Source organism: Doryrhamphus excisus, chromosome 7, assembly GCF_030265055.1.
Source record: "Doryrhamphus excisus isolate RoL2022-K1 chromosome 7, RoL_Dexc_1.0, whole genome shotgun sequence".
NCBI classification, from domain to species: domain Eukaryota; kingdom Metazoa; phylum Chordata; class Actinopteri; order Syngnathiformes; family Syngnathidae; genus Doryrhamphus; species Doryrhamphus excisus.
The window spans coordinates 12,646,193-12,756,127 of record NC_080472.1 but is presented as its reverse complement, the minus strand read 5'-3'; the positions used below and the strand labels follow the sequence as shown (position 1 = coordinate 12,756,127).

At 44.0% G+C, this 109,935-nt stretch overlaps 3 protein-coding genes across 13 annotated transcripts in view; 1 reads left to right on the top strand and 2 right to left on the bottom strand.

The window, feature by feature from the left end:
• The window catches only part of nsd2 (nuclear receptor binding SET domain protein 2), an 11,922-nt gene extending 9,053 nt beyond the window's left edge, over window positions 1–2,869 (bottom strand). Inside the window, exons 1-6 of one of the 3 annotated variants that reach the window (XM_058077811.1) lie at window positions 2,850–2,869; window positions 2,710–2,759; window positions 978–1,595; window positions 730–880; window positions 445–608; window positions 1–250 (exon numbers count right to left, since the gene is read on the bottom strand). The exon at window positions 1–250 is cut by the window's left edge and continues 65 nt beyond it. In XM_058077811.1, coding sequence (XP_057933794.1) covers window positions 1–250; window positions 445–608; window positions 730–880; window positions 978–1,571 — 1,159 coding nt within the window. In that variant the 5' untranslated portion in view covers window positions 1,572–1,595; window positions 2,710–2,759; window positions 2,850–2,869. The other 2 variants (XM_058077813.1, XM_058077812.1) reach the window with 2 other exon arrangements.
• A 987-nt stretch (window positions 2,870–3,856) lies between these two features.
• Window positions 3,857–17,753, top strand: letm1 (leucine zipper-EF-hand containing transmembrane protein 1). 4 transcript variants are annotated; one of them, XM_058077815.1, is made up of 15 exons: window positions 3,857–4,193; window positions 6,280–6,337; window positions 6,495–6,969; window positions 9,202–9,345; window positions 9,775–9,912; window positions 10,094–10,297; window positions 10,382–10,501; window positions 10,582–10,713; window positions 10,831–10,989; window positions 11,423–11,530; window positions 12,950–12,982; window positions 14,411–14,545; window positions 14,615–14,808; window positions 15,496–15,634; window positions 16,003–17,753. In XM_058077815.1, exons 1-15 carry the CDS (start codon window positions 4,109–4,111, stop codon window positions 16,153–16,155), a joined length of 2,277 nt encoding a protein of 758 aa, XP_057933798.1. In that variant the 5' UTR covers window positions 3,857–4,108; the 3' UTR covers window positions 16,156–17,753. The 4 variants fall into 4 exon arrangements, with proteins under 4 accessions (XP_057933798.1, XP_057933797.1, XP_057933800.1 ...); XM_058077814.1 differs by having other exon boundaries at window positions 15,478–15,634; XM_058077817.1 differs by lacking the exon at window positions 12,950–12,982 and having other exon boundaries at window positions 3,858–4,193.
• Window positions 17,754–31,641: 13,888 nt separating this feature from the next.
• On the bottom strand, window positions 31,642–83,670 carry fgfr3 (fibroblast growth factor receptor 3). Of its 6 annotated transcripts, none has more exons than XM_058076985.1 (18): window positions 83,294–83,670; window positions 78,760–78,966; window positions 64,505–64,780; window positions 63,034–63,099; window positions 54,117–54,286; window positions 47,848–47,971; window positions 47,568–47,758; window positions 44,554–44,698; window positions 42,451–42,623; window positions 38,829–38,977; window positions 38,597–38,718; window positions 38,267–38,377; window positions 37,985–38,175; window positions 37,682–37,804; window positions 37,401–37,471; window positions 35,830–35,967; window positions 34,959–35,064; window positions 31,642–34,882 (listed from the first exon to the last, which is right to left on the bottom strand). In XM_058076985.1, exons 2-18 carry the CDS (start codon window positions 78,899–78,901, stop codon window positions 34,718–34,720), a joined length of 2,463 nt encoding a protein of 820 aa, XP_057932968.1. In that variant the 5' UTR covers window positions 78,902–78,966; window positions 83,294–83,670; the 3' UTR covers window positions 31,642–34,717. The 6 variants fall into 6 exon arrangements, with proteins under 6 accessions (XP_057932968.1, XP_057932967.1, XP_057932969.1 ...); XM_058076984.1 differs by lacking the exon at window positions 44,554–44,698 and adding an exon at window positions 43,146–43,290; XM_058076986.1 differs by lacking the exon at window positions 44,554–44,698 and adding an exon at window positions 43,146–43,290 and having other exon boundaries at window positions 38,829–38,974.
• Between the last annotated feature and the right edge of the window lie 26,265 nt (window positions 83,671–109,935).

The window sequence follows — 109,935 nt, the reverse complement described above, 5'->3', positions numbered from 1 at the left end:
CTAAAGTGTTGTCTCTGGAGGCTGCTGTGAGCCGAGCCAGCGAGCCCAACAGCAGTCGGGTCTCTGCCTCCATGCTTGGTTCTGGCTTCAACTTGTCCAGGATGCAGGGGTTCAGGTGAGGACCGTTGTCATCGTACACAAAGGTAAAGTTGGCCAGACGATCATCCAGCGTCATCACAAGGGCCTCCGTCGCCTGGATCACGCCCATCTTCCACTGAGGCCTCAGCTTACGGGGCACCGACTGAAGAGTCTGGACACATAGGTCAACTGCTATCTCACATATTACGCAACAAGAGGCACATTACTGTAGCAACTGAAGTTATGTATTCACGTAAAAGTACAAACAAGCGGCAGCATTCAAATGTGCAACCCAAAGGAACCTTATTTAACACATTTTAAGGAAGTTGATGTGGTAAGACAGCACATCCTCTACAAAGCTAGTACCTTTTTGTGGATGATGCGGGAGACTGGCTGCTTGTTGCGCAGGCTGAGCTCTTGGTACTGGTCTTCCCCAGCGAAGGACACCATGTTCTTCTCAAAGATATAACCCCTCTCTGGAGCATCTCCAAAATACTGCACATGGTAAAGCAGGCCTGACCTACTTTTAGCTATAAACGATAACAGACAGATGCTTCAATGAGGGATGAGTAAGTTGCAACTGCTTGAAGCCCGAGTCTTGTTTTAAAGTCACTGCTTTGCACTGTGAGACAGTCAGGAGGGCGGACTCACCATTGAGTTTGTGTTTGAAGTGATGGTTGAATTCAGGGTCTATGGTCACAATGCAGGGCCACCAGGGGTACCCTGACACCTTGGTCCAAACCACATCACCAACAGAAAAGCTTCTCTGCTTGTGAGAGGCTTCCGGAGAGACGACAGCAGGCTAGAACAAGAAAGAAACATTTTCCTCACATCCAAAGGAAAGCGGCAACTAGTGTGAGCATCATCTATGCTAAAATGCTACAAGAATATAAACAAACCTCATCTGCTGCCGCCAAAACAGGATCAGAGCCGAGTGTCTCCTCAAATATGTTGGAGGAACCAAGTCTGGGTTGAGGTTTAGGTTTGTGAGGTCTCCCCCTGCGCCTCTTTACTTCCTGGCTTTGTTGTGGTGCAGACGCCGTACCTTCAACGCTTGTGGACAAACTAGTCCCACCGGCCGAGCACGGCTCAAAGAGAGGCACCCCGACCACCTGGGGTATGGTTACCTTCAATTCTGACTCGCTGTGCGGACTGCACGTGTGCGGATGGGTGCCATTGGAAGGCGGGGCTTCGGCACCTTTAAGGATGGGTGCTTCTGCAGCACACAGCTTGGGAATGTCGTCCTGCTCCCCGTTCAGGACACGGGAGGTGAGGTCCTTGAGAGTCTCGTGGCTGTGGTTGGATATTTTCTGGAGCACGCCATCCTGCAAGGTGGTGGCCAGCTGGGCGGCGGCTTGGTTCATTAACAGGGAAGGGTCACCGCTCATGTCCCCCCGAGCTTTGTGCATGGCGAGGGACTCAGGTGGCTGCTTCATGCTGATGGGGTTGGCTGGTTCGGGCATTGAAGGCAGAGAGCTCCCTTTGCTGTCCATTCCATCCAGCAGCTTTCACACTCTCTGACAAATTACACAATTAAACCCTTTTAAACTTGTAAAATTATGTTAAAATGGCTCTCACTCCAGTGCAGCACATGAAGAAAGCTTGCATAATCTGTCACATAATGTTCCAACAGCATTGTTTGTTGTGTGCTTGGTATTGTTTAGATAATCAGCGACTAAATCAACAAAAGCGCCAAGTAAAAATACTTTTCCGCAAAAACAACATATCCACAATGCATCATTCTGACCGACTAGCATGCATGCATGGGAACAAAAAGGCCAGCACTTTGCCTCTTACCGCGGACACTTCCAAGTTCCACCTGGAGAAAGGACGAGCTAGCAGCTAGCTGCAGGCTGCGGTGGGGGCATGGAGGAGGCAGGCGCCGTGTGCCGCGATGCCCAATGAGGACGAAGAGAAGCAGCGCATCACCGGCTGGAAAAGCCGCGGAAACGGGAGCAGATGACAAGTCCGCTAGCTCCTTTTGGGACACGGTCACAAATGTATACCCCTAGTATACACGGATTGCATTCTCTACTACATCGATAACATTCAATGGCGAAAAAACACTCTAATCGTTAACAGAGTGATCTTGGCTGGCTAACAAGCGCCCTTACTTAAAGGTTCCTCCCCTCGACTGTCTACTTTTAATTCACCAAGTTTACCTTAGCGAATAACGCCACGTCATACTGCTATTATACGGAAGAGATAGAGTATTGACAAGCGGTCATCTATTATCTTCAACCACACTTCGCTCGCCACCGTCAGCCATTACGAACCAGCAAATAGACAAAGCCGCAGTACAATGTGACTGAATGTGAATAACTGAGCTCCTGGGTCTTTATGAACTACACTATGAATATGGCCCAATAGCTACAGATTTGGTTGAACGATTTCGGTTGTGTGGATTAAGTGTTGGGCCGTGGCTTGGTTGAAATACTCACTTTTGTCGGCGCCATGACAGCTAGCCACTGAAGCCCATTCAAAAGCAGCGCACAGCGTTAGCATCAGCTAGCTGCTAGCTAGCTCGCCAAAATGGATGGTCGGCCCGAACAAGTGTACTCTTAAAAAGTCTTAAAAGGCCGACATCAGCAGCATTGACAACAACACAAAATGCGGCGTCTCGATGTTTACCTGTCGGACGTCCACTCAGTCGTTAAATGGAAACGCTGCTCTTATACATCCTGTAAATCGAAGGATTTCATTGAAGTGGAATCAATAGGCTTTTGCGGGTAACTCAAACTGTGAGGCCGACCAGCGCGAAAAATACTCACTTCTGATTGGTCGACAGCTCACAGTACACGACCGGTCCTTTCAAAAAAACCAACCGTAAGAAGTGGCTGACCTCGGGGGCTCATTACCCCCCCCTTTCACTTGATTTAGAGGCATCCATTACATAACACATTGTTATATTTATTGTCATTATATGTTTTTGTAACTACAAAAACAGAGAAAGTTGCAATCATGGAGATAGATTTAAGACTGTTTTATTCTGTTTTGCTAATCATTTGTGCTTATTCTTCAATTATAAACACGTAAAATACACCATAAACACTTATAGATATAAATAATGATGTTTTTTGCCCAGCATTTGGGGAAATGTATGATAGGCCTTTGGCAATGATATGCAAATATTGTCTGCTCATCAACTTCAGGTTTTTACAAATGTAAAAAATGTAAATGCAACTATTGTCTCTTTTTCTGTTTTAAATCCCCCATAAGATGTACAAGCCGCCTGGTTCTGGAAGAAAAGAAACAATTAAGATAAAAAACACACAATTAAGATAATAGATAAATCAACAGAAGTAAATATATTATAATAAAACTTTCATAATTCAATGCAATCGTATCATTAAAAACCAGCAGAAGACAAAGTGAAGTGTACAATGTACAATGTGTGCAAAAGTGCTATTTACTTAACCATCGCTTATTTAATTAAAGAATAAATAATGAATTTAATACACGTTTAAAATAAATACGATGAAAATATAACTGAACATTTACGAAATAATGTTAATGTTGAGAATGGCTTTTATTTGTTAAAGCAGAACGGAAACTTCCTTCATCTCACTTTAAAAAAAACAACTTTATTAGAACTAAGCGCATTTTAGTCAGACTATGACATCGGGGTTGTGTAAAATAAGAAAATAAGTTGTTAAAATAAATACATACACACACATAGTATATACAGTATGTACAAAATACAATGTAATACGTATTGTATACATTATCAAGCAGGATTGGTCCGCCGTCCACACCCACGTGACTGCGAACGCGCTAACGGTCGAATGACGTCAGAGGAGGCACAACACCGGGCTAGCTGTCAGGCAGTGCTAGAGACGGGAAGGGCATGAACACGGAGCTGGCTCCTCCGATGTTGTACACTTATTTAAAAGCGTTGTATTTCGTCTTAATGTGTCCACTCGAAGTCTCTTTTTGTTTCGACAAACACACTAGCTAGCCCGTCTCGCTAGCTTGCATGCGAAGGTAACGTTCAGAGATAAGATAGCTAGACAGACAGAAAAGCCCCAGCATGGCGTTAATCCTGTTTACGAGGTCCAGGGCACCTTTAATGACAACTTCCAGATCTTTAAACAACGATCTACGAAAAGCTAAAGGTAAGGACCCGTCCTTTGTTCCTGTGCCCGTTTGTGGGGGATGGAAAGGTGTGTCGCAATGTAGCTAATAACTAGCTAGTTTACGTTAGCATTTCTAGTACTTTTCCGCTTGGACTTGCCAGTGAGGGGGAGGATGAGTCATTGCTACCACAATAATACCACAAGTCATCTCATAAGCAGTTAGCCGGTGAATTGGTGCCTTTCATGTTGCTACTGGTTGACAAAGTTGGAGTGAGAAGAGAATTTGAAATTGAGGTCATCTCAGGACAGCAGCCCAGTTCCCATGTGATGATGCCTGTTACCATGGCAGCACATAAGGAGGGTGTGCTTATGAAGTACACTATCAAATTGTTGGGAGTTCAGTCATCATGTGTACATTTTTGGAATGTGTTAAGCATACAATCAGTAGTCACTTCATTAGGTACACATTAGGCATGTCCCAAGCGATACTTAAAAGTTTAGTTTGTATTTGAAATCCTCTTTTTTGGTCGTCTTCGTAAAAAATAGTATGCATGTTCAGTAGGTACATGTATAGAATACAAATGCAAAGCAGGAGTTTTAGTACCAGCATTCTTTGTTGAAGCTGCTCCCTCTTTTGTGTCTCTGATAAGCAAAACAAGTACGATTTTAAATCTCTGAATTTCTCACAATAAATCCCATAAATGTTCACTTTAGCACAATAACACTTGAGAGAGAAGGGAGAGAGAGAGAGAGCTGAATGTACATTGATCACTCTTACAAATGATTAAGGTCAGCAGCAGTAAAGATTAGGCCATTATGTAACAATGTGCAAAAAAGTTTCTTTGGTTGTGCTCTGATGTGGAGGTTTGTTGTCATTCGGCTGTCTGTTTGATTAGAACTTGTGCTGGTGTTTTTTGAAGTGTGTGCCATTCATTCACTCTTGTATGTAGTTGACGTGCCTGACATTTGAGTGCCAATAAAAACACGAAGACAGACAGGATACAGGTCTTGAATCACTGTTGTTGTAGTCTGATTTGGTGTTTCCAATATTTTTTTACTGTCATATCTACATGAATGATTCATTTTTATATGCATATTTATATAATAAGTCTGTATTGAAATGAAATGCGGGAGTGTTAATATGTCAAGAGAATAATTGTTTACATGTTGCTACTTGCTCTCATATAATATGAAGGCAAACACTTGTGCAAGAGCAGGTTCCGGTCTTTACCAAAGTTAAAAGCACTACTGTAAGTGTTGTCCTTCCAGTAAACTCTGTGTGTCCATCATGTCCTGCCAGGCCTTGCTGGATCCATTCCAGCCTGCCATGTGAGGGTCAGAATGGGGGTGTGGCCTGGCCATCTGTTCTCTAATGATTGGTGAAAAGTGTGTACAGGCTCCTCCCACTCCCTGCAGCTAACTAGCTTCTGTGCAGTCCCTCAGTGGGCCTCCTGGGGTTTTGTCCTCAATGATATAGACTACATACGCTCACAGCACACGTCATTAGGGCTATAATGTACAGTGGATCTGTGTACTTTGGAGATTTGCCATTCACAGCTCTGCAAATTCCCAGTTTTTAGTAAAAACAAACACATCTCATTCACCCCAAGTCAGTAATAAATATGTGATAATACAGGTAAAATGTACAGCATACATGTACTGCTGTTAAAAGCCCACATTGTTTACATGTTCATGTCAAATGTACGTATGTTTAATACGTGTGTATGAGGCATTTTGAAGTGTGAAGGGGAGGGATCCGGAGCGGAATCTAACCAAATAATTACAGAAGTTACAAAATCTGAGGAGAACATCTACATCAAGTTAGCCGTGTGTCAAAAATTAAGGTCAACATAATATAACTACAACAATTATAATGAACAATTTAAATTCAATGCTCCTCTTATAGTGTTGGTTGAAACTAATCAACATGATCTTTGTACTGGATGAATTTCTTGTATTGATGTTATTAAATTTAATTTGTAAACATGTAAATGAAATTGGTTAATTCAAAAAGAAGAGCCAATGCGACCACAACTGATATTTTGTCTGTCAATGCCATAACATATCTTTTGCCTGATGGATGCGGCCTTTGTCTCCATTTAAACAATATTCCGCCTCTTTGCAGGGAAAGTAAAAGATGCTTCCTGTTTTAACTGCACTGCGTTAAGACTCTCCAGTCAAAGGTGAGCCGACGAGGTAAAAAAACAATAAAACAAAGTCTGAAAATGTTTGACATTCATGAAACTATTTAATGTGTTTTGTATGCATCAGCTTTGAACAACCAAAGAAAGCAAAATCCAGCTTTTGCTGTTTCTGAAAGTGTAGTTTTTGTCTTCATAGACTCATTGAGTTCCAACAAGTCAGCTCGACCCAGCTGTCTCAATTTGGCCCATCCCTCTTCTTCGATGGACACGTTGGCCCCTTTTGGACCTCGGATTCACAGCGTCTCTTCTGCGATTTTGCACTCCGGGCCTCTCCTTCGCCGTACCCTGCCATTGCTACGAGATCATGGCGGCAGGACGTCCCTGGGAGCGTCAGGTGGATACACACCTCGTCAAGAAGGTGGGATGACTCGAAGGTGGAGAAGTCGCTGCGGTCGCTAAAGGATAAGAAGAAGCTAGAGGAAGGGGGTCCGGTCTACAGCCCAACCTTGGACATGGAGCCTGTCAGGCGGACACTGCGACAGAGAGTGGTGGATGAAATCAAACACTACTATCACGGCTTCAGGCTGCTATTTGTTGACACCACGATCGCTGGCCGTATGCTGTGGCAAGTACTGAACGGACATGGCTTGTCCCGCCGAGAGAGGAGACAGGTGAGGCCTGCAGGAAGTTACTGTTTACTTTGTTAACAGGGTGGTTCTTCCTTTTTTTGATGAATTCATAGACACCTTACACTGTCGCCATGCTGTGATGTCACACTATTTACTTAGCTGAACCCACCTACACACAAGACACAAACTGTTCCACGGTGAACAAAATAGAGCTGGACTCCTTCGTCTGGTGATGAAAGGAGGGTCAAAGTTCACTGACTTCTTAATAACACGTTACAAGATGAGGCAGCGCAGGATTGCGTCTGTCCAGACATCGTGTCCTGTCCAGCTCAATCTGCTGCTTACCTAATGGGATCACCGGTGCAGATCGAATGCATGCTGAGCATGTTTACTCACGAGGTGTTCAGCACAGATTAAAAGAAGCATCAACCGTCGCTTCTCAGATGGCAAAACCTGAACTCGTTGTCATTGCTTCATGAAATGTGCTAAAAAGGTTACGTACATATGTTACATCACAAAGGTAATTCTACCTACATATTAACTGATGATGTAACATGGTTCAGTGGTATGTGGATGACAAGGTGTTACAATTCAGTAATTCACACCAAGTCCACTTTGCAACACGTTTGCCAGGACACACTCACAGTCTTCTTAAAAGTGCACACGTCCCTGCTCAGTAAGTGCTAGTGATCTGATTTTCACTTGAGCCTGTCTGTGTTGGGTGAGGTGCGCTGATATAGGTTGTGATACACGGGCGTCATGTGAAATAAGGAAGGAAGGACGGAGGAGGTCGGGTGGGGTCACACCATTAGCGGATTAAACTGAGTGGATGTGATTGGCAAGATGTGAGCCCTCCTTTCAGAAGTGTGGAGCTGTCACTGTGGCTCTGTCCACACTGGAAAGCTACTGGGTTTTGTTTTTCGCAGGTTGAAAATGAAAATGCATCCACATAGTGTCAGATCAGTAAATAGTCACATCCAGACGGTAACGTTTTCAGGTCGGATCACTGGGTGAAAACAATGTTGTACATAAGACACACTAGGTCTGTCGTCTTCTGCTGCACACAAACCAAAACGACAATCAGATGATAGCGATTGTCTGTCAAAAAACCCACGTCTTCTGTCTGGACTGATGACAAAGTGTCATTTCTTTTTGCGAATCACTTTGGTGTACAAGACAAAAACACCAGGAGAATGCATGCACTGGAGCATAAACAAAGTTCTGTAGTCCACTATTGTTGTTTTTATGCATTCGGGGCTCACTCTTGTTCTTCTGGTCATGGTACGGTATACACCTTTGCCACAGTAAGCCAGTTAAATCTCTGAACACATCTTTCCTTTTGATAGCCTCTCTATTTTAGTCTGGAAAAGTCGAAGATTTGTTGCTAGTTGCTTTTTGGAAGAAGAATATCTAGAGGGGTCTGATTAGTCACTAAATATAGCGACAAAGTTGCTAAGTTGGCAAGACTGAGCCCTCATGCTACATCTTCTTATGCTCAAACCAGAGTGTGAGGTGTGTAAACAAGTTAGACAGACAGTTCCATGATGTGTTCATGAGCAGGGACCGGTAGCACCAAAGGTAGCACCAAATCTATTTGTGGCAGAGTGCCACATTTAAATGAATATACCATTCCATCAGTGTAGTACACTAATGGAATGGAATAGGAATGTGCAGCTAATAGCCGCTGGTTACTGTTGACGATGCCCCCGTCACCGGCCCCAACACACACGCACACACATTATGCCTCAACCATCTGCACCTTTTCAAATGCGACTGACTCCCCCTGAGTACGTGTCCCAAATCCATCTACACCCCATTCATCTAACATGCACTCACTTTTGCCTCCTTAAGCTCCTCCTTTCATATTCACTCTCAAGTCTCAAGTCCTATTTGCATGCCCCCTGCACCCACCTCCACACTTTGATGTGTTGATATACATGTCAATAGGCTTGCTAACAAAGGCCTTTTCAATATCCTTCAGCCTTCTGGCCTGCTGACTTGCAGGTGGACTAAGCAGAGTGAGTGGACTAAGAAGACTGGTGTTGTGGCCTCCTCCACCGGTGGAGGGTCCACTCAGTAAGCCACGTTTGCAACTCTAGGCTGAGCCTAACTCATACAGAGATACATACAACACGATGTTACAGTGATGAAGTGTGTGATTGTTGATGAAGTGTGTGATTGTTGGAATGTACCCTGTGACATACAATGGCGACCATAGAACAGTTGTCACTATGTATTCATAAGTACTAATTTCATCCAAAATGTCCTCCGCAGTTCCTACGAACCTGTGCAGACGTCTTCAGACTTCTCCCCTTTCTGGTGTTCATCATTGTCCCGTTCATGGAGTTCCTGCTCCCTGTCGTTCTCAAGCTCTTCCCCAACATGCTGCCGTCCACCTTCGAGACACAGTCAAAGAAGGTACCGTGGATAAAAGTAGCAGTTTACAGAGTTGGATCTACCTTAGAAGGTCTTAAGATCACTTTGCTCAATTTTCATGACATTTACAGACTGTTGACAGGCTTTAGTCCAATTAGTTGTTTAATCTTTGGTGAACCCCATGACCTTTTGGTTTATGTTCGGGATATTAAACACTGCCTGAACTCATGTATAGAAGACGGCCATCACAGCATGCTAAATGTTACTCAGCGGGCTGACTGCTTGTAAGTGGATCAACACCAAATTGTGCATCCACAATGCCACCTTATTACTGGCCTGCAATTTGTCATGAAGATTCCTGCATCCCTCAATATGTAGCCACATAACGATAATTATGACATTATTATGAGTATTAATCAGATAAGTGAGTCTAGTGATGATTCTAAATTGTAAACTTTTAAACTGTTCCAGGAGGAGAGGTTGAAAAAGGAGCTGCGGGTCAAACTGGAGATGGCCAAGTTCTTACAGGACACAATCGAGGAGATCGCGCTGAGGAACAAGGCAGCCCAAGGCAACGTGACTGAAGAGTTCTCCACCTTTTTCCAGAAGGTCAGAAATGTTCAGACTGCTGCCCTCTGGTGGCGTTTAATATATCAATATACTTAATATGAAATAATACATCTATACAAAAAAAATGTTAATTGTTGAATTGTGCATTGTTTGGGTGATGTTTGGGCAGGCTGGATGTGGCCTCCAAAGATTGTCTTTCTAAATCTCTTCACTCCTCCAGATCCGAAGCTCCGGAGAACGTCCCAGCAATGAGCAGATCTTGCGTTTCTCCAAACTCTTTGAGGATGAGCTGACTCTGGACAACCTGACCCGACCCCAGCTGGTGGCGCTCTGCCGCCTTCTGGAGCTGCAGTCCATCGGGACCAACAACTTCCTCCGCTTCCAGCTCATCATGAAGCTGAGGAACATCCGTGCCGACGACAAGGTGGACAACATTGTGCATTTAAGTGTTAATTGTCTGTTTAATGAAGTGAGTTTGTTGGACTAAACCTGGTGTTCCTTCTTCCAGATGATAGCGGAGGAGGGCGTGGACAGCCTCAATGTGAACGAGGTGCAGGCTGCATGTCGTGTTCGAGGGATGAGAGCTCTCGGCGTCACAGAAGAGAGACTCAGAGAGCAGCTCAGCCAGGTAAGAGCAGACTGTATTTATTGATATTCCACAGTGATACACTGGATTTGTGGTGGCTCATGGTCTGTTGTGTTTTATAGTGGCTGGAGCTGCATTTAACCCAGCAGATTCCCACCTCCCTGCTGCTGCTGTCTCGAGCCATGTACCTCCCTGACACTCTGTCCCCTGCCGACCAGCTGAAGACCACCTTGCAGACACTTCCTGAGATGGCGGTATGAACAGTATGACCTCAAAACATTGAGGTCATACAACAAGCAGTAATGTTCCATGTTAAAGCCAAAAGAACGGCTTCGGGGTTCAGTCTTGACTTTGCTGCTGTTTGTCACCAGACCAAGGAGGCTCAGTTAATGGTGGCCGAGATGGAGCTGTCTAAGGTGGACAACAAGACCAAAGTGGAGACCACGCTGCAGGAGGAGGCGGCCATACGTCAGGACAACAAGGACAGAGAGATGGAGAGGCTGGCTGATGCTGCCGAGAAGGCTGCCAGGGTACGCATACTTCACTTCAACCTGCTTGCTAGTTCTTGACACACAAAAGAACAGATGTAGTGATAGTAGTGATATATGTGTAAAATAAAGTCAGGCTGCAGCGATTCATAGGTTAAATCAATTCATTTGATTAGAAAAAAGTTCAAATTAAATCTGGACTGCACAGCTTGACTGTAACTTAAAATACTCTGGTATTCATTCCGCACCGCAGTGTGTGGCAGAGAGAGGTGATGGAGAGAGGCGGCAGAAAAGGAAACAGCAATGAGCAGCAAGAGAGGAAAAGGCCCAAAGGAAATGGCAGAAGCTGTCAAAATTTGGGATCATTTCAAACTCAAAAAGACAGACAACGCAATTCAGTGTTTGAACTGGCATTCCACAGCAGCACTCCACGGATACATGTGGGATGATTGCTAACCTTCCGTGTTCCCTTCAGGACGATGAGTTGGAGCAGGACGAGCGAAGCAGACACATCCAAGCAAAACCTCAGGCTGCGCATTCCGACATGCTCAGGGACACAGCGCCGGTCGTTGAAGGAGTTAAAGTGAGTACACATGGGAATCATCTTTTCTAATAATAATAATCTTTATCTGTCCCTCTATTAGTAGGGATGGGTATTAATGAGTTTTAATCTGTGCTTTTGAAACCCCTAACTTTTATAAAGAAAAAAAAGACATATTTTGGCTGAAAATAGTCAATTTTAATTTAGTTTGTGACATGCAAGTTGAACAGAATAATAATTTAAATACTTCAAAATAAAATAAGTAAGTAAAACTTTACCAACTCCGGGCCCAAAATCTAAAAAATGTCCGGCCCACCTTTGTCCTATAAACAGTACATAGACGAAATGCTGCGTTTTCAGAGCACTTATTATTATTAATAATATTATTATAAAGATTCAGGATTGAAATGAAAGCAGGGGGATAAAGGAATCCCAAACGTTTAATCTGTGGACAGAATTAATTCTCATATGTTTCATAACTGCATTCAAGACTGGCATGATGACCAGAGAGCAGCGTTCCAATCATAAATAGGTTATTACGTAGGCCTATAAATAATAATCATGCAATAATTGTTTTACAATAAAAATACTTTTAAAAATAATATTTGCAAAAATGAATATTTTTAATGGCCTCATGGCACACCTGCAGTACCACCACGGTCCACCAGGGGGGCGCGGCTCACACTTTGGAAATCACTGCAGTCGTCAGTAAATTGTCATAATGACTTCAGCAAAACCAGTACCAATACAGAACATAAGGAATGGGCCAAAAAGGTTTCTGCTTGTGATGTACGTGAACGCACCGTGCTCGCCGTGACCCAGACTGGCTGATATTGTAGCCACCCAGAGCTTATGTCTCACGTTTAGAGTTCTATCTTGTCCGACAGTCTGACTGGCCGTGAACGAGTCAGGGCCGAGCGGTGTGTTGACACGATTGGACGAGCACGGCTAGTCGGGAACAACTCAAGCTTTTGGTGATGTTGTTTTGGTGTGGTTATGTCCATATGTCTGACCTTTACCAGTTTAGCTCAATGAAGAAATGGTTGATCATCCACCTCCTTGTTGTCCTTATTATTAGCATTTATTTAACAATACGAGGTATGTCAGTAAGGTTCCATGACTTCTTGCCACAAGGGTAGATGATCAACCAGCATGTCTACAAAAACAATCCTGTAGCATTTGCATGGTTCAGAGCCCGTGATGACGTGAGAGTTGTGGCTGCTTCACCTTGACAACACGCCTGCTCGTGAGCTTCCGACGGTTCCTGTGCTGGAGCAACCTCCTTATTCGCCCGACCTTACTTTAATGTGATTTTGAAATGCAGAATTTTTTTACACCAGTCCTGGAACTTCTCTGACGTACCTCTTTACATAGTATGTTAGCATGTCAGCTATCTTGTCTGCTTCACTGACTCGCCTGTCACTTTTTCTACGCTGTTACTACTTCTTCTGCACCACGCAGTATGAACAGTGGCAGACATTCCTGCGCTATCAGGTTAGCCTTAACAATGTTTTCTCCTCCTCCTCCCAAGTTGTCCTCAAGGCCATTCCCAGATGATTCCCACACTCCTCCTTTTCTGTTGCAGGGTTTCCCCTGCGATTTTTTTGAAGCTGTGGAGGTGTATTAACGTAACATTTTTAATTTTATGTAGTTATTTATGAATAATTTAACATATATGAGTCATTTATCATCATTTTATGTAGTTATTATTTATGAACTACTCGACATCAACTGGGCAGCCAATGAGCTCCACCTGTTGGGAATGTGATAGCATCACTGACTTAACGCCGGATACACTACGTGTTTGTTTAACAACATCTAGTGTTTTGAAGACAAGCCATCGGCATTATGATGATTACAAGAGACCAAGATTGCTAAGTGACACTTTAAAAAGCACATTAGCATTGACGTGATAGCCACTTCTAGCTCGCCCGTGACCCAGCTATCTACCGCCAGAGAGGCTATGCTAATGGTTAAAAGATGCCAGAAAGTCGAATGAGATTGAAACATGAGCGATCACATACTCTGGCATATTTGGTCTTCTCGTGTGACAGGCTGTCGTCAATTGATAAACATTTTACAGACTATTTTTATTTGCACGATAATATAGAACGCTAGACGTTAGCGACTCCCGTGACAAGGTACCGACACCGCAGACAGGCGGTTCCTGTGAATGTTTTTCAAAATAATGCACAGTGAAACATTTCCATGATATTCTAACTAATTGTGGTCAATAGGTGCGTAAATAATAAGCTATTTAGCATTTTTAGTGTATACATCTATATAATGTATCACTCAACTTTGTTGAGTGTTAAGCTTTAGTTTGTGGCGACTTTTATTTTGTAGTGCCGGGCCGCCACGATCCACCTGTTGCAGAAATGCGTCCGGTACGACCTTCTGAGATACACAGTGGCGATTCAGGCTTCATGTCCCTGTAAATTAGCGGATTTTTATTGTTTTTATGTATTTATTTGAAAATAATTGTTGTTGCTTTTCTCTGAAAACGGGCATTTTCCTTAAAAAAAGTCAGTAAAAATCAGTAATATTTTATGAATACACAATAATACATGTAAAATGTACAGCATATGCGGTGCTCTGAGAAGCTTCTAAATTGTGATGCTAGCTATGACTTAGTACTTCCAAGTTCATACTAAAATTCCTTTCCTTTCCAGTCCTTGTGAACCTTTATCTTCCCTCGTTCCTTCTCTTCTGTTCTGTTACGATGTGTTGTTTGACCCCACCCACACAATGTCATCCGTGGATGTTTGATCATAGTGGCAGTGGTAGGAAGGTTAGAGAGAACCTTCTGATGCGACCTTTGCCCCCAGAGGCACAATGGATGGCACATTATTCAGGACAGGCTAAGAATTTTAGAATGTTTCTGCTTTTCCATTATTTATGTTGCCTTTTCTTCTGCTACAGGAAGAGGAGATCACCAAAGAGGAGATCGACATGATTAGCGACGCCTGCTCCAAGCTGAAGGAGCAGAAGAAGCTTCTGACTCTGGAGAAGGAGGAGCTGGAGGAGCTCAAGGACGACGTCCAGGAATACAACGAGGTCTCACATGTTCTCTTTATTGTCAAAAACCTCTGGTGCTCACCCGCCCGTCCTACCTTCTTCCTGCAGGACCTGGAGGAGATCAAGAAGGAGCTCACCAAGACCGGCCAAGAGAAGGCGGTGCAGGAGTCCAAGGCCAGCCAGCGTCTGTCCAAGAGAGTCAACCGCATGATAGGACGCATAGACAAGATCATCCTGGAGCTGGAGAAGGACAAGGTGATCCTGGATGGCCAGATGGACGGTGGAACCACGCCGCCTGTTGGGTAAGAGCCAGTCTAGCATTCATCAGTCGGATGTCGCCATTAAACGTGGCTTGCAGAGTTCTTTTTCATCATCATCATCATCATCATCATCATCATGCTTGCATGGTAAAATGCTGGTGGAGATTAACAGAACCAAAACCCAATCACATTTCAAATTGTTCATCTACCGCTTAGATAAAATCCCTACCCGATCCCTAATTGATTGATGATTCAAATAATCTTTCCAGATTATTCTTGACTAAGTATAGAGACGCTGCCAGGTAAGCTAACCTGCAATAAAGGACCGTTGTGCTGCTTGTGCTAACATGGCATTATGGTTGTCTGCTGTGATTGTGCTGGAGAACTTGATTCACATTCAGCTTCCATCTTGCTTTCAAAATGCCACGCTGTCGGAAAACCTTCCATTTATTTAATGAAGCGACATCCCATGCATCGGACATCGGAGATTGGTAGGAAAGCACCAATCATGTGATGCCGCTAATGATCTTCCGCATGAATTAGCACGAAGGAAGCTTCTAGAAGCTTTCCGGAGAGCATATCTTTGGTGTGGTCGGGGGAGTCCGAACGCAGCATGCAGACCCCCCCCCCCCCCCCCCCCCCCAGACAAAAACAAACTCTCCACCACCTTTTACACCCCGCCAAAGCCGGTAACCCGTTTCCTGTATACAGTCTCTTCTACACCTTCAGGGAGAACCTCATTAGCATCGACGAGCTCATCGGCGTCATGCGGCAGATCCAGAACATTCCAGAGCACAAGCTGCAGAGCATCGCAGAGGCGCTCGACGACAACAAGGACGGCAAGATCGACATCGACGACGTCATTAAAGTACGTCCACAGATGTAACGGTAACACAAAAACATGTACAGGAGGTCCTCGGTCTACGTTCTGTTCCTATGACGGTGATGTAAGTACAGCGTTAGCGTTAACTGGGAAATAAGTTAACTAAAAAGAAGGAAAGTCAGATTGTGCTTCAAAGTGGCGACTATTAAAAGCTAACACGAGGACTACCTGCTGCTTGTGCCAAGCAAGAAAGATTTGATTGTGAATCCAGGGTGAAAACCCCAATCTACTGAAAATGACAGCCATGTTTTCTTCTCCTATCGTCTGACTGAATGAACTTTACCGCCACCTACAGGACAGGAAGGGAAAAGCACATTCAACCTTTGCTAACTCAGGTGTGTTTGGTCCAACAGGTGGTGGAGCTGATCGACAAGGAGGACATCGACATCTCCACCTCTCAGGTGGCCGACATCATGGTGATGCTGCAGAAGGAGGAGAAGCTGATCGAGAAGGAGAAGGCCAAAGAGAAGGCGGAGAAGGAGCAGGCGGCCAAGCTGAACGGCTAGCGGCCTGACGCTGCCAGGAAGCAGTTGAACTGACAAAAAAAAATCAAAAGGTAACAAAAAAATGTTATTTCACCGCAAACGGAGTAAATTGAACTAGAAAAAGAGCCTATTGCCTTTAAAAGGCAGCAAATCATGGACGTGATCACGTTAGATACACTTCAGTCTGCTGTGATTCTATTATTTATTAGAGCGGGGGGCACTCCCTCCCCAGCATGAAAACCAAGCAGGAACAAGAACAAAATAAATGAATGAATGATGATGCACTTAAAAAAAATCATTCAACTGTCTTGTTTGTAATTCCGAAGAGTATCACAGGATGTAGACTTCCAGCGTATGACTGTTGCTTCCTCGGAAACCACCCGGAGACGTCATTAACATCATTTCCGTTCCATACGTGTCATATCCATTTCTTTGCTGATTTTAGCCGCCCTCATCATGTGATTGTCACGCAAACTACTATGACGAGCAGCCAGACAGCTGTCAATCAAGGTATTGGCTCATGGGATGGATTCAGTGGCCTTAATGGGGGACATCGTCTTTTAGTTGATTTGGACGACCGCTACAGAGCAATCCAGGGGTCTGGTACCAACATCGCGTCATATATTAAACGTAGGATGTTAAGTTTTTAGGCCGGGTTGACTGTCCTATACATACAACAGTGGTGCGTTCAAGGGACCGCCGAGCAAAGTGCTAAATCTTGTGTCTGCCCTGTTACACTTGGCAGGGGGTGCCGGTGTTTACATCCCAAAGGCTTAGGGCTGCATCCTGCACAGTAACAGCACCAAGGGGTCAAAGGTCAGATGAAGGAAGATACCATTTTCTTTGATTTCCAGTATTGGTTTGAGCAAATTGTGATACTTTATGAGGTAATCAAGTAAATGCTTTGATTCCTGGGATGTGGGATAGGAGCAACGCATAAATACATATTTTGGGGGTGGGGTGGGGGGGTTGGCTTTCATTGCTTTCTTTCTCAGTGCCGTCAGAGGTGCTTTTTTTTTGGGAGGCACATACTTATTGTGAAATATCGTGTGGGCACACGTGACCTACAGCAGCAGCTCGTCTCGCCACCAGAGAAGCAGATGATTTGATATATTTATTTCTGGTAGTTATGGACGATAGAAAAAGCAGCTGGAGGAAAAACGAGCTGCTCAGGCCACACGGAAGATATTCCAATCATAGTGCGAGCGTCAGGAGCCAAGAACCTGTGTAGCAGACACGCATATATAGCTTTGTCATTTAAAAACGGATCACAATGAGTAGTGATAGTTGATAGAGGAATATTTGACAGCTGGTTGATTGTCACCACATTGATTGTTATGCCACCAAACTGCTAAAAATATACAAAGAGCATTAGAATAATCTAAAGAAATACATATATACTAGCCATGGTTTTACAGCACAATATAGACTGTTTACTTTTCAATTATTATTTATTGTTTTCTCATGCAAATGTGTTGATTTGTATTTTTATTTTGAAGAATTGAGCAGTTACGACTTTTACTTGAGAATGTATGAAAAGCTTCAGTTTTGCCCCCAATCAGATTCATGTCACTGCACAGTGGGACACAAACAAAAGTGGAATAAACAACTAAAGATGCTGGGGTGCTTTGTGTCTTTCTTTGTTTCCTCATCTCATCGCCATCTTTCTGTTGGAAAGTTATGGTCAAACCTCTTGACTTGAGGACCACATGGGGTTAAAAATATTTGCAGGGGGTCTAGGTTATATATGTATAAAATGGAATTCTATCATTCCACCTGGAATTATTTATTTTTTAGCTGTAAATATCGAATTGAACCCAGAATGTACATGAATAAAGGATGTGGGATTTACAGTGCATCCGGAAAGTATTCACAGCGCTTCACTTTTTCCACATTTTGTCATGTTACAGCCTCATTCCAAATTGTATTAAATTAATCTCTTACCTCAAAATTCTACACAAAATACTCCATTATGACAATGTGAAAACGTTTTTTTTGGACTTTTTTTGAATTAATTAAAAATAGAAATCACATTTACATAAGTATTCACAGCCTTTGCCATGAAGCTCAAAATTGAGCTCTGGTGCATCTTTTTTCCACTGATCATCCTTGAGATCTTTCTACAGCTTAATTGGAGTCCACCTGCAGTAAATTCAGTTGATTGGACATGATTTGGAAAGGTCCGACAGTTGACTGTTGAAGGATTTCATATATGTTTGTCTCCTATTCTTTGTGTTTCATATGTTTGTCTCCTATTCTTTGTGTCTCATGTATGTTTGTCTCCTATTTTTTTTGTCTCATGTATGTATGCGTGTCTCACTCATATAACTATGCACTACATTTAATCAAGTAGAACCAAGCAGCCTTGGGCAAATCACAGGACACATAATCGCTTTCAGGCACATACAGTTCCGGAGCTCTCCTACACATCCGCAATTTTGACTAACAACAGATAACGGGGGGCATGAGGTCGGCAGCCATGGCCTGTCGATAACGGCTGGCTCCACTGCTCCACCCCGCCCGCCCTGCGTTGGTGAGAAGACGTCGGCCGAGGAGAGGAGCGGGGCCACCTGTGATGCGCCAGAGATCTACCGACATTTCTTAGCATAATAAAAGCCGGGCAGGGACAGTTAGCTGTACTCATTTGTTCTGACCTGTAAGTAAAGCCTACGTCTCTGCAGGTGTTAGGGGAAGACTATGAGCCCGGAGCTCCGTGTACTCTGACTGGTCTGAGAGTAAACCATATAACTGACAAGTTCGTTGTCATGTCTTGCCTCCAACACGACACCCACAGGAATCACTGACCTAAGAACAGGAGGTCAAATTCCAACACTGTGCATGTCAGAGCACAAACACCAAGCATGAAGTCAAAAGAACTGTCTGTAGACCTGCGAGACAGGATTGTCTTGAGGCACAAATCTGGGGAAGGATACAGAAAAATTTCTGCTGCTTTGAAGGTCCCAATGAGCACAGTGGCCTCCATTATTGGTAAATGGAAGACGTTTGGAACCACCAGGACTCTTCCTAGAGCTGGCCGGCCTTCTAAACTGAGCGATGAATGCAGCAATATATAGAGATATCCTGGATGAAAACCTGCTCCAGAGCGCTCTTGTCCTGCTGAAAAATGAACCTTCGCCCCAGCCTGAGGTCAACGACCTGAAGCACACAGCCAAGATATCAAAAGATTGGCTTCAGAACCACTCCGTGAATGTCCTGGAGTGGCCCAGCCAGAGTCCAGACTTGAATCCGATGGAACATCTCTGGAGAGATCTGAAAATGGCTGTGCACAGACGTCTCCCATCCAACCTGATGGAGCTTGAGACTTATTGCAAAGAAGAATGGGCAAAACTGCCTAAAGATAGGTGTGCTAAACTTGTGGGATCATATTCAAATGACTTGAGGCTGTAATTGCTGCCAAAGGTGGATCAACAAAGTATTAAGCAAAGGCTGTGAATACTTATGTAAATGTGTTTTTTGTTTTCTATTTTTAATAAATTCAAAACATGTCAAAAAAACCTTTTTTCACATTGTCATAATGGAGTATTTTGTGTAGAATTTTGAGGTAAGAGATTAATTTAATACAGTTTGGAATGAGGCTGTAACATGACAAAATGTAGAAAAAGTGAAGCGCTGTGAATACTTTCCGGATGCACTGTACAATGGGAAGTATAAAACATTCCAAGTATGTAAACGTCCGTCCTAGTTTATTTCCCAGATGACATTCTCCACATGTTTTGCCGTCCAGCAAAAAAGTGACAATGCGGCAAAACACACCAAAAAACAGCCATAAATATCACTTTTCTGTATAAAGGAAGATTACAAAAAGACGGGAAAAACAACCAAAAAATGCTGAAAGTAGTTCATCATCTTCTTCTAATGTCCAATGTGCAAAGTGGTAGCAGCGTGGTAGCAGGGTGGCCAGGAAGAGGATCCCAGTAGGAATGATCCAGTCGTCAACATGGACCACCAACGGCTACGGAGAAGTGTGAACTTTGCTGCGAGCCACAGCCTGTAATTGGCAGCCACTTTGCTCCCACCTCCCTCCTTCATCGCTGACAATCAAAAGACGTCTACAGCTCACCTCGCTGGAGGAGGGGCTTGTCCGGCGCTTCCTGTCTGAGGCCTCTTGGCTGAACCCATTTGATGTCAGGAAGCGGCTCCTTGAGGGTCTTTGTGGTTGGAAGGTGATGTGATGATGAGGAGGTGCTGACTGAGGATGAGGGGGAACAAAGAGGTGAGGTTGAAACTTTCGGCATCCTTCTTATCTCTGAGGAAGAAAACGGCACCTTCATTGCCTGCAGGCTCTTCCCCACTGTTAATTATGCAGTAATTAAAGTTATTTGACAAATATTTCACCTAGTATCAGATGGGTAGTTCTGGTTTATTTACTTCCAGTGTTATATAATTGTATCTTTATCCAATAAAGTTACCGTAAAGTAAGGTAATATGTGTTTTAATATATGTTGTACCTTTAGTTACACTTAAACACATTTGCGATATCTATAGAAAACATCTATTTTATTCTTTTAATGACATTAAACAATGCCGAAATATGCCATATGGTTATTTTCAGTGTGTTTGTGTTAATATTGTTAGGTTGTTCAAGGAATTTTATGTAATTTTTTGTGTCCAAATGGGATAAATAGGGATGGAATTAGATTTTTGACAGTACACATTCCAAACCAGCAGGTGGCAGCCTCTCGGCTATAACGTTTTATAACTACAGTCTTACAAGCTACGGATATATGAGCTACAAAGAAATGCTAACTTCCTTAGCTAGATTTGTAGGGCGAAACTGACACTTTATGGGGTCAAATTTCTCATTTATGGCGACAAATTTAATACATTTTGTGCGGTAAAAAGGCCACATAGTGTTTATTAATTACATTATTGTACCGAACAGACGGTTTTCATCACAGTGACTCGCTATGAATTATACGGTGCAGAAAACAGTATATTGTTGATTACTGTAAGTTACTTTACTTGTGAAGACAAAAACGGTGTCAATAAATGTTGATAATTACAAAGATAATTAACAAAATTACGGCATTACATTCAAGTCTTTTGATAGACTGTATTTTTCTCGCATTCCGGATTTCCAACGTATTGAATACATTGTACCGGCATATCTATAATACCAGACAATGTCTATGACGTGTAAGATAAAAATCAAACAACTTTTTTTAACCGAGTGACTAATACTCAATTTTGAGACCAGTTACTATTTTGGAATGGCTAAATTATAACTGTACATGCTACTTTGAGAAGAATTAAATGAGCAAGTTCGATCATAACACATAGAATTGAACGTTGAGGTTTGACCACAAGAGGGCAGCACAGGACCGCTTTCAAATGACGTATCTCTTATCACTGTTTATCCAAACAACAAATGGTATTAAAAACTCCTTCCTCCTTCCTGGTGGCGTTTCAAACACTCACATGAGGTCACAAGAAAGGAAAAGAATGGCAATATGATGTAATACGTCTTAATTCATTGAAATCAGGAAACACTATAGAGTTTGTTAAAACAACACATGCAGTCATCTGTGTTTGATGCCAATAAAAACAAGGCTCGTCTTATTTTGTGAGGAATTTGCTGCTCCTCAAGAGTCCCAACTGTAATGTTGGTACACTTGAGCGGCTGGCATCCTCGGCTGGCGTCAGTGAGCGGCCTGGCTCGGCACCAGAGGCCACCCAGCTTCTGTAGGCCCTCAGAAGACTCAGCGTGAAGGGGAGAAGGGGCGGGGTTGAGGTTAGGATGATGAATGTGCTGCTGAAGCGAGCCGCCAACACGGCTGCAGCCACTGAGTGTACATTTTTAAGAGGTAATAAAACTCCCCGAGGGCCCGATGGGGGCGTCTGTGCTCCGCTCAGTGTACTTTCCATTCACACTTTGTTGAAATGTTGTCCGACCGCAGCCACTGGAGCCTGCAGGTCATTGAAGGCAGCACTGTGCTCGCCGCCGTGTTGCCTTGGAGGCACTGTGAAAGATGCTCTGTGGATTTGAACTCTTCATGAAGAGGTCATTCCACCCACTTTGGTACTAGTGGTGAAGTGGGGGTACCAAAATGAGACGTCTGTGCAGCACTACTTCCAAGGTGGTACCAACCCCAGTGGGTGGGGACCAAATGAACACACTCCACTTTGCCGCTCAATCTACTGAAGGGTGCCAAAAAGTGGCACTAAACAGCTCATAGTGCCGAACTGAGATGTTCCTGAGCATCCTCTGGCAGGCATTAGATGCTCCTGGAGGATGCCGGTCTCTGCTGGACTTAACACCAAAAGCACCAGATCCCCAAAAGGCAGTAAAATATTTATTGTCATGTTTTCAGTTAAGAATGTTGACATGTATACTGGCCTTCTGCTGCTACAATGTCTCCTTCAGGTCTTTGCCACCGGGTCAGGACGTTCTAACAGGAAACAGTCAAAGCAACACGACTGTTGATTGGTCAGAGACGTCCAACTGGGCCAGCATTGATTGGAACACTTCCTAGGAGACATGAGGACGTGAAGACGAGAGGAGGCAAGGAAGGCGACAAAGTCATCCAAATAAGTCCATGACGACACACTGGTGATGCTAGAAAGCTTTGGTGTTGTGACGCTGCCCACTTCCTGCTAACGAGCCTTGCCGAAAGGTTGCAAGCCTGTTAGTTTTCCTGGCTCCGTTCTTTCACGGCTGGATTGCTTTTTGAATAATTCCATGGATGATTTCCCACGGCTGTTAGTGGACTGCAAGGAGTCAGACGGGGGGCAATCCAGCAAAGGAAACGGTCCAAAGTGCAGCTCGGGAGCCGTAAAAAATACAATGAATTGATCCTATTATTACATATGACTTGATCATAAAGCTAAGATATTTAGTTCATATAGCCTAGCATGTATTCACGTGCTTTTGTCATGCCTGCCATTGCCTACCCCGCCTTCGCCTTGGAGACCACGCCTCCTGCCTGATTGTGCTCAGGTGTCCCTCATCACCTCATTTCCTGCTGGCTATATATTGCCTCTGATCCCTCCTGTCTGGTGCAAGTTCGTTGTACTCCCATGTCTCGTTTTAGCATTCCTTGTAATCGCCTCGCCTGGTTCTCGACCCTCGCCTGCCTTTCGACCTCTCCTTCTGCCTGCCGCTCTTGGATACCTTTGCCTTATTGGACTGACTTCCCGTGTACCGACCCTCACCAACGTGTAGAACCTTACTTCGTGTCGTGCCTGCCAATTCTGCCTTTGGGTCCTCCTCCCCACGTCCTGCCCCTGACAGCTTTGGATTGCCTTTAGCTTCTTTCATGGACAAAATGTATCAAAGTTTGATTCAAGCTTCAAACGCGTGTACAAGAAGAGGGGAAAAACCTCCCAACTGTGAAGTGATGGCGAGGGCTGCTGTTGCTTAGCAACCGGGTGCCACTGATGTTGGCGGGATGACAACACAGCTGCATTTTTCAAACATGTTAACGACTTTACTTTGTCTTTACTTCAGTTCAGGTAAAATAACAAAGAAGAATGTATCAAATGTCGGCCTTAATTCATGTTTTGTTTTTTTGGGTGCTACAAAGATGAACTATTATTTGAATCTTTAAAAAACTCCCTGTTTTGGCCTGTGTTATTGTGCTATTATTTTTGGTGCACAGCTGGACAGTTGTGGGGGGGGGGGATCAGTCCCTCGGGTCCACCGTTAGGAGGACAGGTGTCCTCCTAACAGGTACTTGAAGTCCTTGGGGCCAAAGTGGACCAACGCTGCAGTCGTTTAGTTGAAGTGTAAACCAGTAAGTGCTTCCTGCTTCAAACTGGCAGGGGTCCGGTTTGACAGCATTGTTCACAGAGTGTCCATCAGGTGAAAAAGAGTCCACTCACAACTTGAATTGACAGCTGTGTTAGCGCAGCTGTGGGAGCCCAAATTCACAATGTGAATTATGTGCAAGTCACCAGGGGGTCGAGCATGGAGTCCGACGTGTGAGAATGTGAGGAGGTGAAGAGGAAGTGGAGATTACGTCCGTGAAGCAGTCTCATTATGTCATCTTCAACAACAGTCGCTGGTCCACAACCATTCCCGGAATCTTACACGTGACAATTTGGCATCCATCCTTGCACCCGCCCGCCAGCTGTTGCCTGGGTTTGACCCGCCAACTCGCTGGTGAGGTGCTGCATTTTCGGGGCCCCAAAATGTAACATGCCAGCCTGAGCACAAAAGCCAAGCTGGGTTTGTTTAGTTCTTACAACCCTCCTGGACTCAAAAGTGGACTTTCAGTGTATTTATTTATCCCCCACCCCCTCTAAAAAAAACAACAAAACAGGGATGTCATGCTGGAGGTGTGAAAAATGGAGCAAGTAAATGATCCCAGCAATGTGAGTAATTTAGTGCATGGGAACATACCGACTGATTGATGAGTCAGCAAAGTGTGGAGGACTGAAGCACTGAGTTTCCGTGGAGGACAGGGTTAGGGTGAAACTAAAGCTCGGTTTGTGTCTGGAATAGAGCTAGGTTCAGGGTTTGGGCTACCCCCGAGCATACCCTAGGATTAGGCTTTAGGTAACCACAACCAAGAACTTTGCAGAAACCGATCTGACCAACTCTCTTCATGTAAATCCTGCCCTGCAACCCCACGGTGGTGTGACCCCTCCCCTCAGCTGTCCTCCTAATGATATAGCCAATGAGACTTTTGGAAGGTGTCACTGTCACTGTGGGCCCGTGCGGGTTCCCATGTGTCCCAGTATGGCAGCAGGACTGCCCGTCATCCGCTCATGACGTGTCGTCAGGCGGTGGCAGGGGGGCGTGACGAGGCTGTAGCGATTAGCCGTGAAATGGAGCGACATTTAAATTCATGAGAGGACGAGCACTTGAAAGGACAGCCTGGGTCAAGTCATCACTTCTTTGCCTCAGGTCCTGCACAATGTCATGGCACATGAGTGAAGATTGGAGCTTTTCTCTGGCCGCACCTCAAACCTCATGTGAGGCTGGTCGGTGTGAAACTTGAGCTAGCCGTTTATTAGCATCTATTTATTTGTGTCATACGTAGCAAAGTGACACCAAAGCATCTCCATGAGCCAACAATCCCTCAGGAAAGTGACTTCATTGTCTTTAAACGCCTCCTTTTCTGGATGAGACGAGGAGAATGTTGCCCTCCAGTGGTGCCTGAGAGGAGAGCTTCACCTATCTTTCATGGCCTTTGATTTGAATGCAAGAAAGAAGAGAAGACATTAAAAAGCCCTCTCAAAAGTGCCTCTGTGGACTTTGTGAACTTCAACGTTCTACTGCATATGCAAGCATGGAGAAACCTGCTAGTAGCCAAGACATTCAACATTTGCTCTCCCTCGTTAGCTATTATATCCTATTTTTCTGCCCTGGAGGCTTGACATTTAAGGACTTTTAGTCCATTTTCATCATTCTCAAACTATAATAAGCTCCAATCATTGGTCGATGTGACGTGAGCACCTTTATTTCAAGCTGAGGTGATTTCTTTGTTGACTGTGATGAGGGTGAGGGTAAAATGATTCAATTGTCTTTTAAACTGAGAAAAGCTAACATGCAGCTCGTAGAACAGATCATGTGATTGACACAATCAATAAGCTGATGACTGCCATGTGTAGGAGCGGGAGGGAATATTAAAACATACGTACGTCTAGCTCCCGCTCATCCTGGAGGTGAACAGGAGGATGAGCCTCACTTGGAAGAGCACGCCTCCTCTCGCAGCCATCTTGCTGTCAAGGTTGACTCGGTCATGGAGCTCCAGTGTATTACGTCATACACCGGCAGGGGGCGATAATAGAATCAAATAATAAAGGTGGATGAAGATACACAATCTCCAGGTATTTGCAATGATGCACTTGGTTAAGAAACACACGAATCCTAAACATAACCCTCAATTTTATTACACTACATCTGAATGGTTGTTTGTCTATATGTGCCCTGTGATTGGCTGGCCACTGGTCCAGGGTGTACCCCGCCTCTCGCCCTAAAGACAGCTGGGATAGTCCCCCCCCCGAAACTAAAAGAAGCAAAAGAAAACATTGCAACTTTTACTGCTGCTTTGTGACAAAGCTGGCATCAAATGACGGTACCATCACAAAAAACAAAAACAAAATCCTGGCGGGACTGGATACAGATGCTTATTTGTTAAATATACTTCCCTTTAACATTGAACACAATCCAGAATTGGGATTGGATTTTTTTTTAGCATGTTGGGGATGCGCTGGATGTCCCGTTCCAGGTCCTGTTAACACCCGGCTACTTTGCACAGCCATTGAAGAGAAGTGGACCAACATTCCTCGGGACACAATCAACAACCCAATCTATGAGAAGAAGTGAGAGGGAAGGGCCTTTTATTGTGGCCAACCAAATAATCATGATGTCCAATCAGCATCTTTTGTCTGCATACAGTAGAAAACCTTGAAGATCATCCAGTTCAGCTCATGAAAAATGGGAGCAAAAACAAAAGTGCTGTGTTTGTATTTTTATTGAGCGTGTATATATATATATATATATATATATATGTATATATGGTCATTTTGATGTGGAAAACTTTCATTTAAAGGAGCCAGAAAAAAGCAAGCAGGAAGTCTATTATTGTCTGAGCACACAGCCGTACTATAATTACACATTTAATGTATGGCTCCATGTGATATGATAAACATCTACTGACCTTCCTCTATTGCAGACGTGTACCACTTGAGGCTTTATTTAGTTTAAACTGCTTACACAGTGTGTGTGTGTGTGTGTGTGTAGTGCTACTATACGACATGTCACAACTATGCCGCCAGCCACAGTCGCGGGCGCTGTTGCCGGGTAAAAAATAAAATAAAAAAAAGAACGAACGAAGGGAGTCATTTGATTTGGAAACACGTATGTGTACATGTGATACTTTAATTACAGCATGTAGATACTATACTGTGCCATTACAGCGCCAACCACGCCAGGCACCAAAGAAAGCAACTAAATGTTGACTTTGTTTTGTTTCAACCACACTGCTGCTGCCAGGAGGAAATGAAAGGAGACCTTCGCTATCGCTCAATGTAAACAATATGCGTTTATTCTAGTCTACGCATCAAAGAGAAGAAGAAAAATACAGGCAGGGAAGTTACTAGGTGAAGTAAGCAGACTCGTACTCAAAGCAGCAAAACATACATACGCTAACTCATTTCATAGAATCCAACTTTATTGTCACTGAACAAGAAAATCGCTTTGGCATTTCTTGTGGCACTTTAAAATGTCAAAATGTCTTTGAAAACATTGCCCGTACACTTAATAAAGCTTTTATGATGACCACAGTTTGACCTTGGAACAGATTCATTTTATTGGCATTATTTCCTATGCACAATTTCCCCCCCGGTTCTTTTCACACCTATATGATAAATGTGACTTAAATCCCTGCCTGTAGGTTAGTTCGTATGACAGAGAGGGTCCGCATCGATACGCGGATGCGTCGACTGGCCCGACTTGGCTGCCGGCACACTCTGGCATCATTTAATCGTCCGTGCAGATCATCCATCAACACGCTGACAGCAGAGGAGACTTTAATTACTTCTCTCTGAGGACGTTATTTTAAATGATTAATTTGAAGAATGTGTAGGCGCAGTTGAAAATCAATCGACACAGCGCGTGAGACAGTGACCTTCCTGCAGGTCGCTATTCTGCTCAAGCTCAAAGTCAAATTTGCCCGGCAACTACACAAGCAAGGACACGCCCATTTAGCACACCATTACGTCGATGGCGAGCTCCCTGTCGATGGCGAAGGTAGTTTGGGTCAATCCCATAAACGTCACTACATATGACATCAGTCAGCTGACATTAAGCTCCCATCCTAGCCCCCCGGAACTGGTATACACAGGTTTACCAGTGTATCATACTGTATGGTGCCAAAACAAACAGGTCTCTTTCTCCAAATATGTGTCAATGTTGACAAGACACTTTCACAGTGTCGTCCCCATGCAAAGACCACCCCGTGAAGTCAAATCTTCCAGTCTGACACCCACATGACACCCGGCCTTCATTGTAACTGATGATGTCATCGACTGGAAACTACTTATTTGGTCGACTGTCCGTCATCCATGGAGATGAGCTGTCTTCTCCACAGTAGCATCAGAGTTTCACGGGACGGTTTGAAATTCCAACTCTGCTACCTCAACGTCTGTGTGTGTGTGTGTGTCGTTTATCTTGAAAGTGAAATGAAACCCTCGTCTTTCCACACGTGCGAGCGTTTTCCTCCACTTAATGATGCGCTAATGATCAAGTCCTTGAATGACGCACTCCATCATGTTTATTTGAAATGTTCTACTCTTATCTACCAAGTGACCTGTGACTCCATTTGATTTTATTGGGGTTTTTTTGTGGCCTTTTTAAAGTCACGCTATCGACATCACGCTAGGAAGAAATCTAGACTTTTTTCTTCTCTTTCACAACATTGTTGTTATTAATTTATTCTACAAGGTCTGATGAAACAGAAAACATTTTCCCATAGGAAATAACGTAAATCCACACACACACAAGCACACACATTTTATAGACTAAATTCTAGTTTTAGACTTACCATACATCCTGGTGAGATTGAATTCTTTATCAAATTCCTGGCACTCCCAACTTATCTTGGCCCTATGGCGGGTTATTTAACAGTCACAGCCACCAGACATAACAAAGTAAGTTGATAAGCATCATCACAGTACCGTTTAACTTTGTTTAGGGAACTTCAGTTTTGTTGAGCTGCATCTTGAGCACAAAGCCGGGCTTTGTTGAGCCACTTTGGCAGTCTTCCCCACAAGTGAGCTGTGGATAAACAGGGAGTGACACATAGTAAGGTGTGGACAGGAAGTACTGTATTGTAAGTACTGTAAGTACTGTACTGCTGCATATGGTATATTAAGTAAACAATACAGTAAAGTATTAGGAAACAGGAAGTACGATGTAAGAAATCTGGAGCTAAAATGTGAGTATAGTAAGAGGAAGCAGCAGCAGCAGTAGTAGTTTAAATATTGTAAAAAGGTGAAGCTAGGTTATGAAATGTCGTATGCTGTCACAGTGCGGGTCCCTCGACAACATGGCGAGGGTCTATTCCCGCCGCTGTTCTCCGAGGAGCGCTGAAAGACGGATTGTTTTACACACACCTGCTCTAAAACGTCACTCTGTTGCACGCCTGTCTTGCTCTTAATCGCTGATTTGGCACACTTACCCGGCTCCACTTTCTCTCTCTCACACACACACACGCTGGCGTAAATACATTCGCACAGAAAATGCGAAGGGCTTCAGCGGCCATCTTTAACGTTCCTCATGCTGAAATTACTTGAAGTCACAACCATCTACACCAGGGGTGCTCACACTTTTTCAGCATGCAAGCTACTTTTAAAATGACCGAGTCAAAATGATCTACCCACTACAAAAATGCAAAACATCTATTTATTTTCAAATGTATTGAGGATTATTTGTACGTACAATGTATGTTGATGTACCTTACATAACCAAATGAGCCAATATTGCAAAACACACATAATTAACTATTAACATTTTTTGTAATTACCTCCACATTACTCCACATTTCCCTTCTTTGGTACTGCGATGGTAGAATGGCATATGAGGCAAACGCACTTCGAAAAACACTTTCACATTGTGGAAAAAAAAGTCCACCTCCCATTCCGTATGGAAGTGATATGTTTTTGCCTTTTTACTTGGTCCAGCTCCTTCACTCATTTTAGTGACCATAAACTTTAGCGAGGGCTTAAAATCTGACGCAATTCGCCGACTAGCTTAGCACTTTGCATCGTTGTTTACGCATGAGCGGTGACCTAAAGGTCAAAATTCAGTTGTCATCTGACTGGTTGTCCTGTATGTCAATAAAGTAACGGGGATGGATGATAGGCTGACATCGTAAGTTCTGCTGCACTTAGAGACGTTGTTTGATTTGATTGGTCGCCCGAAGGGCAACATTCAGTTGTCATCTGAATGGCTGCCCTGTATATCAATCAAGTGACGGTATTGATGCGAGGATGATATTCTTTTAATGTCACGCCGCGATCGACCAGCGATCGACCAGCGATCGACCAGTACCACCTCCGCGATCGACCGGTAGATCGCGATCGACTTAATGAGCACCCCTGATCTACACGAATCCCCAAAAGCAGGTAGAAATGTGTAATTTGGAAGGCTTTGTGGTTCCCCATGCTCTGAATGAAAGGACTACTTACTTGGGGGCAAGGTGGCCATCAAAAACGGCAATTGAAAAACTGGAGCCCGTTTGGACTTCCACAGCACTTTGGAGACGTTTTGTCTTTTTGTTCCTGTGGAAAAACAATGAAATCCGCCACATTTTTACCACTCAGGACAGGATATTTTGTTCCCCTAGTGGAAATTCGGTGTCAAATCCCACCTGCTAGCTAGCATGAGTCAGCAGCCTGGAGCACTGTTGTCAGCAGCCTGGAGCATTGTTACCAGCTTTTTAATAAGATAAATAGCGATTGGCTGTCGATGACGTCATGAGATGACGTCGACTAATACGTCCACCAGTTTACACTAATAAAAAAGTGAGTAAAAAGGTTAAAAGAACCACAAATAAACTCGATTCTTGATTTGTTTATTTAAAATAGTCAATTTCATCAAAATAAAATAACTAATATTCAATCATATGTGGTTCGTGAGTAGCACATTCTTCTGGTAAATACATGTATATATGTGTAATATATGTATAAATATATGTAATAGCATTTGCACTTTGGATGCACATCATACGGTTGGAATGTCACCAGATCTAGCGACATAATCGCCGAGTTCGCCCTCTAGTGGCTGCAAACTGTATGGGCCCTTTATAATGTCTCATAGTGTTCATAAATGAGGTTTGCTATTTATACAAATGATTTCTACATTCAGTGGAGACTCTAAATGTACACATGGAAAGAGAAGGAAAGCGTGGGGGTGGGGGCGGGGGGGGGGGGGGGGGGGGGTGTCACCGGGCAGTGGAAAAGGTCCACCAGCACAAACAGAAACATTCATTTAGCAGCGAAAACAAGTCCCCCCCTCACAGGACCTCCATCAATGGAGCACTTGAGTCTGCTGAGGAAGTTCCATGGAGGGGCAGGATGTTCCCCTCAGAACGCACTTGAGACGGGACCGGAGCCAACAAGTCCCCTCCCCCAGCCTCTTTTTCTGTGGCCCCCTCCGGAGTGATACAGCAGTTGACATGCTAACAGATGCTATGCTATGTTGAGTCCTGTGTGTGCATGTTGGTATGAGTTGAGGACAACGGGTGCTCGTTAAGAGAAGAGTTTTGCTGATGTTATTTTGGCATAGATGCTGCTGACAGCAACCCTTTTGGCTTCAATAAAACTAGATTGTTGATCAACCACCTTTTATTGATGGTTTGTGTAATTGTTAACGTGAAAAACAGACAGCATAAGGCAGCTAACAATGCACGTAATGGGACCGTAAAGACCTCGAAAAAAACGTTAAAAATGGCGGTCCAAACAAAAATAAAGTCTGATGTGCTCCTTGTTGCTTTTTCCTTGTTGCCGCCCCACCCAGAAAAAGAGTCTCCATTCCTATTACAACATATAAGATGTTTATTGAAAACAGCATAGTTCGTCAGGCACGGCGAGAGAAGAAGATGCGTGACATTGTTTTCGGAGTGGGAACGTGAACGTGGTGGAATGTTCCGGAGCCTCCATCATCATCATCATCATCATCATCATCATCATCACAAGCGACATGTTATGAAACAAACGATTAGTTCCGCTTTTCTATGTTAGACAGATGAGGGAAATCAAATAAATTATGTGACTATTGTAAAACACCTGAAGTGGAATGCAAAATAAAAAGAAGAAATAGCATAAAACTCTAAAAAAAAACAAAAAACAAAGTCTATGTCTCTTATGTACATCAGCAAGCACGTTTCAAACTATAAATTAATCTGATGAAGAGAAGACAATTCAATGCATGAAGAAGACAAATAAAAAGTCAAAAGCAACAATAAACTACGTATGTCGTAAATGTTCGGAGTCGTTTTTGAAAAGTGTTCATCACCCAAACGTTGCGCTCAATTTTTTCACAAAAAATAGTAAATATTTTATACTGCAATGCTATGGTACGCCTGCTCTGTAGTCAAATTGCGTATTTAGGATGAAAAACGTGACAATAACGACAATTCGTACAAATTCACTCACAGTTGTTGTTTTTTTTTGAAATCGTTCACAAGCATTCCGGAACATGCACTAACAACGTCACGCACACGCGGAAAACAACACATCCAGTTCGAAAGCGCCAGACAACAAATGAGTTTGAGCCAGCCTGGAAGATGTTGCAGCAGTGGACGACAGATAGGGGGCAGCATCGAGTGAGGTGACGACAGATAGGGGGCAGCAATGAGTGAGGTGACGACAGATAGGGGGCAGCATTGAGTGAGGTGACGACAGATAGGGGGCAGCAATGAGTGAGGTGATCTTCTGGCTCTTCTGTCGATGAATAAGAAACAATGAAAGAAAGAAAAAAAAATCCCCCAAAAGCAGTTAGCTTGAATAAAAATGCTCTCACCATAGGGAAAGCTTTGACACAGCATGGAAGAATAAATAAAAATAAGCAACCTGACATCTTTCTTCTTCACGTCTTTAAGTGCCTTTCATTCCGTTTCTTCTTCTACATTCAAAACCAATTATTTGCCAGCTTTTTGCAGGAAAACGTGTTGATTTAATACTATTATTTGAATTATTTGGCGATTCATAAGTCTCCCAGCATGAATTAAATAAAAGTACTCTGCGAAAAAAGGGGGTACGATTCATTAAGTACTCAGACAGTCTTGTTGGGAATTTTCGCAGCGCGTGAACACCACTTCTTTTCTCTTTTTTTGTTCTTGTTTTTTCACTTTTTGTCATCCCATGATGCTTTGCTGCACTTTTAGAGGCAAAGCAGGCTTTTAAGACTCAGTTGGCACTTTGACGAAATATGAATAATAGTAACTTCATGTCCTTTTTAATACTGAAGAGCAACGTGTGAAGTTACGCAGTTACGCTTCGTCACACACAAATAAACAAACAAGGGTCCACCTGCTGGCTATTGCTTTGTTCGAGTGCAAAGCATGATGGGACTTTCGTGTTGCGTGAGGGTTCTCCACTTAAAGGCCTCTCAGGTTAATAAAAGTCTCTTGGCCAGCAAAGACTTGATGAACATCGCTTCCATATTGCAAAGCACAACGCCAGCTCGGCCAGCTCGGCCAGCTCGGCCAGCTCGGCCAGCTCGGCCAGCTCGGCCAGCTCGGCCAGCATGAGCTTTCACGTCAGCAAAAGTAAGATGGCCGCCTTCTCGTCTTGTGGAACGCTCTGACTTCTGCTCGTTATTTCAAACCGTCAGCACACCAGACAGAAGCTAACCACCACCACGACGACGAGGGAGATACTGAAAAGATAACATAAGACGACCAGAAGAAAGAGCCAGCATTGTGAGATTTTTCTTTCTGTAACTTTGGTAAATTTCAGTACCACTATTTTTTTGATTTTCTTTACAGCTTTTTCCGATTTATTTTGTAGTTTATGTACTTTTCACCTTTAATTATGAGATATTTTATCTTTTACACTTTTTCTTGAAATTCAACAACGTTTTTCTTTTTTATCCTTGTTGTAATTTACCTACTTTTTTCCTTGCGACTTTAAAATTTTTGCAATTTTTATGGTAATTTTACAAATTTCAGGGCTTTTTTTAATAACTTTTTTTCCTCATAAAAATATAAATAATACAAAAAACACTTTTTTGAGTAACCATTTTTAAAAAACTGCCTTTTTTATGCTAAACTGTAATGCTTTCTCACCATAAGCATTTTTTGATTGCTTCTTTGGTAAAAAATGACTTTTATAACTTTTTTTTTCTCTGTTCTTCTTTTCAGAAAATTACTTTTAATTTTTTTCCTCACAGACTTTTTCCTAATCCGTGTCCTTTGTCGTCTTTTCAGTGTGTCCCTCTCATACAGGACGTCATCGTGAAGCAGCGCCAGCGCAGGTCTGCAGCAAAATAAGTTACAACACTGGAAATTCAATCACTTTTTTTCTTAATTAAGCAGACCCGGCCGTGTTCATCTATAAATATCTTTACAAATATACACCTTAACGACTCTATAAACTTTTATCAGCGTGGCCTTTCGTGATTTTCCATGACAGTGCCGTCTAGATTGCTTCCGTCCAAAAACAAAAATGAAGGTAAATGACAATAAAACACTAATATTTGCATGTACTGTATGTATTTACAATAGATTCTTTTCTAAAGTGTGCTCGTCACCTCACACGTGCGACGACGACGCTCGCGAGTGGCAGCTGAGGGACTTTGGAAGACCGTTGCCATGACGGGTGTGACTTTATCCGGGCAGGAGAGCGTCCTAAACCTTTGGCACAGTCTCAAGACCAAAAGATTTTGTGCTTCCTGCTCCAGCATCCGGAAGCTTCTTTCCCAGTAGGCACAGAATGGTCCCCCCCCCTCCCCCTCCCCTCCCTCAGATTGTCCATAAGAAAAGACTGGCCTGAATACAAAAATAGACTTTGTGAAAATCCTTCAAATTTCGTCCAGTTGTAGATTCGATTCCTTCCTGCTGGACTCACTGAAGGTGACGATTCGGGTTCCGCCTTCCCTCCAGCTGTGGCTTTATGTCCGAATGACGCCGTTGCTGGGAAGCTGCTTGGGAAGACAGGGCTCGTCCGGAAGCGGGTCATGGGCGAAGACGGAGTCGTCCCCCGAGGAGCAGGTGCTGCTGGAATCCTGGCAGGTGGGCGAGTACTGCTCGAATGGCACCGACAGGTCCAGGTACTCCTGCGGCAGCATGGGTCAGCGGTCATAAGGGAAAAGATGGACGTGTGTCGGTGTGTGTGTGTGCGTCTAGTCTTACATCAGTTGAGGTCATGGATAAAACCCGGTCGTGGTCTTCTACCAGTTGCCTGAAGGTTGGCCTCTGAGATGGCACCGCGTGCCAGCACTCCCTCATGATCATGTACCTGCAGCACACACATTAGCAGCACACACGTTAGCAGCACACACGTTAGCAGCACACACGTTAGCAGCACACACGTTAGCAGCACTGGTAGGCTGGGGTCGCTCTACGTCGGGGCGAAGTGGATGGATTACACTTTCATCAACCGGACAGCAACGCTAAATAGCAAAAGGACCGTCAGTCCTGTTCATCTTTTTTCATGTTTTTGTTTTTTAAATATTGATCCCATTTCTGTAAGCGTATAAGCAAATAAACCACGGGTGACATTAACACAAAAAACAGTAACAATGAAGACCTCCATGTTGGGTTTGGAAAGTCATGTAACTTCCAAACTAAACAAAGTTGATCCATTGAACCGGTTTGTCCTGCTTTTTTTCCAAATGGGAATCAATAACGAGAATGGAAATGGAATCAGAATGACAAACACCATATCAATTCCCGCCCCTAAACCACAGGTAATATCAACAAGTGTGAAGGATAGATCTTATTTTTAACATTCCTGACTGTTTTGCAAGTGTAAAAATAAGTCTAGTAAGCTGTTGTGCACCTTAGATACGTTCAAAGCCAACATCGCGATCCGTTTATTTATGTCCCCCTTGTATTTATAAGGGGGGGCAGAACATATATTTAACACACACACACACTATTTTACACTTATAAAACAGCCCGCCTTGATTCAAACACTTGGTGAGCCGCATGTGGCCCCCGGGCCGCAGTTTGCCCACTCCTGAACTAGTACAACCACAGCATGGCCTGCCATGTGACTTACAGCTCGTGTGTGCAGTTAGCAGGCTTGTCCATGCGGTGTCCCTCCTTCAGCAGCTTAAAGAGTTCCTCCACGGGGATGCCCGGGTAGGGCGAGCCCCCCAGGGTGAAGATCTCCCACAGTAAGACGCCGTAGGACCACCTGGTGATAAACGTTAACATATAAACATTAGCAGTCAAACCACAGTGAAGCCGCTTGTACGATCAATACAAATATTGACCCCCCCAAACATTGAAGTGAGCGTGATGCGATGCAGCTCGGTGCTCTTGCTGGTCATGTCTCATCCTACTGTAAACAGCCGAGCGCTGCATTATTCCTAAATGCCAGACAGACGAGGGACGCTAACGAGATAATGTGCGGTCTATTAGCCCGCCGCGCCATTGTCGTGCTGCCCCCGTCCTCTCCTGGCGGCACTTGAATCTAATTATGCACGCTTGGGTCAAGACAGGCCAGAGGACAGCAGCTATCAAGCCGAGTCCAATCAGAGGAAGGAGAAATGAAGACGTTAAAATTCAGAACACCGAGCTGCTGAATAAACAGCTCATCACCGGCGTCGTTATTGTGTGCTGGAAGGATGCCAAGGAGGTTTTTTCGGGTCAGGCTGAGTTCACTCCCATTTTTAGGCGGAATGAGCAAGTTTAAGTCATTATTCAGTATTTTCCAACAAGCTGCTAGATGCATGGAAATGGAGGCAAAGTAAATAAGAGAAATGACAATGGAGGACATCAGCACTATTTACTCTCAATGGTACTTTACACTCAGACATGATTACCCATGTGGCTGATGGAGAAGGCCAGTACTATAGTAATAGTCTAGTAGTACTGTGTAGCTCTAGAAAGATGTAAGCAAATCCGTTAAAGTGTATTTGTGTGACGAGGGGGTGTCCTAAATAGATCAACACCCTACCAGGCCACCAGTCCTGGTGTGAGTGACCCGGCTGCAGCGGGTCTGGGTCTGGTCTACTACACACAGTCAGGTCTTGCTGCAGGATCCACTTTGCAAAAGTCGATCTGCTGAAAAAACACAGCGGCTTGATTCTCCTCTCAGCTTGTTCCCAGTCTGGTAGAATCACACGGGGGAGCCGCTGTTGACGGGGGCGTGTGTTTGCCTTGGATGGCTGCGCTGGGGGGGGGGGACAACCTGGCTTTGTGACCTCCGACCTCAGCGAGCTACGATGCAGCCAAGATGGGCGCCATGAGAGGCGCTTAAAGGTGTCTTTCTTTGAATCCCCCTGGAAAAACACCCCGAGGGAAGACTGGGACTAAGTCTGCTGACCCTCTTATCTCCCCCTCTCTCTCAGGCCAGATTGGATTTGCGTTGTTAAAACACGGGTAAGACGCTGAGGCACCGCTGCGGTTCCGTCTCTCTGATGTCATGTCGGAGATTACGGAACAAACGCGGCGAGGAATGCGGCGCTGCTGATACAGGAGGAGCTCAGGATCATGGTTTTCATTCCATATTCACACGCGGGCGCTGAGCGTCTGACGCTAACGTGCTCCGTCGGGAGATTTCAACAGGGGCTCCACATGAGCGAGCGGTTGGCATGTGACGCTCGGCTAGCAAAGGACACTCACACGTCGCTCTGGTGCGTGTAGACGCGGTCAAAGAGAGCCTCTGGAGCCATCCATTTCACGGGCAGACGGCCCTGCAACAACACAGACACAACAGCGGCGCTTTGGTCAACACACAGCTGAGCCAGCACAAATATCATGTAAGTACAGTGGCGGCCATTTTGACTCCATCGCTGAGCCTCTCCAAAACCAAATACAACAAAAACACATCCAACAACAATTCCACAGTTAACAACCTTTTGACCGCTATTTTTATAACGTGAATAAAAGACAAAAACACTTACATTTGTGGTCTTTTTGTAGTAGTCTATATTGTGCACATCTCTGGCCAGACCAAAGTCAGCAATCTTCATCACGTTGTCCTCGGTCACAAGGACGTTCCTGGCTGCCAGGTCTCTGTGGATGCACTGCGGAAAGACAAACACATCAAACACATCAAACACGGGAATTGTTTGGTGTATTAAATGTGAAAAGCAAGGGGTTCTAAGGTTGTGCCATGTGGAACTCCCAAAATGTTGGAAGTTGCTAGTTGTCGCAGTCTGAAAAGAGTATCTAGACAATTGGAAGTCCAGACACACACTACTGACCTTCTGCGAGGCAAGGTACTCCATGCCTCGGGCCACCTGGTAGGCGCAGGACACGAGGTCTTTGAAGGTCAGCTGCTCTTCGGGAATTTTACACGTATCAAAGGAATAGTCCATGCCCGGTGGCCGACGTGCCCGCAGGTACTCCCTAAGGTTGCCTTTGGAGGCGTACTCCACCAGAACGTAGAGCGGACCTATGGGTGCAACAGAACACGTCACTTCCGGGACACGGCTTAACGCCGGCGTGCCAGCGACTTTGCTGTCGGCGCTGGAGTGTGGCCTCACCGTCCTGTGTGCAGGCTCCCAGCAGGTTGATGATGTTTTTGTGCTTTCCGATCATCTTCATCATCTCCATCTCTGACACTAGATCTGACAGATCTTTATCCGTGGCATCATCTGGAAGACAGAAGACACATCAGAGAAGAACAGAAGCCGGACAAAACCTAAACATAGAAAATGACCCCCCAAAACACCTTAAAAGTCTCTAAAACGGCAGTCAACCGTAAAACACCTCATAGCACTAACTGTTGGACTAGCAGGTGGTACAGGTATACGTAGTCTCATACTGTAAACGTCAGGGTTGAGTCCTCATCATGGATGCGGCCCATCACTCACCCTTCAGCATTTTCACAGCAACAGTTAACGGTTTGTTGGGCTTCTCCTTGTCGATGCCAATAGCCTCGGCCATCACCACCTGACCGAAACAGCCCTCGCCCAGCGGTTTGCCCAAAGTCAGCCTGAAACACGAGCGAGCACACAACCTCAAAACCTGGACGCAGCGACGGCCTGCGTGATTTTAGCCAATCTAAGGTCTAACGGCAGAAAAGCTGCCCAAGGTCTAGCTTACCGGGCTCGAGGAAACTCCCACTTGGGGTCAGAGGGCAGCTCCAGCTCAGAGACGTTGGCCAACATGGGTCCGTCGCTGGACGACAGGCGGGCGATCCTGACCAGCGGCGTGTTGGAGTTCATGGAGGAGTTGGAATCCAAGGACACCTGCTTGGGTGCAAAACAAAAGAAGGCTGTTATCGTCTCTGAAAGGGAATAACGGACATCTTCTGATATAAGTTTGGCCTTAATGCGATGGTATGTTTCGTTGGTAGATGCTTCATTCCTCAAGGAGCAACCCTTGATAACTTTTGGAATAAAGTAACAATCAATACCACAAACGAGAGCGGTATGGATCGGCTCCAGCTTCAAGGAAAACGGCCTGCAATCAATACTGAAACAATCTGGGGTAACTGAAAATCAGCCATGTTGTTTTCTGCAAAGAAATGGTCTATTTGCAGAGAGAAAACATACAAACGGGCGGCCTTTCCCACAAATACCGTATTTTCCGGACTATAAGTCGCACTTTGTTTTCATAGGTTGGCTGTTCCTGCGACTTATACTCCAGAGCGACTTATACATGAAAAAAGTGTTGATGTTCCATAAACACTGGACACCTTTTGTGTTCATGTTTATTTTTTGTGTAGCTGAATAAGCATTGTGTTAGCATATCTTACACCTATTCAGCCTGTTCTCTATTCTTTTATTGTTACAACTTGCCTTCCAAGAGGACGTAATGTCTGTTTTGGTCAAGTAGTTTGGAAAATAAATTACCTGCAAAAAATGTGACTTATACTCCAGTGCGACTTATGTATGTTTTTTTTCTACCTAATTATGCATTTTTGGCCTTGTGCGACTTATACTCCGGAGCGACTTATGTATGTTATTTTCTACCTAATTACGCAATTTTGGCCTTGAGCGACTTATGTATGTTTTTTCTACCTAATTATGCATTTTTGGCCTTGTGCAACTTATACTCCGGAGCGACTTATGTATGTTATTTTCTACCTGATTACGCAATTTTGGCCTTGAGCGACTTATGTATGTTTTTTTCTACCTAATTATGCATTTTTGGACTTGTGCGACTTATACTCCGGAGCGACTTATGTATGTTATTTTCTACCTAATGACGCAATTTTGGCCTTGAGCGACTTATGTATGTTTTTTTCTACCTAATTATGCATTTTTGGCCTTGTGCGACTTATACTCCGGAGCGACTTATGTATGTTATTTTCTACCTAATTACGCAATTTTGGCCTAGAGCGACTTATGTATGTTTTTTTCAACCTAATTATGCATTTTTGGCCTTGTGCGACTTATACTCTAGTGTGACTTATGTATGTTTTTTTCTACCTAATTACACACTTTTGGCCTTCTGCGACTTGTACTCCAGAGCGACTTATGTATGTTTTTTTTTTCCACCTAATTATGCATTTTTGGCTTTATGCGACTTAAACTCCGGAGATACTTATAGTCCAGAAAATACGGTAATACACAAATTGACTTTGTACCTCTTCTTTCTTTCACTGACATATTAAACATCACAACGTCAGAGATCCTTTCCCAAAAGTAACACCAGTGACTTGGAGTGTGAAAGATGCACGTGACAAAGACAAATGTAGGAAGAAGGAAGCGACGGACGTCATGCATCAGCAAAGTCAGTTTCCTCTTCTTACGAGCGTTGTGATCAATCGTGTTTGTGCGGACGCCTCTCTACTTCTGCAATCGGAGGAAGATGTTGTGGAGCTCCAGAGAGGGAAAAACACCAAAAGAAAAGACACCGGCCCCAAATTTGTGAGGCATGAAAAGTAATATGTGATAGAAGATGCCAGCAGGTTTATGGGAGATTTAGTCGCTTATGAAAAAAGAAAGAGAGAAGCGGGAAATTAGTTTCACCAAAAGCGAGCAAAGATTACAGAAAAATGCAATAAGATGGCTGCCTTATAAGCGCGGCCAGAGGAGAGAAGTGAATTCTTGCTGCAGCAAGGAATCATTAGCCAAATCTACTTTTTGATGTGAGAGACTGCATCTGGCCGAAGGGCGAGGCAGGAAAGTCCACACGTGTCTCTCAAAGTGTTCAAATGTTCATTAGTCAACCGTACTTGAACTTGCTTTTGACCTGAACTAAACCAACGTTTGTCTTGACGTCCTTGTGCAGCTGCTTCTTGGTTGTTGTTGTTGTTTTTTTTTTTTTTTAAACGGGGGGCTGGGGGTGCTCCTCTCCAAGTAGCCGAGGGGGCGAGTGAAATGTAAAACGAGCATTGACAGTCGGCGGAGGGCATAAATACCCCCCCGAGGTGCGAGCACTCCAAGATAAATGTGAACACATGTCAGCAAACAGCAGAGAGATAAAACAACTTTTGCTGCTTATTTATAGTCCACACTGTTTCCTTTGACTCCTAATTCACTTTGGTTACTTAGGATTTTTCTCACAGCAGCAATTTCATGGCTAATTTTACCGTTACAAATATGATATATTCAATTATTAACAATATACACAAGATGCTTCAAAGGAACACTCGACTATCTTGTATACTTTGGACCAACATCTTCATAATGGAGATTCAGGATTGAAACTCATGCATTATTCGCTTAGAAATGATACATTCATAAGGAAGGAAATAATACGTACACATGAAAAGTGAACACAAGCACCCCGCAACTCACTATACGGCACGTTGTCAATGTATTATTACTTACTTATTAGTTAAGTTACTTAATGACTCTAAACCATATTAACTTTGTTTGAAGACCAAATAAACCATTAATGTTATGATAATAAGATTAATATATCATAATAATGAATGTAATTAATGTTATGATAATAAGAATAATATATCATAATAATGTTTGTCTATATGTGCCCTGTGATTGGCTGGCGACCAGTCCAGGGTGTACCCCGCCTCTCGACAGCTGGGATAGGCTCCAGCACCCCCCACGACCCTCGTGAGGATAAGCGGTAGAAAATGAATGAATGAATATCATAATAATGAAATACTTATTTTAAATTGTCATCTTTCACTCTGGGGCTGCAGGGCGTCTGAGTGCTTGGCACACAGGACTCACAGCTAGGAAACCCGAGTTCAATTCCACCCTCAGCCATCTCTGTGTGGAGTTTGCATGTTCTCCCCGTGCATGCGTGGGTTTTCTCCGGGTACTCCCGTTTCCTCCCACATTCATGCTAAAAAAAAACATGCTAGGTTAATTGGCCACTCCAAATTGTCCATAGGTATGAATGTGAGTGTGAATGGTTGTTTGTCTATATGTGCCCTGTGATTGGCTGGCCACCAGTCCAGGGTGTACCCCGCCTCTCGCCCTAAGACAGCTTGCGACCCTCGTGAGGATAAACGGTAGAAAATGAATGAATGAATATTTCACTCTGTAAAGATGTGGAACTGACGTTTGGCGTGTAACTTCACGTTACTTTCATTTTCCTTTTCTTTGTCGCACCCATCAAATAAGTCGCTTGGCAGACACGGTGAGGGGGAAAAAGTTCCCCCCGCAGTGGAGCATCATGTAGCTGCATATTGTTCCAGACACTCTTTGGTAATCAGTTTCTTCCTCCCCAATCGTTTTTTTAATATAAAATATCCAATTTCCAGAGGGTAGAGGGTTGTGCAAATCTTGTATCTACTTTCTGTTACCTGTCTCTTGAGGGGGAACTTGGACAGCTTTTGCACGGGCGGCGTGGGCAGCGTCTTCTGCGTGGTCATCCTCATGCGACAGAGAACCACGATGACCACAGCCAGGATGAAGAGCACGCATCCCGTCACGTAGATGAGGATGTCGGCGTAATAGTCCTCTTTCTCCGGACTCACTGGATTTGGTTCGGGGAGACGGGGGAGCAATTAGAGGTACTTTTACTGTGTAACATGTAAACAACTAACAGCATCTTGTGAAGTAGGTGTCGGCCTGCAGCAGGTAATTGCATCTATGAGCTGCTTCTCCCCGGGGAGGCAATTATCATGGTGCACACCCAACACAACATAAAACAGAAGTGTATTTGTCCAATTAGAGGACCAATGACACATGTACAGTACCTCACTAAAGCCAGCAAACCCCTCACAATTTATAATATTTCTTCATGGGACAACACTGAGACACTTTGATACAATGCAAAGACGTCAGTGGACGGCTTGTAAATTTAGACTGACTACTTCGTTCCATGAAGATATCATAAAATATTTGCAGAAATGTGAGGGGTGTACTGACTTTTGTGGGTTAGTGTCTCTTTAAAAGTCTATAGTATGACACATGTTTGGTCATTTTTAAATCAATTCTTTCCCGCTTAAATTGTATAACATTAGACATAGTTTGGACACATGGTTTGGACGTGTACCTGGGAGCACCGTGAGCCAAGCAGAGTGGTGAGTAAAGCCGATAGAGTTCCCTGCCAGGCAAGTGTACTCGCCCGCATCCTCAAAAGACACATTGGCCAAGAAGAGAACCTCTAGCTCCTTATCGGTAGTGTTAATACCGGCCGTCTGTGGAGGAGGACAAAAGGACACCATGAAGGAGCGACAGAGAGGTGAGAGAGAACCCATACACCTTAAAAAAAAAGACACCCTGCAGGAAAAAAAAAAGAGGGAAGCGGTCCAGAGAAGACACCCAAGCAGAACCTTCACCACGCTGAGAGACAACATGAAACAGACTCAAGATCTCAACAACACAGCAAAACATGACTGATTGTGCAACATCCACCGCGCACATGCTTTTCCATCGACTCACAAAACGTAGCTGTAACAACTGCAGAAATCGTGAATTTCGAGGAATAAAACACTCTCAGTTTGTACAAATAACTTAGAGGGTCCTATCCTGCTCATTTCAGGGTCTTTTACAATTACATTGGATCCCACTGGGACACTATATTGTTTTTTTTCCAAATGAAATACTACATAAATACAATATAAATCTGTAGTACTCTCCTCCTCCTCCCCCGACTACGACTACTTGCGATTTGCCAGAGGTTGAGGGTCAGGTCCAGTCCCCCTACCCTCTGCCACCGCTCAGAGCTGTATAGAGACCCCCCCCCCCCCGTTATTTTATAATGTTTGCCAGTAAATAGCAAATACAAATTACATATGTTAGATATAATTGGATGAATATTGGAGAATTGGCGTCATAAGAGTCGTCAAGTGGCAAGAACAGAGGAGCAGGACCACAAGAGAGGTGGATAGATCTTTGGCTCTATCTTCCCATTGCTGCTCTACTCAGGTTTAGATACACAATTCATACTTTTGAAAAAACACTTTCTGGCTGCCAGTGTCAAGAAAAAGCGACAAACGCAGCTGAGCAGTCGTTAGTTACCGCCAGATACAGACTTCCTAAAGTTGTCACCTGAGAAATTCACAAGATCTTGTGAAAATCTGATGGAAATCTTGTGGAAATCTTGCAAATTTCTCAGAGCCGACCATTTACCAGATTTAGAAGGGGCATAAAAATGAAACCAGTGATACATAACTAATAAACTAATTTTGAGTTCATTTGAAAGTAAGATTTTGGTTGTGTTTACCGCTAGCCTCTCAATACAAACTATACTGACTTCAATGACTCTAAATTGACAACTTGCTGCACTTCATCTTCTTCTTTTAGGAGCGTTTAGGTGGACATTAGAATTTTGTACAGCATTTAAAAAGATGGCCAACTGGCTAGCAGACCCAACCCAGCAGCTGATGAAATAATTGTGAGCCAAGCAGCGCCCAAGAGGAGCCCCCGCAGAGAGGACCAGACACCAGATAAGTTTTTACCTTCTTGGCGTATTTTCAGCCAGAATGCGTTTTCCGACTTGCCTACAAAGTTAGTAGCACGGCACCAGTACTTGCCGGCGTCTTTGTCTGTCACATTGGACAGTTTGAGAGCGAGCCGGGCCTCGGTGCTCTGGCTGACAACACTCTGCAGAGGGAACAACGACACCATGGGGTTTCAAACACGCACACACACATGTATGTATATTTCACAATATATCAGACGTATTGCCTTATGCTGAACTAGTTAGCAAATGTCACACTTTCATTCTCATTGTCGGCTGTAAATTTGTTCTTAGAATTTCTGCCATTGCAGAACTAATAAAGTCTTCTTTTTCATGAAACGGCAAAAAAAAAAAAAAATTACATATCTGAAATCAAACTAAAAAAATACATATTTTCTGTCACGAGCGGGCTTCACCCCCTCGTGACAGCTCTCTTAGTTTCCTTCTTTGCCTCTGTTCCGGTTTTCATGCCCTTATTTTGGTTCAACTTCCTTTCTTGTTCCCTTCTGCTCTCTGACTCATTTCACACACCTGTCTCTAATTTCCACTCTCCCTATTTAGTTCAGGTGTGTGCTCTTTCCTTTGTGGCTTCATTGTCTTTGTTTTTGGTTTACCTGTGGTTGCTGTCCACATTGCTTAAACACCATTAAATCCCTTGTACCTACATTTTTGGTCCTGCTCTCTGCATCCTGGGGTCGCATCGCTAAGCTCGCAAGCCTGCTCGTGACAATTTTCAATACTTGTCAAGTGTTTTGGCAAGTCACTTTTTCTGTAGGCACATTATTGTGCTTGTAGTATACATGTTACATGTATAGTATACATATATAGTATACGTATATCAGTGGCGTCATTAGGCCTATTTTAGGGGAGCTTCAGTCCCCCTAAAATGTTCTTAAACCCCCCTAAATAATTTGATATTTTTTTTGTTTTTAAATTTTTTTTTTTTTACAAAAAAATCTCCGACAAATTTCATATAACAGGGCAAAAGCAGGCTAATAAGCAAGCCAATAAGCAGGCTAATACTAGCCTACTACTACTAGTGTAGATTGTGTGTACTTGCGTACATTTAATGGTGGCCTAAAACTATTGAGTATTTCTACTAAATCTATCCAAAAGTGGGAAATGTATATCCCGGTTCTTGTTCCTTATTTGGTTATTTGGGATTTTTTTTAACGTCTACTACATTCATTCATATCCTGTGCATCTCCAGGGGGCTGAGCCCCCCTGTCCTCAGAACCTAGTGACGCCCCTGGTATATATATAGTATACATGTATAGTTACATGTTTTAGTTTTAAATACAGTATTGCATAAGATGAACAAATTGGTCTACCATTCTACAACACAGCAAATAGGCATGCCAAACCTGCAGTGAGGTATCTACAGTATCTGTGCATCCCTCTAGTATTGACTGGCTGGTATTGCATAGGATTGTATAGCAGCCCTCATGTGTATGAAGGAGAATGTGTGTTTGCCAGCCTTCAACCAGAGTGTATGACCACACAAACACAGTACAGTAAAATCGCATGTGAGCATTGCAACATTACAGAATGACATTTTCTACAAAGCCATGTATAAAAAAACACACACAGAAAAAAAACCTGATGAATAATTAAAAAGGTTTTGTGTTTTATACTTTGCTCAGGAACATTGAGGGCTGGGCTGCAGACGCCATCAAAGAAGACCTCCTCCTACCCATCCTACTCCTCCTCCTCCCACCCTGCCCTTGACTTAACTATACAGTAGACGCCGCACACAAGATGACGGCTCAATGAATGAAGTGTAGTACGCCACATACACACACATGCGCCGAATACTGTTTCAATTATGTGGTGGTCCAAAATAGAGCGGGGAGACGCGGTTTTGGGTTGATAGGCTTCCCTCTCTCCTCCCTCCATCTTTCTCTTTTCTTCCCTTGGTATCACAGTTGGCATGCCCGCCACATTTGCCCCCGATAAGGTGGTGGGAATGGCAACAATGCAGTACCATCAAAGATATTTAAGTATCACAATATGGCCGATTGAGGGAAAACTACAGTACAAAAATACTTTCCTCATTCTGAAAAAGTGGAGGCATATATGATGTGTGCTTGTCACTGCCGTTCTTCCATAGAGCGGAACAGTCAAGTGAATGAAATATATTTCTATGCTCTGCTGAATGAATGAATGAATTTGACCGCCAAGATGGAGGATTATCTAGCCAAGCTCACCAGCAGGTGATCGAACTTTTACAACCAAGTGTCGGAGCTTTCGCTGGAGAAAGACAGGGCGCTTGTACTTCATTAAGTACACATGAACTACATCATGAAGGAAATGTAGTTGCATGCTCGCCCCTTGCCAATAAGTATCGATGTGGACTATTTTCTCAATGTGTCAATGTAAACCGACATCTCCATCCTCCCTCCTTTCTGTCGCACTTTTGTCTCTGCTGACTCTGCCCTTCCTCGTGCTCCTCCGCTCATTTTTTCCGTGGCTTTTTTGGGTTTCTCCTCCTCCTACTCATGAAACCACGCGACGCAGGACATCTGACGGCAGCGGCGGTTAGCAGAGGCCGTCTCTCTCCCTGCGCTGCCGCCACCGCAGCAGTTAACTTAGTCTAAACCAGATGTTTGTTTAATTCCCCTCGCTCGCTCGGCAGGCAGGCAGGTTTTTAAAAAAATAATAAAAAAAAAAATGGAGGCAGCCGAATGAGAAAGTGTGGGAGTCTTCTCTAAAAAAAAAAAAAAAAAAAGAAAGAAAACACGCCTCCCAGCAGGGTTAGGGTGTTGTCCTCAGGGTGGCGAAGAAGTAATTTGGACTATTCTTGGTCTAGACCTTCAAAAGCCCAGTCCACAAGTTACACACACACACAAGATTAATGAATGCATACGTGGCTACATTGACGATGTCACTACGACCTTTTCATTATATGTCATCTTGGTCCTGCAGACAGTGACTGTAAAAGTTCATTAGCTGGGACAATTTAATGAGGAGTCAAGAAGGGGTGGGAGTATGGAGGCCATGGTGGCTGGTTACCTTCAGAATGCTGACGTAAGGGACGCCGTCGGGGCCGTAGCGGCTGCCGTTGACCTCGATGTGTTTGAGCCACTGGATGTGCGGCTGAGCATCACTGTAGACTTTACAGTGGAACTCCACGTCGTTGCCCACCACCACCGTCTGATTGGCGGGGAGGCCGGCCTGCAGAATGGGCCTGTGAGGCGAGCGCTCTGGAAGCAGACGCAACAGCTTCACAAACGAGCCGCTTGGCCCGACACAGGCTCTTATGGTTGCTATCCAGCCCGACATCAAGACGTACCGAGCACATCCAGCTGGTAGGTGTGCGTGATGGTGCCGTACTTGTTGTGCACCACGCACGTGTAGTTCCCACGGTCCGATGGCACGGCACTCTCCATCACCAGACTCCACTGCTGGTGCCGCAGCTGAGGAAGAAGAAGCGTTGTCAAGTTAGCGAGGAAGTCACGGTGGAAGCTTGTTGTCGCGCATCCTTGAGGACCTGCTGCTGTAGTCTTGGAACATTCGTTGTAAACGTAATGGAGCGATTCATTCAGGCCTGACTTGCATGGCAAAGTTTGCTGTCAGAACAGTATCAATTTGACAAATGGAGCGAGGCCCCAGACTGGTTAAGACTGATTCTTCAGACCTCACAGCTAGGAGACTTGAGAATTGAACTCGGGTCTCCTAGCTGTGAGGTCTGCACGCTAACCACTTGATCGCCGTGCAGCCCTTTATGAGACATGACATTATATTGCATTACACACTGTATGGAGTCAGCCATGGCATGTCTGACACAAAGTGCAAAAAAAAAAAAGTTCTCCCATTCCGTGTGGAAGTGGTTTTTGGCTTCTTACGATGTCTAGATAAGACTGTTTCTGTAAGTGGTTTACATGTGTAATGTGTTTGAGCACTCCACTGAACAGATTAATATACAGCAGTATCTTGTTATAAATTCAGTTGAAAACCGGCAATTTTTCCATATGAAATATTGTAGAACCAATGAATTCATTCTGCGCATGCAAAAATACATACACATTTTTTTAGTCATAATGATGTGCGTAATAATTAGTATTAACTGCAGAAAACAAAGGGCTGCATGGTGATCGAGTGGTTAGCGGGCAGACCTTACAGCTAGGAGACCCGAGTTCAATCCCACCAGTCCAGGGTGGACCCCGCCTCTCGCCCCAAGACAGCTGGGATAGGCTCCAGCACCCCCGCCACCCTTGTGAGGATAGCGGTAGAAAATGAATGATTGTTCTGTACTTAGCAAGATGCGTTTAAGTACCAGCTTACATGATACGGCATATTTCTCCTTCTTAACAAGAAAACTCAGTAGACTTTCTTTTGTTTTGTTAAATGTAGCTCATTTCAATATGGAAGATGTTTAGCTCAGAGCCTCAGCATTCACTGCCCTTACAAGTGTTACCTTTCTGTTTTTTTTTTTATTGTTTATTTTCTTGCTGACTTATAATGGAAAAACACATCCTTATCTGAAAGCGCTACTACTTGAGAGCAAAGTAGTTTTACAATCAGATGAAATTGGAGGACTGCTGACGAGACAGGAGCTAAGCAAAGCTGACATGATTTAAAAATAGCGTGAGAAGTCAATCTTCCGAGATGAAGACACAAAGCTCGCTTCATCTGGGCTTGATTAACGCAAAAGATGAGTCAAGCTGCTCGTGGAGCACCTTCTCCTCGTCAGCCGCGGCAGAAGCTTTCTTGTCTTTCCTAGCCAAGCACTTGTGAAGACTGGCTCGACTGTGCCAGTCCGTGGCTAACACAAACCAGGTGTGACGGGGGTCCGCCAGCAGACACCGAGCTGACATGTTCAGAAGCCGGGCGGCGAGAACACACAAGGTGAACTTCGCTCGGAGGGGTGAGCGTGAGTGACGTCAAGCGGGATGCTTTTCTGGGTGGAGGACCCGGCATCACCTGCGTAGGAAAAAGTGGCGACCCACAGCGTGTTTGCACAAACGTTTAACCCCACGCGTAAGTCAGAAAGTAGCGGGCCGCCTCAAGCTCCTCCCCTCCAACTCTCCGTCTAGCACGCGCTCTTGGATGGGCACATGGAAAATAACGTCCCAGTATAAATATTATGCCTGTGTGTGCTTAGCAGAGCAGTTGCGTGGTAACACCGACCAGGCGGACCAGGCGGCCTGCTCAAAAGCTAGCTGGCTCCGCCCCGTCTACTCCCGAGTTCGGACGAGTGACGCCTCCTGCTGCGGTCGAAGAAGAAGAAAAAAAACACCAAGAGGAGCTGAGGGGCTGGTGAAACGGTGGCGTCCAAGACCACCAACAGAGAAAGCGAGAAGAGCGAGAAGAGCGAGAGAGAGCGAGAGATGTGGCGTCGTGTTTCATATTTGTGACTCAGAAGAGCCAACAAGATGAAAAATGTAAACTGTCTTTTTGCTCCAGCTCAATGACTGCTAGGTTTGATAGACACATGTTGCACTTTCATGTGTTTATCACTTGTTACATATGAATAAGGTCGTCAAAACAACGCCACGACGTGCAGGCCAAACCTGCAGTCTTGGACTGGACACGTTAGTGCTGTTGTTTTGGATGCGACGTACGGAACAGGACCGTTATCAGTCAACATTTTGGGATGGAAACATTCTTTGAAACATTCTTTTCGTAACGCTCCTAATAATGCTGCTTTATTGTTTCATACTTTATTCTGTAATACCGTTAGACAAGCTAAAACATTAGCATTGTTCATTTGAATTACTCAAAACAGCCGATGAATATTGAACTGCTAACTAAAACAGTTCTGAAGCGGATGTTACAACTTTATCCACTGCTTCCTTACTTGTGCTTCTTCTAGGACGACTTTTCCGACTCCTTTGAATGACACTGTCTCGTTAAATGACCCTTGCCGCCTGCATCGTATTATCGTGCTACTTCAGGCAGACTCACCCTGTGTGCAAACAGCAGAATTAGTTCCTCAACACGATAATCTCTTCCATTCCAATCACGCCGGATTCCAAACAGAATTAAATGATTAAGAAGCTTACGCCGGAGTTATACGAGGTGCGTGTAAAGGAAGGCCATGGGAATATGCATCTAATGTGAGCCTTGTGATCTTTGGAGATGTCGCCAGTTGATGTGTTTGCTGCACATATCGTCAAGCTCCATGTGCAATATCGAGATCTAAGTGCAATATATTAAGTTCTAAGTGCAGTATTTCTATAATGCCTCATATTTAACTCACTAGCAAGATCTCATAGTGTATAGACTGGTCATATATTTCATCTCATATTTTATATTATCTTGCAAACTGTATTTGTACATAACTCAGGGTAAAATTGTTCATTTGTTAATACTTGGGTTGTTTATATTGTTTATTTTTTATATTGTGTATTTTGTACTGCTTAACTAATTCTGTTCTCTTGCTGCTGTGCAATGCAAATGCAATGGTAATGGTTTAATTTCATTTGAACATGCATCAGATTCCAATTGAGTGCATCCCATAATCAGTTCCCAGTTCCACATGTCCAAAAGGAGTAGGAAGAAGCAAAGCTTATTAAATCCTAGCCCTCCATCTGGTACTTTTACAATCAGTAACTGTTACATTTGTTCACTTCCTGCCTTTCTAATATAATTTAAAAAAATGTTTAAATTTTTTTTTACATTTATTTAAAAAAAAGTTTAACATTAATTAATTAAAAAAAAATGTTTTTAATTTTTTGTCACGTACTAAAGTACTCGGTGATATGAGCATCCAATGCCATAATGGGTACCATAGTGCGTGTCAATATAGTGATATATATAGCACATCATGACTGGTTCAAGACTCTTCATCCTTGTATTTAGCAAACATCAACTGCTTGCATTGTTTCTTGAATTGGCTCATCGTTGTGCATTGTTTGAGGTCCTTACTCACTCCATTCCATAGTTTGATTCCACATACTGAAATGCTTTTTAACGTAGTCCTAGCATAGAAGTGCTATAAGTGCTGAAATTTCCCCACTGAGGGACGAATAAAGGCATATCTTATCTTATCTTATCTTCTATGTATTCATTAAACTAGCTCCTTCAATAAATCAGACAAGGTTACTTTGCACCGCAGACATTTGTAGTCCAAACTCTGCATCTTCACCTCGCAAAGAACAACTCGGAACAAAAAAGGTGCAAAAAGATGCAGATGCTGTAATTGGGCGACGTGAAATTCACCACCAAGTCAGCGCTACAAGTCCTAAAATGAAGCATGTGCAGCTAGTTGGAGAGCGAGCTGCTGACACAATAACCACTTTGTCATCCCACTTTAACAACAACACAATAAATATGTGGACGCACTCGACAGCTTCCACTTTGGCTGTCACGGTTTGTCACACGCCCATTGCCCGCCGCCTCCTTCTGATGGCTCAATATAGGAGCGACCCCTCCCAAGGGCCGCGGTCGTCTGGGAAGGTTCTCCGGTCAACGTTTCCCTACTGGAATTTTGTTGTGCGTACTATAAATAAGCCACACGTTCTATTTAGTGTCTCATTTAGTGCAATGATATCAGGAATCTGTTGTGGTCCTATTCACCATTGTATTCCATCTTCTGTGTCCGTCCCCTCTTAAACCACACAGACTGGTATCAGATGGTATCAGTGGAACCTTGGTTAGCATCCGTAAGCATTAGTGTGATTTTTGGTTATCATTAAAAAAAATGACCCTTCAATTTTGCCTGGTTTTGTGTGCATTCTCCGTTTAGCGTTGATATGATTGACATTTTGTTGTGATACTAATAATGAGTCCAGCTGTGTTCTTACGGCATCCTGTTGTAGTGGGCACAATGAGTGAGTTCAATAGTTACTCACATTCTTTATCAAAATGCTGGCACTTGCAACTTTCTTTGGTTTAGATTTGGGTTACTGTATTGAGGCGAGAAATACCACTGAATAGAATCCAAATCTCCACTTTCAATGCTCGCAAGGCATATATTGTGAGTTCACACCCAAGACTGGCTGGGTTTCTAACCGTGCAGAAACATGGTCAGCAGTGATCTTGCACAGTTAGCTTTCCAAATGCAGAGCGAGATCTTCCAGCCAGGAAGTGTCATATAGACATCGCTAGCTTCTTTATGTCTAGCGATGTGTCAATGAAGTGCAAATCTAATCGAGGCTCTTTCAAAGAAGATTAAGCACGGCTGTCAGATCTGGAATGATGATGTCAGCTGAATAGTCAGGGTGAAGATGGCTTCACCTCCAAGACCAAGCTGGGAGGCAGGGAGGGGACAGGGTCCCCAAGAGGTCATTGTGGGCCTGTCATTGCGCTTTGTGCCCATCAACGAGCCAATCATGCCCAGATTATGTTGTTAAATGGAGGTGGATGACAATCTGTGTTTCCATTCAGATAGTTTCAGTTTTGTAAGATAAGTGAAAGTAAAAGTTGGGTTGAGGAACATTTGGGATTTTTCTTTGTTTTTTTTTTTGGTTTTTTTGCAGCATTCGGGGGTCACAGGTCGTATCCCAGGCTTGCCACTCTCTTGCTGGCAGGAAGGTGGAGGGTCTGACAGCTTCTTATTGAGCCTCCAGTTGATCCAATCGAAACAAATTTAAGACCCAACCGATGTTCTAACTGTGCACTTCGCCATCCTCTGCCATCACAAACTCCGTCTTGCACTCTCCAACTCAACACAGGTGATTTGGTGGAGCCACTTGTCGAGCTGATGAAATCCAAGCACTCGATGTGGGATTAGCGTGCTCCAAACACACAAACTATAGCCGCATTAGCTCAGCACCGCTTCGTATCGGTTGCGCCACCGGACTGGGTTGGCCCGGACCGTCCTGAGCACTGGTGACAGGTGCGTGCGAGGGATGGAGGGAGGGAGGGAATGGGGCGGCGGACAACTGCTGCCGGGCCTGCTGGGAGCAGATGTTGGAGATCTCCGTAAACTGTTAATAGTGACAGGATCTCCTTACTGTTAACCCTCTAAAGGCCAACGCCGCGCCCGCCTTTTCACACCACAAAAGGACGACTGCAGAATGTAAGACGGTAAGAATAATACGAAAATTGCATTGGAATTTGGAAGTAGGGGACGTATTAGTACTGTTTGGTTGCTCTAACTCGGGGGGCACGCGGGAGCGCTGGGTGAGGGCGATCCCGCAGGGCGATCCCGCAGGGCGATCCCGCAGGGCGATCCCGCAGCGCTGAGAGAGGCAACGATGACAAAACGCAGCACGGCAGCTGTTTTCAGCGGCTGTCAACGCCAGCATTCAAGCATCCCAGCACCACTCCGGTTTCAACGCGGCATTATTTATTTCGGTGGTCTTAGCAGCAGGGGGGGGAAGGCGGAATCCTGCCGAGGGCGTGCGGCCCAGCGGGGTGATTCTGACCTTTATCCACCGTGAGAAGATGACCAGGATCACTTTCTGCTGTGCTATCCTCCACTTATAGACACTCCCACAACGCTCACTCTCGCTGACGGACTGGGGCTCACCAAGCAGTGAACCCTGACCTCCCTCAACCCCCCCCTACTCAGAGGGATTAAAATGCTTTGCTAAAAGGCTCCTGAAGGAAGCCCAGGTAGGTGGAGCCTCGTGCACCACACACACGCACATGGGGTTCTTGATTTCCTCTCACCTTGATGCCGCCCATGCGCTGCTCCCCCTTGAACTCTTTGCCGTTCTTCAGCCAGTGGATGCTCGGCGTCGGGTTGCCGGACGCGGCGCACCGGAACTTGACGGTGTTGGCAGCCGGCACTGCTAGAAGCTTCTTGTCCATCCGGTCCGGCCTGATCCAGTACGGCGCTTCTGAAGGGAAATCACAAAGGAATGAATGAAGAAAAAGGTGCCACATACGTACAGCCAAACCTTGGTTAGCACCATGAGTCCATTCTAGAAGGTTTTACATGTGGAAAACACGTAAACATACATACACATGATGGACAAATTTAGTGTAATTATCTTTATTGCCATGTTGAATGGTACATTTATTATTGATTTTATTATTACCGTATGTACGCACAGCAGAACATGAGGCAGTAATAGCGGCACTTGATTTAAAAACTGTACTTTTGAGGTGAAACAAATGTTGGTCATTTCAGTAAAATGCAAGTTAAAAAGGCATACAATTCTTATGTATATATAAAAAAATCTAACCACAACATGAGCAGTATCAAAGTAGTATCACACCTACAGGAAAGTTGTGTGAAAGTGTCTAATGTGGGTGACCTTGGAGGTCCTCAAAGACGTTTGAAGGGGGGCAGCATCCCAAATATGATATTATAAAATTATATTATATATTATATTATGTTATATTATATTGTATAAAATATATAAAATGGGCGGCACGGCGGTCTGGTGGTTAGTGCGCAGACCTCATAGCTAGGAGACCAGGGTTCGGTCCCCGCCCTCGGCCATCTCTGTGTGGAGTTTGCATGTTCTCCCCGTGCATGCGTGGGTTTTTTCCGGGTACTCCGGTTTCCTCCCACATTCCAAAAACATGCTAGGTTAATTGGCCACTCCAAATTGTCCATAGGTATGAATGTGAGTGTGAATGGTTGTTTGTCTATATGTGCCCTGTGATTGGCTGGCGACCAGTCCAGGGTGTACCCCGCCCTTCGCCCGAAGACAGCTGGGATAGGCTCCAGCACCCCCCGCGACCCTCGTGAGGAAAAAGCGGTAGAAAATGAATGAATGAATGAATGAAAATATATAAAATATAAAATTATATTATATCATAATATATAATTATATAATAATATATATAATAATACAAGTGACGTCAAGCAAATGTATGTCTGGCCTTTTAACTTTATTGTTTATTTATTATATTATATTATTTTTTATATTATTATAAAATAAAATATAATATAATATATAGTGAATATAAAGTGACGTCAAGCAAATGTCTGTCTGGCCTTTTAACTTTATTGTTATTGTTATTATTATAATGAGCGCAAATGTGACCACTCTGTAGTCGTAGTACATGCGGTGGTAATTGTTCAAAGATGTCACATATGCTCAAACTGCCGTCAAACTGCCGTCAAACTGCCGTCAAACTGCCGCCATCTTGGAACGCTTATACGCTGGAGTACAACAGATGTGAGGTGTGCTCATTTCCAAAGTACACGGGAGCACCCACTAACCGAGGGTTTGATTCAAATGAACAGCTTCATGACACAAACACACAAACACCGGGGTGGAAGTTTGTTGAGGACAATAATGGACGCCGTCTACGGTGTTAAACACAGTTTGACATAGCGTTCTAGAATGCTAAACAGCCACTGGAACATGTCAGACGCACCAAATAGTTCTTCTCATCCTCTTTTCCTCCAGAACAATCCTTCAATTCAGAAAGCTGTCAGGGTGATTTATTGAGTTGTTCTCACACGCCGGTGGACAATGAAGGTGGAGAGACCAGGACAGCGCTATTGTCTCTGTGTGTGTGTGTGGGGGGGGGGGGGGGGGGGGGGGTCGAAAGTACTGGTGGGTGGTTCTGTATGTGTGTGCGTGTGTGAATCAGAGTGGACAAAAGTAGGGGTGGTTGACCGCTCATCAGATGTCTCTTTTACTTTTTGCAAGCAGAGGGAGTGAGTGGAGCTAATTACCATCTCAATGTGTGTGTGTGTGTGTGTGTGTGTGCGTGCTAGAAATAATCCTCAGCGTCCAGCAGGGTGTGGGCGGGCGTCTGTATCAGCTTTACTCAACACAGATGTCACTGTTAAAAGGTGTTGGACACACCTGTCTCCGATCGACACTTTGTTGGCCACCACATCACATTCCTATTTTGGTCCACCAAATGTGTTACTTGCTAAAGCGTTTCTTGCTCACTGTGCTCCCAACTCCCTTGACATCATGACACAGCTCCTCCTCACCTTTCTCATCTCATTCTTACCCCACCAGGTAAAATTTAAGTCTTGCGTGGAGCTCTAGAGTGACTCTAGAGCAGGGGTCGGCAACCTTTACTATCAAAAGAGCACTTAATGGGTTGAGATAAGCAGTACTTTGGTTTCTTAAAGGGACAGGACTCATTTACCGTATTTTCCGGACTATAAGTCACACTTTTTTCATAGGTTGGCTGTTTCTGCGACTTATACTCCAGAGCGACTTATAAATGAAAAAACTGTTTATGTTCCATCAACACTGGACACCTTTTGTGTTCATGTTTATTTTTTGTGTAGCTGAATAAGCATTGTGTTAGCATATCTTACATCTATTCAGCCTGTTCTCTATTCTTTTATTGTTACAACTTGCCTTCCAAGAGGACGTAATGTCTGTTTTGGTCAAGTAGTTTGGAAAATAAATTACCCGCAAAAAATTCGACTTATACTCCAGTGCGACTTATGCATGTTTTTTTCTACCTAATTATGCATTTTTGGCCTTGTGCGACTTATACTCCGGAGCGACTTTTTTTTTTTACATTGTCAAGCATCATGCAAGTGTAAAAAGAAGTTAGCCGCTGCCAAGAGGAAAAGGTAAAGGCAATAAAACAATCTTGTCCAAACTAACCACAAATATCAAAGGCGTAATATTAACATGAAAGCTCATTTTTAACAATATCAGCTGTCATCATGTGTAAAAAAAAAAAAAAAAAAACCCGGCTAATCGTAAAACGTATACACATTAAAACACACTAATATCAAAGCTAATTTGCTATGCAACACATTTTTTAAACGTACTTAACTGTCATAAAAGCGTATTTATTGTTAATAATAAAATGTCTTTAATGGACACATGGGGTCAGAAGACTTGCTGGTTACTTGATTTTCTAAATCAAATACAAATCAATTCATAACCTTTATGTCATGTTTTTTTCTGGACTGTTTCTGGACATTTTGTCTTTCTCCATTAAGATACAGCTATCATGAACATTCTGGGCTGTTCATAACTTTACAGGGGGTTCAACTTACAAAATCAGCAGGGGATCAAATTGTTATGTTCCCCACTGTGTAGCATAAAAGTCGTCCAACGCGTCAGTGAGTGATATGTCACATAAGAGCGCTAAGACACGGGACTAGTGTCTACAAGCAGCAGCGGAACATCAGAAGTCATCCTTTCTGTACTGAGGACTCCCGAGCTTTTCCGGACAAACACGGTGGACTCGTGCAAACCTCACACACGCAAACAGCTTCCACCTTAAAAGGGAAACCAGCTGCTGGATTTCATGATTTCCTTCTCGGTGCATTTGGAGCGACGAGCCTGCAAAGAGGAGGAGGAGGAGACGCCTTCGCCTCTGCCGTCGCCGCACTTTGTTTTCTTGGCGTGGCCATCAGCCACACATACTTTTTATAGCCTCCTGATGTGTGGTCCTCCTCCTCTGATGCTTCTCATGTATGCAGGACGCCTCTCCTGCTACTCTCCCAAAACGACACAATCCTCTCTCTGTTTCATCTGCTGGATTTTGCCCCACAAAATCACACACGGGTTGGTTTATTTGTTGACCTTAAGATGGTAACTGCTCCCTGCTATGTTTGGTCACATGGGCCATTCTGGGAAAAAATAAATGATGGACTGAAAGTTGACTTTTAAGATACGTAATTGCTTTTGACTGAATTTTGTAGGGGGCTGCACGGTGGTTGAGTGGTTAGCGCGCCGACCTCACCGAGTTCAATTCCACCCTCGGCCATCTCTGTGAGGAGTTTGCATGTTCTCCCCGTGCATGCGTGGGTTTACTCCGGGTACTCCGGTTTCCTCCCACATTCCAAAAACATGCTAGGTTAATTGGCCACTCCAAATTGTCCATAGGTATGAATGTGAGTGTGAATGGTTGTTTGTCTATACGTGCCCTGTGATTGGCTGGCCACCAGTCCAGGGTGTACCCCGCCTCTAGCCCAGAGACAGCTGGGATAGGCTCCAGCACCCCTGCGACCCTCGTGAGGATAAGCGGTAGAAAATGAATGAATGAATTTTGTAGGACAACACATGAATCTGGTTTGAGGTATAGTTGGTAGGCCGTACTACACGTACAGTGGATCATTCCACATTCACAGCTTGGCAAAATCTGGGATTTTTTTTGTAAAATTCTCCAGAAATGGGTCGTTTTTTTCCCAATCACCCAAAGTTGGTAATAATCCTTTATAAAAATAATCATTCATAAAAACGCGATAATGCAAGTCAAATGTACTCCATATACAGTATGTACCACTGTTGTGGAGCTGAAAGTATTACAACAGCCACTTTTATTGCAAAAGTTGACCAGAAATCGGAGGAGAATGTTAACTTCAAGCCAGTAGGAGGGTTAGAAGGCTGTAGGAGCCGTGTGTTAATGTGTTAATCATTAAAATCACATTAAAATCCAAAAGAAAAGCTGTAGTGTCTCGGCCCTCCATGGCATGAGTTGGACACCCCCCGTTTTAAAGTAGAAGAGGTGCATAAAGCTGTGGTCTCTCTGCCAGTCACCATACAAAAGGGGTACTATCCAAAAAAGATTTGATATTGATATTTCATGCGAAAGGCAGTTACTGGCTGATATTCAAATACGTGTACACCCCTCACAGAAACTTCATCCCGTATCTAATTGGTGGGATGGTATTTCCTCAGCGTGGGGGCAACATTCAGATACTTCAGCCCCCCAGGGAGCCTGCGGTTCGCTGATAACCCTGCACAGCTATGCGGTGGTCCTAATGGGAACAAGTGCAGCACCTCGTCCCGGCACTACCGAGTCACGTCCACCTGTCAGCGGGCCGGGGGCTGGGGTGGGCGAGGGGGGGTTAACTGAGAAGGAAATCCCGGCGGCGGACTAAAAATACACAACTTATATTGGCACAGCGAGATTCACACGCATATCTGATGCCTAAAAAACAGACGTGTGCAGTTAGTGTGTTTAATTTTCCTTGATGGGATCCTTAAACGGACGCATGGTGGACGCAAGTGGTAGCACGTAGGCCACACAGTCCTGAAGACCCGAGTTCAATTCTCTGTTGAGCACACCGTGACATGAATCATCATCATCAATAAAATACTTGGACTAAGTCTGTGACTTAATACTGCTCTACTTTTGGCCTGATGTTTGATGCCGGTGTGAACGCTAACTATTGCTAAAACTAATGCAGGATTAGGAACTAATATCAAGTGAAAGTGATGACGCTAACCGAGGCCACAGCAATTAGCCCGAGCATGAGGACGTGCCATGTGCAGGTCAACACACCACGCAGCGGTTCATTGGTCGGGGGGGGTAGGGGGACGATGGAGGTGGATAATTGTGTAATTGTATAATTTGTTCCCTGCGATGCCTGCGACACACAACACAGGCAGATCTGAGCGAAGATTGCACAAGCACTCTTTGAAGGCGTGCTGCCCCCCCACCCCCAAAGAGCCTTGACGGGGCCAGCTCAAAAGAATGGCGGCCAGCAAGCGACGTACCGTGGCCTGGCGACCGGCGCTCTGCTCGGCTGCCAGGGTAAACAGGGGCCCAGGCACAGATTAGGCTCTGTTCACATTCTCCACCCCCCCCCCCCCCCCCCCACACACACACACGACTACTTTACACGGGCTTACAGCGTGCACGCCACATTCCACACAACACAAATATCTTGAAGGAATATCTTCTGATGGATGAGGGTTTGGTCTGCAACCTCATTAAGATTCCCCTCATTAGCAACATTAATCTGACGTTTGTGTGGAAGCTTGTTTACGCCAAAGTTTGCGCTTATTCCTGGAAAATGTCTTTTTAACAGTTCATTTAGTTTGGAAACACCGCCGTTAAAGGCTTGGCTGTGGCCAATAAGTCGTCAAGGTGCAGCTTCGGCGTGCCACAAACGATCCGGTCAGCCATTTTCCATCCTAATCTCGACTTCATTTGCAAGCCGTGTAAATGTTCCGACATTGCAGCTTTATTGCTAGGTTTTTCCAAACAACAATAAGGACTGACGTGTAAAACTATGGCTAGCGTTTAGGGACGTCTTTATTTACAATGGAGCTCTGTAAAGGCAAACTGTGGTCCTAAAATGTAACATTTTGACCCGTAGCTCGCCTCTTGATACCTGTGTCACAGGTAACTATTATTACTAACAATGCTGACTTCTTTTTACGCTTTTATGACAGCCAAGTACGTTTAAAAATGTGTTGCATAGCAAATTATCTTTGATATTAGTGTGTTTTAATGCATATACGTTTTACCATTAGCCGGGTTTTTTGATATTGTTAAAAATGAGCTTTCATTTTAATATTACACCTTTGATATTTGTGGAGTGTTTTATTGACTTTACCTTTTCCTCTTGGCAGCAGCTAACTTCTTTTTACGATTGCATGACGCTCGACAATGCAAAAAAATATTTACCGTATTTTCTGGACTATAAATCGCTCCGGAGTATAAGTCGCACAAGGCCAAAAATGGTAATGGTAATGGTTTAATTTCATTTGAACATGCATCAGATTCCAATTGAGTGCATCCCATAATCAGTTCCCAGTTCCACATGTCCAAAAGGGGTAGGAAGAAGCAAAGCTTATTAAATCCTACCCCTCCATCTGGTACTTTTACAATCAGTAACTGTTACATTTGTTCACTTCCTGCTTTCCTAATATAATTTTTATAACGTTTTTTTTAAACTTTAATTTTTTTAATTTAAATTTTAAATTTTTTTGTCACATACCGAAGTATGAGGTGATATGCCCATACAATGACATAATAGGTACCATAGTAACTGTGTAAAAATGCGTAATTAGGGAGGAAAAAAACATAGTACATAAGTCGCACTGGAGTATAAGTCACATTTTTTGTGGGTAATTTATTTTCCAAACTACTTGACCAAAACAGACATTATGTCCTCTTGGAAGGCAAGTTGTAACAATAAAAGAATAGAGTCCGGAAGAGAGAATTAGTCCGGAAAAAACGGTAGTTGCTTTACTGCTGTGGTTATCTTCCTTTTCCATTACGTTATAATGTGACTAAAAGCATTGCCTGTATATGTCCACCTAATAGAGGTTTGTTCTTTTTACCCTGGAATAGATTATTTCTATTTCCAGCCCTGAACTAATATTTCTCTAACTTTGGTTCCACTGTAATTTATTCCCAACAAGTTTTCCGGCAAAAAAAAAAAGCAGGCTGCCATCCCCCATCCATCTAAGAAATAGTCCGATCGATATTGTTTGCCGCTGGGCTGGCATCCATCTTCTGAGCTGTGGAGGCAGGTCAGGAATGAGATGACGACGACGGCGTTGGCGTCATGAACCCCCCCCCCCCCCCCCCCCCCATCCCTCACCCTCCGGTCTTCAGTTCGTCTTTCCCGTCTCGTTGTCTCTCACTCTGCAGCTCTCAGCGCCAGTCAGCAAATATTTTCCACGGCCTTGTCGCCGTCAAAGCAACGCTGGCCAGTGGGAGGCGCTGTGCTGTATTGGGCCGCGTGGTCACATGGTTGTCTCCTTCCTAATTAGCGTTGGCTTAGCGGACATTAAGCAGCGATACGTGCTTTCTGGGCTAATCCCTCTGCTTTTGGCCAAGGCCTTGTATGTCATGAGGTGGACTTACTTGGCCAGATTAAGTCTGTTTTGTCACACTGAGGGCGCTGCACGCTGCTGCTCCATTCACACAGTTTTTGTGCACCAGGAGTAGCAAGCCTTCTGCACACTGGCTTAGAGACGACAGTGGAAGCTTGGTTATCGTTGTAATTAGTTCCTGAATGTCACAACGGACATACAATTTTCCCATGAGAAATCATATATATCCAATTAAACTACTAAAACACACACCTCACTGTTATGTACAATAAGCTTCTAAATGTGCAATATGGGACGTATGTGAAATAGATTCATTCATTCAAATGAAACTCAGGTACAATATGTGCAATACTACCTTTTATTTACTGCAATTCCATATTTTGGTGACTGCAACTCTACAATTTGTTACCGTATAGGTTATTGTTTTTGATGTACATATATTTACATTTATTCTGAACAGCACCCGTCACTTTTATATTTATATTCTTATTCCTTGCTTTTTATTTGTAATTTCTACAAAATGCACCGTGGAGCTGCACTCAAATTTCGTTGTATGCAATACAATGACAATAACGGCGATGACGGGGTACAAGCTGTTCAAGCCGAGTGGGACCAATCACAGCGGAGTGGATGGAGTAAATTAAATCAGACCATTTTGGAAATCTAAGGGAATACAACTGGAATAGGCGCAGATTCTGGAAGATCTAGAAAGCTTTCTGTGCTGGAGTCCAAAATCCAATACAAAGGGTGGAAAATGAGCATAATAGGTCCACATTTATCCCATTCATTCATCCCATTCATTCATCATGTATGTGCATTTAGGATTGTTTTGTGCATGTAAAACTATTAAAACATGTTTTGTGTCAACAAAATCAACCGGATCGTAGACACTTTTTACACCGTCACACTCACATTGTATTGTACACTAACCAAAGGACAAACCGAGGCTAAATTGTGGTTCGTCTGTATTATGTGCGTTATTATGTAGCTATTGTTATGATCCCGATTCACGCAATAACGATGCAGCACCAGCAGCATCGTCAGGTTAAAGGTCAGGTTGGTCAGTGTTGACATCATACAGCACATTATGACGACTGAAAGAAGAGAAAATTAGAATTCACCATTGTCATTACCTGCATCTTCTGGATCCTCATCGTAATCTTCGTCATCGCCGGACGACAGAGAATCTAAAACAAACATAGAGAAGCAGAATTGTTACCAATGGAATATCATCTCATGAGCTTTATTTATCTTATTTACGTTGAAAAATGTAAAAAAAAATATATATATTGCGGAAAAATATATACGCCTTTAAAATATCCATATCCTTTGGTGAAGACACGGCTTAATATTCTTTCACAAGTCAAGTGTTAAGTCTCTCCATTTCACAACGTTTGTGTACAGTATGACTAGTCCACTTAGCGCTGTCTGGGCGCCACGCAGGCGCGAGCGCTGATATGCACGCTACGGATCTAACACCGCGTGAGCAAAAACACAAGCATGCATGCGTGTGTTTGGAGCCGAGTGCGGACACGGAGGGCAGGACAGGAAGCGGCCTGCACACACCGTGCAACGTCTCACTTCACTTGTCGTTTAAACACACAGCCGCACGAAAACGACACCAAGACATGAAAACGGGCAGTTCCGACCTCGATTCCTGGAAGACGCTGAATCACTCCTTGTAAGGTACATTTAATGGCCCAATAAGATGATTTGATGTCTACTTGAAATGAAAAATGTGAGGACCGTGTTAGTGGATCAACTGGAGTTGATTTGTGGATCCCGGAGGAGAGGTTGTCCACCTCTGATCATTACAGTGAAAAAAAAGGCAATTTTCTTGCCCTTGTGTGTGTATTTGTATATGCGCTGGGGGTTGAGAGTGGCTGAACTCTCTCATTTCTTGCCACTGCATCTGTTCCCATTGATGAAATATTTCAAGGTCATTAGCCAATTAGTTAGTCAATATGACTCTGCTGGTGTGCACCACTTCTGGAGGAAGAATGTGCTTGATGTTTATTTACTACTGAGAGCGCTCTGGCTCTCTCTCTCTCACACACACACACACACACACACACACACAGATGTACACGCCCCTTCGCCTTCTGTTTCCAATCTCTACCTATGAATTAAATTGTGTGTGTGCAGTTTGGCAGGGTGCTCGCCTGGCAGTTGTGACCAAAACGACCACGTTGAATGATGTTTCATATGGACGAAACCACTCATTTCTGGTCAATATAACGTCACTACAGTCATGTGACCTTTTGCTTAATCAAATTCTGCGCACACGTGCTTGCCAGTCCCAAAAGGGTGTGTACCAAATTTGGTGGCAATTTGGCTAGCCACCCTAAAGTGAGTTTTTTGCTCTATGGGACTTCTGGTGTTTCATAACAGAGTCACCAAAATAAAAGCACGGTTGACATGCACGTTTTGTCACATTTCAACTCTTCTGTGTGCATCGGTTGAGGAGCATTTAGCTACAGGTGGCGCTATAAGCCCTAACCTACAACAACGCTTCATTGAGGAAAAGTCAAAACAGAAACTGAAGGTGCTTCTGGAGGTAAGTCTGGTTGAGGAGACATCGTGTTTGCTCACCTGTCACTCTGATGGTGTAGTTGCTGAGCAGCTTGTTGCTGAGGGCGAGTCGACAGGCGTACACACCCGAGTCCTCGTACGACACGTTGATGATGCGCAGCATCCTATGGCCCACTCGTGTGCGGTTGCTAGACACCATCCCGCCGCCATCTTTATACCAGACCACCGGCCGGGAGGGCGAGGAAGAGGAGCCCTCCGGGTCACATGACATTTCCAGGGTGTCCCCCACGCCAAGAACAAAGTCCTCCAGGAAAGCCGCCTCGCTGGACACAGCATCTGACCAGAAGAAAGCACATTGGCCATTTTATATGAGGACGTACGTTACTAAATAATTGGCTGGGATAAATCACATGCTCTACGGCTGTATAGTAAGCCTCCAACGGGGGCGTCCAAAAGCACGGCCCGGGGGGGGGGGAATCAGCGTTTCAAACAAAAATAACACAACAAAACTTAATTTTTTACTTAATTACATAGTATGCCTGGGGTTATAAATGACTACAAAACAGTATTGCCTTATATAGTTTGCACCCGTCTTGCGCCAATAGAATTGTACTTTTATTGACTTCATTTTCTAACTAAATTGTGGGGAATCAACAAAAGGCCGCAGGAGCTGAATGGTAAAGTACAGTAAGAGTAATACAGCATTTTTGAAACACGATGAATAAAATGTTAAATATTGAAAACGTTGGGTTGTTAAGCTCCAGCAGAGAAATATCAACCCGCAACGACGAGTCTTTAAATCAGCGGCGTCCTCTCGCTTCCAGGCCTCCGGCACACACGGTCACCGAGGTAACCATTCAAGGGAACTCCATGACGAGCACAAGCGCACACTTTCACACACATAAAAACACCGACTGGGAGCGAGCTGGGATCAGGCAACAACGCACGCTTGTTTACGCGCACACATGCACCATGGGAAAGGGGCGAGGGGGAGGGGATTCGGGGCGTGTGATCTAGTATGATGGCCGTCACACCCACTGGTGACCCGACTGAAAGGGCGGCGGGGGAATTGGCATTGCAGCTCAATGATGTGCAGCAAACAAGGAGTTAAAACACAAACAGTTGTTTTTCTTTTCGCATCATTGTTCAGCATAAAATAAAACAACTTGATTCATCTACATACTGTCAACATCCCAGTCAACCCACTGGTTTTGGGTGGGAAACTAACATATGTTGTGCTTCTTTCCCTGAGCCCTTCCATATTTTCACTCATTCTCCTTTATTTATCTGTAAAATGTACATTATTGTATAATACAAACGTTGACAGGTATGTTCATCTATCACAATGTAAAAAGCAGCAAGGTTATGTATATTATGTAAGCCTTTTATGTGGCAGCAACAAGCTAAAGCTGCCTAGACGGGCTGCAGTAGTAATTTCGAGTCAGCAAAATTAGCGTGTTCCATCCCAATTTGGACTCCGCAAGCTGACGTACTCACTTAAAAGGACTACACACCTACACTTTGTTAAAAAACTTCAATAAATGACATCACAACCTGTCATCACATCACCTTCGTGTTAGCACGATAGCCACTTAGCATGTGTCAAGTGTACAAGCGCACTGAGCGAAGCTTAAAGAAGCAATACAGCACTCCAAGCTGCCACGTTGTTCTCACTGAGGCCTCTGGCGCTACAAACACGTTTTTTTTATATTCCCAAACAAAAAGGTCCATTCATAAAAAGGAAAACACAGAGGCGCCTGTGCTGAGAGGAGAAAGTCAAAGCCAGCATGAATGGCTCACTGACTGACTGACTTGGCGTATTGGCAGTGACCTCTGTGCAGACGAATGAGAACATATGTCTTAAAATGTCTTAAACACGTAGCGGGGGGCGTCGTGTTACAGAGTACACACCGTCATCTCAGGAGATTCACAGTTCACTTTCTGCAGCACGGAGCCCTGACACTTCCTGAAAGGCTGGCTGCCGCCACATTAGTAAGACGTTTGCTCTCATGTCGCAGACCAGGAACCACCATGATGATGATGATGATGATGATGATGATGATGATGATGATGATGATGATGATGATAATGAATAAGCATGTACTGATGGAAGTCTTATTTGCATCACATTTGGCAGCATGTGTCAAAGAAGGGAAAATAATAAATGATCGGTAGCAAAAAGGGACACTTCCTGTGATTTGTCATGAAATTCCCATTTGGGAAGTCCCTGAATGAACACCTACCACAGACACACGGCTCACCTGTACTAGCTTGTGGTGCTACACCAGGGGTGCTCACACTTTTTCAGCATGCAAGCTACTTTTAAAATGACCGAGTCAAAATGATCTACCCACTACAAAAATGCAAAACATCTATTTATTTTCAAATGTATTGAGGATTATTTGTACGTACAATGTATGTTGATGTACCTTACACAAATGAGCCAATATTGCAAAACACACATAATTAACTATTAACATTTTTTGTAATTACCTGAGTTTACTTTGATGACTTGCACTGAATTGAACCAGCCAGGGATGCATAGTCCGGACAGTAGCTGCTGATAGCCAGCCTCAAGCACACTTCCAAATGTTTATCAGTCATGGATAATATCCGTATCACAATATCCGTATAATATTCCATATCCGTATGGAAGTGATATGTTTTTTGCCTTTTTACTTGGTCCAGCTCCTTCACTCATTTTAGTGACCATAAACTTTAGCGAGGGCTTAAAATCTCACAATTCGCCGACTAGCTTAGCACTTTGCATCGCTGTTTACGCATGAGCGGTGACCTAAAGGTCAAAATTCAGTTGTCATCTGATTGGTTGTCCTGTATGTCAATCAAGTAACGGGGATGGATGATAGGCTGACATCGTAAGTTCTGCTGCACTTAGAGACGTTGTTTGATTTGATTGGTCACCCGAAGGGCAACATTCAGTTGTCATCTGAATGGCTGCCCTGTATATCAATCAAGTGACGGCATTGATGCGAGGATGATATTTTTTTAATGTCACGCCGCGATCGACCAGCGATCGACCAGTACCACCTCCGCGATCGACCGGTAGATCGCGATCGACTTAATGAGCACCCCTGTGCTACACAGACAGATGCTGTCATCATCCATGAAGATAATGTGGACCTGCAGGTCACGAACTGTAACACTGGCAGGTTGACGTTATTTCCAGGAAGAACTATTTGAACATTTTTGTATTGTTGTCGCCGTCGTCACCGCCAAACGTTGCCACTTGCTTTCTCCCTGCTCACCTTCGGCAGCACTTTCTCTCGAACCCGAGGCCAGATGCGTGCGTGTGTGTTCGTGAGCACCGCAAGGCGGACGGTCACTCCATAAATCAGGAGGCCCGCCCCCACCCCACGTGGCCCCGCCCTCCCTCTCAGCTCAGTATCATAACAAACAGTCCTTCAGAATAGCACAGGCCCTCTCATTGAGATGCGGCGGCATGCGGCTCAAGAACGGCCCGCTTACAGACTCCATCTTTTTTCTGTGTGAAGAGGTTTATTTATCCTCCGCAAACTCGCACGGAGTCCGGTGTGCGGAGAAAGAAAAGGCCTCTTTATGTGGGAAGTCTGTCCACGCCCGCTACTCACTCACTCCTTAACACACTTGTGCTCAGTTCAGGCTGATGGAGAGATCTGAAGCACCAGACCCAGCATAGACTGGGATCATGGATACTTTCCTGTCATGTCACAGGATGGTCCTAAACTACATAAACTCTGGAGCTCCGGGATCACAATCCGCCTGAAAGCTGAGACACTTTGGTCTGCAGTCCTTAGCTGTCCCTGAATCTTCATTGTTCATCTTAGCAAGACATTTCAGACAAGTGTATCAGGATCTCTGAAGGTCAAATTTAAGACTTAAAAACTTTTCCAAGCATAATAATGACAATTTAAAACCAATTTCACGCTGCGTTTTTCTGAATGCCTCGATGTCCAATGTTCCAAGTTTCGAAAATGAACTTGCGGTTTGGTAGAAACGGAACTCATACTGTGCCATACGTGGACCAGGAGCTCATGTACTTGGTCCATCAAGCATTCGGCTCCCAAAACCATAATTATTGAATAAAAATCTGAAAAATCTCTGACTTAACCGATATTTTAATGTCTTTCTGGACCCTTGAGTCCCAGTCCTAGTGTGAGAGCAAGATGTTCTTTTGTGGCGGAGGAGAAGGAAATACGAAGCGTTTAAAGGGGTTTCGTCTCCCGCTGCTTGGCAACAACACAACCTGCAGGTCATCCATAACAGCAGTGGATGTGTTCATAAATCCATCTGAGCAGCCTCGCGTCCTTCCTACAGACCCTCTGGGCTGATAAATGTTACTCCTGCTGCTCCAATCATCCCACCAATACCAGGCTAATATCTGCACAATATCACCAACACAATATAGCAATTCAGGCTTTTTTTGTTTACACTCTGTAACACAAACTTTTTCAACTGGAGGTTCACATTAGAAGTTTGAATACTCCTCTGGACTTCAAACTACAAAGATGTATACCATTGTTCACTTATCAATTAGGTAGAAGCAGTGATGGGAATAACAGCGTTTAGTTAGTAACACTGTTACTTTTTTCAGTAACGGGTAATCTAACTAAGTACTTTTACTGTCAGCATAACGCCGTTACCATTTTCGACACCCCGTTACTGAAGCTGCCTAAAAATATATCACCGACTTCTTAACTAATCTGTAACGCAGTGAGAGTGACAAGGGAGGGGGGAGGGATAACCACATAAACAATGAGGATTGGCTAAGGTTTAGTAAAATTGTGTTTTCGGACAATCAGAGAACTTGGGTGGGCGGGTGTTTAGAGCACATCCAAACAGCGTTTGCCAAATGGATGTACAGACACTGCTTTAACCTCGTTGATGTCAAAGGTAAAATGTACATTAGTTACTTTTACTGGTAACTAGTTACTTTTGTAATGGAGTACCTCGGTTAGGAACTCAGTTACTTTTTTTTTTTTTTAGAAGAAGAAACTAGCAACTATAACTAATTACGTTTTTAAAGTAACGTGCCCAACACTGGGTACAAGTTAGAACCTAGACCTAGACTAGCAAGTCCACTTACATCGCCATAGCAGGAACTTGTTTGTAGTCCGAGGACCTCCTCAGAGGACCTCCTCCTTTATACACAAATTGCACAAATAGCCTCGGGTGGACAAATGGGGGAAAAGCAGATATTGTAAATGGAGTTTGAGTTCAAACATATGCAAATGTAAATTATTTACCTGGAGCAAAAAACAAAACATAATTTAAACATAATGTACTGCTTAAATTGTATTCAGGCATGAAACATGAATAGATAGCAGCTACTTTCCATGAAGGGCAAAGTGACATAAAGCATAAAAACAAAGCAAAGATAATCCAATGTTCCAAGTCTCTTTGGGGAGTTGAGCAGGTGATTTTATACAATAAGCTCACAGCGTTTGAACGCATTAGCGTGCCTTTTCAGAGTTCTGGATTCCAGATGGAGACGTTCATCTTTATCAAGCTTTCCCTCCTCTTCATCAGCTGGCCTGATAAGGGAACGCGGCCGAGCTGCTCACATCACAGAAAAACCATTACATCGATAAAGCACTTCGCTTTTCCGGAACTGGACGCAGTCTTCACCATACGGCGAGGACATATCGAGAAGGTCCAGACGGTGATCCACAGCAGCCGTCCGCTCGCTGTTTCCTGTGAAAAAGCATCCCGGCTGCCAACGTTTGGCACACTCAGACGCGCCAGGATCACATGACCTTCACACAGGAACTGTGGCGTCCCCCCAAATCGCCTCAACCTTCACCTCCTCCACCCACACGCACCCCCCCCCCCCCCCTTCACTTCACAGCCTTGCCAATGGTACCCTTCTTTTCTCAGAACCCCCTCCAGTGTGCATCAAGGAGCCTTAATGTCACTTTAATGTGCTTTGGCCGGATGTAAATACCTCCGTACAATGCTCTTAATCAGGGAAGTCCGGACAAGCTCTCACCGTGGCGGGGGCAGCCTGTCAGGAGGGGGACGTGGCGAGAAGAGCGATGGGCTGCCAGAGATCAGGGAAGGCTTTCCCCAGCTTGATGCTGCTATTCTTTCAGCCCTGACAACAAGTTAAAGATAGACGTTAGCTTCCAAACAAGCCACCAACGACCCTGCCAACTTCGCCCCCCCCCTCAGACTATGGCCAAAAACGCTTGGCTGTGCTCGCTAACGAGCTTCGGAAGCTAACGTACGTCCAGCGCGTCCTGGCAGCGTCCTGACGTCTTTGCTCCTTTTATAGCCTCATCAGTACAAGGGACGACCCGCCCCCATGGCCCCCTCCAGCACGCCTTCAACACACCGCCAACAGCCTCCCAGTGGCGGGCCGGCGCTAATTGTCATTCCAAAGACAAACTGTCCTACATTCCATTGAGCGCAAGACGCATGGATGACCCACGAAGACAGGATGTGATGACATCACGTTCTGATCCACTTGTTGATGGAATTTGATGAAAAGTGACTTTTTAATGATGCTTTAACGGTCTTATATGTGCTGAGAGCCTGTTTATGAGCCCCAAACATAATAAAAACCCATCATCTCCCTTACTTGTTTGCTCCACTTTGAAGAGAAGAGGTGCGCAAACGCTCACTTTCAAAATTTGAGGGCGTTTCATGAAGGAAAAAAAAAAAGAAGAGCTCGAAGGATCTTGTTTTAGAATAGATGATATGCATATGCTGACATATTTTACATTATATTTTCCAGAACAACCACAAATGTACTGAAAACAGTATATAACAAAAACGACAACCCTGTATAGAAAATAAAGTGTAATCCTTTTTAAATGCTTAAAAACTACAATGGATATTAGTCTACTCCACCTGGAACGGTAAATTCACAAAAATTACATTTATACTTCAAACTAGCTCGCAGCCTCATTTCCGGAAGTGACATCAATAACGCTTTTCAAGTTAGCTCATGGACTTGGTTCACTTGCTTTCATCCAAATCGTAGTCATTCCCAAATGTCGTGTTGCTGCTGGATGTTCACAGTATACCAGTGATACTGCAAGTAATGTATAAGTAAATAATGGACAAAGTAAGTGCAGCGAATGACCCACAGATGGACGGTCACCTTGAGTTCTGTTCTTTCGACTGCTTCGAAGGCCTTTGGCTTGAAAGTATTAAACTTTAAATGTATTTTGAAAAGGGATGCTCTTCCACCGGTTCATCTCCAAATGTTTCTTCCTCCTTGAAAACTATTGACACAACGCTCAAATCTTCACTACAATTAAATGAATTCAATGAACTGTCCAGCTGCACGGCGGTCGAGTGGTTAGCGCACAGACCTCACAGTTAGGGCTAGGGTTAGGGCTCAGGACCAGGGTTCAATTCCACCCTCGGCCATCTCTGTGTGGAGTTTGCATGTTCTCCCCGTGCATGCATGGGTTTTCTCCGGGTACTCCGGTTTCCTCCCACATTCCAAAAACATGCTAGGTTGGCCACTCCAAATTGTCCATAGGTATGAATGTGAGTGTGAATGGTTGTTTGTCTATATGTGCCCTGTGATTGGCTGGCCACCAGTCCAGGGTGTACCCCGCCTCTTGCCTGAAGACAGCTGAGATAGGCTCCAGCACCCCCCTCGACCCTCGTGAGGAAAAGCGGTAGAAAATGAATTAAATGAACTGTCCTCCATCTGGTTATTTGTCAAACTTATTGACAGAAAGACGAATGATGACATTTGTGCTGAAGTCCTCCAAACATGTCCTCCTGTTTATCCAACACAGATTTTTCTAAGATGAAAATGTCCAACCAAAAACAGGAAGCAGCTGATGGAGGGCGTCCATGATGGCAGGAAGTGAAGCCTGATTGAAATGTTACCCTCTGCTGACCCCGACACCACCTCTGCCCTGGTCACTCACACACACACACACATATGCAAAACAAGCCTAAAGAACTGACTGTTGAGCGCTGTCACCGTGGTAACGCCCCACCGTGCTTTCATCCTACAAGAAAAAAAGGCCTTGTAATTGTGTTTATACACTTCGGTGTTTCTTGATGAGCCCGGCGAGCATCATTAAGACTCACGCAGAGTGGGCGGGGCCCTCGGTTGGACTAAGTGGGGGCTAAAAGTGCTAACGGCTCCATTTCTAATGCTGCTTACTGGCCCAGTGGGACAGAGTTCTTACATAAGCAGGGTTCACCTTTTTTAAGGTCAGCTTGTAGCGCTTTACAAGCAATTTCAGGACCCGCTTTCAGACATTTCTCATCTTGTATAATTATACGGGATGGGTTATACTCCAAACATTATATGTCATTTCTGTTACAGAAATTGTAACAATAAAGGTATAAAGCATAAAAAACAGCACCTGCTCTACGAGAAGCAGTGATATACTAAGACGACTTGCCAGGTCTGCTCAGTACCGTTTGTCACTTTCTTGACAACGGCAAAGTTTGACTGAAGCGCTCCACTGGGATCCAATGTCATTTTATAAAAGGACCCGTTTAGGAGGCTTAGAAAAGTGAGACGGTTCAAATCCCCCAGCTTGATAAAACCACCACACGGGTGATGCAGGGGAAAGTTGGCGCTGCAGCCAATTACAAGACGCACTGCACTCCCAAATAAAATTCCATGGGAATTTTGAAACACTCCTGGCGTGGTTTATTTAAAAAGCTGCCATTGCGCCGCACGCTGCCCAAAAGACGTCGTCGTCGTCGTCGCTGTCCGCTTTCCAAGACGAGGATTCCATTACGCTGTGCAGGCGGCATAAGGCTTTATTATTTTTGCTCTCCTGGCAGAATCACACCAGAATGGGGGGAGGGAGGAAGAAAACGAAGAGGAAGAGCGCCGGTTTGGTTTCAGCGTGCGATGTGTCAGTTGGTCTGATGGATCAAGCATGAAGGCGGGATGAGGCGCTCTGTCAGCTTTGTGTTTCCATTCATAGAAATGCTCGTGCTGCCGACTCGGGCCAGACGGGACGCTTCTGGTTCTGATTAACGCTCAGGGCTGCCACGGAGCACACGCAGAAGCGCTGGGATCACATCGCGTTGGATAAACAGTCAGCACATCGCTACACGTGAAGACAGCATTCTGGTCACATGATTACCATGATATAGGGCGGGGGTCACCAACGTAGGCCCCCACGACCACATGAGGCGCCCACGAGCCTGCTTTTCATTCAAGGTTCCGGTTAATAATATGAGAACACTAGAAACAAAAGCATTCTGAAATACAGAATTTTGTTCATGTTCGTTATTTTTGTGGCGGGCGGGGTTGAAATAAGCCAATATAAAATATATGTTACATAAATGAGTAGCTCCCCCCTCGTTCACGTCCCTGACGAGCTCCTCAACATGTTTTGCAATCAAGCAAAAATGTGGCAAACACAGCCACATATTGGGAGACAAGCGTGTCTCAAGCTACCCAGCATACCTTGCAGCGGGAATAAACGTGTGTGCATGGATGTCAAGACGGTTATTTGGACGCCCGCATGGTACAGTTGGGAGGTTACACTGTGTGTTGACGCGTTGTGTTGTTTAGATGGCTTTAAAAAAATGTTTTTAATAAAAAGTAAGTTGGAAGTGGCCAGTGTGCCATATTAAGATGTTTACCACCCCTGTCCCACTGTATTTTCACACTTGTAGTCTTGTCGTGAGCAAAAACTATTCATAATGGTTTTTATGATGGCCACAGTTTGACCCTGGAACAGATTATTTCATTTACATTACTTCCTATGGGCATCGTTTGTATATATACATAAAAAAAACCATCTTTGACTCTCCAAGCTGCACACAAACATTTGGACATAAATCAATGCATGTCCTGCGCTGCTCCTACGGCGTTGGTTCAGGTTGGGTCGTGGCCCGCCACCTGACAACGGCATTGACAGGCGGCCGCTTTTTAATTTGCAGGCTGCCCTTAAGGAAATTGTTGAGATAGTTATCAGATAAGTTAGACTGAGGAGCCTGGGAACAAAGAAGCTCATTGTGAGGATCGCATCGGGCCCTGGGAGGAAAGCGCAGGTAGGAGGGGGGCGGGGCTCAGCACTTAAATCTGCCAACGTGATGATGGCTTGAAGGTGAAAGCTTCTTATTCTTATCAGCGCAATGACATGTGGATTCATGAACACCAGCACCATTTCTATACTGTGATTGATTGCTAAACACAGCCAGTTCTCAAAGTGTGTGTGTGTGTGTGTGTGTGTGTGTGTGAGCGGTGTACTTTGTAGCCGGCAGAGGCAAACAGATGGCAGCTTGTGTGCCAACAACACTCACTCACTCACACACACACACACACACCCACTCTTTGAGCTTCTGTTGCTTGTCTCTCTTGTACGGGCCATGTTGTTGAAGCTCTAACAGGATTTCAAGCTCACTACAAAACACTACTGCAATCATTTAACGTTTAAGTACTACTACTACGGGGAGTAAGATACAACTCCTACGTTAACCCTAAACAGATACATTGAGCAACTACCAAAAAAATGCTGCAAGGTATGCTTGGAAGGCGGAAGCAGTCCCAGCGAGGCCATCTCATGTCAGTTAGTTAAAAAGTCACCGAGTGGAGATACAGTGTCAAACTATAGACTTGTATATAAGGTAATGGTAATGGTAGTGGTAATGGTAATGGTTTAATTTCATTTGAACATGCATCAGATTACAATTGAGTGCATCCCATAATCAGTTCCCAGTTCCACATGTCCAAAAGGAGTAGGAAGAAGCAAAGCTTATTAAATCCTACCCCTCCATCTGGTACTTTTACAATCAGTAACTGTTACATTTGTTCACTTCCTGCTTTCCTAATATAGTTTAAGTTTTTTATTTTTATTTTTTGTCACATACCAAAGTATGAGGTGATATGAGCATCCAATGCCATAATGGGTACCATAGTGCGTGTCAATATAGTGATATATATAGCACATCATGACTGGTTCAAGACTCTTCATCCTTGTATTTAGCAAACATCAACTGCTTGTATTGTTTCTTGAATTGGCTCATCGTTGTGCATTGTTTGATTTCCTTACTCAATCCATTCCATAGTTTGATTCCACATACTGAAATGCTATGGCTAGCATAACGTAGTCCTAGCATAGAAGTGTTTCAAATGTACTTCTTCCCTGAGATCATATTTCTCCTCTCTTGTAGAGAAGTATTGGATGACATTTTTAGCAAATTGCTTATTTTTAGCCTTATGCATTATTTTAGCTGTTTGAGGATGAACTATATCAGCAAGTTGAAGTATTTGTGATTTTAGAAATAAGGAGTTAGTATGTTCTCTGTAGGCGGCATTATGAATTATCCTTACTGACCTTTTTTGCAGTACATTTAGCGAGTGAAGATTGTTTTTATAGTTATTAGCCCATATTTCCACACAATAAGTAAGATATGGTAGAACCAGAGAGCAATAAAGAGTGTGGAGTGATTTCTGATTCTGATTCTGATTGATATATGTCAATGTTAGGAACATTACAGGTGACAGCTTTTGAGCGTGGAGCTCCAGATGTGCTGACTGTGCTTGTATAGAAAACACGCTGACGCACGACTAATAACACGCAGTATGATCAAAGCGTTACCAGAGGAGTCTTCTCAAGTCCTCCAAGTGTGTGTGTGTGTGTGTGTGAAAAGGACCGAGGGGAGAGAGAGAGAGAGAGAGAGAGCGAGAGAGAGAGAGGGTGTGATCGCAGTGCAGGGAGTGTGCGCATCAGCGGCGTTGAGTGGGAGGATGGCGTGGCTTTCACAAGCCAGGTAACGACCCAAACACACTTTGGCAACATTTAATGACGGGAACCTGGGGATTTAACTAAAACACACACACACACACACACACACACACACATAGTAATGCAATGGCAAAAGTGTGTTGAATGTGCTGCATCTAAACGTCAAGAGTGGAGGTGCCACAATAATCATGGCGGCTTAAGAGAGGTGGGGGTTAATACACTAAATAGGACACACACATACACACTCACAAGTCGGAATGTGCACACGCACACGCAGCGTCTGGCACGGTCGTACGCAGCAGCCAAACTACTTACTCATTTGGCTGCTGTCAGACGACGTGCTGCGTTCAAGGACGTGTCTGTCTGCAGTGCCAACTGCTTTACGACCCACATACACACACTCCTCCACGCACACGCTGCACAGGTAAGTGGCGGCTGGTGGGAAACGGAGCCGTCTGCCAGTAAACAGCAGTCATTTTATCCCTACTGCTCGTCCATATGCGGACGTCTGCTGGGAGCCACAACGCCACCAGGGAGACGGGGAAGTAGGTGAGATAAGACGTGTGTGCCTAAATAATATTCACTCAACAGGAGGTGAGACTTCCATTCCTGTAACAGCATTCTACGTTTTACAGTTTGACTGTATTAGAGATAAATAAACAATAAAGTCACACAGAATACAAGGTGGGCATATAAAACACCATAATAAAAACAGTACATGGAACAACCCCTTTCTTTTATTCCTGTGGTGTAAAGGAGGGAGAGAAAGGCTTATTGGGAGGAGGAAGTCTCAATAATGACATCACTACGCTGCTTATCATCACTCAAGTATTTTACGATGTCTATCTTCACTTTTTAATGAAAAAACGTTAATAGAATGGCTGCACCGCGGTCGAGTAGAGCAGGGTTCAATCCCACCCTCGGCCATCCCTGTGTGGAGTTTGCATGTTCTCCCCGTGCATGCGTGGGTTTTCTCCGGGTACTCCGGTTTCCTCCCACATTCCAAAAACATGCTAGGTTAATTGGCCACTCCAAATTGTCCATAGGTATGAATGTGAGTGTGAATGGTTGTTTGTCTATATGTGCCCTGTGATTGGCTGGCCACCAGTCCAGGGTGTACCCCGCCTCTCGCCTGAAGACAGCTGGGATAGGCTCCAGCACCCCCGCGACCCTCATGAGGAAAAGCAGTAGAAAATGAATGAATGAATGAAAAAGTTAAGAGAAATGAACAAAAGTGACACGATTGTGTCTCAAATTGGTGACTTCTGTCAGTACACTTCAGTAAGTATACTGCAAGGTACTTTCTGAGTGCGTACATTTTGACAATGTAGTGCTGATATTACGTTTCATGTTCACAACGCATTCACATTAATTGTTGTACAAAAAGTTCCATACTACAGTGGATGAAAGCGTAGTCCTGCATTGCTACATTGAGGAAGAAAAACGTGACTTTTGTTGTTTTTGGTCCCCTTTTTTTCCCTACATGATGTCTCCCAGGCGTGAGGCAGGCTCTTCTGATCACAAAGGAAACCGACTGATTAAGAGGCGTGTGCCTGCAAACATGAAAACTATCTTCCAAAGTGTGTTTCTCAAGCCTCGCACACTGTCCAAAAACTGCTGAGCTCATCGTGTCTCACACACGGCGCGGTGTCTCGCGTGGAGACTTAAAAGAAAAAGAAACAAGAATCGACTCGGGCCTCAAACAAAAGATTATTCCTCTCCGTTTGTTGTTGTTCTCTCTCCCCCTACAATATGGAATGATTAAAGCAAACATGTTCCACGTTTGCTTTGGATTGATCCTCGCTTGTTTCTCTGCCTGGGGGACGCGCGGGATGAAAAAAAAGCAGCTCAGCAAAGCGAGAAGAGTCCAATTAAATGCTGTTGGTTCAAACAATACATGCATGCTTTGAAATCTGCTATTGTGTTGAAGTGATGAGCGAGCATTCTTGTTATAAGAAAACTGGGAAATGCAAAGAAGAAAATGTAAACAAGCGGCCTCCTCCATGTTCATTTGACATTTGGGTGAAATACTTCCCACTTTTGTTCCTTCAGGTTACTTACTTATCATCTGCTCATCTTTCCCGCCCCTTCAAGGCAGCCAATCAGCTGGCCAACTGGACCCAGGACACTGGGAACGCCTGGTGGGAGGAGCTAGATGAATGAAGTAGGGCTTCCCTGGTTAGGCTTCTGGCCCCGTGACCCGACATAACGGGTCGCTCTATTAACGGTGTTATTGTGTTCCTAATTAATTACAATTTCAAATATTACAAAGGCAGTTATTATAGTAGCATAACGACAACCTTCACAGTTCACACACGGTCTTTTTTTAACTTCAATCTGACCCGAACACGTCAACAGTCGTGCTCAGTTCCATCACCGCACAACCCCGGTCTCCCACGCAACACTTCCTCGTTCTCCACCAGTCATACGTGAGGTGCATTCACGGACATCGAGACTCCGAAGGTCATACAATTATGTACACATGTAATAAGCTCTCCATGCCACACCAGATATTTGAAGGTTTTCCAAAATCACCCATTGGCCATTTGAACATGAACGCCACATGAACGGATTTCACTTTTTAACATCGTTTCTGATGGCGTGAGGGTCTAACGCGGTGCGTCCTACCTGTGGGCTCGGCGATGGGAAGCCTGGCCGCCACCACGCAGACGGGCAGCAGGACACAAAGCCAGAGCGAGCGCAACGCGGCCGCCATCCCTCCGGGCGGCGAGGCAAGGCGCAGAGTGGCGAGGCCCGACTCAGGCGACATCCTCCATTCGCATGACGTCTGGCGGAACGGCGGCCCGGGGACGCCGAGAGAATCTCTCTTCCGACCTGGAAGACACCAAAAAAAAACAACTAGTCAGTGTGGGGGCACCACAGGGAACATGTGACCCAACTAAAAGATGACATGACAGTCGGAGATGATCACTCAGCGGCTCATCAATCCACAGAGAATGACACAACATGGCGGATCTCCTTGTGGACAAATGTTCCTGCCTGCCTGGGGAGCAGGAATGAAGCCGTGGACCAACGTGCCCGGCGGCGTGCGTGCACACGGAGCAAGCGGCGGCCGAGTGCTGTTTGCTCATGTTGGGAAAGACGCTGGAATGTGAAGGAAAGCTGCGAGCGAGGGGTCCACACACATGCCCGCACACAGACACATGTTAGTTTAAACTCCAGCATTTCTATTCGGCCTCAGGCTTAGTCCAGTAGAACACGTCCAGTTTGAAAATATGAATTTTTCACCCCATTTTCTTCTTTAGTAGAATAAAAAAGTGACTTTTTGGAAAATCAGTTATGAAAACCAGTGTTTTATTTGGCTTGTCTCCATTGTATGACATCACTAGTCTCCGTAAAGTAGCCAGTTTTTGTTTTATTTTCCTATTATTGAGTGTTCCTATAACTTAATATTCAATTGTGACAGTCAGGAGGAATTCCGCTTCATCGGTCCACTCCTTTTCCTTAACATTGCTATTATTTTAGGAGTCTTTTCCAAAAATGCAGAGCTTCTGATTAAAAAATAAAATAAAATGGAACCTTGCCACCTTTTGCTTTGCATACGATTAACAACCTACAAGGATGTTGCAGGATGTTGAAAAATACATTGGAACCTACTTTTCCCACAGGAAATAGTATAAATAGAAATAATTATAATAAAATAAAATAAAATAAAAACAATTTTAAAAAATAAAAAAAGAAAAAAAGAAAATAATAAAAAATAATAAAATATAATAATGGCACATAAAATATAATAATAAATAATAATAGAAATAATGGCTATGTAAATTTTTTTTAACTGCACAGACAGTGTATTTTAAGTCACATTTTAAGTGTAAAAAGTAAAAACAACTGTTATGTCTTATTGGTCAACTTTTCATATATGCACAGCTTAACTGCTGTTTGACTTTAGAGGTTCAACTGTAAGATTTTTTTTCAAATGTACAATGTGGACATAACCTTGGAATGGTCTCGCCCACCACCACCGACACACACACACACACACACACACACACACAAAGGTTAGGAGTGCTGTTGGCTGGCACACAGGGGTGTATTGTGTGTCCACAGAGAGGTTGTGTTGCCTTAACAGTGCTGCTTTTCTTCCCCCTGCAAGGACCTAGCGACGCACACGCCTCGCTCAGCACCGCTCTGTTCGCACATTTCCAGCGCGGCGGGACACACAGGCGGCAGATAACAGACATACACCAACGTTTTCATACCGAAGCCTTTCATGTCGGCCTTGCCGCCAGGCCTGGGTGGTGTTCGGGCAGCACGGCCGTGAGGTCGCTCCGCCCACTTCCAAGGATCTACGCCGACCACACGCCGCTGAGCGCTAACTTTTTTACAAGAGATGAGGAAATCGAACTTCAGGTGACTAATTAGCCGATGCAGACCACTTTCATGTAGTTTTGCGTCCTAAACTATTCCTGGTCAGGGCGCTGCTGGTAGCGATTCTCATCTGATTGATCCTGCAGGGATTATTTCTGTGAGCAAGTACAGTATTGATTTGGAATGCTATCTGACACACAACAGCCTCGGGTATTCGTCCACACGCCACGTTGCCATTTTCACCTTGACTGTTGACAGACTTTTCAATTTGAATGAACCTTTGTACTGCTGGTCAACAGCCCCTTTTACACAGACAACCATTTCCACACCTTTATTTGAAAGGCACCAACAATATCAGGGAGGATATTTAACGCCAGCATATTTTGACCTGCATTAAAACGGTTATAAGTTGACTTTTCGGGGACTTTTTGGGGAAAGGCCAAAATGGGGGTGTGACGACAAACACTCAATTGCCCCGCGGCCAGACACCGATACATGTGGAGCTCCACAAATAAATTACCCTCGCTCACAAACCTGTTATAGCGGGACTATCTGTGTAGCTTGCCATCGTCCCTTTGCTTCTGAACAATCAATAATCAACAATCAATATAGCAAAATATCTATTTAAAATATCTTTAAATCAGCAAACACTTCCATGGAGCCCGGGATACATTGGGAATGTTTTTGGTTTTTTTTTAAGTCACATGCGTCTACCACTGCACAACAACACCCATCAGTCAATAAGTTCATATTCTCTTGTTAAATAAGGTTGGAAACATGACCTAATGTACCCCCCCCCCCCACCACAGATGGACAGCCTTCCTGTGGGAAACACTGAGACCGTTAAAAAGTGTTAACGCTGTGTGAAAGTGTGCACAGCCGTGACAACATCCCGCTTCTGTGTGTTCTGTGTGAAAGGCACTGGCGAATCCAAGTCAGCTCAGCTGTGTCGTGGCTATTTTTCCGCGTGAAAGAGCCAACTGACGTTTGACACAGGATAAGCGACATTTAAAGGCGTGACGAAAAGGGCCGTAACCCCCCTCCCGTCCCCCCCCCCCCCCGTAAACGCTCAATCTTTCCAAGCGTTGCCCGACGGCGCTGCTCTCTATCTTTCTGGCAAAATGGACAGGCGCCAACTCCGAAGGCTTTAATGCCATTGAGCGAGCGCACCCGGCGCACCGAGCGGCCCGACGTGTTTTTCATGCTAATATTTTCTTAAAAGCATGAAAGGCAACAGCGGTGAATAATACATGATGAGCATAAATCATGTATGGCCCCGCACGTGCACAATGGAGTGGCTCGGAGGCAGAGAAGCGCGGGTTCAAACTCCCGACATGACTTTCCCCTGGTGAGGAGGATAATCAGTGCAAGGTCAGATGGGACGCCGTCAACCATCGTTTTTCATGATGAATAATACACACAATCGGCAGGCGTCAAAGTGTTAATAGTTCATAGTCATATCGCTTAACATATGGACGTGCGCTACATTGGGTTACCTTCAGCAACTTTACATACACACAATGTATCAACGTGGCAATTGACACCCCAGGTGGGGTGCTTCACTGGGCTGGGATAGGCTCCAGCTGTCATTCCATTCTAAGCGATAGAAAATGGATTGATTTATCTCTTTTTTTTCTGGTTCTTTCACTTGTCGCCTCCTCCACCACTCAATCAAACGCACCCTCGAGTGAGGGAAGATAGCGATCAGTTGACGGGGAGGCAAGAAGAGCTGCACATGGAGTGGAGTGGAGTGTCGCCGCAGGCCGCAGAGTCGGACTCACTATACTGGCTGATGGACACAAAGGGCCGCCTGTCATCGGCCCGGACAGGACAGGACATACTGTTATTGAATACCAGGTGTTTACAATTTTTTGCTATTGTTTCATTGTATTTTTACAATGTGCCGCCGAGGGCCAATACAAACAAGCTTCAGGCCACGGTCAGCCCCCAGCACCGCACTTTGGATGTCAGAGGATTCAATGATGTGACTGTCCAAATGTCTTATATGATCATGAAGAACAGGAGACACGTTTATGACAGACCTGGTACTTCTGTACTCTTATCATGCTGACTACTCTGTCCTATACCTTCACCCACGCTACTAGAATAATATGAATATATGAATATAATATATAACATATGAATAATAGGGTGACATTTACTCCTTTTAAGACACTGTCAATTAAAACGCAGCATTAGAGGATTTTTAAAGTATATTTGTATCTGTTTTATAGTGGTTGCAGGCAATAAAGCTGAATTATAGATGATGAAGTGTGTCCTATATTTGTGGACAGAAGCAATTTTCACTCAAGATTGGCGTCCTGCATTAACGCCAATGTTTGTTTCCCTATGGAGTTTTGGGAAAGGATGATTTCAAAAGCAAAGAGGATGAGAGAGAATAGAGACGAGGCGTTTGGAGCTGATGTGTAATTCATATTTCATCTTAAACACAAGACGTCAGCGATGCAGCGGGATGGGGGTGGAAATCCCAGGCGTGTTCTGCTTCAACAGGGAGCAACACATGACAACATATGAATGTTTACATCAATAAATATTTCATATCTGTATCTTTTTCTTCAAATTGGGATTTTTTTAATGCTACCTTAATCCTCCATGCTGGCTCCAAAATGCAGCATCAACCAGAGATAGAGGATGGAAGCGTGAACTTTGATGTATGGAGACATAAATTGCAAAAAAATCAAAAATGAGCAGAAGTTCAGCTTGCATGTACGGACTTGGACACGCACACGCACACGCAACTCAACCTGTTCGACTGCAGCGTACAAGGAAGTGAATGAATGCACTCCTCATGAAATAAAGACAAACTTACCCAATGTACGTCCTTCACTGTTCAGGCTTGATGTCTTCAGGTGTCCCCGCTTGGAATTCCAGATTTTAAAAAAAAACTCCCCAAAAGTACTTTGGAAATCATCCACACGCCTCCTCTCTCCTGTGCACCACTTTGGCGTCAATGAGGAGAAAAAATAAGAAGCAAAAGAAAAGTCACCAATCCTTTCCCTCCACTCCAACAGCGTCCACTTGTCCACTACTAGCACTAACAGGTCCCCCCGGTCCGGTCCACGGCGCGCTGCGGTCCACAGAGCCCGAACCTGGCGCCCTCGTTCATGTTGTCTCCACAGCGCCCAGCCGGTACCGCTCGGCTCAGCAAGTGAGGCGGACTGGCGGCGCTGCTCTGCTCCGACTGGGTCAAGAAGACCCGGGGCATGGAGACAGACGTCAGGTTGGCGGGGCTGAGTCGAGCGTTACGGCTACACTTCCGCTTGGCGCTTTCAAAGTAAGAGCGACGCTCGTGCCAATACGCTTCAATGCAAAAAAACAAAACAAAACAGCATATAATAATGCTCACGCTTTGTCTGGCGCTGTCGGGGATGTATTAATGATGCATTCATTTAACATCGTGTTTATTATTGAGCTTTTTCGCTACATGAGGGGGTCTAAATATTGGAGACATTTCAATGCAGACCCTTAATGTAATACGCACTGCCATTGTGCCATTATCTTTGCAGATTGCTCTTGCTCAAGGGGCCTATGTCACCATTGAAGTTAAACTATGGGACATTTATGGGAAACCTTACTGTTTGTGAAAATACTTTGGCACTGATATTCAAAAACGCATGGATTATTATTATTGTCATTGTTTTCTTTTATTTGCATCATTTTAGATGGTTCACCTACCTAATGGTTCACCTCATCAAGTGCCAAAGACTGAGCTGAGCATTTTTAATGAAATCAAGTCAAACTTTATGTATAACGTGCTTTTCATACATAAAATAAAATACAACCCAAAGTGCTTTAAGGAGTGGTAAATAATCCAGAAGAATGAAATGGATTTAGATGATTTCCTGGAGGAAAAAATGCATTGGATTTTGTACGTTTCGGTATGCAGTGCAAACTTTTCTGTGACAGCACAAAAACATTATTGCGATTTGAAGCAGCATCACAAAAAACACAAGGATTTCTTACTCCAAAAGTCGTCGGTTTGGGCACCTCGAGCCTCGCCACCGCTACACTGTCGATAAAGTTATACCACAGATACCTAATGAAGTACATAGGTCAGTTTTTCTCATACTTGCTGGTGTTCATCAGAGGTGGAACGATGCTAATAATGCTAATGATGGCTGGAGTTGAAGGCCTCATTCAGCTAAGTCTAAAAGGTGTACTAAAAGGTCCTAAAGCATATCTATTTGCAGATAAGACGCGTTATGTGAATGTGCAGTAACATCAGGTGGGTCCCAGCTTTCCGTGCTCTTATTTTGGAGGAGAGCTGCTCTTGGTTCAGTGTGCCTTGCAGACATAATTGTCTGCTAGTCTTAAGAGGGGGTGTGCAGATCAGATTTCCCTGTGGGGCTGCTGGAGGCAGCAAGCAAGTGACGGATGGTCCATCCAGCACCTCCCACATCTCCTCACACGTCTGATCCGCTGAACCAATGAGCCTCGGGCTCCATTGCACTTTTCTCAGCTTAAAATCCACTAGAGACATACCCTGTGGCTTTAAGAGACCACTGGGACCCGTGTACAGTTTGAAACTGACAAAACGATTCATGTTTCAAGTTCTATGTAGTACCCTGGTCACTAGGAACCAGTAATGTGATGAGACATGACGTTAGATTACCTTTCACACAGCATGGTAGGCGGGCTACTTCGCCAGCAGAGATGCCATGGCAGAGGTCGAGTGAAAGAAAGGTTCGCCTCTCATTAAGTGTGGAAGTGGTACCTGGTACCTTCTTCCCCCCTCCGTTTGAGACAGTTTCTTTAGTTTAAAACAAGTAAATTGGAGAGGCTAGCTCGTTAGCTGGCTATATTATCTGTGTCCGTATGTTGTGTCCCTGCAGTGATCCCACAGCCTGTGCAATGTGATGTAAGGAGTGTGAAAGTGACTATTGGGGTGTTACTTCATGTCTACAGGGATCCAATAATGGGGTGTTAGCGCGCATACCTCACATGTAGGCGACCCGAGTTCAATCCCACCCTCGGTCAGCTCTGTGTGGAGTTTGTGTGGGTTTTCTCCGGGGACTCCAGTTTCCGTTTTTCCAAAAATATTATTGGGCTCCAACAAATGTCGGACTAGGGATGTCCGACATTTGCTTTTTTGCCAAAAAAACTATATTGTCCAACTCCATTTTCGATACCGATATTAGCCAATACCGATACAGTATGTGTAACATGACATACTGCGTCTGGTGGAATCAACACATATGTGTTGTATACAGGATTTTTCTAATATGGGTTTTCATGATCAGGGACAAAAACTCAGATAGTGATATCACCTGATTTTATGCTGATATCGGGCCGATAATTATCGGTACAGATATCTCCAGTTTACCTAGTTAAAAACTGTATTAAAAACAGCATTTCTATGCTCTTAACTAGGAACTATTCCTTGTATTAAGATTGAATCCTACTTCACAAAAACTCACTTATCACAGTCAAGTCTGGTACCAATTAACCGTGATAACCAAGGGACAACATTTCCTGTTCTATGGCTACCATCACTTTACATCTTTCCCGTTTGACCATTTCTAGTAGGCTTCTGCAGTGATGTCCTGTAAGTGAAACCTCGGGTCCCCCAGCGGTCCAACAGAAGCTAATGCTAAGCTGCTGCGGGGGGCCTAAAGTGACGTTTGACAGCAACGTTTAACTGCCCATTTAATCTGCAATAACACGCCGGCTCTAATTGGTGCAGACAGGCCGCCGCTTTAAAACAACACGTCGGCTGCTGACATGTCCCAAGTGCTGTTTTGAGAGGGCGCCTTTATGACGCCATAAAGCGGATCAGTGATACCCCCCCAGGCTCGGAGGAGTGTGCCGCTGTTGTCCTTCTCTGTTTGTCCACCTCTTCACTTTGATTTGTAGCAATCAGCACACCATAAATAACAGCACAACAGCCAATGCACGGACGTATATACTGTACATATTCTATATACGCTATATGGCTCTTTAATATTTTCTGTCATACCAACGAGGGAACAGAATCTTTTTCACACACCCCTTGAATTGAAATACTATTGTAAACCTGTTAATATGCATTTAATTGTCTGTACAAACCACAGCATGAGCTGCTATAGACCAATAAAACCAGCTGGGATAACATCTGCAACAACTCACAGCAAATAAAACAGCGCTGCTATACATACATGACACAACCACTTGATTGACCACTCATTAGGTACGTACACCAGTGCACCAATGACATCTTCAACTTCAGCCTTTAAAATGAAAATGATTGATTGACACTAAGCCACGTTTACATGAGGAGTTTTTCTCTTTCCTAAAACAATGGTTGACATGGAAAGGAATATTCCAATCTCTTGTCTACATTCATTCATTCATTTTCTACCGCTTTTCCTCACGAGGGTCGCGGGGGGTGCTGGAGCCTATCCCAGCTGTCTTTGGGCGAGAGGCGGGGTACACCCTGGACTGGTCGCCAGCCAATCACAGGGCACATATAGTCTCTTGTCTACATGCGCCGCTATAATCCAACAGAATAGTCAATGGGGCATGCGCAGTGAAACGTAAACACCAACATCATGTGATACTGATACTGATCCAGACATGTGATACTCCCCGAGTTTTTCTTTCACTTGTTGGGATAACTCCGTATTGCCAGTTTTTCCTTTGTTCAGTCTTGAAATTTAGTTTGTATGAAAAACCAACTTTCCGCAGCAGTAAAGTGCCGATTGCTCGCCTCCATTTTTAAAACTGAAGAACGTCTGGATGTGCGTGTTATGTCATATCTGAGCATGCGCTGAAAGAACGCACCCGGGATAAATTTAAACAGGAAAATATCAAATTCAATCTTGCTAATATTTTATAATTAAACTGGGGATATGTTTTATATAGATATATATTTTCTTTTTTAATAAAACTGGACTTGTGAATGGCGTATAGAAGGGTTTAGATTCTGTTCCACAGATGGTGCTAATGCACACAAAAGCTGCTTGCCAACCGCCAATAAACAACGGAAGAAGAAGAACACCACAAAGAAGAACAAGGTACAAGATACCGCAATCGGATTGGGGAAAGGAATATTCCACCCCGTGAATCCCATTATATATTCATTCTGATTGGCACTTTTCTTTGGGAATGAGGCGTATACAAAGGTTACATTCTTTCCCTTTGAGCAAATAAAGCAAATGCAATTGGAATATTTGGGTCCATGTATACGTGGCTACTGTCTAAATATTTAGTTACCTCATTTAGCTACATCAGGGAGTTCAAACATGAGCAACTCAGGATACAAATCCATACATTTTATGTATGGATTAGGCAGCGGTTTGTTTTGATGTGCTTTTTATTTGACTTTGGAGATATTGTGCTTTAAAACTTAATTTTTGATGTTGTTCTTCCTGAAATAACCACGGTGCCTGCTGGTTCCTCTGAGTCCTGCATCCTGTACGACCGTGGATTATTCTGCATGAGGATGCCAGGGCCTGTTTGCAGGTGGACTTACAATTAATACAATTACAACCAAATACTTGGGTGCGTAAATAATTGCGACAAAACTGCTTGAGCACCTGTTGCAAACAGCCTACAATTAGCCTACAATGTCAACAATAACCTTGCTAGTACGTTATTCGCAGCACTGTTTGAAGAGTGCACAATGTTGTTGTGATGAAAGTGAAGAAGAAGAGGCGGGTGTACCGATGAAGGCTGGCAGTGACGCTACAGTGAAGTGTGAGAAAGGTTGGAAGAACAAAAGCCAGTCGGCCGGGAGAGGAGGTCGTGCAGATGGTGAGAATGCTCAGTCAGACAGCTCCAGTACTGATGGGCCACATGACCAAACGACCCCTCACACTCACACACACACACACACACACACACACACACACACCCCTCAGATGTTGGCAGGGAAAACAAAACTCCTCCTCACACCCCCACAACACACTAAATTGAAATGAGACTCTCCCCGTCTCTCTCTCACACAAACACACACATTTGTACCGCACGCAACAATACATAAAGTTTGCCTTTGTGTCCCTAATATTTTGCCTTTCCATCAATCTATTGCAGGGGTGCCAAACTGCGTACCGGGGCCCACATCAGGCCCGCCAAGCATCTTAATCCGGTCTGGTCCACCGGGTATTTCCAAAGTCCTTCCCATCCAAACAACATTACACGTCAACACACATGATGCTGAAGTATGTGATGTGTTTCCGTTTTGTTGCACCGTGAGCAAGTATGTTGTTCTGCTTAAAGACACCAATGTACAGAATAAAGACAGCCCCTGGTGGCCCCCGAGTCAAAATGTTCCCCACTCTTGATCTGCTGCATCTATTGATCCCCAGTATCTGGCTGTTTATGGCACTGTTAATTGTTAATTGTCCTCCAGTTAATAATGTCCCTGCAACACAAACACACACACACTCACTCACTCACACCCCCCGGGATGGGGGGGGGGAGCGTGGGGTGAACAATGAGGCCTTTTTCATTGAGAATGAGTTAAAAATTAAACTTCAGAGTTCATTGGGGTGGCAAAGCTTCAACAGGTTGAAACAAGAAAACATGAACAGGATCAAAGATCTACTTTATGACAGGAGCGCTCTGCTGTTTTTAGGAATCTGCTGCAAAAACGCCAGTCAAAGATGTTTCATAAGAGAGGAGCGTTGTGCTGTTTTTAAGGATCTACTCCAAAAACGCCAGTCAAAGATGCTCTATATGACAGGAGCGGTGTGCTGTTTTTAAGGATCTACTCCAAAAATGCCAGTCAAAGATGTTTCATAAGAGAAGAGCGCTTTGCTGTTTTTATGAATCTGCTGCAAAAACGCCAGTCAAAGATCTTCGATATGACGGAGCCCAAAGTGTCTTTTCCTGTGCTAACTAATGCAGTGAGGACCGTTAGAAGAAGATGGCGTTGCGAACTAGCTAATGTAACATTTAGCATCATAAAAGTGGCGTTTGGGAGCGTCGGGCGCGTGTCCACATTATGCAACGTCTGCTTTCACACCAGGGAAGAAGCCAAGCTCACTTTCTCCACAGACCAATTTAGCAGATAGCTTCTTGGAGGACCTCCAGAAGCTGGAAACCTTCCACTTGGATCTTCAATGCAAAGCATGAGTAAGTAAGTAAGCATTATTTTTAGTGCGAAGAGAAAAAACAACAAATCATACGCCCGGGTACAGAAAAACAGTAGGTGCAAAAGCAACCCAAAAATATGACTCAAAGTCTCGGATGAATGACAAGTAACACATGAGAAGAAGTGATGAGATGGAAATAAACACGTTGTAATGTGCAGAGAAGCTAGCTGGTAAAAACCTAGCAGGACACGAGAACAACCTGGACGATGTTTTTGATCATTTTAGACTGAAGTAGCTTAAGAAGTCGCTGACATGATTCATTAAATTTGCTTAAATATGGTCTACATTGGCTGCACGGTGGAGGAGCGGTTAGCACTCAGGCCTCACAGCTAGGAGACCAAAGTTCAATCCCACCCTCGGCCATCTCTGTGTGGAGTTTGCATGTTCTCCCCGTGCATGCGTGGGTTTTCTCCGGGTACTCCGGTTTCCTCCCACATTCCAAAAACATGCTAGGTTAATTGGCCACTCCAAATTGTCCATAGGTATGAATGTGAGTGTGAATGGTTGTTTGTCTATATGTGCCCTGTGGTTGGCTGTGATACTGTAAGTTATTTTTTTTCCCTAAAGAGAACAATTTGAGAGATGAAAGGACGATGCAAATGCAAAGCTCGAGAGACCGATGGATGCCCGCCTCCAGTTCTGTTCTTTGCGGTGACCATTTCACTGATGACTGCTTGGAAGGAACACCTGCAGAAGATGCCAAATTCAAAGATGATCTAGAGGGCAAGAGTGCTGACAAGACCTGCCAATGATGCCACAGCAGCAGACAGGTAAACAGTTGTCTCATGGGTGGATTGAGGTGTCGTTGGGTGTTGCTTGGGTAGCACAGTGTGGCTACCGCATCCTGGCCAAATGAGCTTAACAGTTAGGACTAATTTCAGTTGAACCTCTGGGTTTGTCATTAATCTGTTGCAAAACGTAACAAAATGTCAAAGAAAAACCGAAACGTACAAAAACAGAAGCAATTTTTGAAGAATAATTTAGAATTATTGTTAATAATAATGTGAATCCAATTAGACAAAAACCAAGACACAACTGTGGTGATAATTTTTGTCAAAAAATGAATCTTACAAAAGCTGGGGGGTCTGAACACTGAGGTAACATGGTATATGTAATTGACCATTGGCAACGTAACAGGTCCATTTTTGTCCGCCGTTGGAAGACTGAGCCGCATTCATGTGTCTGACCGGTCCAACACGAGTGTTTACCGAGCCTGTAGTCATGATTGTATCCTGGAATGATGTATATCAGGTCCCATTTTTAAACAAACTAAGCTTTCCAGCGACGTATGACATGCTTAGGCACGCAAACAAAGAGCGCTTGAGTGTTTACATAAGAACGATAACGTCGGCGTTGTAAAAAATGTGCACTTTGTGGCCAAACACTTTCTACTTTATGCGTTGTCATTGTGTAAGCAAGCTCTGAAAGCTAAAGTCTGTAGTGAAGGTTTGTCAGTGTCGAGTTTAGCATCCTACTTGTTTGTTCCACATAAAAAAGCCAACAAGTGTTGACAGTTTTGCCTCAAATGAGCTGCTAGGAGCTGCTAACTTTTCCAGCTGCAGTAAACATGTCTCCCTCCTCCGGCAACAAGCTCTAATGGGATGCTGCCAGTGAATGAAAAGATTATTAGCCCCACTTTGGGCCGGAGCGGGCCGAGGACGTTAAATCTTTCCTCTGTTGTCCCGGCCGCACACTGGCCGCTTGTTCCGGGCTGGCACACTCCCGCGGGCTGGCTCGCCAAAGGTGGACCTACCATTGGCCGCTGAGGTGTCAAAGAAGCGAGAGTCAAACAAACACAAACAAAAGCTGCCTTCAGCTGTGTTTGCCACAGAAAAACAACAAAACAAAGACGCTTCTTTTGTTTTCTGCCGTGAAAAGTCAGAAACAGGTGAAGCTTATTCATGTTTTCATGTAACCTCACTCCTCACGTTCATATTTGTTACTAAAAGATGAGGCAGAAAAGCAAGTAAGTCAACTGCAATATCCCTCAGCAGAGTAAAGTCGATATAGATATAAATATAAATGATAAATGAACATGATAAAGGTTACTTTTACCTTCATTGAAGAAGTGATTCTTGACATGAATGGTCCCAAAGAAATGAGCCAAAGATATTGAGAAGGATTGTCGCGTTATTTCTAAGGGAAAGAAATTAGTCTTGAAGTATGGATGAACAGTTTTGGGGGTGTTTTGGGGGGCGTAATTTCAATTTCAAGAAACCAATGGAGAAAAACTGCAGCATTACACCATTTGTTTGTTTCTTTTGACTATTTCCTGATTATGGAGTTGTACGCTAACTGGAAAATGTACACAAACCAAGGCAACATTTTTGACATTAACTGAGGTAGACACTTAATGAGGCACCACCGTACTGTATTTCTATTTTCTTCGTCTGGGGGAGGAAATGTCAAGTCGGAAGGAAGTGTAGTTTCATGCAATTCTGTATCTTTGCGTTAGCCTATGTACTCTAACATTTACATTTTTAGAGCTAAAGCCGTAATATGAGGTAGGAAGATAGTTCCCGCCACTTCTGCAGTAATCCCCCATGGCGGCCTGTAATCTATTATCTATTATCATCCTCCTTGTCAGCCCCACGTTTCATTTTCCGTGCATGGAGGAGCGCAAAAAGAAAGAAAAAAAAGTGCGTGGCAGAAGCAGATGAAAGGCGACTTTCTGCCCGTTTTTCATCCACGGGCTATTTTTATCCCGCTCTCGCTTTCATGAGGCTGCCTGCTTCTCGGCCACATCACACAGGAAAAAAGAAAGCACATGAAAGACAGGGGCAGGCCGCAGCGCTGCACTGCTACAGTATATTAGTATATTACATCTGTCCATGCATGTGTGGGTGGGTGGGGGGGGGGGGGGGGGGCGCAGGTTTACACGGGATGTCATGGACACTTTCTCCTACAATGCCAGCCTGACGCATTGCAGGGGCGTCATTAGGCTTATTTTAGGGGGCTTCAGTCCCCCTAAAATGTTATTAATCCCCCCTAAATAATTTGATATTTTTTATTGATTTTTTATGGATTAAAAAAAATATATATTGATTTTTTATTGACTTTTTAAAAATATTTTTTACAAAAAAAATTCTGGAAAATTTTGTATAATACGGCAAAAGCAGGCTAATAAGCCATCCAATAAGCAGGCTAATACTAGCCTGTAGTAGTAATAATCAGAAGAAGAATAATGATGATAGTAATAATAATAGGCTAATGAATAATATAATAATGATTATGATATGATGGATGACTGTCCACGGGACAGAATGGTTGCAGAGCTTGAGCAGCGGTTTTGCAGTGTAGATTGTGTGTACTTGTGTACATTTAATGGTGGCCTAAAACTATTGAGTATTTCTACTAAATCTATCCAAAAGTGGGAAAGTTATATCCCGCTTCTTGTTCCTTATTTGGTTTTTGGATTTTTTTTTTTAATGTCTACTACATTCATTCATATCCTGTGCATCTCCAGGGGGCTAAGCCCCCCCTGTCCTCAGAACCTAGTGACGCCCCTGACGCATGGACAACATTCTCTGTCTTCTCACTTCTAATGTGTGTGTGTGTGTGTGTGTGGGCGGACAGACATGCCTCATGCGGCCTGTCGGACCTGTTGGTGAAGTCCAGGTGGAAAGCAGCCAGCTGTCAATCAAAGTATAGGTGTGATTGTCAGGTCGAGTGTTGACTTGAAACTGCCATCAGTCTTGTCTCTGGCTTGTTTAGCGACACGTGGTTGCTAATGAAGGTAAACGAGCCTGAACTCTGAGCTCAAGGTGGGTGGATCGATCCAAATATGGATATCAGAAACACCATGCGGTGCTGCTACGGAATCGTGATGTGATGGACATTGTTCATTTATCGATGTATTTTGTTCCTGTTATTGCTGTTATTATAGTGTTCTGTTATTTACATCTTGTTAAATTCCTCACAAATAACAGTTGATACATTTTGTTTGCCTACAATCTTTGTCCTGTCCTTTATTGTGATTATGATCGTGATCAGGTTTGACATGGGACGCTTTAGGGACTGCAGTATCATCAAATGCATATTACCGTGCGTATGACCACATATGAAAAGAGGAATGGGGTCCATTTGAAAAAAAAACCTGAATTGCACTGCTCACACCGACATGAAAAAAAAATGACATCCAGGTCACTTATGAGGGAAAAAAAGCTAAACCGGGACTAGTCAAGTACTCACGTATGGCCCCACTGTGTTTTCCAGTGTGTACTTCCACTGAAGTAGTTATTATTTTGAAGGCACGTTTTTGATGACTTTTGACTCAACTTGACAATATCATTAAAGACTCGACATCAATGACAATGAATTATTATGTCATTTCCAAAGCATTTTGATGGTCAGTAATTCTTATGTTTGACTTGACTTATGTTACGACCACATTAGAGCATCGTGTTCCAATTGCACCAGCCCTCTGATAGAAGCAGTCCAGTGGACCCTGATGGAGGTCCTCTTTGAAGACAAACTGGCCGGTTGTCCATTTGACTGATTCTGACCCCCCCAACGATGAGGATGGTTAGTTTTATCGTCCGCTCTCTCCGAGATGATGAGGGAGGAGTGAATGTTTGTGGTGGGGGGGTGGAGCGTGGGGGGCTATTAGCTGTCTCTCTTTCCACCTGTCACACTTTGGTGACTTTATTTCCACTGCCCCCCCCCCCCCCCTGCAGATATCACAGAGATCATATGCGTCTTAAGCTAAACTACTCCAACAAGCGTCGCGACCCGACCCCCCCCCCCCCCCCCCCCCAACCCTGATCCTTATCCCTCCCTCCTCATGTGACCACCGCAACCCCCTGCGGCACCGTGGGGGTACAAGGAGCAGAGGTCTGGAGGACTGACCACTGCTGGGGAGGCCAATGGACTCTGTCATGCAGAAAACTGTGAGGATGGGGGGCGGGTGGAAAACACCCCCCCCCCCAACACACACACACACACACAAATGCATACACAGCTGGGACAAACACACACACACAGCTGTGACAAAGCCTCTGCAGGATTAGCCAGCCTTTGTTGGCAAAACACAAATTACGTCTTTGAACGCACACTTCACTCCGATGGATCGTATGTGTGTGCGCGCGCGCGTGCATGTGCATGAGACATAGCATATCAATGTGTCTGTGTCTGTCAGTATGAAGCTTACAATGTTTTATATGAGTGTCTATAGGATTCCACGCTTTGTCAAACAATGTGTGTGTGTTCATAGTGTTTTAAAGAGGGAGGCGTTGAGAGCAGCGGGAGGGTGGGGTGGGCTTATTAAGAGTTCCAGGACTAGGACCTGGATCAGGACCAGGACCAGGACCAGGACCAGGACCAGGACCAGGACCAGGACCAGGACCAGGACCAGGACCAGGACCAGGACCAGGACCAGGACCAGGAGAGATATAGTCCACGTCTAAAATGTTGAAGAGGTCCAAGTTGTCAGCTCGCAATGTCATGACTTAAAAGTAGGTTTGTGTTTCATGTTTCAAATGACCCCCCCACCCCCCACCCCCCCAACATAAAATGCTACCAAAAGACACTCAAATTGAACAACAATGGGACAGCAAAATGCTTACATTTTATAAGATTAGATTTTTAGCTTAACTTAGCTTAACCAAACCAATGGAGTTTTTTGTCAAACACATTTAGATCATGGGTGTCCAAAGTGCGGTCTGGGAGGGCCATTGTCAGCCTGTGGCTTATATTTTATTTTACTGGGCGGCGGCACATGGTAGAAATACAACTAAACCCCCACAACCCTCAGCAAATATGGGGATAATGACCTAACTACTGAACCTAATGTTAGCGTTGTTGCTCACATAGCTATGCTACCGTTGCAAACGTTTGTGTCCTAATAAAATACTATACTGTCGGTCCTCAATGCACTTTTGTCCTTTTTCTTTCCTGACTTTTGTGAATGAACGCATCGCACTGAATGAAAATGCCTTCAGTGTGACTGATGTCCGAAGCGCAATGAAAGCTTCCAGATGTTTACTTTCCCCGATCAGATGGAGCTCTACGTGCGCATGAAACATGTCTCCAGCTGAACATTACTTTAACATCGCTGTGCTTCAAGATGTTTTATAGATTTTTTTAGAATTTATTCTTCTTGGCTGCCGGCGCTCTTTGTCCTTCCGAGACCTCAAAGCGGAGGACGATCGAGTATTGATCGTCTTTGACGACCAGAGCTGCAATCAGCTGTCATGAGGGCCCAGAGGTCAGTTAGGAAAGAAAAGGATGTTTTTCACCGGTGCAAAGATTAATGCGGTGGAAGGAAAAGGTTTAAAGTCCACACACGTCAACATTTAATCATCTCATTTTGAAAAACCTTTGACATCAGCAGATTTATGCTAGGACGTAAAGTTGGACATGTACAAAAATCTTCATCATTGATTTATGTATAGGACTGTATATTCAGGCAGATTGACACTGCATGGGCGACGGGAGTAGTAGCCAGTCCACTTACTAGATTTTTCCGGAGCTGTGAAGTTCCCTTAAGCTTTCTAAGATGAAAAAGAAAAACATTAGTAAGAAGATAAAAGCTGTCTAATGTGGAGGCATGGTGGTCGCATGGTGGTCGCATGGTGGTCGCATGGTGGTTTTTCTCCCTGAATATCATATTATTAAGACCAAATGAAGCCAACTGAGAGAACCTGAGAAGATCCACCTGACAAGGCCAGGGAAAGAACAACGTGACCTTTGGAGCGACGAATCAATCAACGACAAATTGTTGTGAGTAAAAAGAACAACTGTGTTTGTTTGCAGAGGGGGTCCTATCTTACTGAACTTTAAGGTTTGCTGTCTTTAAAGGAACCTGACTGAAGGTTCTTCTCAGCAGACAAGATATTTTGCTTCTGTCAGGACTGAGACGGATGCTGACAAAGATGCTTTGCGTAATCACCTGCTGGGATCATCTGTCATCTTATCTTGGGCCAGTAAGTGGCATAAAATAATATATAAATATAGATATACAGTGGAAAAGCCTTTTCTGTAAGGGTTATCCCAAACGCTTGATTGCAGTTGTTGCTGCTCGGGGTGGGCCAACCGGGGTTGGGTTTAAGGAGGCAATCCCAATGAGGCTAAGCAGTATAGAACAAAAACCACGATATAAAATACTGTAGGTTCCAAAAGTTAACCTGCAAGACGGTCGTATCGGAGGTGTAATTGAGTAAAACGGACACCTGAGACTTCTTTTGTCCCCATTAACAAATACCATGCTCCCTTTTGAAGGATAATAATGGGGTCTGCATGGCTAAAGATTAATATTAGCATTAGAAAGTTCACCATAGGATTATGGTAATGGTAATGGTTTAATTTCATTTGAACATGCATCAGATTACAATTGAGTGCATCCCATAATCAGTTCCCAGTTCCACATGTCCAAAAGGAGAAGCTTATTAAATCCTACCCCTCCATCTGGTACTTTTACAATCAGTAACTGTTACATTTGTTCACTTCCTGCTTTCCTAATATAATTTTTAAAAGAAATTAATTTTTTTAATTTATTTATTCATTTATTTTTTGTCACATACCGAAGTACTCGGTGGTATGAGCATCCAATGACATAATGGGTACCATAGTGCGTGTCAATATAGTGATATATATAGCACATCATGACTGGTTCAAGACTCTTCATCCTTGTATTTAGCAAACATCAACTGCTTGTATTGTTTCTTGAATTGGCTCATCGTTGTGCATTGTTTGATTTCCTTACTCAATCCATTCCATAGTTTGATTCCACATACTGAAATGCTATGGCTAGCATAACGTAGTCCTAGCATAGAAGTGTTTCAGATGTACTTCTTCCCTGAGATCATATTTCTCCTCTCTTGTAGAGAAGTATTGGATGACATTTTTAGCTAATTGCTTATTTTTAGCCTTATGCATTATTTTAGCTGTTTGAAGATGAACTATATCAGCAAGTTGTGGTATTTGTGATCTTAGAAATAAGGAGTTAGTATGTTCTCTGTAGGCGGCATTATGAATTATCCTTACTGACCTTTTTTGCAGTACATTTAGCGAGTGAAGACACACATCTACACATTAAGACTAAGGTGGTCATGTGATAGTCGAGTGAGAGATGCCAGGAATCCAACAAATGCAACAAGATGACAGCTCAGCACTCGGACTGGAAACGTGACAGTCCTGACATTGTTCAGTACCGGTCCAGCCAGGTACAAGTGTCCCAACATCCACTCAGCCGTCACCCACACAAAAGCAGCTTTGTTGAAGTTGTCACGGAGGAATCAGCTCCATTGTATGCGATGATGTTTGGTGGAGAAGCATGACATCATAAATAAAAAGCTGCTTATATTCATTTGCGGCTTTCTTTTCAACTATCGAATGAGTGTTGTTCCAAAAAGCACCTCATTAAAGCAATCCCGCCAACAACGCACAGAATCAATTTCCCAGAAGTCCCTTGGGAGTCGGGATCATTAGCGGCGGCTAAGCTTAATTGGAAATCCATACAAAGACAACGCATACATACACGTTAGCTGTGTGTATGTAGCATTAGTGCGCTGCTATGCCAGCTGCTGGTTACCACGGCAACAGATGAGGCTAAGCCTGTAAAACCACAAGACGACTGCTTGCATATGCAACGCTAAGGAACAATTACTGTATGCTAATAACGTCACGATAAACAACATACACCATCTAATTGGATCTAGCCTTATTATTGTGCTTGTACTACTCTACTGTACTGTTGTACTATTTTAGTATTCAAACTATTTGTTGGCGTTACATTAGTAGCTAATGCAAAACTGGGTTACAGGCAGCGAGTATAGAATAGAATAGAATAGACTCCCTTTATTGTCATTGCACAAAAACACAGTAGTGAAATTGCCAACGAAATGTCGTTGCCTGGCTCGCATATACTAACAGACACAAAAGAAGATAAGTAATAATAAATAATAATAATAATAATAATGTGGAGAATAAATAGATAGAATAGACACCAAAATACGAACAACATAATGTAAAGTGCAGCGTGAACATTAAATTGCCCAAATAATTGAAATAATTGAAATAAATCATAATAATGTAAGTAAAGGTAGACCACAATCTGTGAGCATGATGTCGTAACTGTGTGAGCAGGGCTTGGCGCTCGCCTGGAGGATGATTGACACATCGGCTCCAGCTGATCAAGGAGCCTCTTAGCTGTCTCTGGGTCAGCGTTCGCCACTCAGCATTTTTCAAGACGCTCTTTGATCTTTAAGGGCCGGTTTGCAGATAGAGACCGTTGCTGTGATTGAGGTTTTTTTCACGGAACGGCTGTGTCTGAAGTTTCTGTATCAGCTTTGCTACAATGTTTTTGTCTTTAATTCTCAGCAATAACTTGTTTTGACGGGAATTTCACAATGGAGAGAGCCTCGGTAGTACTTCACCCCCTCCTCTGTCCAACGTCAGAAAGCTTTGGTCGCTAATCTTCCTCAATAACCCCCAACCCAATACCTTATCCTCATTATTGCCCCCCTTTACCCAGACTCATCTTCTTGGTTTGAGTGGAAAAACTAAAGGTGCAGGGGCGTCACGGTCGCAGTGTTTGGGCAACAACTTGGCCGAGCACCAGAAAGGATAGCTCGTCTATGTCTACCACTGAAGGACACTAAAAGACCGATGGACAAGAAGTGTCGCCAATACTGGTTAGCTTGTTCCTGACTAAATACAATGAATTTGACTTTGAAACCTTCAGACCGTTATGGTGCTGACTTGAAGTTTCTCTTTCCTCTCCAAAAACTAGATTGTGTCCAGAGTGTTAGTTAAGGTTCTCCTATTTTGATCAAATTCCTGGTTGAGTTTGGAATGGCATCCCCAGTGTAAACATTTGTCTCAGGTGTTTCCCACAAGCACCACCAAGACAATCATCTCCTCAACTCCTGTCCACCTGGATCTGGTCTTTAGGATTAGCCTTTTACTTTCACTTCAGCCTTATCAGATCCAAGTATTTCCCCCACGGTAAGACCTCTCGTTTGTTCTTGAGGTCCCGTCAAACACAGTAGGTATAGAGTTCGAGTCTTGTCAACAACCATCAAAGTGAGTCCAGCTGGTGTTGCCAGGTAGCTAACCAAGCTTGCATGACAGGAAATCAGGAAGAAATACCCTTAGCGTACTGGATGTAAACTGTATTACTCCAAGATCATATTATTTTCCGTACAGTCTTCACATTATGGTCTAAGATTGAAAGACTTTTACATTTTTTATTTTTGTGCAAACAAAAGCATCAAAATAGATTTCTAGTTTCCAGCTATACACAACATGTTTGTCACCTGAGCTAAAGTCATTAATGTTGTATGTCCATGAAATCCCCAAACACTCCAACGCGGCAGCTAGACGGAGACTAATTGGTGAATTTGTATGCTTTACATAAAAATATCATTTGGAATATTTTTCTAGAGTACTTTCTACTAGAGTAGGTCCTTGGTTGTTCAGAGAGCCCCGTCCAAACAGTACTTCTTTATGATTCGCTGTGCTTTGAGAGTATGGCCGAGGAGGCCCCGCCCCAACAGGCTGCGCAGTGATGCAATAATGTAATCATGTAATATTGTAGGCGGTAATATGTGCTATATGAATTAAACATATGTTTCTTTTAATGGCGGTGAGTTGAGTTCATGAAAATGTTATGAAATGTTCTTTTACCAGCTTGCCTGCAGACAACAAGAACACGACTGATTTTGGATGACCTGAAGGCTTCTGATGCGGAGCCAGGCCTCGTCCCGAAAACCACAACGCCTCCACAGCTCTACTTATCCGTGCAACACACACACACATTTGGTGGTGTTGTTGTGTTGTTGCTAAAAGGATGTGTTAAAGTGGACTCCATGATGGATGTCCCGTAGGTGAAGACCTCACTTCACTCTCGGCGTTAATGGCGTCTCCGTGCTGCCATTCCACACCTGGCGGGGAGTGTCAGCGTGATTGATGCGTGTGGTTATTTTAATCTGTCGCTTCTTCGCCTGTAGGCGGGCGGCACCGCACAATCAGCTTCTTCTTCTTCTGCTTGTCTACTGCACGTGTTGCTGTAATTGTTTTCTGCTGATTCGACACACCTTAAACGCCACAGGGAAGACAGCGAGGGCGTGCACCGACGTTAACGTGCCCACGCGCAATCGTGTTTAAAAGTGTGTAACTTTTGCATCTATCAACAATACCACCATCGCCTTCATCGATACGCCCGGTGGTTCGCAACATCAGCAGAAGGTGGTGCTATCACATACAGGATCTTTGACAAGCATATTTTTGGAATTGAGCCTCAAAAGCAGCAGGAAGTTCTTATGAAATAGAGGATCTCTGACTGTTCCCAAAACAGCAGAACCATGCTGTCATACAGACAATCTTTGACTAGCATTTTTGCATTCCATCCTTAAAAACGGCAGGAGCCTCCTTTGAAATAGAGGATCTTTTACTGCTATTTTTGCAGTAGTTTCTTAAAAACACCTGAGGGACAGAATCTTTGACTGGCTTTTTTGAAGAATCTCCTTGAAAAACAGAGTACTCCTTTTAGTGACTCATTTACTGATTTACTGTAGAAGATCTTTGACTAGTATTTTTGCATTCGATTCTTAAAAACAGCAGGAACCTCCTTTGAAATAGCGGAGGTAATTCTGCAGTTTTTTCTGCAAAAAAAAAAGCTGATGACTCCTGTCATTTAACAGATCTTTGACAAGCATTTTTGCTGTAGAAGCAGAGCGCCTCTGTCTATAATCAGTACATTTAGAGGACCTTTGACTAGCATTTTTGCAGTGGACCCAGAAAAAACGCACAAGTGTTATGCCATAAGTCCTTTAAAAAACAGCTGCACACTCCTGCCGTATAGAGGATCCTTGCAGCATCTCGTCCTTGAAAACAGCAGAACATCATATGGCAGATCTTTGCCGACAATTTTTGCTGTATATTTCAAAAAACAGCAGCAGTATCTTGCCAAATAGATGCTTTTTGTAGTAGGTCCTTAAAAACAGCATTTTTGCAGTATCTTCTCATAGAGAGCACAGGGCTCTTGAAGAGTAGCTATTATGCTAATTTTCCTCCCTTTACGTTGAGTTGTGAACTCCTACAGAGCAGCTACATACAATAACCCGCACAGTAAGCTTTCTAGATCTTCCAGAATCCGCACCTATTCCAGCTGTATTTCCTTGGATTTCCAAAACGATCCGTTTTTATTTATTCCACCCACTGGCACACCTACTCCGCTGTGATTGGTCCCACTGGATTGGATGGAGACTAGACTAGATTAGAAAAAACTCTCTGAAACCGAGAATTTGGAGCCAACCCAAACTTCTTTCAAACGTCTTTCAGTTCCAAATGCGCAAACACAATCCAGCAAAGTTTATAGGTCAGAAAAGTGGAAAATGCATCATTTTTAGCAAGCATTTTTGCAGTAGATCCTCAAAAACAGCCGGAATCTTCTGTGAAGTAGAGGCTCTTTGACTGGGATTTTTGCAGTAGGTCTTTAAAAACTGAAGAGCGCCACTGTGCTATAGAGGATCTTTGACCAGTGTTAACAGTGTAGATGACGTTATTGCTTCATGAGTGAGTCATTGGGTGAAGCTATTTGGTAGCTATGTGTGATGAAAAGTGTTATTAACATGTTTATGCTTCCAGTAGCTAAAGCCGGTGGCCAAAATGCACATTTAATGATACAGTATGTTCAAGTAAGTGTTAACATATGTCGCTCTTCATGGATTATTTCACATAAAACACAACTTTCTTAAGCTCTTTGTGTCCTCTTAGCGAGGCGACTTTTTCATTTGTCTCGCTCCACCTGCTGTCTGGCGACGTGTTAATGATTTAATAGGAGAGAATGAACTTCATTACATCAGGGGGTGGGGGGTTGGCATTGAGGCCTGTGCAGCAGAGTGATAACTGCAGCGACGAGGCGTCTGCTTAGACAGGCAGCTGTCAGCCAAGTCCATCCAAGCAGATGCTCTCCACTGTAAAGTCACTGGAACTTCGAGGAACAAAAAAAGAGGCACCTCTGCACGCTCGTAAATAGACGACGAAAACGTGGATGGACTTAACAATGGCTGGAAAGAGTCCAGCTGTTTCCACACATTGTTTTATTGTGTGACTCGACGGGCCTGAAATCGACTCCTATTGTGTCCGCAGCATGAGTCAATGCAACACCCGTATGTGAGAAATATTTGACAAACTGTAAGCAAATATGTTAGTCAGCAAACACCGTACTCACTTAATATAAATAAAATAAAATAAAATACAAATATTTTCAGTGTCATTTTGGGTCAAGCAATCACATACCATCAGAGGCCTCCTTTTTTAACTTTCAGTGTTAAACATTTTCATTGGTAATAACTCATAAACAAATCAAAAATGATTGATTCTGTTTACTCTCCTTGCTAATGTTCTGACGCAAAGCCCAATGAAAGTCGACGTTGGACACCCCCATCCAGATATTGCGTCTTTAGGTCAACGCGACACCAACAGATTCTCATTCTATCTGCTCGTGCTTAAGAACTCTTCATGGCTTTAGGGTTGCCTGCCTCACAGGGGGGAGGAGAAAGCGGCAAAAAGACCCAGAGGAACAATGTGAAGGTTGTGGTTCTGGTCCAGACTAAGTCCACCTCGAGGCAGACTGTAGCTCTTTGAGCCGTAGGAAAATGTCCCACAAAAGCAGCTTTAGTCCAGACTAGACGAGACAAGACCAGAGTGTATTTATATCTGTGAAAACACACAAGGAGGCCATGACTGACTGACACACGCTTGCTTTCAGTACACCACATGGACAAAAGTACTGGGACACCCAAATGTGGAGTCTTCCACTCTTATGAAGACTAGTTTTATGGGAATGGTTGTCTATATTTTGTACATTTGTGAAATTCTCCCGCAGCATACTCACCCCCTTTGGTGTGGCTTGGTGTACAAGGAACTTTGGGATCTTCCCCAAAGTGTTCCCACAAGGTTTTAAGAATACAATTGTCCACAATGTCTTGTTAAGATGAAGAATGAAGATGCCGATTGGCCAGATGCTCATTCATCCGTTAATTATATTTTGTGTCCAAACCTTTTCCTTTGTGGGGCCCTTTCATGTTGGCTCATCTGATAGTTGGCCATCATTGCGTTTCCTCACGCATGCATGTAAGGGTAATTGGCCACTCCAGATGATCCATAGGTATGAATGATTGTCTATATGTTCCCTGATCGACTGGCGACCGGTCCACACTAGGATGTGGCCCCATCCCCCCCCCCCACCTCCCGTGACCCTCGTGACGATAAGTGGCATAAAAGATGGATGGGACACTGGAATATTACAGATGCTAAAAGCAAGCTAATGTCGGCCAATGTATGCTAAACTAGCAAATCAGTGTCACACAGCTCTAATAATGAATTCATATTATTTTTACAGGATGCAGAGGGCCAATAAAAATCAAGCTGTGGCCACCCCTGCTTTATAGTGTACTTGACAGAAGCTTAATGGCACATGGCCCAGAGGGAGGCGGTCAGATCCAAACTGGTCTTCACAAACAACCACAAACGACACAGCTGCCTTGACCCAAAATAAATGAGTACCAAAAAAAAAAAATGTCATTGGTTTTTGCATGAAAGCCGCACGGAGCTAACCTTGCATGCTGTGTGTGTGTGTGTGTGTGTGTGCACGTTTAGCATGTTATTCTGGTTAGCGGGGCTATAAAAGTCAGAGCGCTCGTTTACGGTAAGTGCTGACCAGCACACTGGCACAACAACAACATGGCCGCCGCCTCGCCGTAGAACTGCGTCACAAATATTTGGTTGCAGTTCTTAGTTCACTCGTGTACTTATTGCACATACTGCTACGCTTCATTTATTTCAGTACTTTGTCTCTATTCAGCCATCATCCAACTGTGTTTCAGCTGATTGTTAACCCCTTTCATTAGTTTTAGGAAGTTTTATAAGTCGTACTTTTTTTCATAGGTTGGCTGTTCCTGCGACTTATACTCCAGAGCGACTTATACATGAAAAAACTGTTTATGTTCCATAAACACTGGACACCTTTTCTGTTCATGTTTATTTTTTGTGTAGCTGAATAAGCATTGTGTTAGCATATCTTACATCTATTCAGCCTGTTCTCTATTCTTTTATTGTTAGAATTTGCCTTCCAAGAGGACGTAATGTCTGTTTGGAAGAGTTTGGAAAATAAATTACCCGCAAAAAATGCGACTTATACTCCAGTGCGACTTATGTATGTTTTTTTTCTACCTAATTATACAATTTTGGCATTGTGCGACTTATACTCCGGAGGGAGTCCTTATAGTCCAGAAAATACGGTATATAATTGACCCACAATGATGATAAACCTTGACTCCTATTGTTATACCACCTCATCATATCCCTGTGTATGTACAATTGGCAGAGAGTACATGTAGAATACAGGAAGTGAACAAATGTATTGTAATTGATGTGAAACAAAGAGCAGGCAGCATGAAATAAGCTTTGCTTCTTCCTACTCCTTTTGGACACGTGGAGCCATGCAAACCAGCACAGCTCTCCTGCTTCGTCTGTAAGTACGTTTAAAACCACAGCAATTCATAATCCAAACTTTGTCGTTACGAGAACAAAGACAGACATAAATCATTTGTGTGTCTGTAGATACAAATCAAGAGAGAACTTGTAAATAATACTGTAATAAATGTGTGTGATGACAGAACAAACATGGAGGACAGAATCAGCGGACCACCCACCCGGGCCGACGCCATAGCACTGATGATGATGATGATGATGATGATGATGATGATGACTGGACTGTTTTTATTATTTTCTTAATTGAGGCTTTTTCGATGGCGTCAACATGAATGCTGCTTGGCCACAAGAATGTGGAGCACGTCCAACAAAAAAACGTCTCGCTCTCAGTGGGACCCGTGTTGCCTTCAAGAAAGTTAGTCTTGGCTTTAAACTTCTCTTTGTTTGCAGAATGTCAAATGAAATCAAACTACGATGAGCAAAATGTTAGCATTTGTTATTGTCAAGCTAACTTTTGTTTGACTATGGAGGGTTAACGTTTGGGTTGCACTCCAAATTGTACCTGGAGGACAGCCGGAAGACTAGAGTTAGGTTTTATTTAATCACTAGTGATCAATAAAGTACATTTATCTATTCCTATGACAACGTTAGTTACACATACTCAAAACAGAACACATAAAAGATATAAAATACTATAAGAAAAATGAATAATTCCTTACTTTTTATCCTGTGGTTGTCTTACACACTGGAAGGGAGGGGGGGGGGGGTGCAAGCGTAGGAGAGATAGTCTCAATAATGAAACCACTACACTGCTTACGTGTCACTGTGCATTTCAAAGGAGATCATTTCAAGGGATTCAATCAAAAATACAATCAAAGATAAAATCTTTATCCTTCATGATGGCCGCAGGGTTTGAGTGGCTTGGACCGGGCATGCAGCCCCCCCCCCCCCCCAAACAATTCAATTAGTAGTAGAATCCCTCCTTCATGAATGTAACTAGTTACCATAGAAAGAACCTTCGAATGTGTCCAAGAATTGTTTGATTTAGCTTCGTAGTGGCGTTGAGAGAGATTTGATAAGGTTAGAGATACTCTTACATACGCTTTGCTGCGGGACATAATGTACACTCCACATGGACTGGATGTTCTTGCCATTTACATCAATGCCAAAGTCGTGGCTGTGAAAGGACACTTTTAACTCCACACACGGTGCTGCGTCTTGTTCTCTTGACAGCCACCTACCTGAGCTCTGGCACCGATTGCCTTACCATGAAATTACACTCTACCTTTGGCTGAGCGTCATTATTTATGTGTCTGTCATCCCCCCCCCTCAGAAAAAAAAGACAATAAGTCGAACAAAAAGTTGTTGGATATCAATGCATCATAATGGACCACATTTCACTTTGGGTAATGGTAATGGTCTGGTAAAGATGGACATAGTAATGAATTCCATTACCTATTACTATTAAACAGCCCTGCGATTGGCTGGCAACCAGTCCAGGGTGTCAGCTGGAATAGGTTCCAGCATACCTGCAACCCCAGTGAGGATCAGCAGCATTGAAGATGGATGGATGACTGGAAACAGTCACCAAGGAAGAAAACACTGCTTATTTCAATATCATGATTTACCGTATTTTCCGGACTATAAGTCGCACTTTTTTTCATAGGTTGGCTGTTCCTGCGACTTATACTCCAGAGCGACTTATACATGAAAGAAGTGTTTATGTTCATAAACACTGGACACCTTTTGTGTTCATGTTTATTTTTTGTGTAGCTGAATAAGCATTGTGTTAGCATATCTTACACCTATTCAGCCTGTTCTCTATTCTTTTATTGTTACAACTTGCCTTCCAAGAGGACGTAATGTCTGTTTTGGTCAAGTAGTTAATTAAATAATTAGTAGTTAGTTAAATAAATTACCCGCAAAAAATGCAACTTATACCCAAGTGCGACTTACTATGTATGTTTTTTTCTATCTAATTATGCATTTTTTACCTTGTGCGACTTATACTCCGGAGCAACTTATAGAAAATACAGTATTTCTGTGAAGCACCGCTATCAGAGAAGTCCGCCTTGCAGTCTGTAACATGCATCGAGATACGTATTCTTCCCCCTACGCATTTGTACTGTAGCTAGTTCTCTTTCTCCTTTTGTAAGCTATTCATAATTCATGAGACATCGAAACATTAGGACCACCTATATGGGTACATAAATGGGGAGGGAAACGGGGTCTCCAGCCTTGGTGAACACAGGCAATCACTGTTTGAGGACTTTGTGAATGTGTTGCATTCAAGCACAAACGTCTCTTCAGTGGCTCATTTATCTGACTCGACTGAAGTTTCACCTCTGCTAACTGGTCTACAAGTCATTACAAGTCATTATTACAAGCGCTGGCTGTGACGGTCAAGGCCGAGGGGGTGCCGTCCGTGCGCTACAGGGCACCCTTTCAGCACACACACACGCACACACACAAGAAAAAACAAAGTCCATTCACATTGATCGGTGGCGACTCCTGCTAGTCTTCACCAAGTCCCTCAGGAGCTATTAAAGGCCGCCACTGTAGACCAGCTTCCTCACAACACGCACACACCTCCTTTTTTACCTTCTCGTCCCGAATGAAAGAGTCCGATACATCGCATGAATGTTTAACAACTGCACCTTTTACTCCAATCTATAAAGTGTTTATTGTATAGCTTTATATAAATATGCTCACAATGCTTCAGGCCACTACCGAATGTTAACCCTGGTGAGGATAAGATGCATAGATGCATAGCAAATTGATGGATGGATGGATGGAGAAAGTTTCTGTTTAAAAACGTCCGCAATTTGGGTCAGGGCTTGTCATGAAAGGGTGATGGTGGGTGCCCAGGCCAAACCAGTTGAGAACCACCAAACTAAACAATCAAACGGCATTATAGACCACAAATTCACTGAATTATTTTTCAAAGTCTCCTTGTTTGACTTTATGGAGGTAAAAAAAAAGCTACCCTGTCTTGCAGACACATGCGCTGCTGTGGTTTGGGGTAATAGTCGAGCACCAAATTGGCCTTGGCTGGGGTCTGCGCCACTGAATTCAACTGTAATTAACGCCATTCTCCTCTTCTTGTTCCGTAGAAATATTTAGACATTTTGGAGGCCAAGAAAATGGCGATAAGAAACCAGCACCCACCAACCAATAAGACCTCCAGCATGTATTATATTCTCCATGCACACGTTGGTTAGTTCAAAATCAATAGGGTTTACAAAAGGATCGGCTAAGGATTGCAGGGTATTATGTACTGATATGACCTTTAAACCTAGAGTACCAGGTCCAAATCCCCTGGCAGGGATGTCCAATACAATGAGAGAGTGACAACAGGTGGTCCCACAAAGAAGTCTGAGCTCAAACCCTCCTCGACTGAGCCTCTAATGATTTTGATCACTCTCTCCGGGGCAAGATGGCTGCCTGCTTGTGTGTGTATATGTGTGTGCGGAATGTGCCGTTTTTTTTGGAAGCGGGTTTGTTTGGCCGCCAGCTGCGGAATGAATGGAGGCCGCGTTTGCTCCATTGTTCCCTCTGTGGATGTGGAAGTGGACAACTTTTACAGTTGGCACCTCCCAGCCTGCAAGCCTCTTTCCACTTTTACAGCTCATTAATAGACACAACAATGAAATTCATTCCATGACATCACATGACACCTGCGCCAAGTCTGCACAGTTAGCCTAGCTTAGCACGAAACCTGAACACGCTGCAAAGCATGCCAAAGTTAACACTCGTCTAATAATACGTCTTTGATTGAGTTAAGATGTGTCACTCCATCCCAATATACAAAGCCCAATTTTCCAGCCCAAACTCTGCAATGCTCTGTGGTTAAATCAGGCGTTCTAATCTGGGTTTAGACCCCCCTCGGTGCAGAGTGCCCACCGGAGGCTACGCTGCCGTGGGTGGCAGGTCAGGGTCGTGAGGTGGGGCGGGGCCCACGGTGCTGGGCGGGCACAATAGTTAATCCGTCGAGTAAAACACTCAAAGCCCTCATCTGTGTGTACTGATCCTGCCTGCGTGGACCGTAGTCACGATTGGACCGCTGCGTAAACAAACCAGTAAAGGCCCCCCCTCGGACCAAACAACTGCACCATTTGAAATGATAAACCAAACTGGTACATAAGAAAAGCTGGTAATTTATTTAAGAATACTCACATTTTACCAACATATGAGTTCAAAAAGCCACATTAAAGGTCATTATTTGTAAATTCAACAAACCAGGGATAAAATCTAAGACTGTTTGGTTCACAACCATGAATCATTCTTTTGTATTGGCTCATATCTCATCATCAGAAGTTTCTCAAAGTTGAAAATAAGGCGGGACCGCCCCACCCAGCGCCCCCCCCCCCCCAGCTCTCACGAAGCCCTCTCAGGTTGTTTGCTCAGGCTGTCGCTGTGAAGACGCCCCAGTCCCTCTGGATGTTCTTTTCCCAGGCGAGAGCTGCCGGCTAGATGTTTGCTCCCCCCGCCTTCCCGACTCTCAAAGGGCACATTCACATCGCCCCCCGGCAGAAATGAAGCCCGCTATATGAAAGTATGTGCGGCGCTACTTTGGTTCTAAGCGCTGTGCTGCTATGTGCGTTGTCCCGGTGCAGGAATTTATGGACGTTTTTGTCAAGTATGCTGGCATTCCTCACATCTTTATGATGCTCCATCATGTCATCATGTGACATTCGCATACATCACACTGGCAAAGGTCACCGCTACGTTGGAGCATAGCTCCATACAAGGGTTGTAATATAGATCTGTTGATACTTTGTATGTCTACAGACATACAGTCCATCTGTGGTTGACCTGTATAGATCTAAAGGACTTTTGCGACAACTTCTGACACAACTGTGCATGTTGTTAAGGCCTGACTTCAGACACACTGTTTCCTTGTTTGACATTGTGGGAAAATCCAAAGAAATCAGCCAAG

Bases quoted from the DNA above. Each gene is read 5' to 3' on its own strand.
- letm1 (XM_058077814.1), top strand. From the start codon at position 4,109: ATGGCGTTAATCCTGTTTACGAGGTCCAGGGCACCTTTAATGACAACT. The intron at 11,531-12,949 runs GTGAGTACACAT...TGCACCACGCAG, and splicing joins CGGTCGTTGAAGGAGTTAAA to TATGAACAGTGGCAGACATT. The intron at 15,635-16,002 runs GTACGTCCACAG...TTGGTCCAACAG, and splicing joins ACATCGACGACGTCATTAAA to GTGGTGGAGCTGATCGACAA.
- fgfr3 (XM_058076985.1), bottom strand. From the start codon at position 78,901: ATGTCGCCTGAGTCGGGCCTCGCCACTCTGCGCCTTGCCTCGCCGCCC. The intron at 47,759-47,847 runs GTACGTCTTGAT...GTCTGCTTCCAG, and splicing joins CTACCAGCTGGATGTGCTCG to AGCGCTCGCCTCACAGGCCC. The intron at 35,065-35,829 runs GTAAGTCACATG...TGTGTGCTGCAG, and splicing joins GCTAACTGCACACACGAGCT to GTACATGATCATGAGGGAGT.